This window comes from Lutra lutra, chromosome 4 (assembly GCF_902655055.1).
Source record: "Lutra lutra chromosome 4, mLutLut1.2, whole genome shotgun sequence".
Classification (NCBI taxonomy): domain Eukaryota; kingdom Metazoa; phylum Chordata; class Mammalia; order Carnivora; family Mustelidae; genus Lutra; species Lutra lutra.
This window is the reverse complement of record NC_062281.1, coordinates 166,886,222-167,028,382: the sequence shown is the minus strand read 5'-3', so window position 1 is coordinate 167,028,382 and position 142,161 is coordinate 166,886,222. Positions and strand designations below refer to the sequence as shown.

The 142,161-nt window shown below is 46.2% G+C and overlaps 3 protein-coding genes across 11 annotated transcripts; 1 reads left to right on the top strand and 2 right to left on the bottom strand.

Annotated features, from left to right (window-relative positions):
* Window positions 1-23,178: 23,178 nt before the first annotated feature.
* On the bottom strand, window positions 23,179-72,188 carry TRIT1 (tRNA isopentenyltransferase 1). Of its 4 annotated transcripts, XM_047726716.1 has the most exons (11): window positions 71,992-72,187; window positions 41,928-42,068; window positions 36,324-36,422; window positions 35,476-35,618; window positions 32,634-32,776; window positions 30,821-30,932; window positions 30,339-30,451; window positions 30,000-30,077; window positions 27,091-27,200; window positions 26,649-26,766; window positions 23,179-24,013 (listed from the first exon to the last, which is right to left on the bottom strand). In XM_047726716.1, exons 1-11 carry the CDS (start codon window positions 72,163-72,165, stop codon window positions 23,844-23,846), a joined length of 1,401 nt encoding a protein of 466 aa, XP_047582672.1. In that variant the 5' UTR covers window positions 72,166-72,187; the 3' UTR covers window positions 23,179-23,843. The 4 variants fall into 4 exon arrangements, 3 of the variants coding, with proteins under 3 accessions (XP_047582672.1, XP_047582673.1, XP_047582674.1); XM_047726717.1 differs by lacking the exon at window positions 71,992-72,187 and having other exon boundaries at window positions 36,324-36,522; window positions 41,643-42,062; XR_007126752.1 differs by lacking the exon at window positions 27,091-27,200 and having other exon boundaries at window positions 23,850-24,013; window positions 71,992-72,188.
* Window positions 72,189-82,784: 10,596 nt separating this feature from the next.
* Window positions 82,785-123,339, bottom strand: MYCL (MYCL proto-oncogene, bHLH transcription factor). Of its 2 annotated transcripts, none has more exons than XM_047727084.1 (3): window positions 123,161-123,339; window positions 88,386-88,890; window positions 82,785-85,394 (listed from the first exon to the last, which is right to left on the bottom strand). In XM_047727084.1, the coding sequence occupies exons 2-3, from the start codon at window positions 88,879-88,881 to the stop codon at window positions 84,796-84,798; spliced, it is 1,095 nt and encodes a 364-aa protein (XP_047583040.1). In that variant the 5' UTR covers window positions 88,882-88,890; window positions 123,161-123,339; the 3' UTR covers window positions 82,785-84,795. The 2 variants fall into 2 exon arrangements, with proteins under 2 accessions (XP_047583040.1, XP_047583039.1); XM_047727083.1 differs by lacking the exon at window positions 123,161-123,339 and adding an exon at window positions 89,227-89,461.
* A 120-nt stretch (window positions 123,340-123,459) lies between these two features.
* MFSD2A (MFSD2 lysolipid transporter A, lysophospholipid) lies at window positions 123,460-136,678 on the top strand. 5 transcript variants are annotated; one of them, XM_047727073.1, is made up of 15 exons: window positions 123,500-123,691; window positions 124,512-124,692; window positions 125,137-125,268; window positions 127,207-127,331; window positions 131,862-131,985; window positions 132,123-132,201; window positions 132,555-132,712; window positions 133,153-133,243; window positions 133,363-133,484; window positions 133,692-133,775; window positions 134,250-134,333; window positions 134,432-134,544; window positions 134,976-135,119; window positions 135,211-135,387; window positions 136,214-136,678. In XM_047727073.1, exons 4-15 carry the CDS (start codon window positions 127,324-127,326, stop codon window positions 136,275-136,277), a joined length of 1,248 nt encoding a protein of 415 aa, XP_047583029.1. In that variant the 5' UTR covers window positions 123,500-123,691; window positions 124,512-124,692; window positions 125,137-125,268; window positions 127,207-127,323; the 3' UTR covers window positions 136,278-136,678. The 5 variants fall into 5 exon arrangements, with proteins under 5 accessions (XP_047583027.1, XP_047583026.1, XP_047583025.1 ...); XM_047727071.1 differs by lacking the exon at window positions 124,512-124,692 and having other exon boundaries at window positions 123,460-123,685; window positions 125,140-125,268; XM_047727070.1 differs by lacking the exon at window positions 124,512-124,692 and having other exon boundaries at window positions 123,460-123,685.
* The last annotated feature ends 5,483 nt before the right edge of the window (window positions 136,679-142,161 follow it).

Sequence of the window (142,161 nt, the reverse complement as noted above, 5' to 3'; positions counted from 1 at the left end):
GCCCACACTTGCCTCAGGAGGGCCCCTTTCTTTGGTCTAATACTCATTCATTCACCTGAGTGTGTAGGGTGCTCTGTGAGCCTGGTCCTGAGCTGGGCGCAGGGTGCCATGCCCTGCGCTAGAGCCTTCAGGCTCCCTGGGTCTGGGCACTGAGTGTGGGCCCGGGGGACTGAAAGCCAGCTGGAGGGTGCAGCTCCCTGCCACCTCTGCCTGCGCAGGACTTGTTTCCCTTCCACACAGAGCCACACATGGGGGTCAGAGCATGGGCTGGACAGCATCTTGCTGTCCTCAGAATAGCCTCAAGGTTATACCCACAGTCCCTTCATCCCAAGGCCAGAGGGTCTGCTGGAAAGATGCCTCCCTCTAGTGATTATTGGAGCTGCTTCTAAGGACCCCCTCCTGAGTCCCTGTCCCATTGTCTGAAGTGGATTTGAGCCAGTGAAGGGAAGCCATCTCCCGAATGGTGTCTTTTTGCCTGGCCCAGGGAATATCCCAACCACGGGGATAGGATTTGGCCTGGGAATCAGGAGTCCAGGTCACAGTTTGGGGCATCTGCCCCTGCAAATGACAGCATAGGTTGGGTCTGCACCCGCTCATGGAGAGGCAGAGCAAGTGTCGGCTGACATCCAGTTCCACATAGCACGGCTGGGGACCCTTGAGGAGGGTGGTGTCCGCCTGCAGGAAACAGTCTTTTTCTGAATCACCTTAGGGCACCACACAGGCTGGAAGGGGCCCTGACCACAGCAGTCACTACAGATTATGATTGTGGGGGGAGGCTTAAGGCTGGCCTGGGGCTGGGAGCTGGGCCTAGGGCCCTCAGGTCCATCCCTCTTTGAACAAAAGAGCTGAAGTGATGCAGTCTCTTGTCCAGATCCATGCACCTCTGGTCTTGCTCACGAGAAGGGGAGAAGGAAGGAGAAGGAACTGATTATAGGCTGACCACCCATTTGGGAGGCCAGCCCTCACCTCTGAGGAGCTGCTAGTGCTTCACTCAAGAGGTGTGCACAGAGTAGAGAGCGCCTGGCTCACTCAGTTGGTGGAACACGTGACTCTCAGTCTTGGGGCTATGAGTTCAAGGCCGATGGTGGGTGTAGAGATTACATTTAAAAACAAAAACAAAAACAAAAAAAAACACAGGTGTCCAAGGAAAACCACACCACAACCCTTGGGGTCTCAGTCTTCACTTTTCCTTCTCCCAGGCCTCCAGTCCAGATCCACACCCCCAGATGTCTGCTGTTGATAATGCCCCAATTCCCTTCCGGGTCCCTGGTTCAGCAGAGACACACATCCATCCACTCTGCACCTGACAAGCCATTACTCCAAGACGGGCCTCCTGGCGGTGGGGATTCAAGGCCCAGCACTCTGCAGCTACCACCGGCCCTGGATGCCATGGGGGAGGGCTGCCCGAAGGGGAAGTTTGGGGAGCCCAGCCAAGCCCCTGGGTGGAAATCAGCCTGGAAGCCTCTGGGACACACAACCTCCCAGCTCAGGGGCAGCCAGGGAGGTGTTCCAGGCTGGGCCCTGAGGCCCCTCTGCAGCCTCCTGAGGCCATGTAAGGACCCGACCCAGCCTGGCCTGGAGGTCAGATTCCTCAGCGAGGAGCTGCAGGAGCAGAGAGAGGCGGCCAGTAGTGGCGGGAGGACTCCTTTGTTGCAGGTATTTTCTCAACGGTGAGGCTGGGCCGCCTGCCAGGTGCCAGGGCGCGGCTCTGGCCTCCCGCCCCACAAGCAGCTTTGCCGCCAAGCCCTGTGCCTGGCTCGGCGGCTCCTTCCCGCGCTTCCCTGCCAGGTCCGGTGGTGGGGCAGACCAAGGGGCCAGCCTCCCGGCCACCCAGCCTCATTTCAGGAAAAGGGATTCATCCAGGGCTTCTCCAGTGTTTGGCATGTAGAACTACATTCTTCTAAGACAACAGGTTAAAAATATAAAAATGCAAACTTTTGCTCGACAAAATATGGTAAAAACTGCCATGTTAGATATAGGCTTGGTCTGGATTTGAATCCCACCAGCTGTACAATCATGGCCAGTCATGGAGCCTCTCTGCGCCTGTTTCTTCATCTAAAAACTAAGGGTGATCGTTGTACCAACCTCATAGGAATGTTATGTGGATTTAACAAGTTCTTACACGTAAAGCTCTCAGAATAGAGTCCGGGGCATTGTATGCACCGCACAGGTATTTGCTGTGATGGTGGTGTGACATCAGTGGGGATAGAGTTAGTCAAGATGCTTGGCTGCACGGAACGGAACCCACTTGGGCAAGCTTAAGCAAGAGAAGAATTTACTGCAAGTTCTCAGAGGTATCACATGGAGCCAAAGGGTAGGGGACAACCAGGCCTCAACAGCAACAAGAACCAGGATCTTACAAGTCATTGGGCTGCCAGAAAGCTGGGTCTGTCTCTGAGCCTCACCTTTGACCGCTTCTCTGAACACATGGCCAAATATGGCCATATGTTCATATATCAGTCTCCTGGTAGGGGCGCAGCAGAAATGGACTGGCATCTCTGGATCCCAACAGCAAAATCATGGGAGGGAGAACCCATTGCTCTATTTGGGTCCTGTACCAAGAGTCCATCAGCTATGGCCAAGGGCACTGCCAGGGACTCAGTCCTGTGGGGAGTCTAGTGCCCAGAGACAGCAACATGGGTTGGGCAGACATTACCTTTTTTTTTTTTTTTTAAAGATTTTATGTATTTATTTGTCAGAGAGAGAGAGGGAGGGAATACAAGCAGGGGGAGGGGCAGGAATCAGGAGAAGCAGGCTCCCCGCTGAGCAAGGAGACCAACGCAGGACTCAATCCCAGGATGCTGGGATCATGACCTGAGCCAAAGGCAGATGCTTAACCAACTGAGCCACCCAGGGGTCCCAAGGGCAGAGATTCCTACGAGCATCTCTCCACTCTAACGGTGCCCTGGAGTGAAGGTCACAAGTGAAGGTCACAATCCTGCTGTGGCCTCAGAAAATCCCCTATGCCTCTGGACCCTTTCCCTCTTCTGTTCATCCAGTGCTTTCTGCAGTCCTTTATCATAGAACTTAGGTTGTATTATATTTATTTGTTTATGTATCTCTCTCCCTCACTAAACAGTGATTTTCATTCATTCTTTCAATGTAATAAATATCTACCAAGGGGCAGCTGGGTGGCTCAGTCAGTTAAGTGTCTGCCTTCCACTCAGGCCCCATGTCAGGCTCCCCTGCTCAGCAGAGAGCCTGCTTCTCCCCCTGCCCCTGCTCATGCTCTCCCAAGCACACGCTCTCTCTCGAACAAATAAATAAGGATTTTATTTATTTATTTGTTTATTTATGAAAGAGGGTAAGTAAGAGAGATCACAGAGAGTGGAAAAGCAGACTTACCGCTGAGCAGGGAGCCTGATGTGGGGCTCTATCCCAGGACCCTGAGATCATGACCTGAGTCAAAGGCAGACGCCTAACCAACTGAGCCACCCAGGCACCCCAAATAAAATCTATTAAAAAAATTCTGCCAGCACCAGCCATGTGTTAGGGACAGAGAGAGGAATCCAGCAATGCTTGCTTACTTCTGGGAGGTTTGGTCTATATTCCAGAGGCACAGAGTCACATGAAACAGGTCAGCCTCGTTGTCCAGCTCCTCCCTAGTTCAGGCTCTGGGACCTTTCTTTCCACACCAATGATACTCAGTGTCAAGACCCTACCCTCCTGGGTGCCTCGCTGACTCAGTCAGTAGAGCATACAACTCTCGATCTTGGGGTTGTGAGTTCAAGCCCAACACTGGGTATAGAGCTTACTAAAAACAGACAAAGACAGAGAAGGAGATTCTGCTTTTTTGTTCTATGAGGCTTACAAGGTTCCTAAGCTGTTAGGAAAAGTGGGGTCCACAGGAAATGGCTCACATGAGGCATGGCATGGGTGGAGCCCATTTCTGCTGAGTGACTCAAGGGCAGCAGCAGGTGGCTGACAAGAGAGAATGGTGATTGTGGCCCCTCAGCACAGGGGACCACAACACTGACACAGGGGGTCACAAACAGGGGCCACGGACCAGTACCACATGGGCCTGGCTGCCACCACGCCACCGGCTCTGCTGCTGGACAGTCAGTTGGTGCTGACTCTGCTCCTCTCTGATCTCCAAGTTCAACTCCTGTCCCCATTCATTCCCTGGGTGACCCCCACCCAGTGTTCCCATGAACGGGATGGGCCAGGCACTTGGTTTGTTTTATCCATGACCGAAGCGCACGCTGTTCAGTGCTGCCCACTTCTCTGGGTTCTCAAATTCTCTCCTCTCCATCGAGCCCACAGCTTGGCTTTCAAAACCATTCATGTGGGTGTCCACATTGAAGCGTACTTTGGAAGCTGAAAAACTAAACATAATATTTTCCTTTCTCCTTGCCTTTCTGTTATAAGGACTAATTCTTGAAGGTGATATGAATGCCTCTGACTGACTGGGAGGGTCATATACGAGGAAGTGTGGAAAAGAAAAACACAAATATTAGTATTTCAGGATGTTCCCTCTCACACACGTCATGAAATGACTGTAAATACATGATAGGGCCTCTGGTTCAGGTCGCAGAGTCTCAGAGTGCCAGCATGTGTTGGGAAGAGACAGCAGGAAGGCCTGCGCCCAGGAGGTGACACTGAGGGGAGCCTTAAAGAGATGGGTAAGAATTTCCAGGGAAACAGGGTCATGAGGAGAGCCTTCCAGACAGTATCAATAGGACTGAAAACATGGAATGATGGAGGAAACCCTAACCATGTGCCAAGCACTGTTCTCATAAGTAGTTTTTTTTTTTTTTTTTTGTAAGATTTTATTTTAGGGGCACTTGGGTGGTTCAGTCAGTTGAGCATCTAACTCTTGATTTCGATTCAGGTTGTGATCTCAGGGCCATGAGATCGAGCCCCACATCAGTTTCCCCACTCAGCACAGAGTCTACTTGTCCCTCTCCCTATGCCCCACCCCCTGGTCATGCGCTCTCTCTCTCAAATAAATAAATAAATAAAAGTCTTTTTTTTAAAAAGGAAGCATAATGGATTGGAGCGGGGCAGGACCAGAAGCAGAGAACCCACTACACAATCTGGATCACGCATCAGTAGCCCACCGACTGATAGTTTTAACAACCTAGATGAGAGACAAGTGCTCTGAAGATTGAGAGCTGGAACACATGGGTTCCAGGAATGGTGCGTGGTTGGGTGGTGTGTAAGGCATCCACATCCTGATGCCGGGAACCCGTGAATGTCACCTTACTGAGATTATCTTGGTTATCTGAATGGGCCCTATGTAGATCTCAAGGGTCCCTATTAGAGAATGAGAGAAATCAGAGGTTTGGAAAGAAGGCAATGTGACAGGAAGGCAGAGACCGAGGTGGTACAGCTCTAAGCCAAGGAATGTGGGTGGCCTCTAGAGGCTGAGACAAGGAAGAGATTTTCCTTTAGAAGCTCCAGAAGGAAACAGCCCTGCTGACATCTGGATATTAGCCTCATAAAACTCATTTCAAACTGTCAGATTATAAATCTGTGTTGCTTTAAGCCAATAAGTTTGTAGTTATTTATCAGCAGTAGGAAAAAAATACAGATGATAAAACCTGGTGACCAGGTAGTTACTATGGGGTGTCCCAATTGGATGGGGGGGCCACCAAATGCGGGGTGCCCTGACTGGGTGGAGGTCGATGGCGCAGATGGTGATGGAATTCACCCAACGCAGAACAAAAGAGAAGTTTATTGAATACACTGCAGGGAAGCAGTGGCAGGCCAGCAGAGGAGAGACTGTCTGCCATGAGGCAGTGGGGAGGGGCCACAGTTGTAGGGCAGAGTGAGAGACATATGGAATTTTTCCCTTTTTGGTGATCTTAAGAACTGAGCCCAGTTGTAACTGGTCAGCGAGGGCCTATGGTTATTTATTTATTTATTTATTTATTTAAGATTTTATTTATTTGACAGAGAGGAGGATCACAGGTAGTCAGAGAGGCAGGCAGAGAGAGAGGGGGAAGCAGGCTCCCCGCTGAACAGAGAGCCCGATGCGGGGCTCAATCCCAGGACCCTGAGATCATGACCCGAGCCGCGCCCCGCTATGGTTTAGAGGTGGGTCACTTCGTGAGCATGTTTGCATTGAGCTCAGTGGTCCCTGGGGGCCTGCTGCCTTGCCCTATGGTTCCAAAAGAAGGAACAGGAAGGGTCACGAAAGGGTAGAGGATGACAGCCAGGATCCTGGGGCTGGTGGCGAGAGCATTACAGTCAGAATGGAGACTAGCAAGGAAAGGGCAGTTTGGGGAAGAGTGGAAGAAGGGTGGCATGTTCAGTCTGGAATGTATGTTTAAAGTGCCCGTGGGATGCCCTGGGGAGACGTCCAGGAGGAAGGTCCAGAGCCTCAGACAGAGCTGACAGCCATCTGTGTGCACTGGTCTGACACTTTTAGGGAGACCCTAGCAGCCAAAGACCTGGGTTTCCCTTTCCAGCTCATACCCTGTGCCGTGGGGTTGAAAGTCACTCCTAGAGACACCTAGGTGGCTCGGTCCGTTAAGCGTCTGCCTTTGTCATGATCCCAGGGTCCTGGGATGAGCCCTGCATTGGGCTCCTTGCTCAGCGGGGAACCTGCTTCTCCCTCAGCCTGCCACAGCCCCTGCTAGTGTGTGCCCTCTCTCTCGCTCTCTCCGACAAATAAAAAAGTAGAAGAAAGTCTCCTAAATGCAGTTGTGGAGCACTGCCGCACCTGTCCGCATATCCTCCTCACACCCCAGTTTGGACTGGGTGGCAGCTGGACTCGAGATGGGACAGGCCAAATGGACTCTTCCAAGGAGGTGCCCTGTGTGTCCTCACGGCTGCCAGGGCCTTGCAGGGCAGCCACGGGGCAAATGTCCAAGTGGGGCCACTCTGCTGAGTTGCTTCTAGGTGAGCTCTGCTGGTTCCTGGGGGGACCCCTATCCCACTGTCCATTCGAAGATGCAGTTTAGTGGCTAGTTTAACTCAAGGTATACCTGTGGACAGCACCAACGTGTTTCCGATAGTGACAGAAATATCTCAGTGGAGTTTCCCATGGGTCAAACTAAACATTCAAACAACGAATACAAAGTGCATGGGGGCAGAAATCACATATCAGTCAAAAAAAAGAAAAAGAAAAGCCTGCTCGTCCTGCAGAACGGGTGTGAGCTAAGGCCTGAGAGCAGATGAAATCATTCAGGGAAGGCCCGTGTCCTAAGAGAGAGGAGGGCCAGGAAAACCAGCTTCTAGAGGGTGGGCAAAGAAGGGCGGGGGTGCGGGGGGACCCTGACATAGACATCGTCTGGACATACCTATATAGTGGGAATTCAGAGGCTGCTTGGTGAATGGATGAATTTGTATTTTATCCTCCATAGACTATAGAAAGGACAGGGAAACTATGTAGTCCAGACCAAAAAAACACCCAGATACACATTGAGCATCTGACTAACCAAGCAACTACATTAAGGGTAACACTGGCATCTAGTCAGGCCTTAATATGCAAACTATACGAATATGGTGTTATCTGAGGAAAATGCTGAGTCTCACCAGTGAATAAAATAAAAGCAAATTCAATTACTTTAAGATAATATTACAAGCCCATAAAACTAGAAAAAAACAGAAAGAGGCAACCAAGCCCTGAGTGGGTGAGGCGGTGAGACCCGGGGGGCACGCGCTAGCCACAAATCTGACCAAGGCCACCGTGAAGGACAGGAGCTTTAACGATGTGCTCACCCTGGACCAGGGATCCTTGAGTTGCACATACAAGAAATCCATGGGGGCAAAAATAAAACCTCTGTTTTATTGAGGAAACAAGGTCTCCAGGAATACAAGGAAGCACCCTAGGCCTGGGGAGGATGAGAAACCAGGAACCAACCTGGGAACCAGGGAGTCAGCAGGAAATTATCTCCCCTTGTACACCTGCATCCTTTCTCCTTCCCTGCAGATCTTTTTGGCCATGCACCCATTCATACAACAAATATTTATTTTGTGTACATGCCCAAACATTACATTTCCGTGTTCAAGGGTACCCAGCAAAGACAGAGTTGCAGTTTAAAATTCTCAGGTGTCTGATTGGCCCAGCCTGGGGGTCCTCCACCCGACTATTGCTACCCACTAAGGGTGTTGGGGTCTCTGATCTTTTTTCCACCAAGGATCCTTCATCTCTCTGTAAGTTAGTGAATGTGATTAGATAAACTGGGGAGGGGATGCCCCAGGGCAGAGAGACAGCTAGCATTAACCATTAAGGTACCAAAAATTCTGAGCTCTCCGCCCTGCTTCCAGCCAGAACATCGGTTAAACTTTTTCCTGCTTCCTCATTCCACATGTTATCACCTTACCGTCTATTCTCTGCAGAGCAGCCAGGCTAATCCTTTAACCGCACATCAGGCTATATTCTGCCCTCGCTAAAAACAGACAAAATAAAACAAAACCCAAAACCTAAAACACAACAACAAAAAACCCTCTTCAATTCCTTCACGTGCAATTAGAATAAAATGCCAAATCCTTACCATGACCCACCTGATCTAGCCCCTAGCTATTTCTCTTTTACACATGTCCCACTCATTCACTCTGTTACCAGCACAATGGCCTTCTTGTTAGTCTTCGAATATGCCAAATGCAATTCCACCTCAGGACCTTTGCACTTGCCATTCCCTCTTGCTCCACAGCTGACTCCACATAATTCTGGACTCAGGTGATGTCATATCTTCAGAGGGTCTTCCCTGGTCATCACTCCTAAAGTAGTAACACCTACCTCCACACACATAATTAGTGACTCTACCTTGTTTTTGAGCTTTTTCTTTATAGGACTTAACACTTACAGACATTCTCTTAATTATTTGTTAGTTTCTTCAAATGCAAGCTCTATTTGAGCAGGGATCTACTCCGTCTTGGTCTTTGATATTTTCCTAGCAGCAGAACTTAGCCAGCTTTCAGGAGACACCAAAAACCAACCAACCAACCAACCAACCCTGAATCACTTGGTTTCAATGTTCGGCCTTGCAGGCTTGTGGCTCAGTGCTTTAGAGTGACGGGCTTTAAAGCTGGGCTGCCTGGGTTCACCAGCTCCCTCACTTCTCACTGCTGTAAACTTGCACAGCACAAGTGGTTGAACCTCCCTGTGCATAAGTCTCCCTGTATGCAAAATGGGGAGGATAACGGTGCCCACGGTGTTGAGCAGTGTGTTCACACTTGTGAAGGGCTTACAAAGTGCTTGTCACAGAATAAGCACTCAATGCATTTTCACTGCTTTTACTCATTATTAATCATTAGTCCGTTCATCATTTAAAATTCTTTTAAATTATTTATTTTTGAAATATTTACTATTTTATTTTTAAATTTTTAATTTTTAAATAAATTTTTACATTCATTTGAATTCTTAAAACTCATCTTTCATTGTTCTGCCTTCTGGGTCTCATCTTTTATTTTCCTAACTTCATCAGTTTCGTCTGTGTTCTGGGAGATCATCTGAAGCCCATTTCCTGTATTCAGTAGACCTACTGTGCTCAAGCTGGCATCCACAGCTTCCATGCAGTTTTTAACTCAAAAGCCACAGTTATACTCTCCTTGTCCTCCTTCCTTATCTCAGATTATTCCGTTTGCAGGACCGCTGTTTCCAAGTTCATGGTATACTTTTCTTTTTGAAACTAACTGGAATATCATTCAGATACTGCCCCCTTCCTACCTTTTCTTCTGTTCCTTGCAATAGGTCTTTTTCTTTTTCTTTTTTTTTTTTTAAGATTTTATTTATTTATTTGACAGAGAGATCACAAGCAGGCAGAGAGGCAGGCAGAGAGAGAGGAGGAGGCAGGCTCCCTGCCGAGCAGAGAGCCCGATGCGGGGCTCGATCCCAGGACCCTGAGATCATGACCTGAGCCGAAGGCAGCGGCTTACCCCACTGAGCCACCCAGGCGCCCCAATAGGTCTTTTTCTAAGGTAGGTAGCTCCTCTAAATCTTCAGAGGAATGATAGATCAAGCTCTCAAAAACCACTGAATATTTCTTATTTATCCTCATGGAGCATCCTGGTTTGCCCAGAGTGAGGGATTTCCCAGGACAGGGGCTTTCAGTGATACCACCAGGAAAATCCCAGAAGAACCGGCCGAGTGGGTCACCAGACCTCCAGCTGCAGAGAGCATCAAGAAGGAGCTCTGTTGTATTGGTACAGACATTCCCCCAAATCTATTTTACTTATTTTTTACTTACTTACTTACGATCTTTTTTTTTTTTTTAACATACTCTCTACACCCAGTTTGGGGTTCGACCACACGATCCTGAGATCCTAAGCATGCAGAAGCATGCTCTTGATACTAAGCATCCTCTTCCATTCATTACTTAAGGAGTGGACCGCCCTCACTACGGCCACTCTCCTCCCATTCACTCCTCAAACCACGGAGATGTAGTTTCCATGTTCAAACCATCGGCTGAGCCTTCTCTTACCAAGGTTACCATGATGTCCTCATGACTAAAAGCCACTGAATGCTTATTCCTTATTGGACATGGCTTTTCTACACATTCTTTCCTGCTGACTACTCCCCTCTCAAAGTTCTTTCCACTTGGCCTCCATGACCCCAGACTCCTGGTTTCTCCCTGCTCTCTCACTATGCTTCCATTTCTGATACAAGCTCCCCTTCCCTAACTGTTGCTGTTCCGCAAGCTCTGTTCTAGAGCTCTCTCTTCTCACTACACACCCAGTGACCTCATCCTCAAATACAACCAAACCTGTTGACTTCGAGATCTCTATCTCCTGTCCAGAATGCTCACTGGGCTCAACCTGAATATCCAGTTCCTCACAACTTTCCATTAGGCTTCTCCACAGACACTTCCATCTCAAATCCCAAAGTGAACTCATCCTCTGCCCTGGGCCCAATCCTGCTCTTCCTCTGGTGCTCTGCATCTTGACCAAAGGAATCACCATCAGTCAATTGCTTGGGTGAGAAAGCCTTCTTTCTGACCCCTTCCCTCTCCTTCACCACATATATTCGATCAACCATCAAGTCCCGTGAATCCTAGGACTCTAGAATGCTCTACTTTACCATCCCCAGCCTCTTGGCTGTCTCCAGCCAATTCATTCTCCAAATTGCATCAGAGTCATTTATCCACTAAACATATGTGATATTAAAAAAAACAAAAAAACAAAAAACAAAACATATGTGTTATTGTTATCCTGGGGCTGAATGTTTACAGGGCCTTCTACGACCTGGTTCCTGCAGAACTCTCCAGCCTTTTTTTTTTTCCCCTAACACTCCCCTACCTAGCCCATTCCCATTGTTTTTTCTGGTGTTTTCTTAGATGCTATTTCCTCTGAAAGCCTTCCCAGATGCCTCTGAACCAGGTCAGGCACAATCATGAGTGTTTCCTGAACATCTCTATTAACAGTATTTATCAAATCCCCTGAAAGAGCATGGAAGACTCGAACTCTCTGAAGACAGCAGCTGTCTTGTTTACTGATACATCTCTAGCACCTGGAATGGTGTGTAGTAAGCACTCATTAAGTCTGTTGAATAAATTAACAAACAGAAGTTCCTAATTATAAAGTTCTTAATCTGTTTGTTAGATTAGGCTCCCGAAGTCCTCTACTTGCCTTCGTGCTAGTCCAGTCCCTGCACCTGAAGAAAGTATTGTGCACCTGAAGAATTTCTCTCTCAAAATAGCTAGAAGCAGTATGATACGGTGGCAAGAGCCCCACTCGTGAGCTAGGAGACCAGGGCGCCAGTCAGCTCTGCTACTCTTGGTGCTCTTGTGGGTGACCCGCTTAACCTTTCTGGGCCTAAATTTCTCCATCTGCAAAATAAAATGGCTAATGTAGATCAGTGATTTTCTTTTTTTTTTTTTTTAAAGATTTTATTTTTATTTATTTATTTGAGAGAGAGACAGTGAGAGAGAGCATGAGCTAGGAGAAGGTCAGAGAGAGAAGCAGACTCCCCGTGGAGCTGGGAGCCCGATGCGGGACTCGATCCCGGGACTCCAGGATCATGACCTGAGCCGAAGGCAGTCGTCCAACCAACTGAGCCACCCAGGCGTCCCTAGATCAGTGATTTTCAAAGTGCGCTCCATAGGGGAAGAGACTTGAATTGGAGGGTCCAGAGGCCCCTGTGACCCATCAAGACCCAAGCCACTCTGCTTCAATCTATGTGTTAGGAGTTTTGGTAAGGTTTTTACTTGGGGCATAAAAAAGGGTCCACAGCCAAAGCTAGTTTGAAAACAACCGTACTAGATAACTGCTGAATTCTGTGCACCCTTTACATGCTGACATTTAAAACTACTGAAAGCCATGGGCGTCAGTATCAAGAAGATAGTTTCTAAAAGCATGTGAAGATTCTGAGGAAGTTTGGAGAGGGTGGGCTGGCCCTTCAATCCGCTGTCAAGAAACCACTGGTTTTCATGTAACTCTACCCCGTTATGACATCTAGGAGGACACAGAGGCATTTCTGAATCCACAAAAATGAGTTAGATAAAGGTCTTTATCCCTCAATCCCCTGATATTAACAAGGAAGCTCAGACAGAAGGCAGAGGCCTAAATGGTTTTTTTTTTTTTAAGATTTTATTTGACAGAGAGAGAGAGTGACAGAGGGAACACAAGCAGAGGGAGTGGGAGACGGAGACACAGGCTTCCTGCCGAGCAGGGAGCCTGATGTGGGGCTCGATCCCAGGACCGTGGGATCATCACCTGAGCCGAAGGCAGAAGCCTAACGACTGAGCCACCAAGGCACCCCTAAATGGTTTTAAGTCTCGCTTCAGATGGCTCATCAGCCCACATCTGGTGACTCAGAGGCTGATCCAGCCTCACACCCAAGAATGCATTGTCCTGGGGCCTTGCATAGACAGGGCCTTCCTTTTGTGTGGGAAGTACTCAGTGGTCAGCGTGGGCCACTGACTATATTTACACCTGGGCGTCACTCGCTTGCCTAGGTCTCTGTGGGGGGGACACCCTATTGTTTGGTTTATCAGCATCAATCCCACATGCACCCTTTTCTTAAAAACTGTTTTTCCCACAGCCCCATTCCTTCTAATCACATAGTTCTTTTTTTTTTTTTTTAAGATTTTATTTTTAAGTAATCCCTATACCCAACGTGGGGCGCAAACTTACAACCCTGAGATCAAGAAACGTGCGCTTTACCAAGCCAGCCAGGCACCCCACTAGTCATATATTTCTATGGGGAGCGGCCATATTCTTAGGTGACTGGCTCTCCTGCTTCATCCCGGGGGAAGAACAGCATTCAGCTCTACCTACTTGGGAGTCCTTCCTCTTTCCTTTTTTTTTTTTTTTTTTTTTTTTTTAAGCTTGCAAGTCAGGTGTACTTCTTTGCAGGGGAGCAAAGCTGTAAGATGTGAGGTGTGGAAGCTTCCAGTAACCCTCTGAGGAAAACTTGTTTGCATGGAGAAAAAAGCAAAGTCATCAGGCAGAGAAGAGGAAGGGACAGAGACAGTGCTGGTTGTGTGGAGCCCCTGAAGGCAGCTGTACCCACTGCCCCACTGTATCTTAACTGATCTTCAGGAGGGATTGGCTGTTCAAGGTGTCCTTGGATCCCACGAACCAACAAATCTTTCTACCTAAATTAATTCAAATTGGCTTTTAGTCCCTTACAACAGAACTGACCCCAACTCTACATTAAGTCACTCAACTAGTAGGAGTCTGTTTCCTCACCTGCAGAACCTATTTGAAAGATTTTTGGCAGGGACTAAGGATATGTAACTTTGTTAAAAATGTACTAAGCTGTAAATATGTAAGGAGTGACTATGACCTGTCTGATGATGAGTATGATGGCAAGTGCTACCCAGGTGGAAGTAGCACAAATGACCCTTGCTGCTAGAAGGACAAGGGTGTTGTTGACTAGAAGGCAGGAACTCAGCAGTGGACACCCACTGTTCATCCGTCCAATTGCCCTCCCCTCCCCATTCACACACACTACTTCTGGGTGTCACTCCACCTCCATTCTGTCCATTTGGTTTCCATGGAAACTGCCCTATTCTTTCAAAATTCCATCCCTAGCCTGGCTGGTTGATGGGCCTCAGGATAAGCACCAGACCCAATTAAGGCTAATGAATCCCTTTCTTGGGACTCTTTTTTTTTTTTTAAGATTTTATTTATTTATCTGACAGAGAGCTAGAGAGCACAAGTTGGCAGAGTGGCAAGCAGAGGGAGAGGGAGAAGCAGCCTCTCCGCTGAGCAGGGAGCCTGATGCAGGGCTTGATCCCAGGACTCTGGGATCATGACCCGAGCCAAAGGCAGATGCTTAACCGACTGAGCCACCTAGGCACCCCTGGGACTCTTTTTTCAAACTGTGGCAAAATATACATAACGTAAAATCTATTATTTTTTTAAGGACTTTATTTTGAGAGAGAGAGAGTGGGGCAAGGGGCAGAGGCAGACTACCCGCTCAGCGTGGAGCCCCAATGCAGGGCTTGACCCCAAGACCCAGAGATCATGACCTGAGCTGAAACCCAGAGTCAGACACTTGACTGAGTCACCAAGGCGCCCCTAAAGTCTATGATCTTAAACCATTTTCAAGTATATAGTTCAGTAGTGTTGAGCATTTCACACTGTTGCACAACCAATCTTCAAAACTTTTTCATCTTGCAAACTTGAAATTCTATACCTATTAAACAATTCCCCATTTCCTCTGCTCTCCAGGCCTTGGCAAGCACCATTCAACTTTCTATCTCTATGAATTTGACTACTTTAGATCCCTCATATAGGTGGAATCATACACTATTTGTCCTTTTTGTGCCTGGATTATTTTATTTAGCATAGTATCCTCAAGATTCATCCATGTTGGACCACTGTCAGAAATGTCCTGCCTTCTTAAGACTGAATAATATTCCATTGTATGTATATACCACATTTTGCTTATCCATTTATCTAGCCATGGGCACTTGAGGGTTATTTCCATTTTTCGTCTACTGTGAATAATGCTACAATGAACACGGGTGTACAAAAATCTCTTCAAGACCCTGCTTTCAGTTCTTTTGGGTACACACCCAGAAGTGGAACTGCTGGGTCATTCGGCAATTCTATTTTTGATTTCTAGAGGAACCACTGTACTGTTTTCTGTAGCTGCTGTACCATTTTGCATTCCCACCAACATTGCACAAGGGTTTCAGTTTCTCCACATCCTCATCAACGTCTGTTATTTCCTGGTTTTTGATAGGAGCCATCCTAATGGTTGTAAGATATCCTGGCACTTCAGAACTTTAGAGAAAGAATCAGCACAGTCTCTCTGCTGTAAGAGCTCTAAGTGGTAAAGCTTAGGTGCTACTGGCAGCCTGGTCTGCATCATGTAGAAAAAGCCTGTTTGCAACGAGAGGAGAGAGCAGTGTCTCCAACAGCATCAGATTAGGTAGTACTGGTTGTGCCTGGGGCTTTTCCGTCCTTGAATCTGATGAGATACCTAAGTAACCCTATCATAAACTCACCTTTTTGCTTCAGTTAAGAGTCTGGCTTATTTCATTTTTTTTAAAGTAGGCTCCATGCTGGGTGCCCCAGTGTGGGGCTCAATCTCACAACCCTGAGAGCAAGACCTGAGCTGAGATCAAGAGTCGGACGCTTAGCCCACAGAGCCACCCGGGCGCCCCAGAGTTTGGCTTATTTCATTGGTAATCATGAGTCTTAACTAAAATAAACATCTTAGTAAAAGGGTTAGTTCTTTGGGAATCTTCTTTGCTTTTTCTTTTCTTGATTCCTTCTTATAAGTAGTTGGGATATAAATAATTTGTACATGGAAAAAGCCCTAAAGGAATGTCCTTAATGAAGCAGCATAATGGTTAGAGCATGGGTTTGGAGTCAGCCCAACCTGGCTTCATATCCTAGCTCAACAAATATTTAGTGAGTGCCTTGCAAGCCGCAGGCCTCCAGCAGGTGCTAGGGATAAAGCAGTTAACAATGGACAAAACCCCCTGCCCTCACAGAGCTTTCTATCTAGTACTCAGAAAATATCTGTGTGTCGACTATGCGCCAGTCACCAGTAAGCACTCTGAATATATACGCCTGTTTATAAGGTGGGGATAATAAATTACCTTGTCCGTTTGTTTAAAGGAATCATTATAAGGTATGCATGTGCTTAACACACAAGGCCTACCTGACACACAGCAAGCACTCAATGAGAAGCAGCCACGTTTACGTTTAGACACAGCAGCATGCCTTGCAGGAACGAGTCTCAGTATCTGTTGGGTGCCCAATGTATGTCCTACATATGTCTCAAAATAGGACTGACATCTTGACAGAATTTCCTCTCCAACTGGAGCCAGAGATAGCTATAGGTGATATGCACTTTAGCAGAATAATGAGGCAAAAGAATATGGTGGGTGAGAACACAGACTTTGGAGCCACCCACCTAGTTTCAAACCCCAGCTTGTGCTCAGGGAAAGGACTTAACTCTTCCAGTTTCCTCAGCTGAAAAATAGGACTAATATCAACGATGATGATATTACCTCACAGAGCTGTTGTGAGGATTAAATGAGTTATTATACGTAAAGTATTTAAAACCTGTCTGGCACATACTGCTATGTAAGTACTTCCTAATGTTACTTATAAACTGCTATGGAGGGGCACCTGGATGGACCTGATCTCGGGGTCTTGAGTTCAAGCCCCACAGTTGCCAGAGATTACTTAGAAACAAAAACAAAAAACTACTATGGGAACACATAGGAAGGAGACACTAAGCTTCCTTAGAGGTGCCAACGAAGCTTTGTCTAAGGAGAGGACATCAGATTTGGGCCTTCAAGGATATACAGGAGTTCACTAGGTAAAAAGTAGCAGAAAGCATTCCTGATGAAGAAAACAGTTTAAGCAAATGAGCTAAGCCATGAAGAAATCATATGCGTTAAAAAACAACAAGGGCCCTGGCTGGTTCATCCACTGGAGATATGACTCTTGATCTCAGGGTCATGAGTTCATGCTCCAATTGGGTTTTTTAATTAAAAAAAATTTTAATTAAAAAAAAAAAAACAACAGTGGGGCGTCTGGGTGGCTCAGTGGGTTAAAGCCTCTGCCTTTGGCTCAGGTCATGATCCCAGGGTCCTGGGATTGAGCCCCGCATCAGGCTCTCTGGTCAGCGGGGAGTCTACTTCCCCCTCTCTCTCTGCCTGCCTCTCTGCCTACTTGTGATCTGTCTGTCAAATAAATAAATAAAATCTTTAAAAACAAAAAACAGCAACAACATCTAGTAAATGGTAGACAATACATGAGGCACCATTTTAGGCCATGAGCATTGTGGATCACCAACCTAATCAGTTTTAACTTAGAGCTTGACCTGGTAACTTCTGGGAACTGACATGACACCATAAACCAACACTTCAGGAGTATTAACAATTTTTCCACACGAAGCAAATAAATCCAATTTATACCCACCATTTACTGGGCACTGCATTGCCAGTAAATGGCAACAAGTATGATGTTTTCAAAAGGACCTCATTTAATCCTTAGGATGTCCTCTGGAATGGAGGCAATAACTCCATTTTATATATAAGGAAACTCAGGCCGCTTGAGCAATTTTCCCAAGGTCACAGAGACAGTATACTGGATAGGAAAGTATTCCTATCAAATAGCAGTTTTGGTTGTTTTCTTTCTTTTCCCCTCACATAAACAGAAGTCTGCAGGTAGGCAGTTGCAGCCCTTAGTTCAGTTATTCCACAAGGCCACCAAAATACCTCTCACGCCTCCCTACCATCTTGAGAGCGTTCGCCATTTGGCCCTGTGGCTCCTGCAGTCTCTTGTTCCTTAGAACGCTTTTCAAACCCATCTTTAAAAATCTCACCGGCCAAGATTTTGTCCAGCTTTACTTTCTGAAGTATTTCAGCAGTCAGCTCATACAGCTCACTGATTCCACAGATGGGGAAATAGATCTGCCCCTAGCAAGATAGCAAAGCTAATTAGTTACACCAGCCTGGAGTCCGGGGCTCTTTCCGGGTTACAAGTATTTAGTGGAGACTGCAAGTTGCTCACCAAAATCTGTTCTCCCTTTTTTTCTTGGCACATGGAGTGACTGCATTTCTCAGCCTCCTCTGCAGGTAGGTGTGGACAGCCATGACTAAGTTCTTGCCAAAGCGAAGTGCGAAGTATGTGTGCTACTGCAGGGTCCAGGCCTTAAGGCTTCCCGTGTGTCCTCTGCGCTGTTTCCCCTTCCCATTTCCCCTTCCCGCCAGTGATGACCTAGCTTCACTCATGCACATGATAAAATGACGATGCCCACCCAGAGGCTGGAAAAACAACATGATATAAGGAAGCCATGTCCCTGAATGACTGCTTGGAGCACAGCTGCCCCAGTGACCTGGACCACTCACTTCAGAAAAGTTAACTACCCCCCCAGAGCTGTTATGTGAGAAAGAAACTAACTTCTTTGTTCCTTAAGCCACTGTATTGTTGAGCTTCTTTGTTATAGCAGCTTAGCCTTTTATCCTAACTAATACAACCATGCAGCTTCCCGTACGTATTCAGAATAGTTTTACAAGTGACCCGTTAGCCATCTTTTTAGAAAATAGCCCTAACTGCTCAAGCACATGATAAATACTGAAATTCCTTCCTCTGGCTGCTATCTCAAGATTTTCTTCATCCTGGTTAAGGTTATTTAATGATTAAAACAGATCATTTATGTAGAGACCTACTTAACTTTTATGCTTTCATGTAATTACTTCAACAAATACTTGATGTTGGGGATATACAGACAGGTTACTGCATTCATAAAAGCTTGCCTTCTAGTGTTTTTTTGTTGGTGGTGTTTTTAATGTCTTTTTTTTTTTTTAAAGATTTTATTTATTTATTTGACACAGAGAGATCACAAGTAGACAGAGAGGCAGGCAGAGAGAGAGAGAAGAGAGAGGGAAGCAGGTTCCCCGCCGAGTAGAGAGCCCGATGCGGGGCTCGATCCCAAGACCCTGAGATCATGACCTGAGCCGAAGGCAGCGGCTTAACCCACTGAGCCACCCAGGCGCCCCTTTAATGTCGTTTTAAGCAGAAAAACCTCTCTGTAGGAACTGAGGCTAAGAATACAGTTACTGAGGGTTACAAAGGATCAAACCACGTACCTAGCCTATAGATGAACTGTTTTCCTGCTTGGTCCTAAAAATCAAGCAAAATATTTTAAAGACTAAGAATCCAGCTCTCTGATATTCAGAGTCGAAGTACTTCCTACCCACTTAAAAACAGCATTACCTTAACTACAAGAAGTGTAGAGCCTAGTTAAGATTTTTACTTTCTTTTTCAAACTTATCTCAATAAAACTGGGGCAAAGGTAGGTGGACCAGATAGCTTGCTGAGTGCTGGAATCAATTACCAAAGCCATTTAGAGAGCACTGCTATGGACTGGAGACTCTGAGCACCTGGACCAAAGGGATTGGCTTGTCTGGGGATTAGCTGAGGCCAGATGGTACAAAATGGCACTCCTCACCCTCGATCCAGGCTGAACAGATAGCCCAGAGCTGGTCTCCCTGGTCCTTTCCAGCTCTCAAATGAGATCTGGAATGAAATATTTAGTAAAAGTAACAGAGGGAAGTGGAGCTTTGTCCTGGCTTTGCCACAGCCTGCTCTAGGGCTATGGAACATCCATGTTCGGGGCTTGATTTCCCATCTGTACAAGAAGGTGCTGAGGATCCTTTCATCCTTATATTTATGACAATCACTAGGAAGAACTACTTTCCTTCCTTACACTCAACAGCAAGGTCATTCAGAAGGTAGCAGGCAGAAAAGGGGAAATCTACCTCAATGCAGGGCCTCAGATTAGAGCACCAAGCTGATTTCTAGCGAGTGTTCCTCTTCCCTACACTCCCTGCTGATGGTGAAGGAATTAATCTTGTTGAATTTACAGTTTCTAAGAACAGAGGCAGTGGGCCCGATGACAGTGCCTTAAATTTCATAGGTACTTCATAAATATTGGGCATTTGGATTTCTTTCTTTCAGGAAATTCCTGATTTCCAATTGCCACAGAAATAGCAGTGATTCAATGAGAAGCTGCTGCTCCAGGTATTTCAGGTGAAAGGATTAAAGGCTTTTGGAGGTGGGATTATTAAAACTAGTTTTTCCTGCTTCTCCACTGAAACTTTTTTTAAAGCTTTAAAATACATTTAGTGACTTAAGTGAAGAACATTTCAGAGAGAAGGCTCCTCCTAAAATTACAGGCGGCTTAACAGTGCCTCAGCTTGGGCCAGCTGCTACGTGCTGTGCTCCTGGGCCCAGTCCCTCTGCCCGCTGGTTACTGGGGACAGAAACAGCCTCTCCCTCCCAGGACTGTGTGAGAAGACTGTGTTTGACTCACAGTTAAGTATCGTCCCCACTTCCAATGGGAAGATGTGACCTCTGCTCTGTTAGCTGCAGAAGTAGTTAATGTAAAACTGACTGGGAAAAACTATATTATGTTCCATGTAAAGAACAACATGGGGTGGGTACAAAGATAATTTCTCTTTTGGCTCAGAAAAATGTATTCTTGAAATTCAAAGTCATTAAAAATGGGTAAAGCTCAATAAAACTCAAGGGGTCCAGGATATTCCACCCACAGAGTGCGGAAGGAGGGAGGAGAAGCCACTGAAGTCACGTTGAGAACCTCAGCTTTCCAGGTCACGCCGTACCATATCTGCAGACCTGGCTCTAAACCCTGAGCTAGCATCACACTGTGCCCTGTTGTGTCACGTGCCTTCCCCCAACGTATGCACACATTCCCACACACCAAGGGGATGGGGCGCAAGGCTTTGGATTACTTGCTCTTATAGCAAGTGTGATTTCTTTGCAACCTTATTACAGCTGTAATTCAGTAATTATTTAATCAGTGTGGACTTTCTGGATCACCACTGTAGTCTCTGAGTCTGGCAAAGCACCAAGCATATGGTAAGTTCTGAGGTATCTGCTGGCTGAACGAATGGGCTGGCCATAGCTTAAGAACTTGTCAGAGACTGGTTTGGGCCTAAACCCTAGCATCTGAATAAAGTTCAGTGTATGAGGTAAGTGAACCCTGCTGGAGTTAACTGGGGAATCTAGCATAAATGGTTAAGGCCCAACACAAAAGACCTGACAGAGGTGGCAGGAGAAATCCATCCACACCCAGATGCTGCTTACAGGGGAGGTGACAGATGATGAGAGTATGTGCTAAAGGCTATCTTTTGGGTAAGAGGGGGGGTGGATACATATTTCTATTTGTTCATTTTTGCATTAAAAAACTCTTGAGGGCCCCCTGGGTGGCTCAGTCGTTAAGCGTCTGCCTTTGGCTCAGGTCATGATCCCAGGGTCCTGGGACTGAGCCCTGCATCAGGGTCCCTGCTCAGTGGGGAGCTTGCTTCTCTGTCAAATAAATAAATAAAATCTTTTAAATAAATCAATAAATACTCTTGAGAGAGATAAAAAAAAAAAACTAATAAGTATCTACTTGGGGAGAAGGGCATAGAGATGGGAGTGAAATTTTCAAAGAATGTCTTTTTTTTTTTTTTTTTTAAGATTTTATTTGGGGGCACCCAGGTGGGTCAGTTGGTTGGGTGTCTGCCCTCCACTCAGGTCAAGACCCTCTCAGGGACCTGGCATGGAGCCCCACGTCAGGCTCCCTGCTGGGTGGGGAATCTGCATCTCCCTCTGCCCCATCCCCCCCACCACTCCCTGCTTGTGCTCTTTCAAATACAAAACACTTTTTTTAAAATAAAGATTTTATTTATTTCAGAGATGGAGCGGAGAACCACCTAGGGGCCCCTCAATGAATGTCTTTTGATATCATTTTGATTTTGAACTATGTAAACAAATTTAGTGGAAAAAATGACTTTTTTTTTTTAAAGATTTTATTTATTTATCTGACAGAGAGAGATCACAAGTAGATGGAGAGGCAGGCAGAGAGAGAGAGGAGGGAAGCAGGCTCCCCGCTGAGCAAAGAACCCAATGCGGGACTCGATCCCAGGACCCCGAGATCATGACCCGAGCCGAAGGCAGCGGCCCAACCCACTGAGCCACCCAGGCGCCCCAAAAATGACTTTTAAAAAATGTTAGAAGGAAAAAGAAAAAGAAGGTAAGGCTATGGAATTCAGCACTGTTTTTAAAAAGGTCAGCCAGGATTGATAGTTCTTTACCCTCTCCTCCTACACACAGCTAACCAAGAACTGCTTTTTAAGGTCCAGCAGAAATGCTCCTTCTTCCATGATCCTCTTCCCCTCTCTTCCCTCCCCTCCAAAGTATAATACACAAAGTATATACACACCTCTTATGGCCTTTAGATATTCTCTTCCCTAGACTGGCTGTTGGTACAGTATGAACAAAGCTCCCTGAAAACAAGAATGACATCTCATTTTATCTCCATTTTCCCTCTAGCCTCTCATCTAGTAGATTCTGAACAAATAAAGTATTACTTGAATGAGGTTATGGCTTAATGGATACAACTTGTTTGGGGTGATGAAAAATTTTGGAAATAGAGGTGATAGTTGCATAGCATTATGAACATAATTAATGCTGCTGAACTATAAACAAAGAAATGCTTAATTTTATGCTAAATATATACATATACTCAACACTGCTAGAAATCACACATCTCCAATAACCCTCTATGTCTTCCAGGAATATAGTAAGTGCTCAATAAATATTTGCTAAATAATGACTAGACAAGGGCACCTGGGTGGCTCAGTCATTAAGCGTTTGCCTTCGACTCAATCCAGGATCCTGGGATTGAGCCCCGTATCAGGCTTTCAGGTCAGTAGGAAGCCTGCTTCTCCCTCTCCCACTCCCCCTGCTTGTGTTCCCTCTCTTGCTGTCTCTCTGTCAAATAAATAGATAAAAATCTTAAAAAAAAATAGTGACTAGACAGTACGATCATTAAGACGAATGTTAAGTTTGAGAAAAGGCTATCATGTTTTTGTTTTGTTTTGTTTTGTTTTTTACGTAGGATCTAAGCCCAGTGTGGAGCCCAATGTAGGACATGAAGATCAAGACCTGAGCTGAGATCAAGAATAGGATGGGTTTTTTTTTGCTTTTTTTTTTTTTTTAAGATTTTATTTATTTGACAGAGAGAGACACAGTGAGAGAGGGAACACAAGCAGGGGGAGTGAGAGAGGGAGAAGCAGGCTTCCTGCTGAGCAGGGAGTCACGATGTGGGGCTCGATCCCAGGATCCTAGGATCATGACCCGAATCGAAGGCAGACGCCCAACAACTGAGCCACCCAGGCACCCTTAGGATGCTTAACCAACTGAGCCCCCTGGTGTCCCAATGCTATCATGTATATTGATTACAGAGCCTACTATGTATAAACTAGACATGGTATATATATATTTTTTAAGGACTAAAGAGACTCCTAGAAACTTTTTCTTTATTTAACTTTTAATAAAAATATAGACTCTTAACTCAATAAAAAGATAGCAGTGATAGTAATTACACACAGGAGGAGCTCAACAAATGTCAAAGTCTTTAGTTTTCAAGCCACATCATGACCACCTCCTTCTCTCCTTCTCAGTGTAATCCAACAACTGGCTGAGTTCACTTAATCATCTCACTGGGGCTGGGCCTTTCCTGCCATTCACCCAAATCCAGAACTCCTGATTTGTGGCTCACAATACTTCAGTCATCTTTTATAGAAGTGGAAATGAGATATTTTTAGCCACAGTCAGGGACATAAAACTTCTTTTTTAAGGGATATAGGAAATTCAGGTATTCATTACCAAAAAGATCCTCAAGTATTAAAAAGTGCAATCTGTGCCTCTTTCAAAAATAGAACCTTTTGGGTTGAAAGAAAAAAAATTCCTTCCAAAAATCATCATTACCAGGCACATCAGCCAAACAGGGAGCTAACAAGTCCTGCTGTTTCCATGACAAAGAACACTGAAACTACACCACTGTAGAAAGAAAATCGTGGGGGCTTTCTGCGTAGCACTCCTCAGTCCAGACAGGGACACAGACATAACCCTCCCTCCTGAACTGGGTCCCTACCTGTGCAAAGGCTACTACTGGACATTTCTCTTTAAACACCAGATTTCAGCTCTTTCTCATTCTTCCCTGGGGACCCTTTCTCTTCGGGCTCTTTGTCACAGTCTGGAGAAATACTCTGACTCTCAATGGTAGCAAGAGCATCCAAGTCCAATCTTCTTCTCTTCCTCAGTTGGTGCAAATGGGATTTGGATTTTATATGTGCTAAGAGAGAACAAAACAAAAACAACTTATTAGAACTTTCTAGAATCAATCCTAGAAGCATACAAAACTAACTATATAATCCTTTTCTTAACAATAACAGGATCAACACATACTGGTAGAGCTGCGTAGCATTTTTAAGGGAAGGCGAAGTTACACGGCCAGCAAGCTACCATGTAGTCAGTGTATCCTGCTGGGGGCTTTACATCACTAACCCTCACAGCCATCTTGCAGGACAGTATCATTCAGCTCATTTTATACAGGAGGAAACTGAATTTCACCAAGGACTTAGATTTTGTCCAAGGACACACAGCTGGTAAGTTCTTCGGCTCACCTATAGTCAAAAAAGAGACGAAACTTTCGAAAATCAGGGCTCTAGACTCAATTTTCCAGAACGTGGCTTCTTGTTACAGATAGATTACCTTTCAACTCACTCAGCTAAAAAGTTACAAATCCAAATCCTTGTCTATATTGCAGAACAGATGCTCTGTCCCACATCAGACCTAGAGCTGTCCTTGCACTTCTTTCCTGCTCACACAGGTTACCCCTGCTGATCTGACATCCCTCTGCCTGGGTTAGACAAGCCATCTGAATGACTAATCCACAAGGTTCCCATTCTCCAAGCACACAATGCTCCAGAGAGATAACAGGAAGCATTCTTCTCTGCCAATCCTTTTTGAGAGCCCACAGAAGCAGTAAAACTGAAAGGTCACTGTTGCCTAATACCAATTTCTGACCTCTCACCACGAAAACTGTTCCCATCCTCATACTAGCTTCTTTCTACTTTTTCTTTTTCAAGGAGATTTTCTTTGGAAGCCTCTAAAGGCGTAGACAACAAGATTAAATTATCTTTGATATCTATTAAAAACATCATTTTAAGGTTTCAAAGCAAAAAACAAGTAAGGAAGAGGTAGAAAAGTTTACTTGGGGGAAAAAAGTCAGCTTTATTCTCCAGCTAGAGCCTAAGGCAAGAAAGGGCTTCTGGCCTGGCTCTCCATGGCAGCAGGAGATGGGAGCAAGGATTTGACAGATGGCACTATAGAAGGGCTCACACAAGCTAAGCTCACAAAGGCTCACAAATGTTGTTTCTTTAAGGCTATCCCTGAAGGACATTCGACAAACTGAACCACTAAGTTTCCTTTAGAAAAAAACAATCAGACACTCTCTTTCTCTTCCCCTTTCATCATTATAAACCAACGACAATCGAGGCTTCTTCTGCTGCTTGGGCAAATCACGCCATCCCCAATCTCTGACAATGGAGTTCATTTTGCCAGCATTACCAGTTAACAGAACTAATCATTCTATTGGTTGGTATGGGGAGAAAACTCTATTTCTAGGAGAATCCCATGCAAGGCAGTGCTCTGAACAGGATTCTAGCCACTGAGTCCCTACAAGCCCTACTGTGCTCAAAAGGAGTGAGCCTTAAAAATATTTCCAAACAGAATGTAAACTCAAGACTTGGGAGGCCCTGGCCCTTTCTGGGCTTTGACTAGAGGACTGCAAGAAGCCGACAGGGGAGTTCAGTGTGACTCTGTGGCAGAGGTGAATCCAGGCTCTACAATAGTGAAAAAGAGCCTAAGGTCAGGGCCCATGCTGCTTAGTCAGGAGTACCTTTAAAGAAGACATCACCCTTTGGCCACCTCCTTTATACAAGTCTGACTTTCATAGCATCTTTTTTTTTTAAGATTTTTTTTTTAAAGATTTATTTATTTGAAAGACAGAGTGTGTATGCATACATGGGGAAGGGGGTGGGGACAGAGTAGCAGCAGAGGGAGAGAATCCCCAAAGCAGACTACCCGCTGAGCACAGTTCATGACCTGAGCTGAAACCAAGAGTTGAACACTTAACCTACTGAGCCACCCAGGTGCCCCTGCTTTCAGAGCTTAACACTTTTCATCACAGCTTTAGCAATCACCACCATTTCAATATATTACCTTAAAAATTACCAAAGAGACCCCATTTTCAAAGACTGTACTCAAGAGGAGTAACTGAACTCCCCCCACCCTCCCAGCTGTTTCTGCTTCCTTGGTCTCTTGGGTGAGTTGGCTGGTTTCCCTTACAATCTCACCTCATCCACACTGAGTTCTAAACATGAAAGGCCAAGAAATTCCTAGAAGGTAGGATCAGGAAAGTAAAAGGAGCTCTGGAAAGTTAACTGCAGATTTCTCAGTATAAAATATCTACTCTAGGGGCCCCTGGGTGGCTCAGTTTAGTTAAGCGTCTGCCCTCAGCTCAGGTCATGGTCCCAGGGTCCTGGGACTGAGCCCCACCTTGGAGGGGGGGGTCCTTGCTCAGTGTGGAGCCTGCTTCTCCCTCTCCCTCTGCCTGCTGCTCCCCCTGCTTGTGCTTGTGCTCTCTCTTCTGTCAAATAAATAAAGAAAATCTTAAAAAATAAATAAAATATCTACTCTAGCTGAAGATGGAGCGCATATGATCTTCCTTTGAAATTCAGAATACAAAGATAACTCTCCAAAATGGAAAAGTCTCTATGAAATTTGAGTACTTAGGGGCTCTTAGAGGAATCTGGCCGTCCCTTTACAAATAAGCAGACTCTAGCATTCAATCCATCAAAGACCTTAAATTTCACAAGGTCACTGTGAATCACCCTTACAGTTCTCCGTGCCCTTCCCAGACTCACCTGCCCATTCACGGTCCCCAATGATGATTCGATCACAGAGGTCACACATGTGGTAACTTCTCTTGTTCTCCATTTCATTGCATGGCATCTTTACTGGAGCAGCTGCAGGCTTGTGGCCCTGAAAGAACAAGAGGGTGGGGGTGGCAGGGTGGGAGAGAAGCAACTGACTCAGAGAGATTTGGATCTCATTCTCTGATATTAAGGGAAGTGGGATTTTCCCAAGATTCCTTTTTCTCTTCCCACAGAACAGGTGGACTATAGATAGATTTTATCAACCTTTGTAAATGTGAAAGTAGAAACACAGCCTCCAGAGATCTAAAAGCAGCCAACTCTTCTGCTCTATTCCATGAAAAAGAAAGTTTGGTTTCCTGCCAACAAAGGTGCCAACTAAGGAAAGGTCTCTGAAAGCCAGACAATACGCAGTACTGTGATTAATAATCACCTGGATGAAACTTTGCACGATTTCAAGAGCAGGTTCAAGAACAGACTCTTCCCACTTCGAGACATCAGATACTTCTAAGCCATATACTGGGGGGACACTGGGACCAGGTCCTAATGATGACAAAGAGAAATTGTGAGAAGTCAGCCTCAAAGACCCACTCAATTCTGCTCCCAGGACTCCAAAATCCTCAAAGGAAATAAAAGGGGCCAAAGGAATAAACATTCTGATCATGCTATTCATTCTAGCCAGAAACATGAACCAAACAACTACATACACTCCAAGAATGACCTAGAAGGTTTACTGATCTGTAGCCAACTAGTCTACCTGAATAATCCAGAGACTTCTAAAGATAGGATCTTCCAGATCAGTCAGAAAAACAGAACAGAGTAACAGCTCTAGTGACAACCATGTGGGCTACAATATGAAGATAGCATATCAAAGGAGTAAATAAACTAACAGTTTGAAGTAAATGCCTGCTCTAAGTTGCCTATCATCTTACAGTGATGTTCCTCTTGTGGCGAGAGTTCACACCTTTCTTTAGGAGCAGACACTAGTCTCAGGTTTGTATATATCCCTTCAGCAGTATGGCATTCATGAAACTTGTTGATACCATAAGGATATTCAGGGACTGAGACAGAAGAATATCTATCAATGAGCCACTATATCTGAGAACTAGAAAGAAGCCTTGACTGAACTAGTTGAGCCCCTTCTTTCAGGAAACAGGTCTAGAGGAGTATTCAACAAACACCCTTTGGTAAATACTTCTGAATGGAGAGGTGACTAGGGATAGCCTAGAGTAAAGCTACAGGCATTCTGTCCATTGGAGCCAACACTGTTTAGTCTGCTGGTAGCTTCCCCTGTCAATGGACACACTAAATTGCCTTCCATAGCTAGGTCAAGTCAGTTGTCTAAAGGCAAAGAGCATCTCCGCATGGACAAAAACATCAAAGTCCTTTGGATGCCAACGGCTGGCAGGTGCTGGCCTTTTGACTGTGCCAACCACAAGTAAGATTCTTCATAAAATGGACTGCGTTGCACCTGCCACCACACGGAAAGGTGAGACTGGGAGGGTGCAGGCAGCATCCACAGCACACCTGGCCTTGGCTAAGCTCTGCACCTGTTTCCAGGCCACTCTATATTTTCCTTTCCCCTCTGAGTCCTTTGTTGGGTTTCTGTGCCCTGTCTAAGCACCTTTCAACAAGTTCTCGGCTCCCAGCTGCTATTTCTGGCTTGGGTCCAAGGCCAAGTTGGGGCGGGGAAGTCCCTCTGGCTTCTTGCCAGAGCCATGTCCCAGCAGACTAGCCCTGGCCAATCACACACAGCTCCTGGTTTACAAGGCAGCTGTGCCTTTCACTCTAGCACCAGGACTGAGCCGGCATACACATGAATGAGGAATGGGCAGATGATGCACTGTGCCATCAATCCCTCCTGACTCAGAGATGGGGGAGTTATTGTGGCTTTACCACAGGGGGAAGTCTCAAATCATTACAAAAAACATCTTTTGTTACAGACTAATTGTTAGCCCTGGGGAGAAGAGAAGCTGCACTGGAAATCTGTAGTAGTGAATTTCAGTTGATGCAATTCGATTTCGGTATTAGCTGAAGCCAAGAATTCTCCTATCTGACAGGACATGCAGAGAAAGCGGGGTAAGTAGAAGGAAGTATAAAGAGCCCCTTGGTGCCAGAACTACCCCAGAGATGCCTGGCTGAGAGCGAGTGTGGGAGAAAGAACTTCAGCTATTGGTGGTCAACAACACGGATCGAGATGTTTCTGTTCAGAGACCCTGAAGAGCAGAGGGGAGGCCACAGCTGTCCTTATCTATAACTGAAAGCAGAAATCTAACAGCAAAAGGCAAACAGGAGATGATTCAGAAGCATATTTAAGAAGTGTCCATAAGATAAAGTTGGTGTTTCAATTAATCTCTTTTAAGGTAATCTCCTTTTAGCTCATAACCGCACAATTTCTTACCTGAGGCCCAATAGCAATGCTGTCTAGCTAAAGTTATGGCTATAGGAAACAAGAAGAGCACTAAAAAGTACAATGTGTGTGTGGTGGTGGGGGTGTCAGGCCTGTAACCAATACTGCTTATTCAGCTGGCAGATTTTTGGCAATATATTTAACTTCCTGAAGCCTCCTCTGCCTTATCTGCAAAAATAAAAGAATAACACCTACCTCACAGGCTCAGTAATATATGTATAGCACCAAATTTAGTGTCAACGACACAGTGCTTGCACATATACTAAAAGACACAGAACAAGGTCAAATGAAAGAGAATTTCCTTCCCTGCTCCCTAAAAGTGCTGTTCAATTGAAGGCAAAGCTGCAGCACTTGGAAGCACCACGTACCGGAAAGTGAAGGCAACGCTGGGAGCACGGATGTAGGTTTGACTTTTGCAACTGCTCATCTGGTCTATAAACCATTTTCTTTCTTTCTCTCTTTACTCTTTCTTTTCTTTCTTTTTTTTAAGTAATCTCTACACCCAGCATGGGGCCCAAACTCACGACCCCTGAGATCAAGAGTCACATGCTCTTCCAACTGAGCCAGCCAGATGCCCGAGAACCATGTGAATTAGGAAAGCCTCCCTAAAGAAATCTGACTGCACTTCAGGTACAAAACCTGAAGCTGAAGTCACCCTTGAGCACCAACTCTATAGAGGTGTTACTAGTATGCTCTTTCCTGTTTGTAGCTACCACCCGGATGTTCAACCCCTCACTGGAAAGATTTCATTTGTTTTCTGAGACATTACGAAGAAGTATCCTGCACAGTCATTGATGCAGTAGACCCTCTCCCAGATTGGGTCCCCAAAGCTTAGGACAGGTCCAGAAACTAAAGTTCCTTTTCTGGGTGAGCTAAGGATCTATATTCTACTGGAAATGGACCCAGGGGATAAGGAAAAACATGAGACTTACTGCTCAAAAATCGGTTTTTAACCCATCGGTTTTGCTTCCGGGCATATCTCTTAGTCACTTGTTTCAGAGACTCAATACCTGAAAGATAAGGTAGATCTAAGAACCTCTAAGTTCTGACCCAGCCAAAAGGCAAGCCCTCCCAGCCCAGCAGAAGAGAAATCAACCATAGCAGCACACTGGAGTATACGTGGTAGACAAAAATCTCAGTTCTGAGTTGAAGGCCATTTGGGAGAAGGCCATTTGAGACTCTTCTGACCTCAGCTCTTTCTCAGACCATACCAGCGGCGCACTCTGCCACCCAAGGATGTCCAAGACTAGGTTAGATAGAAGAATTCACACCTTTCTTTAGGAGCTGGTTACTAGTCTCTGGTGTGCATTTTCCCTCAGTGACCAGGTACTCGTGAAATTCCTTGAAGCCAATGGATTGGAAGATACCGTGTTGATAGTCCTGGCTGGGAACAGGAGAGCATCAGCAGATGAGCCACTCCATCTGAAAGGGCTTAGAGAAGATCTAGCTGAGCCATTTCATCTCATAGATGAGAAACTGAGATCCTCAACAGTTACAGATTCTCTAAACTCCTTCTTCCACCACCCCCCACCAGCTCCCTGGTTAGTTCTCTTGAAAATTCATTCCTAGGAATATCTGACAGATTAGAAAAGTGCAACTGTAACAAGTACACCAGACTGCCTTCCAACAAGCCTTGCCAATGCCAGGGACAAAGGCTAATTTACAAGCAGATCCAAAGCCAGTATTACATTTATGGTCTTTCGACTGAAAGCAAGGGAGGGAGAGTGGGTCAAAGAAATGGCCAAATCCTCACCTATTTTCTGCAACTTTCTTCTGATTATAGCGTCTGTGAAAATCTCTTAGTTCATCCAAGAGCCCAGCAGCAAGCATGTCATCCACCCTCTTATCCAAGCGCTCATCTAGAACTTCAATCACATTAGCCCTTCAACCAGCAAGCCTGTTGTAGGTGGCCCACTAGACACTTATATTATGAATGGACAGGCTGCTACAAGAAATACCATTTGTTCAAATGGAAGAAAGGGTTCAGAGTCCAAAGATTGTAGAATAACTCATATTATATATGTCATACTTAAGATCGCACTTCAATAAAAACAGCCAAAATGAACCACAGGTCTTATTATATAAAGAGAAAACATACAGTTACAGCTAATAGGAAGGACAAATATTTTATTATGGAATGTATATTCATTGTTTACTTTAGAGGTAGCTAAGACACCCCTTGGTTATCCTTCTTACTTTTTTCCATTATATTTGTTACTCTAGCTTCGTGTTCTTTTACATTTAAGAACTTTCAGATGACACCGCGGATAGGAACAAGGAACTTTAATCCAAAGCCATCCTAGGTACATCTTGAACTACTGAGCCAGACAAAGGAGCAAAGAGTCAGGGGTCATAATCATTCAGATGTGATGGTCAAACTTTATTATGACCAAAAGTGGTGGTCAGCTTTATTATGAATCAGATTCCATTATTTTATGCTGAACTGCAATACATGTTTTTATTCACAAAAATTTCATTTAAAAAATTACCTTTTTTGATGAACTTGCATATGAGATCAATTTAACAAACTTTCACCATTTCAACCACGCTCTACATTATCTGCCATTGCTAATGCTCAGCCTGCAGTAACAGTAACCTCTTATTCTATACTCTTAAAAAGCCTGTTTATTAAGGACTCATCACATGTATGCATATCTGACCACTTTGTATTTGTAATTCATCTAATCCTCAATACATGTATGTATTATTATTAATACATTAATTCCACTTTACAGAAGAGAAAATTGGGGCACAGGAATGTTAACTAACTTGCCTTGAAACTCACACAGCTAGAAGATGGTGGAGCAGGAATCTGAATCCAGGCAGTTTGGCTCAAAGACCATGTTCTTAATCGCTACACTATGCTGCCTGTTCACACACAAACCAGCCCACAGGTTATCCTTAAAAATGGGTATCCCTTCTCTGTGGCCTCAAGGTACTTTCTAGCCTAGCATTTAGCACAATGTAGTAGCTATCTTTGTTTGCTGCACCACTAGACCGGGAGCTCCTAAAAACCAGGCACGGTCTCACATTCGTCTCTGAAATCTAAGTAACTATGCAGCATACCGGCACTTCATTGAATGCTTACTGAATGTTAGTTGGATGGAGAAGTTAGTACTATCACAAGGCATTATCATACTTTACAAAAAAAAAAAAAACCCATCAAACCATAATCAGGCTAACCATCATACCCATTTCTCAGGTCTGCGGCCTCCACCCAGCCAACCAGGGAGTCAGACCTCTTCCTCAAAGCCTTCCTTCTCTTTCTCTTCGGACCTTCCCTAGATGGCAGTCTCTTACCCAACCCACCCATCTCCTCTTATCCCATCCTTGGTATCTTATCCTAGTGCCAGGGGCACCTACTTCCCTTTCCAGACAGATAGCTAAGGGAAAGGCACTGTGCCTTAATAAGTTAATGAATCATGGTAATTATAAAATTAAGAGCTAACACTTGTTTAGTGCTTATTAAGACCCACTCATGGTTCTAGGCAATATATATATATATATATATATATATATAATAAGCTGTATTTCAGATGGACTCTAAGGCATCAAAGGACTTTTACCTGTCTGGTCAGCATGAAGCCAGAGGATGCAAAGGTTAGGAAACTTCAGAGGGCCTCCAAGGGGACCACCACCTTCCTCTGCATGTTGACGATGAAGAAATTCACTATGAGAGATCCCCGTTTCTTCAAACACTTGCAAGCTCCTAAGTCATTTAAAGGGGTGGGGGAGGGGGAACACACCCATAAAAACCATTAGAAAATACTGATTCTCAAATGAAACAAGGAGAGAGGCTATTTATTACAGAACCACCTCTTTCTCATTTTCACTGTATAAGCTCCTGAAGCCATGAAGGTCTGCGGTTATTCCAATCCTACAGCTACTTGGAAAACAGTCCCAAAGAAAATTTTAGGTCAAGTAAGAATAATACTATTCTTCTAAACATACATTAACTTTTCTAAACTCAGGTTCAAAAACAGCAGGCTTCTTCCACAAAAACAGAATGGGACTCACTCACCGTCAGGTAAGCAGTAAAAGAGCTTATTTGGGAGACTGTTACAAGCCAGCAAGTCCAGTCTCGCTGGAACGCCTTTCCCACAGTACAGAAGTATGTCGTATATCCAGCTCATCAACTTTTTTTTACATAGGTCTAGAATTAACGAAGAACACTTCTGATTTGGTCCTCTACTAGCACAAAGACCACTGAAGAAAGAACTCACATACTTACTCTTCAGCCACCTCCACTCTGTCTGCCTCCATTAGTTATGCAGCCCTAGATAATGCAACTCTCAAATCTACATGCCACCACTCTGCGTGACTCCAACTTATTCATTCAACTTGAAAGTGATCTTTCCCTCCCAACCCAATTCTACTTCCTGAAACCCTAACACAAGAGTAGAGACCCTTGTCTTTCCATACCACTGGTCACTCAAAGAGGACCTATGAGGAAAAATCGTGGTAACAGATAATCTCAATTATCTGGAGGTTAGGAAACAGTCTCAAAATAAAAGAAAAATAAGGGACACCAGCTTGGCTCAGTCAGTTGAGCGCTGGCCTTTAGCTCAGGTTGTGATTCTGGGGTCCTAGGATGGAGCCCTGCATTGGGCTCCCTGTTCTGTGGCAGTCTGCTTCTCCCTCAGCCCCTCCACCCCCACCCCTTGCTTGTGCTCTTTCTCTCTCAAATGAATAAATAAAAACCTTAAAAAAAAAAAAAAAAGGAAAAGAAAAGAAAGATGAACAAAGTCTTTCAGTCCTCTCCAAAGAAGGGACTCTAGAACGCTTGTTCAGAGGCTACTGATTCTAAGACACAATTCTTGGCACATTACTAGTTTATAAACAGCAAAATGCAGAGAGGTGATAAGATAAAACTCATTAGTAAAAAGAGAGGATGGGGAGCCTGGGTGGCTCAGTCAGTTAAGCACCATGATCAGGGCATAATCCCAGGGTCCTGGGATTGAGCCCCACATCGGGCTCCCTGCTCAGTGGGTAGGGCAGTGGGGAGCCTCCTTTTCCTCTCCCTCTGTCTGCTCTGCTGCTGCCTCTCCTGCTTGTGCTCTCTCGCTCTGACAAATAAATAAAATCTTTTTAAAAAATAAATAAATAAAAAGAGGGTAATAAAGACCAATCTCTAGAATTACATCATAAAACATAAAAATATTCATCATTAATGTTCTTGTTCTCCAAAAATTTTTGAAATATCTCTATTAAAATATTTTTTAAAATAAAATGTTCGGACACTGGAAGTATAAATTTCATTTATCTAGAATGTGCATTATCACCTGAGGTGACACTCCTCTGAAGGAGGCAAAAATACCTAGACGGTACAATGGTGTGTGACACTCCGAGGGGCAACCATACCCAAAGAAATATTATTCTTTAGTACTACAATCCATGGAGGACAGGGAGGCAGAGAGGCAGAATTAGCACAAAATTTTCTAAAAAGGCTCTGGGTGTATATGGGGTGGTGGGAGACAGTGAAAAAGGATTAAGAAACACTCATCTAGATTATTCATTTGAGTGGACTACTTCATAATCCCTATCAATACCAGATGATGCTCTAGTATCTAATCTGTATAATCAACCGCCCTTCATCAGATCCTCTACCCCACTTCATTAGATATGGTTTCACTCCCAACACTGCAGAAGAATAAACTTACCACACGAGGCTGCAATTTCAAAACAAACCTAAGAAAACATGACCTTATGAGTTCATTCACCACCTCGCTCTTCCCTTCAAGAAAGCCTCCACATGGGAAGGTGAGCTGGTCTATGAGACAGTTTATAAAATCTACCTCCCACTAGGAAAGCTGCTGGGGCAGAACTCAGCATTGCGCCATCAATTATGAAACTCAAATCACAATGTAAACCAACTGCATGCCAGAAAAAATTTATATGAAAACTGTTATACAAGCAAAGATCAAATAGAAAATGAAGCACAATTACCTAGGCCCTAGGGAAAACTCCATTGTATTATACATTTTATTCTTTTTTTTTTTTTTAAAGATTTTATTTATTTATTTGACAGAGAGAGATCACAAGTAGACGGAGAGGAAGGCAGAGAGAGAGAGAGAGGGAAGCAGGCTTCTCGCTGAGCAGAGAGCCCGATGCGGGACTCGATCCCAGGACCCTGAGATCATGACCTGAGCCGAAGGCAGCGGCCTAACCCACTGAGCCACCCAGGCGCCCCTGTATTATACATTTTAAATTAACAACAAAGTTGGGTGCAATTATTTATTGAGGGAGTTGGACCGAGGCAGTACCTTAGGGCCTCGCAACCTGTGAGCTGGGAACATACCAGTCTCCACTAACTGCTATTACCAAACTCCTCTCATTACCCAGGCGCACTGAAGAACTGACTGCCCAACTCCAGAGGGACTCAGGCTCAGTGGGCCCAGGCTCTCTTACCTGGCCACTTTGCGTTTGTCATGGGGGTGCAGCTTGGCAGCCATTTCTGGGTCCACTTGGCTTAGGCGTTTGTGGAGGACGTGGCCATCCTCCTTCTCAAGCTCTTTTCGGTCGGTCAATTTCTTGGTGCCCATCTCATGGGGCTATTAAGAAGGTTCAGAAGTAAATTTAATTCAACAGTTCAACAAGTACTGCAACAGTGTATATGTCAGGCACTTTGCTAGGAGTTTGGAATACAGAACAGAGAGAAACCAGAAGGTCCTGCCATAGAGTGAAAGACCGTAGAAAATTCCAATATACTGTGGTAGTGTGGTGAGGCCACAGCACACAAAGGAGGACTTCCTGCTTGGGGAAGTGCTAGGGTACCTGCTTCCTTGTCAGAAGTACAAACACAAACCAGGGCTAACACATCTGTATTAACATATTCAGGAGTCTAGTCTTCTCAGCAAGTGGCCAGGGTGGACCAGGACTACCCACACATTACAGTCTGCAAAGTCTCACCCTATGCAATAACATCTCCGTCAGAAGGGTTAGTGTTAGACATCTCACTGATGTACAGATTGTTAAAGCCAAGAAATGCTGAGTCAGACTGATGTACTGTTAACTTACACGAAGATGCTAATTAATTCACAGAGGAGCATTTTTCCCACACACGGCCCCTGCCCTCAGGCCACCCTGGAGGAGCACACTTCACATATGGAGGTGGCATTTGCTTTAGAATATTAAGTAAGAAAATTACAGTTGCTGAGTTTAAGAAATAGACAGGAGTCAACCTTCCTCCCACTAAAATTAGCTGGCAAGAAAGAGGAACCCATTTCCTCAGTGACTTACAAGTGAACTAAACATACCTTAGTATTGACAAGAACTTTCCAGAGCAGAGATTCAATGTAATAATTGGTTCCTCCCACGACAATAGGAATTTTGTCTCGGGCAAATATATCTTCAATGTGAATGTTAAGAAAGACATCACAATATTTAATATCAAGAAGAGCATCCTGACTCACTTGGGAAGGAGGTATTAGCAAGAAACCACATTCATTTACTTGTCTGGAGAACAGAGGAGAAAGGGTGGAAACCAAGATGAACTGATATCCGTCTTCACTGTTTCCCATGAGTTCTCAGAAGCATTTCCTATTTGTTCTAGAGGGACTTGCACAAACCATACAGATGCATGATGGTAATTCCTTCCAGTTCTAGAAATTTCTAGGCCTTGCTGCTAAAATTCAAAGCTTGCTTGGTATTCCAAATCAGTTTAATGAGCACAAGCCCAAGGGCTCTCAGCGAACCAAGTGTTAGCTGCTCAGGAAGCCACCACAGTGACGTCCATTATGGGACTGCCTTCTGAGATAAAATACAAGTTGGTTTCTCTGTGCTATGGTTCTCAGTCAGAAGTGACTGACTCCATCAGTCCCCATCATTATGTGGTAGTACTGGACATTTCAGCCCCACTTGAGACTCCACCAGATAAACTGAGAAGCAGATTCCAAGGACAAATAGATCTCAATTACCATATCCAACTCTCTGACAACTTATCCAGCCTGTGCTTCAGTTTTCTCACCTGTAAAATTCTCCTGAATTCTAAGGAGCATTAAATGTGACAAGGCACATAAATCCCCTACCATGATGCCTGAAATATTTGCTTTCAATTGAGTAAGCACTGAATTAACTTGAGCCACTATTGTTTTTAAATCCCGGCTATTTTGAATTCTTCTCTTTAGAATCCCTGTTGAACAGATAATTATCTGCTTTATGAAGGGCTTTGCTTCTGAGGATAATTGATAAAAAGAGATTTTCAACCTAGACAAAGACTCATTTATGCATTTCTTCCCTTGCCAGCCTATCTGTGGGCACAGAGATAGATGACCTCTTTTCTACCAGAAGCCCACGAACCCCAAGAAGTTGGGGTGGGATGAGAAGAAAGCTGTTACCAATCAAGGATCTTAAAGAAGAAACATTCTTTCTCTATTTGTTGTTGTTGGTTTTTTTTTAAGATTTTATTTATTTGAGAGAGACAGAGGGAGAGAGCGAGAGAGAGCCTGGTGGGGGCAGAGGGAGAAGCAGACTCCTTGCTGAGCAGAGAGCCCAATCCAAGGCTCCATCCCTGGATTCTGGGACCATGACCTAAGCCAAAGGCAGACACTTAAGCGACTGAGCCACTCAGGCACCCCTCTCAATTTGTTTTTTAAAAAGAAAAATATTATATTCCTCCTCTTAAGTACAGGAAGCATACAATTACAGTAAATGTAACATAAATTCAAATATATACTATGATTAACAAAGGGAAAGGGAGCAAGGGAAGTAAAAAGGGAAGGGGAAAATGGTGAGATGCCAAAAAGAGAGAGAGAGTGGAAAAGAGGGAAGGAGATGGGATAGGAGATACTTGGTGGTAAAAGGTTTAACTTGTTTGCCTAATCCATGAAACAACTGTGATCCTGGGCAAAACCTTTCTCTCTGGGCCTCTGTATCTAAACCTTACTTAATCTGTCAAATTAAGAAGGTGAACTGGATACTTCTTAAGGTATTCAGTTCTGACATTCTGATTTTAGGTTCTTACCTAAACTCAGAAATCTCCAATTCTGTAAGGGATGGGTCATCCCTTACTGCCCTCTGAAAACACCATTTTCTATCAGCTCTTTTTGAACAACCAAATCGTCTTAAAGCAACAACATACATTTAGTGATATGTTTTAATATGCCAAGGGCTTTCATATATATTATCTCACCTGATACAACTGTCTCATAAAGCAGGTAAGGCAAGAATTATCTGCATTTTTAATCTCTGCCTATTTGATAGGCAAAAAAATACGATCTCATTATTCTGATTTGCATGGCCTAAACAGCAAGGCTAAAAACCCTTTTTCATGTTTACCATCACTTGTATTTCTTCCTTTGTGAATTACTACTCAGGCCCTTTAAGTATTTTTCATATTAATTCATATGAGTTCTTTATATATTAAGGATATTAACCATTTGCCTTTCCTATGTTACAAAGTTTTTTTCCTCTGGCCTGTAGTGTTTTTTAATTTTGTTTATAGTGGGCTAATTTTTTTTAAATTATAAAATATTAAATACAAATAAAAGAACATATGTAAATTATGAAGCTTAATAATAAACATATACTCATGAGCCCAATGTAAAAAAGGAGTATTACCAATTCTTTTGAAGCTTGTATGTATTCACTCCCATCCCAGCTCCCTATTACCCCTCTCTGTGGGGAAACCTGAGATTTGCTATCCTGAATTGTCTGGTTTTCTTATCATTCCCTTGCTTTTCTTTACATTATTCCTTATGTGTATGTAACTCCCTCAAAAATATATTGGTTAGTTTTGCTTGCTTTTTTTTTAAGATTTTGTTTATTTATTTATTTATTTATTTGACAGAAAGAGAGAGAAAGCGAGCGAGCGAGCGTGTGCACGCACAGGCAGGGGGAGCAGTGGAGGGAGAGGGAGAAGTAGGCTCCCCACTGAGCAGTCAGCCAGATGTGGGGCTCGATCCCAAGACCCTGGGATCATGACCTGAGCTGAAGGTTCAACTGACTAAGCCACCCAGGCACGCGTTTTGCTTGCATTTTAACTTTTATGATAAATGGTATGAATGTATATGGTATGAATGTCTATAATTTCTCATATTTTATTGTTTCTGAGATTCTTCCACATTGACTGCTGCATGTAGGTACAATTTATTCATTTTCACTGCTGAAAAAGTACTTATATGAACAAAGCAAATTTTATACATTCTTCTGTAAGTAAGAATTTAGGTGTTTGTTTTTGCCATTAAAAGCAATGCTGCTATGAATGACATCTATCACCTATCTCACACGCTTGGCAAGGTAACTCTACAGTAGATACCTAGTTCTGGTTGATATATATTCCTGCTGACACAAATTCTTAATTTGAATATACTGGAAGCTAGCTACTTTTGTTTAAAAAAGGCAGGGGGTGCCTAGGTGTACAGTCAGTTGAACATCCATGACTCTTGGTTTTGGCTTAGGTCATGATCTCAGGGTCCTGGGATCAAGCCCCATATAGGACAGGGAGTCTGCTTGGGATTCTCTCTACCTCTTCCTCTGACCCTCCCACTCGTGCTCTCTCTCTCTCAAATAAATAAATCTTACAAAACAACAACAACAGCAACAACAAAAACAGGGGTGCCTGGGTGGTTCAGTCATTAAACATCTACCTTCGGCTTGGGTCATGGTCCCAGGGTCCTGGGATTGAGCCCCATGTCGGGCTCTCTGCTCAGCAGGAAGCCTGCTCCTCCCTCTCCTGCTTGTGTTCCCTCTCTCACTGGGTCTCTGTCAAATAAATAAAATCTTAAAAAAAAAAAAAAGAAAAAAACCCAGAAGGTTATGGAGATGGATGGTGGTGATGGTTGCACGACAGTGTGAATGTATTCAATACAACTGAACTGTACACTTAAAAAATGGTTAAGTGGTAAATTTTGTGTGTATTTAACACAGTAAAATAAATGAAAAAATTGAGTTAAAAAAATCCATTAAAGTAACTTCTTTAGAGGGCTGCCTGGGTGGCTCAGTCGTTAGGCTTCTATCTTCGGCTGGGGTCATGGTCCCAGGGTCCTGGGATCGAGCCCCACATCGGGCTCCCTACTCGGTGGGAAACCTGCTTCTCCCTCTCCCACTCCCCCTACTTGTGTTCCCTCTCTCGCTGTGTCTCTCTATCAAATAAATAAATAAAAATTAAAAAAAGAACTTTTTTAGTAACCGTGTATCTACAGAGTCCTTCCCTACTCGAAAATCATGTAACTACTCAATTATTATCCCATTTGTTTTAAAGTTTCAAAAATACATATATTTAACTCTGAAATCCATCTGCAATTTATGTCATACATAATGAGGTCATGATTTTATTTTTTCCAAAAAGATTAGCTGTCCCAAGAATATTAACTACTGTATTCTCTATTGTTTTTTTTTTAAAGATTTTATTTATTTATTTGACACAGAAAGAGAGATCACAAGTAGGCAGAGAGACAGACAGAGAGAGGGGGGAAAGCAGGCTCCCCGCTGAGCAGAGAGCCCGATGTGGGGCTCGAACCCAGGAACCTGAGACCATGACCTGAGCTGAAGGCAGAGGCTTAACCCACTGAGCCACCCAGGTGCCCCTGTATTCTCTATTGTTTTAAATGCCACCTTGATCATAAGATAAATATATATAAACATTTTAATTTGTATCTGAGTTTTCTATTCTGTGTCATAAATTTGCCCAGCATAAGTTCAATACTATTATAATTATTATGAATTTTCCTCATATCTTAATATCTGGCAGTCCAAATTTTTTAAAGCAATCCCTATACCCAACATGGGGCTTGAGCTCACAAACTGGTGATCGAGAGCTGCATACTCTACCAACTGAGCCAGCCAGCTACCCCATCAGGAAGCCTGGACAATTAAAACATAAGGACAGTCCCCCCCTTATATTATTCTTTCTTCAAAATATACTGGTGTTGAAACTAATAGAACACTATATGTTAACTATACTAGAATTAAATTAAAAAAAAAAAATAACAAGGGGCGGGACGCCTGGGTGGCTCAGTGGGTTAAGCCACTACCTTCCGCTCAGGTCATGATCTCGGGGTCCTGGGATCGAGCCCCGCATCGGGCTCTCTGCTTGGCGGGGGGCCTGCTTCCTCCTCTCTCTCTGCCTGCCTCTCTGCCTGCTTGTGATCTCTGTCAAATAAATAAATAAATAAAATCTTTTAAATAAATAAATAAATAAATAAATAAATAACAAGGGGCACCTGGGTGGCTCAGCTGGTTAAGCGTCTAACTCGATCTCAGCTCAGGTCTTAATTTCAGGGTTGTGAGTTTAAGCCCTGTGTTGGGCTCCATGCTGCGCGTACAATCTACTTAATCAATCAATCAATCAATCAAAGATCACTGATCACAGAAAAAAAAATCTTCTTTTAGCTGTCCTCCCCCACCCAATAATCCCTATTAAATTCTAACTATAACTCCACTATATTTGTAAATTGATTTTGTATCCCCATTTAAAGGGTAGGAAACTGAAGATGAGTTGGGTAAATGTTCTACCCAGTAAAATTCACTTGGTCCAAAGAGGCAGTTCTGGGACTAGAACACAGATTTTCTAGTTCCTAAATCAGTGTTCTCTCCATTAAAACAGCTTCTCAAATTTTAATATGCATATAAATCACCTGGGACTCTTGTGAAATGCAGATTCTGATTCAGTAGTTCTGGAGTGAGGCCCAAATTCAGCATTTCTAATAAGCACCCAAGGGATGGCTGGTACTGCAGTCTGACAACACTCTGAGAAGCAAGGGTACTGTATCTTTTGATCCATATAGTTCTGATGGGGGTGCTGCCTACTGGTTCTTCTTAAGTCTTGGCTTAGAAGAAACTGTCACTGAAATGAAAACTTCTTTCTTGGCTTGGACTGCCTGGCACCCACCGAACCTAGTTGCTGTCTTTCCTAAGGATATCAGAGCAGTTGCCTTGTTCCTGAAATCCACAACTGTGTAATTTGTCACGAGAGGATCCACAAAGCTGATCATGTGGTGCTGGCACATTCTCTGCTCTTGGGCAGAAACCTTGTTGGTGATGATGTCTAGGCCTTCATAAACCTAAGGGAAAGAAAATAGGCATGAGAAAGTCACCTGCCTCCTTAAAAGGCACACTTGCCCTCCAGCCAAACACGTGACTGACCCAAAGCCACAGGGTAGATGTGTTCTAAGCCTACGTGTTCAGAGCACAGCAGACCCACAAAAACCTAAGACAAAGGAAGCAGAAGAAAACAGAACATTGACTTTCTTTTTTTTTTTTTTTTAAAGATTTTATTTATTTATTTGACAGAGAGAAATCACAAGTAAGCAGAGAGGCAGGCAGAGAGAGGAGGAAGCAGGCTCCCCGCTGAGCAGAAAGCCCGATGTGGGGCTTGAACCCAGGACCCGGGATCATGACCTGAGCCGAAGGCAGCGGCTTAACCCACTGAGCCACCCAGGCGCCCCAGAACATTGACTTTCTTATCAAATAGTAGCTATTAGCTTAGACTTCAAGATAAAAAGTGTATGTAAATCAATGCTCAACTGAGAACTAATTCTTCAAGATTAATTGGAGGTTCTTTAGGCTTAAAAATGGGCAGATTGTTTTATTTATTGTACTTATCACAAGTCTCCAGAAAGGTAACATTTTGCATTGCTCATAGTTCTACTTCAAATGCTTAGGTATTTCTTGGATTTAAATGGCTCTGAGAGATTTTTTAGAATCTTGGCTCCATTTATAGAGAAGTGGCCTATTTACAAAGATACATATAAAACACACACATACACACTTTGAAGTCAGAACCCCTAATACTGCTATACTCTAATGGAAACATTGTGATCTAACCAAATTACTGCTTCAGGGGGTCAGCACATGCAGTCTAAATACTCAAAGGCAATATCCTGTCTGTAAGCTCTTGATCTGCCAATTCAACTAAAAAGTTCAAATGTACTTCTAAATGCAAGGTCTCAGATGGAGAACAGATCTGAAAATACTAGTTTGGAAATAGGGATGAATGCTTTGAGATTAAATGTTCTCTCTGTAATCACTGATTCTACAAGGGAGCATTGAATGAACAAATAATAAGTTCCATAGAGCCCACAAAGATGTTAAAAGCATTTTTTATCTCACATTTCCCTTTACTTACATGAGTGTCGATTAAGTACAGTACAGTATAATGGTTAGGAGGAAGGACACTGGCGCCAGGCTGCCTCAGATCAATTCCTAGCTCTGCCGCTTCCCAGTTCTTTGTACTTATGGAGTAGTCAGTTACTAACCTCTCTCCACCTCAATCCCTCATCAGTAAATGAGGATAACAGTATCTATCTCATGGGGTTGTTGTGTGGATTAAGTGAGTTAATACATGCAAAGCACTTAGTTTTTGCCTACCACACTGCATACACTATACAGGATCATTATGTAACTACCTGTATTACAACCACTACTACTATCACAACGCAAGGACAATGGGAAATAAGTTTAATGTCATTATCACTCTGAAGCTTCTATGCTCTTAATGACCACGGTTATTTACCCAACAAGAATATAAGCTATCTTCAAGTAAAAGAAAATTGTTAATTAGTAAAATAGTGCACAGAAGAAATATAAAGAGCCATAGGGAAAGAACCAGCTCTGCCTTTAACTCATTTAATCTGCACTTGACAACAGAATTGCATTCTCACACCCGAAAACTGATGGAGTCTTAAATCACAGGGTGTTTTTTTTTTGTACATCTTGAATAAGATGTCCTCCTAACATTATAAAGTGCTGTAGCACATACTGTACATTGCAGTCTTCCGCACAAACTAAGAAAATTAAAGGAAGGAAAGGAGTTAATAATTGCGTGTTATGGGTGCCTAGGTGGCTCAGTTGGTTAAGTGTCTGCCTTCAGCTCAGGTCACAATCCCAGGGTCCCAGGATCGAATACCATGTCGGGCTCCCTGCTCCATAGGGAGTCTGCTTCTGTCTCTGCCCCTGATCCCACTCATTCTTTCAATTTCTCTCTCAAATAAATATGTAAAATCTTAAAATTTAAAAAAAAGGAAAAGGCATAGTTGAAAATGCCCAGTTACCATTCCCCACCTCCAAAAAGCCAAAATGTAAATATCTCTACCAGTAAATCCTATCAGATATACATTTGTAGATAAAATTTCATCCTGAGTCCTGCCTTTATGTGTATCTTCTAGAACTCCTAAAAATGGTAAGTTTAAATAAACACATTAACATAAATCAAACAGAAGGTAAGCCCAGAACAAGGCTCACCTTATTTATTAAAGGAAGTGGCCTACTGTACTGTTTATGGTATATACAAATGCCAACAAATAATAGAAAGAAGGAAAAGTAATTAATGGTTTAAAGAAGAAAGGAGTATTAAAATTAGACGTCTTGGGACGCCTGGGTGGCTCAGTTGGTTGGGCAGCTGCCTTCGGCTCAGGTCATGATCCCAGCGTCCTGGGATCGAGTCCCACATCGGGCTCCTTGCTTGGCGGGGAGCCTGCTTCTCCCTCTGCCTCTGCCTGCCATTCTGTCTGCCTGTGCTCGCTCGCTCTCCTCTCTCTCTCTGACAAATAAATAAAATCTTTAAAAAAAAAAAAAAAAACTAGACGTCTGGCTCACAAGAGTTAACAAAAACTCTAATACACACAAAAGTACTACATCTTGGTTACCAATGTAAATTGTCCTCTTTGAGTGATTTGTCAACTTTTTATTTCCCATACCACTGAATTAAAAGAAACTGGGCATAAAGATATGGGTGATACTAAGTGGATAACTGATGATAAAAGGATTGTTTATTTTTAGGTATCATATGGTTTTATAGTTATGTTTAAAAAAAAAAAGGAGTCCTTAACTTTGAGGTATACACTATACTGAGGTACACATGAATGAAAATATTTTTTTAAAGAAATTAGAACCAATCCAAGGTTATGTCTATAATAATGTTTCAGTCTTCCATTCTAATATGACTTCTTTCAATAGTTACTGATGTGCTGTTATAGTTGAGCTTACAAATGACTGCAACTTGTGATCACAGCTACTGTATATTTTTTCATTTTACCCATGAATAAATTTTTCAAAAGATTTTATTTATTTGTCAGAGAGAGAGAGAGAGAGAGAGAGAACACAAACAGGGGTAGCAGCAGGCAGCACAGGCAGAAAGAGAAGCAGGCTCCACACTGAGCTAGGAGCCCGATGCAGATTCGATCCCAGGACCCTAAGATCATGATCTGAGCCAAAGGCAGATGCTTAACGACTGAACCACCCAGGCATCCCCCATGAATAAATTTTTAATAAGCAAGAAGGCAAGGGTAGGTGAAGGGCATATGTAAAGTACATCTATATCTGCACTGCATGAGAGCAAGAATGATGCTACAAAGAAATTTGTTAATAATGACACAGGAATTATGATCACTGGCTGGCTCAATCGGTAGAGCATCTAACTCCTTTTTTTTTTCCCATTCATTTAGCCAACACATAGTACATCATTAGTTTTTGATGTAGTGTTCACTGTTGCATTAGTTGCATATAACACTCGGTGCTCATCACATCATGTGCCCTCCTTAATGCTAATCACCCACTTACCCTACCCCCCACACCCACATCCCCTTCTACAACCCTCAATTTCCCAGAGTCAACAGTCTCTCATGGTTTGTCTCCCTGTCTAATTTCTTCCCATTCAGTTTTTCATCCCTTCTCCTGTGGTCCTCTGCACTATTTCTTATATTCCATATATAAGTGAAACCATATGATGATTGTCCTTCTCTGACTGACGAGCACCTGACTCTTTTGGGATGGTGGGTTCAAGCCCCATGTTGGGTGTAGAGATTACTTTAGGAAAAAAAAAAAAAAGGAATTATGATCACTGAATGAAAGGCAGAACAATGGTGCAAGTAAAATTTGCAGTAACATTCATAACATTAAAATTTTATGTTATAGGGTTATAGGGGCACCTGGGTGGCTCAGTCAGTCGAGCAACCGACTCTTGATTTTGGCTCAGGTCATGATCTCAGGATCCTGGGATCAAGCCTCATGTTGGGCTCAGTGCTCAGTGGGGAGTCTGCTTGAGGATTCTCTCTCCCTCTCCCTCTCCCTCTCCCTCTGCCCCTTCCCTTGCTCTCACATTCTCTCTCTCTAATAAATAAATCTTTTAAAAAATTTATGTTTTTGTCCTGCTTTTCACAATAGGGGAAAAAAAGTATATGAAGACTGGGACCCATGTTCCGATAATGGGGTAGGAAGCGCAAACTAACTGAAATAAGATCGTCCAAGTGTTCCTAACTACTGAAGTGAGGTGAGACGCACAGCAGTGCGACTAGCATTCACTCTATCTTTTTATATGCTGGAAATTTTCCCTAGCAAGAAGTTACTTTTAAAAAATTTGGGTGCACTTCACACCCACTAAGATGGCTACTGTCAAAAAACAAAATAATAATTGTTGGTGCAGATGTAGAGACATTACAACCCCTGTGCTTTGCTGGTGGGAATATAAAATGATGCAGCTATGGATGGAAAACAGTACAATGATTCATCAAAACATAAAAAATAGTGGGGTGCCTGGCTGACTCAGTCTGTAGAGCATGTGACTCTTGATCTCAAGGTTGTGAGTTCAAGCCCCATAAAAATATAAAAAATAGGGGCACCTGGGTGGCTCAGTCAGTTGAAGTGTCTGCCTTCAGCTCGGGTCATGGTCCTGGGGTCCTGGGATCGAGTCCCATATCAGGCTCCCTGCTCCACGGGGAGCCTGCTTCTCCCTCTTCCTCTCTCTCTCTCTGTCTCTCATAAATAAATAATTTATATATATACAAATAAAATAGAATCACTATATGATCCAGTACTCCACTTCTGGGTACAAACCCAGAAGAACTGAAAGCAGGGAGCTGAACAGATATTTATGCACCCATGTTCATAGCAGCATTATTCACAGAAGCCAAAGGTGGAAGCAATCCTTGTTCATCATGAATGAATGGATAAACAAAATGTGCTGTATACATATAATGGAAAATTATTCAGCCTTTAAAAGGAAGGAAATTCTGACACATACTACAACATGGAAGAACCTTGAAGACATCATACTAAGTGAAATAACCCAAAAACAAAAAGACAAATATTATAGGATTCTACTTATATGACATAACTAGTTAAATTCTAAGGCAGAAAGTAGAATGGTGGTTGCCAGGGGCTGGGGCAGAGAAGAATGGGGACGTATAAAACAGGTACAGGATTTCACTTTGGGAAGACCAAAAAAGTTCTTGAGATGGAGGGTGATGATGGTTGGAGACAATGTAAATGTGCGTAATGTACGGTAAAACAGTAAATTTTATGTCATGTATATTTTACCACATATAGTTTACCATAACAAAAAACTTGTAAGACAGAGTTTTTGGTATAATAAGAAACCAGCGAATATTAGCAATGAAATGAAATTTTCAAAACTTTGTTGAATTTTTCAATTCTTTTTCTTTTTCATTTTTTTAAGAGGTTTTATTTGTTTATTTGAGAGAGACGAAGAGTGCATGAGCAGGGGGAGCAGGAAAGGGAGAGGGAGAAGCAGACTACCCGTCTGAGCAGGGAGCCCTATTCGGAACTCGATTCCAGGTTGCTGGGATCATGACCTGAGCCAAAGGCAGACACTTAATGGATTGAGCCACCAAGGCACCCTCTGAATTTTTCAATTCTTTTTAGTATATACCCAGAAATGGAATTGCTGGATCACATCATAACTTTTAAAATTATTGAGAGGACTAGTAATGTTCTATTTCTTGAACTGAGTTTTGATTACACAGGTATTTTCACTTTTTGGATAACTTACTGAACTGTATAGTTACGAATTATTATTTTTAGCTTTTATTTTTAAGGAATCTCTACACCCAACATGGGGCTTGAACCTATATCCCCAAGAACAAGAGCTGCACACTCCACCAACTGAGCTTGCCAGGAGCCCCATGAATTATGCATTTTATGACATACATTATTTATCAATTAAAATCATACCACCCAGACAAAAAACAAAAACACAACACATTCTACACATTTGCACTAAGGATAAATATCTAAACAAATGCAGAAACCAATCAATTTTATAAATGTCACATTTGGTCCATATAGGTATTTATATCGTAAATCCCACAACTGGGCTTATCTTAACCTGGTCAGAAAACAATACCCTACCAGGTTTGTAGCTGATTGCCTTATATTTTCCAGCTTCAATTATAGTTTCAGTGTGACTCCACCTATCAGTCAGCCAGCCCTGGGTGCTAGGAAGAACTTAAAGGATCTGTTTTATCTTCTAAAGCCAGCATGTCACTCTGTTCCATTTCCTATTCTCCCAGAGGACACCTGTGATCTGTGTACACAGAAATGACTGGATAAAATGCTTCTCTCTGCAGAAATCAGATTTTTGTCAATACTAAGGGAACTCTGACCTCTTTGTAAGGTCTGATAACTGAAATACTCTGAAAAATTACAGGTTTCACCTACTTAGCCAGTTATCAACATAACTGACTTATTTCAGCAAACATTTACTGAGAGTGTAGCCTATTATGTGCCAGATATTCTGCAAGATGTTAAGCATTCAAAGAAGATTAAAAAAGGGTCCCTGTCCTCTAGGAGTCTAGGCTAGCAAGAAACACAGATACAAATAACTACTATAAAGAAATAAATGATATAAAAGTTTGAGAGATAATAAAGTTTGACTGTAATCATCTTCTTTAAATCTCATAACCACTAAGCATTTAATGTTCTAGGTATTTAACTGGGTACTAGAAGGAAATATGCTTCTGTCTCACCTCTATTGGGAGTTTATTTCCAGAATGAAAATGTTCTGGAAAAAGGCCACAAAACTGGAATAACCCGGACTCGCCAAATCAAGGAGCTAAAGTGCCCAGAGGCACTAATCAAAGTGAGTGAAATTTACAACAGAGACCTAGAGGAAAACCTGTAGAATCTAGAGCTGTGTTATCACCCAGAAGTAAATTGTCCACCAGGGGACATTTAGCAAAGTTAAGAAACACTTTTGGCTGTCACAACTGCAGGGGTGGAGGTGTGGCTGGTATCTAGTGGGCAGAGGCTAGGGATGATGCTAAACATCCTACAATGCAAGGAACACCGCCCACCAGACACACACACAACCAAAAATTATCCAGCCAAAGAATGTCAACAGTCCTGAGGTTGAGAAACACTGATCCAAAGAAATTCTACCTTGGAAAAACTCTCCCAAATCTTTAAGCGTACAGCTAAAGATCACTCATGTAAGGCTCCATCCCTCTATGGTTGTCATGCTGTAGGGTGGTCCTACTGGGTTTGTTAATCAGCAAAATCCTGAGCACAGACAGATCATGGAGCTGTGTCTGAATGCAGGTTGGCTACAGTGCCCAACACTGCTGTCTGCAAGCATGAGGAAAAGCTGCCCACCCCCCCATTTGTTTTTCTTTCCCTCCCCCTTTTGACTTCATTTCCTTCCCAATCCAAATTAGATCCTGAAGTTCTTCAATCACTTCCTTGCCTCTATAGATTACATCTGCTCTGAAAACCACACTCACAGATTATTAATCAATACAATTACCTATCTTCTCTGCTAACTGCTCCCCTCTGCTCCATGGATATCTTACTCCTTGAGATCACTAATGAACCCCGACTGTCAAATATTAACACTCTTCTACTAAGCTTTCAAAACACATTTAATGGAAAAACCAACAATCTGATACCACTCGACTCTCTCATAAATCATTCTCATTTGGAGTTTCAATGGCAGCAGTCTCTCCAGTTTTTCTCCCTATCTCACTGGCCCTTCCTCAGTTTCCCTACTAAAGCCAACACTGATGTATTAGCAATATCTCTCATGGTAACAATAATGAGAAATGTTCAACCCTATGGTGTCTGCCTGCCATTTCTACACTCTGAACTGTCAGACAATCATGGTTTCTATAACCATTTTTGTGCTAACTCCCAAAATCCATATCTACAATCTAGTTCTCTCTTGATGCCAGACCTGTATTTTCAACTGTCTAGTGGACATTTTCATCATCGTAGAGAGGCATTTAATATAGTGAAGTTGTTAACAGTAAAGACTCTGGAGCCATGTTGCCTGGATTTAAGTCCTTGCTCCACTACTTATTAGCTATGTAACCGTGGGCAAGTTAATGAACTTCTCTGTGCCTCAGACTTTATTTACAAAGTGAGGCTCATTTTAAACCTAACCTCAAAGGGTTATGATGAAAATTAAATTAATACATGTGAAGAATATGTACTAGGGCCTGCCCTATAGGAAGCAGTCAATAAATGTTAGCTATCATCCGCAGCAGCAGCAGCAGCACTCCAGACACCTGTAACCTGCTATGTCCAAAACTGAACTCCTTATCTTCCCAGGCATATTTGAGTAACCACGAGATAATCAAACCAAAAACCTTGAAGTGATCCTATATCTCTGTATCCCAATCTCTCCCCACATTTCCAATCCTTCAACTTTTGTCCATACTTGTTCCTAAAATGATCTCAAAGCTCACCATCACCACTTCCTCATTACTTCACTGCCATTACACCATCTGAAGGCTTCGTGATTTCCCCTACTAGACTGTTCATTCCATCAGCTTCCTTGTTGATCTTCCCACCTTTACTATAACCCCCCAATTTATGCCCACACTGCAGCTGGGGAGCTTTCTAAAATGAAAATCTGATCTCATCCATCCCCAAACTCTTTAGCATCCACCTTCTGATGAAAGCCTGCTTTGAGATCACTTCTCATTCCTACTCCTTGTGTGCTTGTCCTCTGCCCCCACAGTATGCTGCCTTTACCTGTATCACAGAAGTATTTTAAAGTCAAGTATAGTAAGTTCTATCTCCATTAGACTACAAGTTCTAAGGGAAGAAACTGGGTATTTTATCCCTAGGCCCAACACCTAACATGGTACCCAATGATACATGGAGTATACTCAACAAATATTCCATGCCTGAGGTAGAGTGCTAAATCCTATGTTAAAAATTTCACATCCTATGATGTTACATTGGTCTCTATTTTACCAATGAGGAAATTAAAACTTAGACACGTTATGTAACCTTCCCAAAGTCACACAGCAAGTTAGTGGCAGAGGCAAACTTTTAATCCATGTCTTCTGATTTCTTATTGTTCTTTTCCCAGCATGTTCCTAATCTCCATTCTATACAAATCAGCTCTGTGACTTTGGGAAGTCAGCTTTCTTTCCTGGAACCTCAAGCTCCTCATTTCTAACACCCCCTTTAATTCTAATAGCCCAAATTTAAGAAAAAAGAATCTTGGCATAGAATAGTAAAAGGAAAATTTATTTTTTATTTTTTTAAAAGATTTTATTTATTTATTTGACAGAGATCACAAGTAGGCAGAGAGGGAGGAAGCAGGCTCCCTGCTAAACAGAGAGCCCGATGCGGGATGCGGGGTGCAGGGCTCATCCCAGGATGCTGGGATCATGACCTGAGCCAAAGGCAGAGGCTTTAACCCACTGAGCCACCCAGGCGCCTGAAAATTTATTTTTTTAAAGGATGTTGGCACTCACCAGAAAGATGATTTTCCCTTTCAATTGAAAGAATTTGAATTTGAATTTGATATTCAACTGAAGAGATGTGGAAAAGTAGGAAAAAGGTCAATTTCTTGCTTAACTTTCTTTTCTTAATAAAAGAATGACTTTTTAGGGACGCCTGGGTGGCTCAGTTGGTTGGACGACTGCCTTCGGCTCAGGTCATGATCCCGGGATCCCGGGATCGAGTCCCACATCGGGCTCCCAGCTCCATGGGGAGTCTGCTTCTCCCTCTGACCTCCTCGCTCATGCTGTCTCTCTCTCAAATAAATAAATAAAATACTTAAAAAAAAAAAAAAGAATGACTTTTTAAAAATTTAACACTTTATTAAGAAAGAATGAACTAGCTGCAGGAACATCATGGCAGGCAACTACTCCTTTTACCTTTGTTTGGCCGAAGTTCAACTGCAGACATGCTGACTAAATCAGGCAGATTAAGATGCTCAGAAAGCAGGAGAACCTGTACCTAATATGTTCAGTCAGCCTGTTGAGAGGAGTGGTTTGGAAATTATAGTCCAGATCATGACTTTTACTCTTCCAATTGTTATCCCCATTTAAGAGAAAAGGGGTGGGGGGGGTTGTGCCTGGCTGGCTCAGCATGCAACTCTTGAACTCAGGGTTGTAAGTTCAAGTCCCACGAATGGCATAGAGATTACTTAAAAATAAAACCTAAACAAAAAAAAAAAAAAAAAAAAATGAAAGGGGACTAGAATCCTTTAACAGAAGGTCATGCTTCTCAAACTGAGAGGTGCATACATAGTATACTTACTATGCATTCTTCAAGAGCACCAATCTAAATGGTAAAAAGAACCTGAAACATTTTTACATCTAAGTAAACATAGATCAGGGCGGAGAATGCAAAATTGGCACGTACTTTTAAGTTAAAGCATGAGAAACTCTGCAACGAAGAGTGTCTGCTGTGGCTGCTTGGAGGTCTACCTGCAAACCCTGGCAAAGAATGGATATAAGGAAATTCAGAGATCATGGACCCAGTCCAATCACTTAAAATTTTATACTTGAGAATATGGAGGCTCAGAAAGCTTCCCTGGACATATGACTGACTGGGACCAGAGACAACTAAAGCCTTGAGGCTCTGCTTATAACACAAGCTGTTTCTGCTGCCTCTTACCAGTAGAATTTTTATCCCCATTTGACTCTGGTCGTTTGTTTGCTTGAAGTAATGAATTCTTACTAAGGTGAAATTAAATTCCAGAAACCAAGGAGAAGCCTGCTTTCATACACTGAACCCCTTCACGGTTAAAGAGTAAATGTGACAGAAAGCTAAAAATATACACAAAGACAATGCCATGTGACTATAATGCTGGGACAGAAACAAAAGGGGTCTTTTGAGAAAATAAAATTAATAAAGTTCCTCTCTGTGGTCACTTTTTTAACAGCCTCAAGATTGGCCCATTTTTGAGGGTTTCAGTGATATTTTCTTTCAAGATCCCCATGATAGAGCATATATTATCTGGAGGTCTAGGTCTAAGTTAGAGAGAGGTAGTAGAGTAAAATCAAGCCAGAATGCCTAGATTCAAATTCTGGCTCTACTACTCAACTTCATGTTGCAGATTATTTAAGTTTCTAAATTTTCTTTGCCTCAGGTTTCCTAATCTATAAAATGAGGATAATAATAGCACCTATACTCCTCACTGGGTTATTCTGAAGATGAGAGTTAATACAGGTAAAATATGTAAAATGGTGGCAGGCAAGTGTGATAAGCACTATATAAGTGCTTGATATTATCTGTATTTAACTGGTGGTTAAACAAGATTTTCCTTGCTTCTTCTAAGTGAGACCTCTGGCTAGGGTTTGAAAGAAGGGAACCACAAAACACCAGAGCTAAAAGGAGCCTTAGACACTGTGACAGACAGACACTGTAGGACCCACAAAACCTAAAATGTTTACTATCTGGACCTTAACAGAAAAAGGCTGCCCATTCCTGATCTAATCTAATCAGTTCTCCTCCCTAATATAGCCAAAGAGGAAACTAAAGCCCAGGGAGGGCAGTATCCATTCCCAGGTTATGAAGTGAGTTAGGGGAAAAGCTGGGCAGGCCTAAAACCCAGTTCCCCCAGTGAGTAAAACTGCCTCTCAGGGCTAAAAGAGGCTAAATGAAGACCACGGAATAAAGCTGTAAATTAGGAAAGAATATCCACACCTGAAGAGTTAAGCAAATCATCTAATTCTAATCAACGGGCATTTACTGAATACTATAAGCCTGGGAACCAATGTTTTTTAGTGCTCTCCAGGTGACTGCAATGTGCACCTGAGAGCGAGAACCACTGCTGTAAGAATTGTGCAAGGCACTAGCAAGATGTAAACCAAAAAAGGAGAGAGGACACTGACTGGATAGCTCGGTAGCTAACCAAGAGTACCAGCCCCGACAATGTAGAATCCCTTATTTCCTCTGCTACATCATGTGTAGGGGTCCGCAAGGGAAGAGCAACAGGCACAGTGAAGGCAAGGACATCTTGGATATACCTTCATTCACACTAGAACGTCAATAATATTTTTTAACAACATCTGTAAGTTCCAACGGTTCAACAAATTATAAATCTATTACAACATTCTCACTTTTTAAAAACAAGCTCTATGCCCAACATGGGGCTTGAATTCACAACCTCAAGATCAAAAGTTAAACTCTCTACTAACTGAGCCAGCCAGGCACCCCTATAACATTCTCTTTCTAAAAGAATGTTAAGGGCGTCTGGGTGGCTTAGTGATTTAAAGCCTCTGCTTTCGGCTCAGGTCATGATCCCAGGGTTCTGGGATCGGGCCCCGCATCGGGCTCTCTGCTCAGCAGGGAGCCTGCTTTCCTTCCTCTCTCTCTGCCTGCCTCTCTGCCTACTTGTGATTTCTGTCAAATAAATTAAAAAAAAAAAAAAAGAATGTTAAAACCAACTTGTACTTCTAAAAAAGTGTACAAGAACATACAAATTCAAAACATTTATGACAAGACATCTGGGTGGCTCCGTTGGTAAAGCATCTGCCTTCAGCTCAGATCATGACCCCAGCAAGCTGGGATAGAGTTCTGCATGGGGGTCCTTGCCCAGCTGGGAGCCTGCTCCTCCCTAATGTCTGCCTCTCCCCTGCTTTTGCTTCCCCCACCTCCCTCTGATAAATAAATAAATAAAATCCTTAAAAAAATAACAAAACAAAACATTTATGACCCAAAAAATCATACAAAAGACAAATATGACCGACTGAAAAAATACTTCCAACACATGAGTCTGTACAAAAGATTAAAACTTAGCAATACACAAAGCCTCTTACAAATCAATAAACACAAAAATGAAAACCACTATATAGACGTGGACACACACAGGTATGAGCAAGACATGCAAAAAAGAAAAACACAAATGGCCAATGCACACTTGAAAAGAAAATTAACCTAAGAAATGAAATTAAAATGAAATCCACTTCTTGTTTACCAAACTAACAGCAATGAAAAGACAGGTAACACACAGAATTGCAAGAGTAAAGGAAAACAGACATACCACTGTGCAAACTTTCTTGAAAGCAGTCTGACAATATGCATCTAAATACAATGGGCACCCACTCAACAACAAAAAGACAACCAACCCAATTTAAAAATGAGCATAGGACCGGGCACCTGGGTGGCTCAGTTGGTTCATCTCGGGGTCCTGGGATCCCCAATCAGCGGGAAGTCTGCTCAGCTATCTGCCCCCCTCCCCTGCTTGTGCGTGTGTGTGCACCCACACCCACGCTCTCTCTCAAATAAATAAAATCTTTAAAATGTTTTAAAAAAATAAAAATGAGCACAGACCTTGATAGGTATTTCTCCAAAGAAGATATACAAATGGGCCCTAGGAAATTGTAAATCAAAACTACAAAGCAATACCACTTTTATACCCAGTAGGATGGGTATTAAAAATAAAGGGGGGGGACGCCTGGGTGGCTCAGTGGGTTAAGCCGCTGCCTTCGGCTCAGGTCATGATCCCAGGTCCTGGGTTCAAGCCCCACATCGGGCTGTCTGCTCAGTGGGGAGCCTGCTTCCTCCTCTCTCTCTGCCTGCCTCTCTGCCTACTTGTGATTTCTCTCTGTCAAATAAAAAAAAAAAAAATTGTATTTTAAAAAAATAAATAAATAAAGGGGGAGGGTAACATTGGAGAAGAGGTAGAAAACTGGTACCCTTATACATTGCTGATGGGAATGTAAAATAGTATAGCCATTGTAAAAACAGTTTGGCAATTCCTCAAAAAGTTAGACATAGAGGGGCGCCTGAGTGGCTCAGTGGGTTAAAGCCTCTGCCTTCGGCCCGGGTCATGATCCCGGAGTCCTGGGATCGAGCCCCGCATCGGGCTCTCTGCTCAGCGGGTAGCCTGCTTCCCTCTCCCTCTCTGCCTGCCTCTCTGCCTACTTGTGATCTCTGTCTGTCAAATAAATAATCTTAAAAAAAAAAAAAAAGTTAGGGGCGCCTGGGTGGCTCAGTGGGTTAAGCCGCTGCCTTCAGCTCAGGTCATGATCCCAGGTCCTGGGTTCGAGCCCCACATCGGGCTCTCTGCTCTGCAGGGAGCCTGCTTCCTCCTCTCTCTCTGCCTGCCTCTCTGCTTACTTGTGATTTCTGTCAAATAAATAAATAAAATCTTTAAAAAAAAAAAAAAAGTTAGACATAGAATTACCATATGACCCAGAAATTCTACTCCTACAATATATACTCAAAATAAGTGAAAACGAGTGTGTACATGTTCACAGCAGCACTATTCTTAACATCCTAAGGTACTACTGCCCATCAACAGATGGGACAAATTGTGATCTATACATACAAAGGAAAATTATTCAACCATAAAGGAATAAAGTACCAACACGTGCTATAAGTCTAAGTGAGAGAAGCCAGACACAACAGATTATATGATCCCATTTATATGAAATATCCAGAATAGATAAAATCTCTAAAGACAGGGGCGCCTGGGTGGCTCAGTGGGTTAAGCCTCTGCCTCCGGCTCAGGTCATGATCTCAGGGTCCTGGATCGAGCCCCACATCAGGCTCTCTGCTCGGCAGGGAGCCTGCTTCTCCCTCTCTCTCTGCCTGCCTCTCTGCCTACTTGTGATCTCTCTCTCTCTGTCAAATAAATAAAATCTTTAAAAAAAAAATCTCTAAAGACAGAAAGCACACTGGTGGTTGCCAGGGACTTGGGGGGAAGGAAAAATGGGGGAGTAACTGCTTAGGGAAATGCAGAATAGATGCTTAATGGGTATGGGGTTTTCTTTTGGGGTGGTGGAAATATTTTGGAACTAGAAAGAGGTGGTGATTGTACACCACCGTGATATACTAAATGACACTGAATCATTCCATTTTTTTTTAAAGATTTTATTTTATTTATTTGACAGAGAGAGATCACAAGTAGGCAGAGAGGCAGGCAGAGAGAGAGGGGGAAGCAGACTCCCTGCTGAGCAGAGAGCCCGATGCGGGGCTCGATCCCAGGACCCTGAGATCATGACCTGAGCCGAAGGCAGCGGCTTAACCCACTGAGCCACCCAGGCGCCCCTGAATCATTCCATTTTTAAGTAATCTCTACATCCAACGTGGTGTTCAAACTTTATAACCCTGAGATCAAGAGTCACATGTTCTACTGATTAAGCCAGCCAGATGCCCCTGAATCATTCACTTTAAAATGGCTAATGTTGGGGCACGGGGGTGGCTCAGTGGGTTAAAGCCTCTGCCTTCGGCCTAGGTCACGATCCCAGGGTCCTGGATCGAGCCCCGAATCCGGCTCTCTGCTCAGCGGGGAGCCTGCTTCCTCCTCTCTCTCTGCCTGCCGCTTCTCTGCCTACTTGTGATCTCAGTCTGTCAAGTAAAAAAATAAGATCTTTAAAAAAAAAAAAAAAGAGTTTTGGGACGCCTGGGTGGCTCAGTTGGTTAAGCAGCTGCCTTCGGCTCAGGTCATGATCCCAGCGTCCTGGGATCGAGTCCCGCATCGGGCTCCTTGCTCGGCAGGAAAGCCTACTTCTCCCTCTGCCTCTGCCTGCCATTCTGTCTGCCTGTGCTCGCTCTCTCTCCCTCTCTCTCTGACAAATAAATAAAATCTTAAAAAAAAAAAAAAAGAGTTAAAAAAAAATAAAATGGCTGATGTTATGTGAATTTCACCTCAATAAGAAAAATAATGTAAGTAACCTCTAATAATCTTAGAAAATTGGAAGAAGAGGGGGGAAGGTAATGTGTACATCTTCTCATCTAGTATTCCTATTCTAGGAATTTATCCTGAAGAAAGAATCACACAGTCCAAAAAGATATACGTGTGAAGATGTTCATCTCAGCATCATTTATTATAGCAAAAAAACAACCCTCTAAATCTCCTTCAATAGAAACCTAGTTAATAACAATACACCTATAAAATAGACTACACAGAGATTAAAAACAGAGAAGTAGAAAGTTGGAGAGCTTACACTATCCAATTTCAAGATTTAATATAAAGCCACAGTAATCAAGACAAAGCAATATTGGCAAAAAAAAAAAAAAAATAGACACACAGATCAATGGAAAAGAATGCAGCGCAGCAATAGACCTGCACAAATATAAACTGATTTTTGACAAAAGTACAAAGGCAATTTAATGGAGAAAGGACAGCCTTTCAAAAACAGTGCTGACACAACTGGACATTCATAATATCTCATACCCTATACAAAAGTTTATTCAAAATAGCTCATAGACCTAAATGTAAAATACAAAACCACAGAACTTTTCTTTTTTAAATAAAACTTAAAAAAAAATGGTGAGAAAATCTGCATGACCTTGGGTTCGGCAATTTTAGGATAGGAAATCAAAGACACAATCCATTTAAAAAGAAACAAGAGAAATTGGACTTAGTGAAAATTTAAAAACTTTTGTTCTGTGAAAGACACTGAAGAAAATGAAAAAATAAGCCACAAAGCAGGAGAAAATATTTGCAAATAACATATCTGATAAAGGATTTGTATCCAGGATATACAAAGAACTCTTAAAAGTCAGTAAGACAAACACACCCCCAAAAGATCTGACAAACACTTCAAAGATACACAGATGGCAAATAAGCATATGAAAAGATGCTCAACATCATTAGCCTTTAGGGAAATGTAAATTGACCACCAAGAGATACCAGTACACACCTATTAGAATTGCTAAAATTTAAAAAAAAAAAAAAATCCTGGAGAGAATACAGAAGAACAGAAATTCTTATTCACTGCCGGTCAGAAAGCAAAATGGCATAGCCATTCTAGAAAAAACTTTAGTTTTTATTTTTTTTTTTTTTAAGATTTTATTTATTTGACAGACAAAGATCACAAGTAGGCAGAGAGGCAGGCAGAGAGAGAGGGGTAAGCAGGCTCAATCCCAGGACCCTGAGATCATGACCTGAGCCAAAGGCAGAGGCTTTAACCACTGAGCCACCCAGGTGCCCCAAAACTTTAGTTTTTAAAGTTAAACCATCAGCAGATGTAACAGCACAAAGGAAGTGCTAACAACTTGATGTCCTCTCATAGGTGAATGGACATACTAGGGTAGGCACATCCGTACAATGGAATGACACTCAGCAATAAAGCATAATGGACTCATGCAACAACATGGGAGAATTTAAAAATGTACTTTGCGGGGCGCCTGGGTGGCTGTCGGCTGGGCATCTGCCTTTGGCTCAGGTCATGATCCCAGGGTCCTGGGATAGAGTCCTGCATCAGGCTCCTTGCGCAGCAGGGAGCCTGCTTCTCCCTTTCCTTCTGCCCGTGGCTCCCCTTGCTTGCGCTCTCTATGACAAATAAATAAATGAAAGATTTAAAAATAATAAATAAAAATAAATAATAAAATATACTCTGCTAAGTGAAAAAGTCGGACCCCAAAGGGCTACATATTGTATGACTCCACGTACACTACATTCTGGAAAAGGCAAAAGCATGGCAATAGAAAACAAATCAATGGTGGTTGAAAGTCGAGATAGGTAGAAGAGCTGACTACAGAGGACACGCAAGGCAATTTTTAGAGTGATAGAACTGTTCAATATAGTACTGTAAAGGTGGGTACCTGACTGTATTTATCAAAACCCATAAAACTGGGGCACCTGGGTAGCTCTGTCGTTAAGCATCTGCCTTCGGCTCAGGTCATGATCCCAGGGTCCTGGGATCAAGCCCAGCATCTGGCTCTCTGCTTGGCAGGAAGCCTGCTTCTCTCTCTCCCACTCCCCCGGCTTGTGTTCCCTCTCTCGCTGTGTGTGTCAAATAAATAAAAACTTAAAAAAAAAAAAACAACATAAAACTGTACTCAACAAAGAATGCACTTTACTGTTGGCAATTCTTTAAAAAAAAAATAACCAGAATGTCTGGGGAATCCCAGGATAGAATACAGACTGCAACAAATGAATCTACTTGTATTACAAATGTATAGCATGAATTCACTGAAGGGCAGTGGAATGGAGAAAAGGAGCTTACCTAAGTAACTGTGTAAAACGTTCTTAGGACTGGATACTATAAGGCTAAAATGAGCAAAAAGAACTACACACAAACATTATACCTAATTGGGAAGTTTGTTTCTCACCTAAGTAACTTGCAAACTACTATACAGGTTGTACAAACTGGTAAATACATTATAGACAATGAGAACCAAAATTTCTTACTCTCTGAGAAAGAAGTCACAAATGGGCAAGGAAAGAAACACTAGAGTGAACCTTGTGGTGCCACAGTAGAGTCAGAGATACTGGTATAAACCCATGTTTATTTTCATATATACGCAGATACTGACATAAACATAGAGATTTGTGTACACATGGAATAGTGCACATATATATGTTTCCTAGCTTAAATCCTCTCCCCTTCAGTGTGGGCTAAACTTAGCACCTCATTTCTTTCTTTCTTTCTTTTTTTTTTTTTTTTGAAGATTTTATTTATTTTTTTGACAGAGAGAGACACAGCAAAAAAGGCAGAAGCAGGGGGAGCGGGAGTGGGAGAAGCAGGATTCCCGCTGAGTAGGGAGCCCAATGCAGGGCTGTGCTGGTATCACGACCTGAGCCAAAGGCAGACACTTAACAAGTGAGGCACCCTGGTACCCCAGCAATTCATTTCTAACAAATAGAGTACAGAAAGGGACTTCACAGTGGCGAAATCTGGCAGACACATCCCAAACTAAATGATCAAGGTTAACATCACCAGAAATAAGTCATATTGCCATCATGCCCTGATATGATGTAATGAGAAGGGTACTTCACCTCTGTGGTATGCTTTCCCAAAATCTGTAATGCTAGTGTAATCATAAGAAACCATCAGACAAACCCAAATTGAGAAACAGTCTACAGAAGAGCTGACCAGTAGTACCCTTCAGAAGTCAGAGACTGGAAACACCTGAGAAACTGCTACAGACTGGAGGAGCCAAAAGAGACACGATGACCAAAGGCAACATGGGACCCTAGATAGGATCCCGAAAACAGAAGAAAGATATTAGTAGAAAAACTGGTGAAATCTAAATAAAGTCTACAGTTGAAAGTACTACATCTATGTCAATTTCTTAATTTTGGCAGATGTACCAAGATGATATATGATGCCAATTTTAGGAGAAGTTGGGTAAAGGGTATATAATAACTCTCTGCTATCTTTGAAACTCTTATGTAAATCTGTAATTACTTCAAAATTTAACAAACAACAATAATAATGTAGAACAGAGTTTTTTGGTTTTTTTTTTAGAACAGAGTTTCTTAACTTCAGTATAATATATTGATATTTTGGGCAAAATAATTCTTTGTTGTGAGGAGCTGTTTTATGCATAGTAGGATCTTTATCAGCACTCCTGATCTCTACCCATTAGATGTCAGGAACCCACCTCCCCAGTTGTTACAACCAAAAATGTCTCCAGAAATTGCAAATGTGCCCTGAGGGGGCAAAATAACCCCAGGTTGAGACCACTGATGTACAGTTATATTAACACATAAAGAGGGCCGCCTGGGTGGCTCAGCGGGTTAAGCCTCTGCCTTCAGCTCAGGTCATGATCTCAGGGTCCTGGGATCAAGTCCCATATCAGGCCCTCTGCTCAGCAGGGAGCCTGCTTCCCCCTCTCTGCCTGCCTCTCTGCCTACTTGTGATCTGTCAAATATAAATAAAATCTTTGAAAAAATAAAAAATAAAAAGACATACATAGGAGCACCTGGGTGGCTCAGTGGGTTAAAGCCTCTGCCTTTGGCTCGGGTCATGATCCCGGGGTCCTGGGATCAAGCCCTACATCGGGCTCTCTGCTCGGCAGGGAGCCTGCTTCCCCCCTCTCTCTGCCTGCCTCTCTGCCTACTTGTGATCTCTGTCAAATAAATAAATAAAATCTTAAAAAAAAAAATGAAATGTATGAGTCAATTTATATAAAATTGGATGAACCTGAGGACATTATGCTAAGTGAAATAAGCCAGTCACAAAATAAATATTTTTGATTCCACTTATGTGAGGTACTTAAGAGCAGTCAAAATCATGGTTACGGTTACCTCCGGATGCTAAGACTATGGTGATATATCCTTTGTACTTTTCTGTGTTAATCTGGATTTTTTTCAAGAAGCATGTCTCTTTTTTCGAAATCTAAAAGGCTTTGTTCTCTATCATTTTTTCTCCTGCTTCCAGTTTAATAACCAAAATCCTAGATTCTGCCTCCAAAATGCCAAAATGGTTACCTCTTCTCCCTAGCCACAGTCCAACGCCAGCCCCTCTCATCCAGGCTCATGTAACCAAATTCTTAGCTTGTTATCCCTCTCTAACCCACTCTTCACTTCACCATCAGAATTACCCAATGAAACAGATTTACTGTCCCTTCCATGTTTAAAACCCCACATCTCCTGGCATTCCTTTCAAGGGCCTCTACAGTTTTTTCACAAGGTCTTATATTTTTAGTTTCACCACCAACTACTGTCCCTCAAGCATCCTCTATGCCAGATAATTGCTCGTAACTCCTTGAAAACACACATGCTTTGCTCATGCTGTTCTTTGGTCAGGAAAGTCTTTCTCCTCTGCCTGATAAAATGTGTACAGTGACACAGAGGAAAAGAACAGGATGTGGGGGCACCTGGGTGGCTCAGTAGGTTAGGCGGCTGCCTTTGGCTTAGGTCATGATCTCAGGGTCCTGAGATCAAGACCCACGTCAGGCTCCCTGATCAGTGGGAAGTCTGCTTCTCCCTCTCCCTCTGCTTGTGCTCTCTCACTCACAAGCTCTCTTTCAAGTAAATGGATAAAATCTTAAAAAAAAAAAAAAAAAAAGAATGGGATACAGGATGGACAAATATAAAGAGGTGGAGGAAAAAACACAGAAAAGCAGAGATGAGGGCTCAAGAAAGTAATTTTCTGGGGTGGGGGGTGGGAGGTTGGGGCACCAGGTGGTGGGTATTGTGGAGGGCACAGATTGCATGGAGCACTGGGTGCTGTTATGCTGAAAAAATAAAAAAATTATAAAAAAAAAAAAAAAAAAAAAGAAAGTAATTTTCTGTAGGGCTGAGATAATAATAGTGCTTACCCCACAAGGCTGTGGTGAGGAGATTAAATTAGGTAATATACATCAAACTTTTAGAACAGTACCTGGCATATACACTGTAACTGTCTACTATGTTGTGATGATGATGATGATGATTCATGGTAAGACCTTGAACTCTGGATCCCACAATGAGGAAACAGCAGTGGTGAAGCTCTAGCTCAGAACCAGAACCCCAAAGGTAAGCAAGGAGGCAAACAGGACTACAGTCTGATTCAAATTTATCTGAAGAATTCAAACTACACAAGAAACCAAAACCAACTTAGGTAAGCCACATACAAGTCACATAGGTGAATTCCTATTTACCCCAAATAACCTGCATGTCTCGAATGTATACTCCTTTTGAAGAAGAGCAGTTTCAATGCCTTGCCCCAGGCACGGAAACATCAGGGCAGCATTTTATCTCACAAATCGGAACCTGCAAGTCCCATCTATGCTCGCCTATGGTTTCTCATTTGGCCAGTGGCAACTTCTCTTTCCTTACATAACATAGGATGTTTGATTCCAGAGTTCTTCCCATAGCTGCAAAAAAAGTGAATATACAGTATATGAACAACCCACCCAGGTTTAACACTGTAGGCAAAGGAAAACTAAATTCAGTCACAATGGAAGTGATCTAAGGGATCTAGAAACCTATACAAATTTTTTAGATGAGTCAAAAATTTTGAGATTTCCCTCTTAGCCTCCTGTCAGGCTAAGGTTGTTTTTTTTTTTTAAAGATCGCTTCTGGGGGCGCCTGGGTGGCTCAGTGGGTTAAGCCTCTGCCTTGGGCTCAGGTCATGATCTCGGGGTCCTGGGATCAAACCCCAACATCAGCCTCTCTGCTCAGCAGGGAGCCTGCTTCCCCCTCTTTCTCTGCAAATAGCCTCCAGATAGCTCCCATCTCTCCTGGGTAACAGGTTTTTGTGACTTTTATTTCATGTCCTACTAAGCCACTGTGATCCACCCTCCCATCTCTCATCTCATATCCCTCATCCATGCATCCCAGATCTCCATTGAGCACTATCAAACAGTCCTTTGGTTTTAAAAAAAAAAAAAAAAAAAAAAAAAAAAAAAAAAAAAAGCTCCTAAATTATGTCCCAAAGCAGACAAAAAGAACGCAGAACTCCGCATCTATTAGATGACACACAGCCTGCTCACAAGTCAGACTGCCAAAAATCATTTGCTTCTCCTCTTGTAGGTTTAGACAAACACAAAGGGAACTGTGCTCCTATGTATGACTACTGCTTCTCCACAGGACTTGAAGAACTAAGGCATTAGAGATACTTCCTCTCTATAAACCCAAATAGAACACTTTGTTTATTTTCCTCTTGGCATATAGTTGGCAGTCTGTATTTCCAGGCAGTCATTGTACATCTTTTGGCAAGTGCCTTCATGTTTCTCAGTACAATGTTTCATCCAGTGACTGAAGGCGATGCATTGTACCTTGAATTTACATGCCAAGAAAAAGACTCAGACTGAAAAGAAGACCTTCAGTATCATCTTCCTGCAATATATCAGACACTACACCGGAGTCAGAAGACCTAGATCCAATTCCCAGGTGTACCAGTATCTTGCAGCGAGATCTCTAGCGTGCTCTTTAATCTTCTGGGCCTCAGTTTTTCCATCCTGGAAAACAGGGATTGCATTACCTGTCCCTCCTTAAAAGCAGAATCTTACCACTGATTAACAATATTTAGTTTCTATAATTTGTGAAATTGGGGTTTGGAAAACTCAGGAAATTAAGCACAAATGTTGTTTTTCACTTTTGAAACACATGCCATGCAGAAATCCAAAGCAGAGTCCAGCAGTAGTCCCTAAGCAAGTAATTCCTCAGAGTGTTTGTGACGTCCCACTCAACAAATTAAGTGCATGAGAATGGGAAGCAAAAAGCCAGGCAGGACCTTCGTATGCTACATGGCTACAGAGGCAAGTCACCATTAGGCTCCATGACGACATTATCATTCTAGATATACTACCTTTAACAATCCACTGTCATTTTCCCTCAAAGAAGCTACCTCAATACTTAAAGCACTTACTTATTCAATGTTTACAAAAATAATCGCTTTCCCTGGAAGGGAACTGCCCCAATAGGAATGGCCCTACAGTAAAGGTAGGACAAAGGGATCTCCCTACAGTTAAGGTAGAACAAAGGGATAACAAAGTAAGTATGAGGTGCAAGACAATTTAAATTTTAAGACAGTGTTTTGGGGCATCTGGGTGGCTCAGTTGTTAAGCATCTGCCTTCAGCTCAGGTCCTGATCCCAGGGTCCTGGGATAGAGCCCTGTGTGGGGCTCCCTGCTCAGCAGAAAGCCTGCTTCTCACTTTCCCACTCCCCCTGCTTGTGTTCCCTCTCTCAGTGTCTCTCTCTCTCTCTCTCTCCTCTCTGTCAAATAAATAAATAAATAAATAAAATCTTTAAAAAAAAGTGTCTTGCAATCCTTTTTGAATTACTATTACACTTACAAAATACAAGATTCTAGACATCATTCCAAAAGGATTAAAATGCAAATATTTGTTTTTTAAAAAATCAACTTGGAACCTTGAAAGAACATTCTAATTATCACACTTTCCATTTGATTACCTTTTGGTCTGTGTGGCTGTAAAACAAAGTTTCCTGCTCCATCTAGGCTCTCCACAAGGCCAAGTTTCTCTTTGGTTTTAGTAAACATTCTCTCCAGGTATCATTAAATTACTGACATTAAATTATATCTCTTAGTTGCAGCAAGTTTTATCCCCTTAAGCCACCCATTACATGGCCACCACTAAGCTCCAAACACTCCACCAGACAGACACCACGAATTCACACTACAACTCACAATATGAACCCTAAAATACATTTTCAATCCTGATGAAAATGTAGCACACTCCTGGGAAAGAAGAGTGGCACAGAAGTTAAGAAATACTCTCAGGGGGGCGCCTGGGTGTCTCAATGGGTTAAGCCTCTGCCTTTGGCTAGGGTCATGATCCCAGGGGCCTGGGATCGAGCCCCATATCGGGCTCTCTGCTCGGCGGGGAGCCTGCTTCCCCCTCTCTCTCTGCCTACTGCTCTGCCTACTTGTGATCTCTGTCTGTCAAATAAATAAATAAAATCTATTTAAAAAAAAAAAAAAAAAAGAGGGGCGCCTGGGTGGCTCAGTGGGTTAAAGCCTCTGCCTTTGGTTCGGGTCATGATCCCAGGGTCCTGGGATCGAGCCTCGCATCGGGCTCTGCTCGGCAGGGAGCCTGCTTCCTCCTCTCTCTCTGCCTGCCTCTCTGCCTACTTGTGATCTCTGTCTGTCAAATAAATAAATAAAATCTTTAAGAAAAAAAAAAAAAAAGAAATACTCTCAGGGTGCCTGGGTGGCTCAGTCGTTTAAGCATCTGCCTTCAGCTCAGGTCATGATGCCAGCATCCTGGGATTGAGCCTCACATCAGGCTTCTTGTCTGGCTGGGGGCCTGCTTCTCCCTCACCCACTCCCCCTGCTTGGGTTCCCTCTCTCACTATCTCTCTCTCTCTGTGTCAAATAAATAAAATATTTAGGGGGAAAAAAAAAAAAGAAATAACTCTCTAATGACTGAGCACCACTGCTCCTGCCTCATCTACAGGGGATGGTTTTCTCTGGACAAGGCAGTGAGCATGGAAAGTAAACAACGATGTTCAACTCCAGGTTTGCTACTTACTGTAAGACCTTATTGCAAAGCCTGTTTCCTTACCTGTGAAATGACAGTATCTACCTTACAAGGTTATTGTGAGACTATAAAGCATCTGTAAGTATTTTATAAACAAATCTGCTCTACAAATTTAAGTTATTATTACCATTCTGCCTGTGTATTTATTTGCAATTGAAAATGCTCTTTCAAGGAGCTGGTAATCCAACACTAAGAATGTCTTTTTTTTTTTTTTTTTTAAGAATATCACTTTGTACACCTGAAACTGAAAATGTAATGTGTGTCCACTATACTTCAATTCTTTCTTTAAACATCATTTTGTTCACATGCTTACCAAAAATTCTGAGTCAACCTCAAGTCACTAAAAAATGCCATCTCCCTTCTCTGGATAAAAAACAAGTGAAACAGGGCGCCTGGGTGGCTCAGTGGGTTAAGCCGCTGTCTTCGGCTTAGGTCATGATCTCAGGGTCCTGGGATCGAGTCCCGCATCGGGCTCTCTGCTCAGCAGGGAGCCTGCTGCCCCCCCTTCTCTGCCTGCCTCTCTGTCTACTTGTGATCTCTCTCTGTCAAATAAATAAAATCTTTTAAAAATTAAAAAAAAAAAAGTGAAACAGGTAACAGGGGCATGTAAGCAAAGGTAGAAATGAAGAACTATGTATGGCCACGTAAATGGGGCTGCGATACTTTATATCATTATTTAGACTGAAAAGTAAAATCAAAGGTCAAAGTTTTCCAATAGGGACCAAGAGGAAATGTTACAAATATCCATGATATAATCAAAACTAAACACAACCTGGGGCACCTGGGTGGCTCAGTGGGTTAAAGCCTCTGCCTTCGGCTCAGGTCATGATCCCAGGGTCCTGGGATCGAGCCCCACATCGGGCTCTCTGCTCAGCAGGGAGCCTGCTTCCTTGTCTCTCTCTCTCTCTGCCTGCCTCTCTGCCTACTTGTGATCTCTGTCAAATAAATAAATAAACTCTTAAAAAAATTAAAAAAAAAAAAAAACTAAACACAACCTATAGCCAGTTCAGAAAGCTGGATAATCTTCAAAGTGTTTTCATACATTAATTAATCCTCATGGCATCCCTAGGATGAAAGAAATTTAAGTCTTATATTTCAGTTACTTATATAACCACAGGACAAAATCTGAATGGATCAAGATGTGCTGTTTTAATAAGGCAAGCCAACAAATATTTCATCCGGGGCACCTGGGTGGCTCAGTCGTTAGGTATCTGCCTTCGGCTTGGGTCATGATCCCAGGGTCTTGGGATCCAGCCCCCATCAGACTCCCTGCTCAATGGAAAGCCTGCTTCTCCCTCTCCCACTCCCCCTGCCTGTGTTCCCTCTCTCGCTGTATTTCTCTCTCTGTCAAATAAATAAATAAAATATTATTTAAAATATTTCATCAAATATTAAGGGTCTACCATATCATCAGCACTATACAAGGCACATTGACATGACCTATTTTACATCAAACACCACCTCTGGCAACCTCAACCTTAAGGTACACAGTTATGAGAAAAGAAACACTCCTGAGATATGGATAACAGCTATTACAGAGCTATATACGGCACTCATGGCCAGAACACACTAACTTACTTAAAAACAGATGTAAAATTGGGGCATCTGGGTGTCTCAGTCAGTTAAGCATCTGCCTTTGGCTCAGGTCATGATCCCAGGGTCCTGGGATGGCGCCCCATGTCAGGCCTCCTGCTTCACGGGGAGTCTACTTTGCCCTCTCCTTCTGCCCCTCCCCACCGTTCATGCTTGTGTGCTCTCTCTCAAATAAATAAGTAAAATCTAAAAAAAAAAAAGAAGATGATGTAAAATTAAGATGATTTACTGGGAACATCCCCCTGACAAGGACTGTTTGCTATATGAGAAAGATAGGGAACAGGGATTGGTGGTGTGTTATTTTATTTTTTATTTTTAAAGATTTTATTTATTTATTGACAGAGAGAGAGAGAGAGACAGTGAGAGATGGAATACAAGCAGGGGAAGAGGGAGAGTGAGAAGCAGGCTTCCCGTGGAGCAGGGAGCCCAACATGGGGCTCAATCCCAGGATGCTGTGATCATGACCCGAGCCGAAGGCAAATGCCCAACGACTGGGCCACCCAGGCACCCCGGTGATGTGTTATTTTAAATGGAATGATCAGAGAAGGCCTCAGTAAGAGGACATCTTAGTAGAGACATGAATGAAGAGAGAAAGCAAGCCATATGGTTAAATAGAGGAATAAGTGCCACCAGGCAGAGGCAATAAGTACAAGAGTCTTGAAGTGGCGTCACACCTGCTGCACACTCTCCACCCACCCAGCAGACTTTCCCCTTGGACGTCCTGTTGCTACTCCCACTGTGCCCTGCCAAATCTTCCTGATTCCAAGGCTCACCAACTCTCCCAGGCATACAAACCTGAATTCTCAGTCTATTATGTCCTTCATTCTTCTTTCAGCAATCAGTGACCAGCTCACTGTAACATGATTATACCTTCAAAAAACGTTACGTCTTGGGGCACCTGAGTGGCTCAGTAAGTTAAGTGTCCAACTCTTGATTTCTTTTTTTTTTTTTTTTTAAAGATTTTTTAATTTATTTATTTGACAGAGAGAGATCACAAGCAGGCAGAGAGGCAGGCAGAGAGAGAGGAGGAAGCAGGCTCACCGCCGACCAGAGAGCCCGACGCGGGGCTCGATCCCAGGACCCTGAGATCATGACCTGAGCCGAAGGCAGCGGCCTAACCCGCTGAGCCACCCAGGCGCCCCCCAACTCTTGATTTCATCTCAGGTCATGATCTCAGGGTCCTGGGATCAAGCCCCATGGTAGGCTCCACACTCAGAGAGGAATCTGCTTTAAGATTCTCTCCCTCTCCCCCAGCTTGCTCAAGTACACACTCTCTCTCTCTCGAATAAATATATCTCTTTTTTTTTTTAAAGATTTTATTTATTTGACAGAGAGAGATCACAAGTAGGCAGAGAGGCAAGCAGAGAGAGAGAGGGAGGAGGAAGCAGGCTCCCCGCCCAGCAGAGAGCCCAATGCAGGACTCGATCCCAGGACCCTGAGATCATGACCTGAGCTGAAGGCAGAGGCTTAACCCACTCTGCCACCCAGGCAGCCCTCAAATAAATATATCTTAAAAAAAAAAAAAAAAGTTACAGGGCACCTGGGTGGCTCAGTAGGTTAAAGCCTCTGCCTTCGGCTCGGGTCATGATCTCGGGGTCCTGGAATCGAGCCCCATGTCGGGCTCTCTGCTCGGCGAGGAGCCTGCTTCCCCCTTTCTCTCTGCCTACTTGTGATTTCTGTCTGTCAAATAAATTAAAAAAAAACTAAAAAAAAAAAAAATGTTACACCTCTCCCTTCCCTCGCATTCCTAACACCCACTCCCACATCCAATTCATTGTGCATACTGTTCACAAATGAATGCTTCTTACACACTGCGTTCATCATGTTACTCATTCTCCATTCCATCCACAATATCTACAATACCTAATGAACTTTCTCCTTTCACTGTCCTACATACACACTGTTCTACATATTCACCTAAATCTTCATTCATGTTCCTTCCTTTGACATGCCTTTTCTTCTTATCTATCTAGACTTCACCTTTCAAGTCCCTTTTCAGAGAGCTTTACATGACTGACTACATCAGCCTTCATGGATTTCTCCCTTCTCAGAAACTATATGGTTTAGTATAAAATCTAACATTTGTGGTTTCTTTCCTCCCTACCCCAGCCACCTTGCAAAGCATCATTAATATCATAGTTCAGGGACGCCTGGGTGGCTCAGTTGGTTGAGCAGCTGCCTTCGGCTCGGGTCATGATCCCAGCGTCCTGGGATCGAGTCCCACATCGGGCTCCTTGCTCCGCGGGGAGCCTGTTTCTGCCTCTGCCTGCCATTCTGTCTGCCTGTGCTTGCTCTCTCTCCCTCTCTCTCTCTGACAAATAAATAAATAAAATCTTTTAAAAAAAAAAATATCATAGTTCAAACACTTTCTAATTGCTCTGTTTCATGTTTAGCTGGACTAAAACTCCCTGAGGAAGGGGATTATGATTTTCTCTTTCCAAAGGGCCTTGCAGAAAATAGCACTTATATTTTTAGCACCATGCACCATATCTTGTATTAAATGCTTTACGCACTTTATCACATCAATCATCACAATTACGTTGTGTTATTGGTATTCTTCTTCCTATTTTACAGAAGACACAAAGGCACAAAGAGGTCAGGCTGAAGTCACATATCTTAGAAAAGACAGGGCTGGGATTTGGGGTAAGGTCTGTCTCTCGAAGTTGACACAAAATAAAGGCTGCAAACTAACATTTGTGGAATTATCCTAATCATTTGTGTGTTGATGGCCATGTCACTCCAAATGAATTAATAAAGGTAGAAACCATGCCCAGAGGTTTATCGGGTGTAGTAGGGAGAAGGAATGCCTTTCCTTGCTGAGTACCCATCAGGTAGATACCAGACTCAGTGGCAGGCATTTCACATCAAGCATCTCATTTACTCTGTAAAAACTCATTAACTGCAAATTATCTTCAATAAATAGGGTTTACAATTCCTCCATCACAGATTTACCCAAAATGTCACCCACTCTTAGCCCAAGCCCAAATGCAACCAGGTGCCAGGTGTATTACCCTCCTCGGCTACCCTCTAACTCAAGGACGAGGACAAAGCCTCCTGGCTCCCATCAGCCAGTAGGGAGTTAAAAATCTCAACTTAAACATTTACCAGGTGCCTGGCCCCGGCCTCTTCAGGACCGTGCTCTCCATTCTAAAACTCACGCTCTCACTTACTAAGCACCACAGCCCTGGGAGGTAGGTGCCATTTTTTCCACTTTACAGATACATTAAGCTCAAGCGGTCGATGGCAGATTCGGAATTAGAATGCAGGTCTCCTGAATATCCACCGTGTTCCATTCCCTCAGGAGTTACTCATAGACGGTAACCGATTTATACCGCTGTCGCTGAGTACTCGAAATAGCAAAAGCGCTGTAACAATTTTCATTCAACAGGTATTTATTGGACGCCTGTCAACCCTGTAGGTTCAAATGCCATCTCCTTCCCTAATTCGCTATGTGACACGGAGAAAGCCGTTTCATCTCCCTAGGTGAATTCCCTCAAGCGTCAAATGGAGATAGCATCTATCAACAGCAACGTCGTGAGAAGCAAATGAGATGAGGAAACTGACTCAATCGCCTGACACTATGTCAGGTACACGGTGGGCACCTAGTAATTATGGGTTCCCTTCACTCCGCCCCACAAGCCTCGGGGTTCACCCACTACCACCACGCGACAGGGCATCCACTCGACCAGAGGCCCGCAGGCGGCCTCTGCGTTTCGCAGGCCCGGGGCCAACCGCACTCTTACCTGCATGGAGTCAGCGCTAACGATTTCGCCACCGAGCCGCTGGCCTAGCTGCAACGCCAGGGTGGATTTGCCGGTGCCCGTGGCCCCGAGAATCACTACAAGAGGCAGTGTCCGTGGCAGACCCCGTAGCCCGGCGCTCACAGAAACTGCTCGTGCAGCCGCAGCAGCCGCCATCTTGAAGATATCTGCGATTGCGCGGGAGCAGCTGTCCCCATGGCAACCGTCAGTGCGCCTGCGCATACCTAGGGTTCCGCGAGGAGGACGAGAAGAGAGGTGGGTGGGGCGAGACCACGGTTTCCAAGCTTAAGAAGCTTCCGACCTGCCTGCCATCAGCTTGCTGGTATCAGAGGCTCGACAATCTTCCTCTCTCCTTTTTGTTTTTTTGTTTTTTTAATAACTGATTGTCGATTTATTAAAAAGATTTATTTTTTTAAAACTATCTCCTCTCTTAAATGAGGGATGGCAGTCCTATCTCAAGTCTATCCCTGTTGTTTTTTCTTTCACGGCGCCTAGTTCTTTTCTTCATACCACTAATTACAATATAAAAATATATACTGATTTCTCGTGTAGTGTCTGATTTCCATTCCAGGCTGTTAGCTCCATAAAGCCAAGGAACAGATTCTGCCTAGGTCATTGCTGTATCTCCAGTGCCTAGCACAGTGTCTGATACAGAAAGATACCCAATAATTGTTAAACGGAAAGGAGAATGGTTTGCCTATCTACTGCTGGAGCCAGTGAGCTAGATGTGTGGTGTTCTCCAGGATCAGATCTGCCCAGTTCTCAAGCAAGGGCGGCTGCTCTAACATTTTTATCCCAAAACGCAAAGCCAGACACAATCAGAAGGCAGGACAAAAGTTTTCTCCTTTTTGGTGAAAAGAATGCAAGAAATGGGTTAAGAACAGCAAGTAAACAACCCACAAAATATGAAGAGGAAAAATAAGGAAGGAAGAAAGGGTAAAGGAGTAGTAACCCTCAAATTAAAGCGGAGACCAGAGGACCAAAATTCAGGAAACCCTACAACCTGGGACGCCTGGGTGGCTCAGTCAATTAAACATCTGCCTTCCGCTCAGGTCATGATTCCAGGGTCCTGGGATTGAGCCCCACAATAGGCTCCCTGCTCAGCGGGGAGTCTGCTTCTCCCTCTTCCTCTTCCTCTGCCCCTCCTCCCCCACTCATGTTCTCTCTCTCTCTATCTCAAATAAATAAAATAAAATCTAAGAAAGAAAGAGTAAGCTTTGAAATCATAGACCACGGTTCAAATCCCAGTTTTGCTACTTATCAGCTGCTGTGTGACCTCACACAATTAACTTTACCTTTTAGCCTCAATTTTATTATGAAATACCTCTCAGGACTGTCATAAGGATAAATTGAAGTTATATCTGAAAAGTACCTGCTACAACACCCAAGCACAGTATGACCACCATTTGTTGAACACTTCGTATTATTATAATGGTAACACCCCATCTGCCTCACTAAAGCGGTAAGAGCAACAACCTAAGGCCAGAGAAATTTTCAGACCATGTAAATTACCTAAATATACATTCTACTAACCCCATGTTAGCCAATTTAATGGTTAATTTTTTTTCTGCCTGAGATCACTTGTCTCTGCCTAGCTCTCAGGTCATATCACCCAGATCCCTTGGGCCAGAGGAGTTACCCCCTAGAAGTTTAGAGCATATGATAGGCCTGCCTGGAAGAAATGTCGATACATTTCTCCATTGCTTGGATCACTGCTGGCAAATGGCCACTCTTGCAGACCCAGCCTAAACCTTGTAGCCACATGTATTGTTCGGAGAACATCAGAACCTAGGGTACCCTGTCCCTCCTTTTCTCAATCCAGTCTGCTTTAATCAAAAGCCTGTTCTCTCCGATTTGTGGTACCCGCCTGGGGCTGGTTTTAAAATCAAGATGTGTGACCGTATATTGGCAGACACTCTCACATGATGGTTGTTAACTGTAGAGCCTTTGCCTGGAGACTTTCAGAGGGTACAGTTACCATGACAACCACTAGAAAGATGGCAGGCAGGAGAAATGATGCAAATAAAGCAAAAGGGAGGCTAATTTCGTGATGACAATCTGACCATGACAGAGTGTGCTCACTCACAGATGGTAAAGCACTGTTCAAGTCATGACCAGGTGACTGTTACTAGAGAGAGAAAAAAAGAGGGGAGTGGAATTTACCACTGAGAGACCCAAAGAGGGAGAAGCTGGTTACCAAGGCAACTGGGGAGAAAGGAATGAAAAAATGGGGCTTCACCACAGCAGCAGCAAATTGCTTCTAGCCAAGCAACACGGGACTGTTGCTATAGAAACAAAGAGAACAGGGATCCTATAGACCATGGGGAGAATTATCACTGAAATGCTGAGCAGGAAAGACTCCTAAATCAGAATGGAGCCCATGGTCCAAAACAAATCAGGAGAGGTGAGAAAAACAACATACCATTTCCATTTGCTTTAATTCTACCAGTCCTACCCCAAGAGAATAGGAACATATTTTTTAAATACCTTTAGGCTATTTCCTTTGTACCTCTGTTTGTCTCCCTAATGATGTTCTGAACTCTAAATTATACTAAGAATAGTTCCTTCGAGATAATCTGTAACTTGAAACCCTCATTGGTATGTTTAAGTTCAAGGGAAAATTGGGAAATTGAAGTCTATGACCAAGAATTAATAAGAATTTATTTTAAAAACATAAAATCCTCTTATAGGAAGATTTGCATGGTAATAAGGAAATAAATGGTGACAAAAGGAGCCAAGAAAGCTATTTGGGGGCACCTGGGTGGCTCAGCCGGTTGAGTGACTGGCTCCTGATTTCTGCTCAGGTCAAGATCTCAGGGTTTTGGGATCAAGCCCCATGTCAGGCTCCTTGCTCAGCAGGGAGTCTGTTGGAGATTCTCTCTCTCTCCCACTCCCTCTGCCCCTCCCTCCCTCCCTCTCTAAAATAAGTCATTACTTGGGATGCCTGGGTGGCTCAGTGGGTTAAAGCCTCTGCCTTCAGCTCAGGTCATGATCCCAGGCTCCTGGGATCGAGCCCTGCATTGGGCTCTCTGCTCAGCAGGGAGCCTGCATCCTCCTCTCTCTCTCTGACTGCCTCTCTGCTTACTTGTGATCTCTGTCTGTCAAATAAATAAATAAAATCTTTTAAAAAAAATAAAAAATAAAGTAATTACAAAAAAAGAGAGAGATTGAGAGAGAGAAAAGAAAGCTATTTGTAGTTATGCCCAAGTATTAGCCCTGATCCCTCTCCCCATTCTCTGAGGCCTGATGGGAAGTAGCTCAATATATTCTGAAAGATAACTAAAGAGGAAAGGGAGTCTCTTACTTAAGGTATATTGTATATCTAGAGGTGGAGAATGAGAAGCCCACCTCCCATACTCTACTGCTTACAGATTCTGGTTGAAAAGGTAAAAATGCTGGGATGGCTTCAGTCCAGAGCATATCTAAAATTTAAGAATAAGGAACTAGGGACATTCGTATTACTTGGAGGGTAATAATTCTTTGCCTCCCCTTCTGATAGTCCAAGCCAGCCACCTAATTATTATCTCTAGTGTGTGCGTGTTGTACAGTATCTGTCTGTAGGACAGACGTATAGTCAGGCTGGACAACCTCTGCACCAGTCTTACCGTCTTTAGAAAACTGAGAGCAAGGGCGCCTGGGTGGCTCAGTGGGTTAAAGCCTCTGCCTTCAGCTCAAGTCATGATCTCAGGGTCCTGGGATCCAGTCCTGCATCGGGCTCTCCGCTCAGCAGGGAGCCTGCATCCTCCTCTCTCTTTCTGACTGCCTCTCTGCCTACTTGTGATCTCTGTCCGTCAAATAGATAAAATCTAAAAAAGAAAAAAAGGAAGAAAGAAAATTGAGAGCAGTGGTGCCTGGGTGGCTCAATCATTAAGTATCTGCCTTCTGCTCAGGTCCTGATCCCAGAATCCTGAGATCCTGATCCCCACCTTGGGCTCCCTGTTCAGCGGGAAGCCTCCTTCTCCCTCTCTCCTACTCTCCCTCCTTGTGTTCCTTCTCTTGCTGTGTCTCTCTGTCAAATAAGTAAATAAAATCTTTAAAAAAATAAAAAGAAAATTGAGAGCAGTACATGGAGTGAGATGGCATGGAAACATGGCAAAAAAAGAGAAAGGGGGAAATACATAGAGGTAGAGGGGATATCTGACTCGCTAGTGTTCATTAAGTTATTTCTTGTCCTCTGTATATTTTAAATAACTTACTTAAAATTTTTTAGAGGAGGCTGAAAGTAAAGCCATTGGAGTCGAAGGGAGATTCAAAGTGAAGCGTCCAGAAAGCTTAAATGTTCAACATGGAAATCGAGAGGATGCTGTGATAGGACAGAAGGAGGAATGTGCCATGGGAGGTCTGAAACATCTGTTTTCGTTGAGTTGAAGATAAACACTAGCTTTTTATACAACCCTAGGTGCCTTTTCAGCCTGATCCCCATACTAATTAGGTACCCGAAATAAAATATATATCTTGTGGGATTATTTTATGATGAACTTGGTGCCTGTATTGGTCTCTTAGGGCTGTTATAACACATTGCCACAAACTGTGTGGCTTAAAACAACAGAAATTTATTTTCTCACAGTTCTCGACCCCAGAAGCCCAAAATCAAGGGGTTGGCAGGGCCACGGTCCCAAGCCTCCCTCTAGGGAAGAATCCTTCTTTGCCTCTTCTAGCTTCCAGTGGTTGCTGGCATTCCTTGGTTTGTGGCAGCATGACTCCAATACTGCCTCTGTCTTCATATGGCCATCTTCTCTGTGTGTATCTCTTCCACATTTCTCCCTCCCTAGGATGCCAGTCATTGAGTTAGAGCCCACCTTAATCCATTATGACATCATCTGAACTTGATTACATCTGCAGACACCCTATTTCCAAACAAGGTCACATTCATGGGTTCTGGATAGACACAAGTTTGGTGGGAGATGAGATACAACCCAGCTGAGTGCCTGTGAGTCCTCACAATACTTTGCATTGGTTGCTGTTTCCACTGGCGAATTGTCAATTCAAATTTGGGAGCTCAAAACAAGCGAGGTTCCCCTCACCAGAGTGGAACTCACCATGTTGTAGGGTTTCTGTTATACCTAAAGTTGAGTTACAGGGTTTTCTCCAGAGCCCACCAGAATGTCCTCAGAGGGGGCTCACTTTCGGTCTTCTCAGCTCTCTAAGAGGGCCTGCACACCCACAGTGAAGCCCCAAAGGCTGTAAGATCAGAGTAGGGGAAGTACAAAAGGGAAAAAGCCATAAAGAGCTCCCGTCCAGTCCTGATCTCATAGCTCTTTCAAGCCCTCTCCTCTGTGTCTCCTTTGGCCCCTTTTCTTTCTCCTGGCTCGGCAGGTTGGGCCTTCATATCTTTATATCCTTAGGAGTCTCAAATCTGTACCTTCCTTGCAAACCCCTTCCTAAAGCTTTCGTACCACATCCTCAGCTTCCTGTTGGGTGCTCTATTTTGTATGACCCCATCACCGCAAACCTCACGGTGTCCCAAACTACAGTCAGTTTCTTTCCCTGACTTCCCTATTTCAAAGAACCACTGAGGAAGTTGACAATCAACAGGATCCTCTCAGAAATCCCATGCAGCTCTTCTTTTGTAAAAATATGACCACCCAGCCGGCACATCAGACCAGATTCTTCCCCATTCCCCAAGACTCCATACGACCTCCCCCATCCCCTCTTCCCCCCAAACTATTCCCTCCACCCAGAATACCTTCCTCCTCGTCATTAGGCTACATGCTGCAGGGATTTCCAGTTCCAGTTATAGTCACAGTATCTCCACCAAGAACTTTCTTGATGACTCCGAATAAAGTGCTTTCTTCCCCTTCTGAGGCCTGTAGCCCTCGTCTGAGATGTGTACTGCCTTATCTCATGATCGTGTTCACACGCTCATGAACTTCCACAAGGAGCCTAGCTTCATAGACCACTGTTCTCACTGTGTGGCGGGCACTATTCTGTTTTGTTTTTTTTTTTAATTTTATTTTTTTATAAACATATATTTTTATCCCCAGGGGTACAGGTCTGTGAATCACCAGGTTTACACACTTCACAGCACTCACCATAGCACATACCCTCCCCAATGTCCATAACCCCACCCCATCTCTCCCAACCCCCCTCCCCCCATCAACCCCCAGTTTGTTTTGTGAGATTAAGAGTCACTTATGGTTTGTCTCCCTCCCAATCCCATCTTGTTTCATTTACTCTTCTCCTACCCCCTTAACCCCCCATGTTGCATCTCCTCTCCCTCATATCAGGGAGATCATATGATAGTTGTCTTTTTCCAATTGACTTATTTCGCTAAGCATGATACCCTCTAGTTCCATATTCTAAGTGTTTTATGTAGAATTACCTGTTGAATCTTTACAACAGTCCTGTGAGGCAGGTATTAATATCATATCCATTTCAGGGAAGAAGGAAACTTCTAGGGCTCAGAGAAGCTAAGGAATTTGCCCAACATCACACAGGTAGTAACTCCAAATCCCCATTCTCAACCATCATACTATACCATCTACACCACCTTCTATGGATATATATATATATATATATATATATATATATATATATTTAATCTCACAGGACCTGTCTCCAACTCTTCTTCATTCCAGTGTTCTTCAGGATTCTGCCTTCCTGCTTGCTTGTCAGTGGCATAGATATTCCTGGCTCTGACCTACTGCATCATGTGGGAGCGGGGGGCGTGAGGGGGGTTCCTTAATGCACGCTCAAGTTTGAGAGTCACTGCCCGAACAAAACAGACGTTTGAGGGTTTACCTGGAGAAATGGGGTCAATTAACCCCAGCTCAGTTCGAAGGTACCACAGTGCCCAGTAAGGACACAGGGAGGGCCCACAGGTGCCACAGCATCCCAGACTCACAGCTTCTGCCTGTCGTGGGTCGTGGGATGCTGTGGACCAGCTGGAAGCTCGGGTCTTGTGCCTCACTTTCCCCCTGTGCCTAGCTCAGGCTCCCCAGACTCTGGCTACTCTTGAGGCATCACTCTGTGCACTCCACATTACTTTAAGTACTCCTTCTGGGAAGATTCCTTATTTTACCAGTCTCTTCCATCACTTTTCAAATATGACTAATCTGTATTCTAGGTGTGGCTTGCTAAATGCTTGGAAAAACACTAATCATTTCCTGAACACTTACTACCACTCAAAGCAGCCCCATGAAGTGGATGCTATTATTAAGACCTGTTTCACAGAGAAGGTCATAATTTGCCCAAGGTGGTGGCAAAGGTGCAACTGGAAAATGCAGAGCCAGATTTGGAACTAAGACCTGTTGGGAGACCACTGAACTGTACCGCTTCCTACAGGTTTAAAGGCAATCCAACACTTCCTGGGCACCTACTGGGCCCCTGGCACTGAGTCTAATTATTTAATAACTCACCTGATTAGAGACTTTAAGAACATATTTACATTTCCTGGCCCAAAGAATGGTAATGTTAATACAGTTGATCCCTTTGGAAGCAGTTGCAAATAAAGACATTAACAAGAGCAGCCCACCGGGCTTAAAGTAGAAATGCTCACCCCCCAGCGGAACTTCGGCTGACACACTTAGACACCTCCCCTCCAGGCCTCCCCAGTCAGACACCCACTCATCAATCATCTTCCAACTGGCTATCTTATCCTCAGAAAGAACCTCTTTCTGTTCTCTCCTATCACCTTCCAGAGCAACAAAGCCATCCCCATCCTCCCCTCCCCCTTCTCAAGTGAATATTCTGGAATATCCCAACCCCCGAAGCACTTTACGCAAATTCAGCACATCTAAGATAGTTCAACCTGTCTCAGTCCCCCCAAAATAGCTTCCCACAGGGGCGGGAATTAGCACACGTGTTAGCCTTTTATTGTCTAACAGGGAGGGTGACCTTTCTTTTCTACACTAAGTGTGGCTTCTCAGCTGCCCCTTTATTGTCCACATGCATGTTCTTGGGTTGGGTGCCCAGTCCCTCAGTTGTACTATTCAGAGTCAAACCTAATTTGTAGAAATTGTTCTGTGAAATCCAGGAATAAACTCTTGGCTATTTTCAGACAAAGATAGAGGTAGGAGCCTGTAGAAATGAGCTAGGAAGGAGCTTAAAATACTTCACATTCCAGAAACACCCTCCCTTCCCCCCAGGAGATGGCTTTATTCCCACTCCTTTTTCAGCAGAGCTGGACTCAGAGGAGCTGAAGCTTGGAGACAGGCGGCTGGCACTAGCTGTGTGGGCTTGGGCAAATGATTTCAATGTGTCTGAGCTTCAGTTTGCTCATCTGTGAAATGGGGTTGATGCCACCCTGTTCCCTAGGTTATTGTGAGAAGTAAGATATGTAAAACGATTAACACCAGTACCCATATCTAGGAGTCCCTATGATTTTACGGAGGGCCCCTGAATTCTTTCAAGGCTAGGAAAGGGAGAGAAGTCCAACAAAGTAGTCTCTTGATAAATGGCATCAAAGACTCAGGATAAGAGTACTGGGAGCAGAGTGACGAGAACTGAAAGAGGGAACTGGAGTTTTAAGAAGAGAATCCCAGCAATGCAAGCCTTTTTTTTTTTTGTCAAACAGTTACTTACCAACTAGGTTTGGTGACCTGGGCGCACCAGGGATGGAGTGGAAAGTTTATCTGACGGGAGACTGGGTTGGGGATTCTGATTTTGTTATGTGACCTTGTCACTTTGCAAATGTGAGGAATTTATAGGAGCTTTTTGGCTCTATTCAGGCTCCCTACAAGAGAGGGCGAGCAGGCAGGCAATACCAAACAGGTCTGAGCTGTAAGGAAGGATTAGCTGAGGCAAGGTGGCCTCCCCCTACCATGATGCTCATGGCCTTTCCAAAACAGCAACTGTTGGCCTTTCCCAGTCCCAGGAGGGGCCTCTCTGGGGCAAGACTAACCCACCCAGGCCACAACTGCAGCACAGTGACTAGTCATGGAACATTTGCTCCACTTCCTCTCAATAAGTGGCAGGCACAATGGCCCCAAGGAAAGACAATTCCGACAAGCAGTTAAGTGATGGAATTCCATATTTACCTCCCCCACACACCCCATGCTAACAAAACAAGCTGTTGTTATTAATGTCATGATTAAGACCTCAGGCTGTGGAGATAGGCAAAGCAGGTTTCAGGGGCTCCTGGGTGGCTCAGTCATTGAGCATCTGCCTTGGCTCAGGTCGTGATCCCAAGGGTACCAGGATCAAGCCCCTGCATCAGGCTCCCTGCTCAGCGGGAAGCCTGCTTCTCTCTCTCCCACTTTCTGTCAAATAAATAAATAAATAAATAAAAATTTTTTTTTTTAAGATTTTATTTATTTATTTGACAGAGAGATCACAAGCAGGCAGAGAGGCAGGCAGAGAGAGAGGAGGAAGCAGGCTCCCCGCTGAGCAGAGAGCCGGACGCCGGGCTTGATCCCAGGACTCTGAGATCATGACCTGAGCCGAAGGCTGCGGCTTAACCCACTGAGCCACCCAGGCGCCCCTATAAATTTTTTTTTTTTTTAATGGATTTCAGTCCCAGCTCGATTACTTCCTAGCTCTGTCACTTTGGGCAGTTTTGTTTTCAGTCTTAGAACCTCAGTATCCCTCCTCCCTGGCGCCCGCAAGTAGCTGGTTGTGATGTCATATGTAAGAGGGAGCAGAGTCCTTTGGCATACGCGGTGTTCTGTCGGGAATGGCGATTATTCAATTCTCCCTCTTGCATCCACGGTAAGTTTATGAGAATGATGAGGGGGAAGGGGAGTCTTCATTTTCTTTCATTAATTGAGGGAGAAGGAAAAAAAATTTTGTATCACAAAATATTTGAGGATCTTTAAGACATCCTGCAAAGTCATCAGATCATCAAGGTAAGAATGGTACCACCCTGAATAATATAAGGCTTTATACTCTAGAAAGGAGTTTAGGGGTGCCTGAGTGGTGCGTGGGTTAAACATCCAAATCTTGGTTTCAGCTCAGGTCACGCCTGATCTCAGGGCCATGATCTCTGTGTCGTGAGATCGAGTTCCGAGTCAGGCTCAGAGCTCAGTGCAGAGTCTGCTTGGGTTTCTCTCTCCCTCTCCCTCTGCCCTGCACCCCCATAAATAAATAAATCTAGGGACGCCTGGGTGGCTCAGTTGGTTGAGCAGCTGCCTTCGGCTCGGGTCGTGATCCCAGCATCCTGGGATCGAGTCCCGCATCGGGCTCCTTGCTTGTCGGGGAGCCTGCTTCTCCCTCTGCCTCTGCCTGCCATTCTGTCTGCCTGTGCTCGCTCTCTCTCCCTCGCTCTCTCTGACAAATAAATAAATAATTTTAAAAAATCTTTAATAAATAAATCTAAAAGAAAGATAGAAATAAAGAAAGAGTAACCTGGCGATTTACAGACCTGTACCCCTGGGGCTAATAATACACTATATGTTAATTTTAAAAATTTAAAGTTTTTAAAAAAGAAAGAGAAAAAGAGGCTTAAAATCTACTACTTCATTAATACCCGCCGCCCCCAACCCCGCACCGTAGTATTTATCCCCATTTTACAGATAAGGAAACTAAGGGTCACAGAGGTAACGCTAAAAGGCACAGAACAAATCAGGTAGTGGAGCTGGGATTTCAAACCTTCCAAAGTACAAATTCAGCACTCCTTGCAATTCACAAGAGGATTTCCCGTTCACCAAGTACACCAAGTACTGAACCGACATTGTTTAGACTTGTCTGAAATGGTATTTCAGGAACCCAAAGTGGAATGACCTGGTTAGCAACATGGGTTAGAGAAATGCAACTCTCTGGATCACTGGTGGTTACCCTGAAATCCTTTCCCTTGGCTCAGGGGGACTTGGCTGGCATAAGGTGCCCCCACGCTGATATGTTTGAGAAATCTTTTATTAGCGGAAGTCCCACAAGGCAACATTTTAAAATCAGGCAATTGATAATCACAACTAGATACAAAATTTCAGATAAACTTGCCTTTTGAAATAAATCAGACTCTGCAACAGGAGAATTGCCCAAGAGTTTTGTCTTTTTTTTTCTTGTACAAAAACAATTAACACCACTTTGCAAAAGGCATACAAAAATACAGTATTAAAAAAAAAAAACAAATAAAACAAACCACTGCTCCCAGCCTAATACCCAACAGCAGCTTATAAAACACAAGCTATTCAGGTGATACATCAGTAACCTTTATCCCACCTGTTCTCCAAACACAGTTCCAGAAGTCAGCTGGCTCCCGAAAACCATACTCCAGAAAGTAGAGAGGTTCGCCAAACTTCCACTGGGGTTCTCTGAGGCCAGGAAGCAACCTCATAAACAGACCACTGTGCATAATAATTTTGGAAGTAGCAGCTGGCTTTGCAGAGCCACAGAGAATGCTCTACCGTCCTCCCCTCCCCCACTTTCAAAACCACAGCCAGTAGGCACCTGCTGCCCTGGGCAGGGTTCTGGAGGAGCTGATCTTTCTTCCAGGCCAGGCTTAGGGGCTCCTGAGTTTGCCCACAGGACACCTGTTGGGTTGGATCCCTTTCCAGATTGGATGCTGCACCTGGAATCCACTTGGACGTACCAAGTTCACCTGGGGCCAAATCCATGGTCGGCTAAGCAGCGCTCCTGGAAGCTCCTTTAAAACACACCAGGAGACTAGTCCACCTTCTGGAGGACTGGAGGAGTCCCAGCAGCTTTCCTAGCAAGAACTTCAGTAAGGCCCAGACGCTGGGAAAGAGATCTGACTCATGGCAGGCTGGCACGGGGCCCAAGGGTGGCTCTGGAGCCAGCAAGCAAGCTCCTTGGAGTTGCACTAGAAGGACAGTTTGCACGGTTCTAGTAGAACCTCAGACTTACCGGGGCGGGCATCGAGAGGAGAGGGAAGTGGGAAAGAGGAAGTGGTAGAGTTCCCCCTCCGCAGGTGCCTGACATCTACCTTGAGAAAAGATTCCAAGATGGAAAACACCTGGGTGGATAACAGTTCCCAGCCAGGACTCCAAGCCTTCCCCAGGCTGCAGGCTAGGACCCATTTCCCAGCGTCTTGGGGAAATATTTCTGACCTGTGGGAAAGGGGTGCTGTGGAGCCCATTGCAAACAAAGGCAGAAGGAAACAAAAATGTCCCTTGTGGGGACAGAATGGTTTCTCCCTCAGAGGAAAGGACCCAGAGGGCTTTGAGACAAAGAATCTAGAGGCCAAACTCTTTACATGTTCTCAAGGTCGCAGCATTTAGACTGGGAGGAGGGGTGTTGGCTAATATCATTTCATATATATATGTATATACACACATATATATGTATGTAGTATATATAAATTTTCCAACTCCTCAGCTACTGTAAAGTGTCTGACAGTGAGGTAATGGTCCATGCTGATCAAGTCTGTGAACCTGTCTTCACCCAAGACAGCTCGTGTGTCTCCTGGAAAGAAGAGCCTCAGGGAGAGCGTCCGGGCCCAGCTGTCCTAGCATCACCCCAGAGACACCAGCGGGAGCATCCTTTCCCAGCCTAAAGCTCATCCGGAGTGTGAGATTTCATGCCGGCTGGAGCCCCCACCCCCACCCCAACAACGTCCACCACCTGTTGCATAGCATCTGTCAGGCTTTTCTTCCGAGCTAGTGAGCTAGGCAGCCCCCAAGTCTCCTCGGTCAGCCGCCTGCCTGAGAAGCCCGAGGTGCCAGAGAAGACCCAGCGCTCCTGTGAGTCGGGGAAGAGGGAGCGCTGGGCTTCAAGGTTTCCGAGAATGCGAGCCCTTAGGAGTGTGTGCGCCAGCTGCACTGCATTCTGGAAGGTACTGTTCGGACTGTCCCACCATCACCAAAATGTGCAAATTACTAAGGGGGAGAAGGAAGGTGAAAAAATAAACTCAGGTCTCTGTAAGACAGAGCAGTCGGCCTTTTTGGTCACTTAGTAGCCGCTGAGGTACGCAATTCTCTTCTGCAGCTGCTGCTGCCGGCATCGGAGCTGCCTTTTCTCCGTGGCCATCCTCTTCTCGGCCCCCACCAGGGCTTGCAAGTATTCCAAGGCCTTGCTCAGGATCACCACTTTGGGGGCCTTGGAGCAGCTGGCCAAGGTGGGTACCTGGTCCCTCAGGGCCAAGAACCGAGAACGGAGGTCATTCCGCCGTTTGCGCTCCAGGAAGTTGTGGTTCTTCCTCTTGGTCACATCCTCGGTGTCGGAACTGACGGGTTTGGGGTGGCAGGACTGGGGAGCCTCACTTTCTACAGGTGGGGGACTCACGATCTCTTCATCTGCCTCTTCTTCCTTTTCCTCGGGGACATCTCTCCCCAGAGCCTCTTCTTGGGGACCTCTCTCTGGAGCCCCTCCTTGGGAACAGCTTTCAGGAGGAAAACGGGCGGCGTAGTTGTGCTGTTGCTGATGGATGGAGATATGGAAGTGTTTCATGCAGGGGTCCAAAGGGTCTGCCCGCACCGTGATGGTGACTGGCTTCCGTACACCCAGGGACTGTCTCTTCTCCACTGTCACAACGTCAATTTCTTCACCCTCTGTCCAAGAAGAGAGATCCAGAGAAGAAACACACCCCATGAGAAACACACACACACACACACACACCCTAGGCTGGGGCTTGGGAAAGGAACTGACATTATCTGCCATTTAGATACAAACGGATTGAAGTGAGGAGAAAGATAACTGGTTCGTTTGTAAGTGGTAAGGGCAGCGTGAAGGAAAAAAGAGGAAATAAGCAAGGAGGAAAATATTCTCCAATTTCCTTTTGCACAGCAAGGCTTAGATAAGAACAAAAGGCAGACCCAAGCCAACAGCCCCCAGTCGGCCCAGGCGCTCCCCTCCCCCACCGAGGGGATGGAGAGAAAGAGCTATCGGCCTGGGACAAAGTTTAGCTCTAAAGATCTCCCCCAGTCGGGCTCTTTCATGCCCCATCAGAATTGTAAATGAGGGGTCTGTGGGCAGAGCTGCCCTTTGTTCCTGCCCAGCACAGTCTGCACTTGGGGAATTGTTACTTTTCACAAGTTATAAATCCTATTATTCCCCCACCTCTCTATTCTGCCATCCTTTTCAGCTGAAGATTCAGAGAAGGGCGGGGTGGGGGCTACAACCCATCCCTCCTCACCCACAGAAGGGAGGGAACGGGTTTCCCTCAGGAGCATTTTGCTCCTGGTTTCAATGGGTTTCTAGTCATCCATCATTTATAGGTCGTCCGCCCCACCCCCTTCCCTGGACCAGAAGAGGGTTGGATTTGTAATCCCATGTCCGCAAAAGCTGCTGGAACTTCACAAAGGTACAGGCGACCATTTCCAAGCGACCTCTGCGGGGGACAGGGAACTGAGCAGCAGCAGAATGTCCCAATACAAGGGGCCAAAACACCAGGGACCTGGAGACTCCTGGAAATGCCCTCGTCATTCCCTGCCTCAAAGGTCTCCCTGGCTACCCAACCACCGAGAGGTGCAAATAGGGGAAAGCCTTCCTGCTTCACGCATTTTGCCGCCCCCGCATAGAGGGCCACCTTAATGCATTTCAGTCTGACAACCTAAGAGCTCAGTTCTCGGCCTCTTTTGAATATCAGGATGCTTGAGCCCCTTTGTCAGGAAGGCTTCCATTGTGTGGACAATCGCATTATTTCTCCATTAATAAAACCTGACCATTCAGCCCTCCTGGCCACAAGGCCTGTGATTGGCTGGCTAAGCTGTGTTTGGAATGCTGTTTTACCCAGCCCCTAGACCCTATTGGCTGAGCCTGCCGTCAGTCACTCTCCCCACCCCCCCCTTATTGTTTGCAATCTGTTGCATTTTGTTCTGGGCCATGTGGCCTGTGAGTGAACCAGGAGCTTGCAAACAGGTTCAGGTTAAAGGGCAAGTCAGAAAATGATTCAGGAGGCTTCCCCACATCCCAAACCTTTAATATTTGTGTTAACCTCATAGCTGGTAAGGTTCTTGCCTAAGGAAGAAATAATGTAAGACACCATTCTTTTCAGAGATGGTCTAACTCTACCCAGTCAAGGAAATGGTCTCAGCTGGACAATCAAGTCCAACCCTCTCATGTGCAGAAGGAGAAACTGAGATCCAGATCAGCCAAGTCCGCATATCACCTTTGTAATATTCTGGATCTCAAACTAAGATCTCGAAACTCCCCAGACAATGCTTTTTCCACTCTACTACTCATCAGCTTTTGTAGAGATACATCTTTATTTGTTTCTTGAACTCAAAACTCCCATTCCAGCCATTAAACAAACACGAGCTCTTGGTGTTGAAAGCAAGCAGGTTAAAAATGACCTTAACACAGTGGACCAAAAAAAATTGACTTTTAATTTCTTGTTATCCTTATTTTTCCCCCTCAAGTGTATGACAACTTCTATACCCACTCCCCAGTTCCCTCTCAAACGGTTCTGTAGAAGTTATTCTTTAAAAGCTACCGAGAGTTTTCTCGGTCCTGATTTACCTAATGCTAGTCAGTTGGCACCCTAGAGAAGCACCCTCTCCAGTCTCTCTCATGGGTAGAGGTCTAAGGGGCTAGGATAAGAACAGCATAGTTTGGTATGTTTGCCAGTTTGGTGGCACAGGATGCTGAAAGTCTAACCTTCATGAGGTTTAAATTTGCATCCAAGGGTGGGGGAGGAGGCTGGAGCCCAGTATCTGTGATCCTGGCACCTAGCTCAGAGCTTGGTACCAAGCAGGGGCCAGCGAACATTTGTTGAATGCAAGGAAGCAGGTACACAGAGCCACAGGCGAAATTAGGAGGGAGCTAGGGGAACATCTTTCCAACTCAGACCAAATCAACAAAGCAAGGTGTAGCCCTTCCTGGATAAGCTACCGTGAAGACCCTGGAAACATCAAGGAAGTGCCTGGTTGCAATGGAGGGTTGGGCAAAAGAAGATGGGGCTTAGTTCTAGCGATTTCCTATTTCTAAGCCTCAGTTTTCCCATCTGTTAATAGGGAGCGTTCATTGCTCTGTTGCCTGTCTGGTGGGTGATTGTGTGGGGCACAAATGGTAGAGGGGAGGAATGGTGCAAGGGGAGAGCTTTATGGGCATTTTCAAGTAAAGCAGACAGGAAACTAGATTTTTTAAAGAGTGAAGACTTTGGCTTTGCACAAAAGGCTTCTCAGCTTCCTCTCTCTCTAGGGGAGTGTGAGTTTCCCCAGGGAAAGTGGCAGGAACAAAAAACTTCAAGCCTGAAGTGACCCTTAAGGGACCCCTTCCAGCCTCCGGAGGACAGATATCCCCTACAGTCCAATCCTAGTATTGTCCTCTCTAAACGCTAAGCTTCACCCAGTCTCCCTGGTCCCCTGGGGCTCCAATCATCATCAAAAGGACGCTGGCTCCCACGCCACTTCTTCAAACTGTTTACTAACACACCCACGTGCCAGACAGACACCGCTGGGGGCTACACCGGCAGCTTCTGCCAGAGAAAGGGGGAGGTGGCCGAAGGGCTCGCGAAGACCCAATGCCAGACCTCAGACAGCGGCAGAGTTTTGGCCACCCTTGGGGTGCCCCCCTCTTGGATGGCCCGGGGCGGTCCTTACCCGAGTCGCTTGGGCTCTCGGACCCCGAGCAGGCCTGGGTCTTGGGCTCGCCCAGCGGACCGGGGGCAGCGGGAGCCGGGTTGCCGGCTTCGAGGCTGGGAGCGCAGTCTGGGGCGGCGGGCGCCTTGGGCGGGTTCCCCCGGGGTGCGCCGGCGGCAAGCCGGTCGCTCACCGCTCTCTCTAGTCGTTCCCGGGCGGAGAAGCCGCTCCACATGCAGTCACGACGGATGATGGAGGCGTAGTTCCTGCCCCAAGCCTTCGAATGGCCCCGGGAATCCGCCTCTTCCCCGGCGCCCCCTCCGGGCCAAGGCTCCGGGGGACCAATTCCAGGGGCTGAGTCCCCGGCGCCTGGACCCGAGCCCCAGGGCGGCGACGTGGGGGGCGACGGCACCAGCTCGAATTTCTTCCAGATGTCCTCACTGGGCGCCGTGGAGCGGTAGAAATCTTCCCCGCAGTCATAGTCGTAGAAATAGTGCTGGTACGAGTCGAAGTCCATGTCCGCTCCCTGCGGGAGGGAAGGGGACTGGCTGATGGGGTGCGGGCCGGGGAAGAAGGCGTCCCCCGGTCCCCCTGCACAGCCGGCTGCCAGGCTCTCGTCCCTCCCCAACCTCCCGGCTGGCAGCCCTCGCCCTTCCCTCGCGTCCCGGGAAGCCTAGCCCTGAGTCGGCGCGCCCAGGGAAGCGGCTCACAACGCGCGGACTCGGCTGCGGGGAGCGAGTTCAAAGCAAACTTTGCCAGCGCCGCCCGGAGCGCAGCTCCCAAGGCCCGGCCGGGCCGGGCGGGGGCGCGTGGTGCCCAGGAGGCAGCCTGCAGCCCGCTTCCCGGCCGCCGGTAGCCTCACCTCCCTCCCGCAGCCCGCCACCTGGAGCGGACCGGCTCCCCGCCGGCTCCGGGCAGCCCGGCAGCCCGCACACAGGCACATGCGCGCCGCCGAGCGCGCGCCACGCACTCAAAAGCGCGCCCCCCCGAGCGCGCGCCCCCGTCCTCGCTCGCGCACGACGGCCCGGACGCTCCCGGGATCGGCGCGGGAGCGCGAGATGCAGGCGCATTGTTTCCCGCTGCCTTATATCTCGTCGCGCGCCCGGGGCTCTTGGGCCGGGGGCGGACCCTACGGGGCAGGACCCGCCCCTTCCCCGCCCCCTCCCCGCCCCCGACAGGTGGGGGCAGTGGAGTCTCCGCCCCACCCCTCCTGGCTGCTCTCTCCCGCTCTATTCTATTCCCTGGATCCCCAAAATGAATTGCACGCTGGGTCGTGCAGGGCAGCAGCGAAATGACACAGTTTGAGGGTCGTCTGGTGGAGGCGTGACTCTTCAGCTAGGCTTGGGCGGTCCCCGGCATGCAAACTGAAGGCGCACTCCTTGTCGACTCTGGGCTAGGGAATAGGGCAACTCCCTGCCCCGCCCCTCGAGCCCGCTTGGCTGGCTTATTTCAGGTGCTTCTGCGGCCGGGTGTAGGTTGGGGGGACTGGCGCACCTCCACCGCGCCACCTGGCGGCCTTCAGTCCTGAAGTGGAACTGGTCCCGGGTAACCTCTTTATCACCTGTTGGCCAGTTTCTTTACTGCGGTGGTCCAGATCTGGACCTCAGAGAAGCGAGGTAGGAAGGTTCCGGACTTTGGAGCATGAAACTTAACATTTCTGAGCTTCAGTTTCATCTATAAAATAAAGGATGGTAATACTTACCTTACAAGGGTATTGTGAGGATTTCTTTAAGAAGATAGAGTAGGGAAGGCACCAGGCCAAGAAGAGAGGCAAGTAAAGACTTAGTTAGCCCTGGTGCACTGGTGGTAAGGAGGAGAATTTTTTCCCGGGGTTTAGGTCTGGGTTGAATCTCCCTTCTCTCACACTACACACAAAACAGCTCCGTAGGAGCTAAACTACTAGAGGAAAGAAAATGGGGTATTTGGAGTTGAGAAACTTCATTCAAGCCTTTGCTTTGCTATTTACTAGCTGTGGGGCCAAGTCACTTGAAGCCTCTGTTTGCTTATCTGTAAAATGGGACCATTGCCTGCAATTGCATCTATGGCCAAAATGATGGACATATAAGCCCTTTGAAATGTCATCCATCTTCTATGCCTTTCGTGGGAAAAGAAAAGCTAAACTATATGGTCATTCTACTTAGGCCAAGTAAAGTAATTTGGGTTAGCAGCCAATATATCTAGAATGTTCTATGTGGCATGCAAGGTCTGGTCACTGTTACAATCAGCAGCCAGATTGCCAGCTGTCTCTTTTCCTCCCACTCCTGTGGTCTAAGAACACCAAAGTACTCGCTGTTGACATCCCAGTGAGAAGTGCAAGCAGTTCATTGTGGTGGAGCATACACAAAGTGTGAGTTGATGTAAGGGTTGGGAGAAAAGGCAGGGAAGATGACACCCTCGGTTTTGAATATAGGTCTAAAATGCTTGTGGGACATCTTTGAAGGCAACAACTAGTTCTTACTAGCTTTGTAGTCTCCGTATGTAGAACAGCTTCTGGCAGATACTTCTGGACTTAGTGAGTGACTCAGCCAACCAGATTTTTATTGTGACAGTCTGTGTGCCCTGCTTTGTACTGAATGAAAGTGCAGGTCAGAAAGGTTCCAGGTTTGGTTGCAGTCCTAAGGCAGAGGGTTTGGAACTGCCTTTTGGCAACTTGCTCTCTGGTGTATGGATGTCTGAGATGGTTGCTGTACCAGTCAGGATTCTTGGTTCAACATGACAGAAACCACCCCCAGATAAATTTAAGCATAAAATCCTTCCTTATTGGAAGGATTTGGGATATAGAATCTACAGGATATTGGGATTCTATGCTTGGAAAATGGGTGTCCTCTCTCTATCCAGATGAAATCCTTACTCAACAGCCCTTCCCCATGATTCAGCAGACAGCACTAGGATTGTGCTGTAAGATTGTAGTAGGTGATATCTGGGGGCATCCATGAGGTGACCCCCACATCAAGAACTAGGATAAAGTAAATTGTCTCTGAGAGTTGGGCTGCTCTTTCACTTTGCACACTTTTTTTTTTGGTGGGGGGAGGGGATCAAACCATTTTATTGAGGGGTTCTGGGGGAAAGGTCAAAGAGGAAGAGGATAATGAGATCTGATATCCCTGGCTGAGTTAGAATCTTACCTTTCCAGCTTCACAGTGGCCGTAAGCTGTACAATTTGTTTAATGTCTGTCTTCCTTACCAGACTGTAAGCTTAATGAGGGCAGAGACAAATGTCAGTCTTCTTGGCCACTTGTAACTCCAGGGCTTAGAGCAAAGCCTCGCACATCACGGGTGCTTTGTAAATGTGTTGCCTGTTTGGTTGCACATAAGTTTCTAATGTCGTGATGTAGAGATGTGCCAACCTGGCTGAGGCAGACAAAACAACTGTCAGACCGAGTCTAGACTGTAACCTGAAAAAATGTATTTTTTAAAAAGATTTTATTTATTGGATAGAGAGAGAGAGCAAGCAGGGGTGGGAAGGAGGGGCAGAGGCATAGGGAGATGCAGACTCCTCACTGAGCAGGGAGCCCGATAAGGAGCTGATACGGACTCGATCCCAAGGCCCCAAGATCATGACCTGAGCTGAAGGCAGATGCTTAACCGGCTGAGCCACCCAGGTGCCTCCTGAATAAAGGCATTAAAGCCGCTTAAAGAAAGAAGGTGCCTTGGGGTGCCTGGGTGGCTCAGTGGGTTAAGCCTCTGCCTTTGGCTCAGGTCATGATCCCAGGGTCTTGGGATCAAGCCCCGCATCCTGCTCTCTGCTCAGTGGGGAGCCTGTTTCCCTTGCTCTTTCTGCCTGCTGCTCTGCCTACTTGTGATCTCTCTCTGTCAAATAAATAAATAAATAAATGATCTTTTAAGAAAGAAAGAAAGAGAGAGAGAAAGATAGGAAGAAAGAAAGAAGGAAAGACGGTACATGGGGTACATGGGGCATCTGGGTGGCCCAGTCTTTATTTTTTTTTTTATTTTTTTTTAAAGATTTCATTTATTTATTTGACAGAGAGAGAGAAAGAGATCACAAGTAGGCAGAGAAGCAGGCAGAGAGAGAGGGGGAAGCAGGCTCACTGCTGAGCAGAGAGCCCGATGCGGGGCTCGATCCCAGGACCCTGAGATCATGACCTGAGCCGAAGGCAGCGGCTTAACCCACTGAGCCACCCAGGCGTCCCTGGCTCAGTCTTTAAACAGCTGCCTTCAGCTCAGGTCATGATCCCACGGTCCTGGGATAGAGCCCCACATAGGGCTTCCTGCTCTGTAGGAAGCCTGCTTCTCCCTCTCCCACTACTCCTGCTTGTGTTCCCTCTCTTACTATCTCACTCTCTGTCAGATAAATAAATAAAATCTTAAGAGAGAAAGAAAGAAGGAAAGGAAGAAAGAAAAGGAAAGAAAAGAAAAGGAAAGAAAAGAAAAGAAAAGAAAAGAAAAGAAAAGAAAAGAAAAGAAAAGAAAAGAAAAAAGAAGGAAGGGCCAGGGGAGCCTGGGTGGCTCAGTGCATTAAGCCTCTGCCTTCGGCTCAGGTCATGATCCCAGCGTCCTGGGAGGGAGCCCCACATCGGGCTCCCTGCTCAGTGGGAAGCCTGCTTCTCCTTCTCCCACTCCCCCTGCCTGTATTCCCTCTCTCGCTGTGTCTCTCTGTCAAATAAATTTTAAAAAATCTTAAAAAAAAAAAAAAAAAAGAAGGAAGGGCCAGTTAGGAGGAGTCTAGATAGCCAATGAAGCAGAGAGCCTTAAGGGTTGTCAAGGCAGTTACTAAATTGTCTACCCTAGTGCTGTCTGGGGACAAAGATGCTGGTCCAAGAACAAGGGAGATGGAGTCCCCATTCTTTGAAACCACCCAGTGGTTTCACCACCCCCCTTACCTGTGCTTTGGATCACCAAGCCACCTGCTGAAAAATCACTCTGTTCCCTATGTAGATCTGCCCATAGGGAGAGAATGCACTCATCAGTGAACAAGAAGATCTAGCCTGCTTCAAAGCCCTGCTTCCCCTTAGAAATTAATGAATTGGCATCTGATTTGAAACATCAGTCTCATGAGCCTGTTTATGTGTATCTGTTCCATAGAGATGCTGCTGCTTTTAGGGCTAACAGCTTTGTTTTCTGAGGTGATATCTGGACCCAGGATGGTGATATGAATTCCCTAAGATAACAAGTGCTACCTTAGCAACACTCAATTTTTCACCTTCTTTATTTTTCTTAAAACATTTTAAATTGAAATAATACATGTATATGGTTTTAAAACATCAACTAAGTGTATGACAAGGTTAAAAAAAAAAAGAAGAAAGGGTGTCTTCTGCCCTGCCCTCATCGCCCCTGATTCTCAGTCCCCAAAGAAAACTACTCTTTTAGCTGTTTTTTTTCTTTTTTAAAAAATATTTTTTAAAAGACTTTATTTATTTATTTGACAGATAGATCACAAGTAGGCAGAGAGGCAGGCAGAGAAAGGAAGGGAAGCAGGCTCCCCGCTGAGCAGAGAGCCCAATGCGGGGCTCGATCCCAGGACCCCGGGATCACGATCTGAGCCGAAGGCAGAGGCTTTAACCCACTGAGCCACCCAAGCGCCCCTAAAATATTTTTATTTATTTATTTGACAGAGATCACAAGTAGGCAGGGAGGCAGGCAGAGAGAGAGGGGGAAGCAGGCTCCCTGCTGAGCAGAGAGCCGGATGCGATGCGGGGCTTGATCCGAGGACTCTGGGATCGTGACCTGAGCTGAAGGCAGAGACTTTAACCCACTGAGCCACCTAGGTGCCCCTCTTTTACCTGTTTTTTGTCCGTAATATTTACTTCCATATTTTAACCAATATAATCTGTTTTTCCTGATTTTTAAATTCCTATCGAGGGCGCCTGGGTGGCTCAGTGGGTTAAGCCTCTGCCTTTGGCTCAGGTTGTGATCTCAGGATCCTGGGATCGAGCCCCGCATCGGGCTCTCTGCTCATCCGGGAGCCTGCTTCCCTTCCTCTCTCTGCCTGCCTCTCTGCCTACTTGTGATTGCTGTCTGTCAAATAAATAAATAAAATCTTTAAATTCCTATCGACATTCTATAATAGAAGATGTAGCTCTTTTTTTTTTAAAGATTTTTTTTTAATTTATTTAAAAAATAAAGTAGACGGAGAGGAAGGCAAAGAGAGAGAGAGAGGGAAGCAGGCTTCTTGCTGAGCAGAGAGCCCCATGTGGGACTCGAGCCCAGGACCCTGAGATCATCACCTGAGCCGAAGGCAGCGGCTTAACCCACTGAGCCACCCAGGTGCCCCGAAGATGTAGCTCTTATATTTCCTTTCCCATGCCCATATATTTGGCATTCCCTTATTCTCCCAGTTAGATTTTAAAATATTAAATATTTATATTTATTATAAATATAGTTATATTTATATATAAATATAATTATATTTAACTTTAAGCGTTAAATATTTTGACTATATGATTATGGAGCACTCTGACTACATTTTCCTTCCTGCACATTTTTTTCAGAGTCAGATTATTTCATTGTTTTCCTTTGTGTAGATTTCTATTTATATATGATAAATTTAACCCTACACATTCCCACCTGAGCTACAAAGATCACTTCATGTAGTCAAACCCATCAAGCAAGTAATCAATCTATCAGATCCTTTTTTTTTTTTTTTTTTTTTTTTTTTGGAAACATACCCTTTGGAACACTTTATCTTTATCTTCCTGTTCTAATCTGAATTTCTTGATTGAGTCTAGGCCTAGTCACAACTGTTATTCAGTAACTTCCCTTCACCATCGTTCTGGAAATTCCCTCTGTTTCTCTCTTGCATTGGCTCCCCTGTTTTCTGGAACTCATTGCTTTTACTTTCTTGATTGACTTCCTCACATTGTTGGAGCACACCCTTCTGTAGTGCCTGAGGAAAGGTCCTTGGGAAGTAAAAGTTTTGAGACTTTGCATTTCTGAAATTGTCTTTATTATACTTTTCATCTTTGGTTGATAGTATGGTTGGTTATAGAATGCCAGATTAGAAATAATTTTCCCTCAGAAATTTAAAGGTATTGCTTTCCTGTTTCTTAGCAACTAATGTTGCCTTTGAAGTCGTTATCATTTGAAGTTTATTTATTTTTAGGTTATCTCCACACCCAGTGTGGGGCTCGAGCTTATAAACCCAAGATCAAGAGTCAGGTGCACTTCCGACTGAGCCATCTAGGCGCTCAAGGTTGATATCATTTGAAACCTTTGTAGGTGACCTGTTTCTCTCTCTGGAAGCTTTTAGGGTACATTCTTTGTCCCTGATGTTCTGAAATTTTTCATTGATAAATGAAAAAATTGTTGGGTCTGTTGTATAATAAAGAATTTGATAGGACCTTGTCTCCAGTCCCTGGGAGGTAGCCTCTATATTCCTGGAATTGGCCAAGCAATAGGACTTTACTATTCATAAAGGGCCTTGATAGTTTATGCTAATGGATTACTCATGGTGGGCCTCTAGATTGTTTAAGATATGTTAAATTAGATAAGCTGGATAGCCAGATAGTTAAGGGACCCCAGATAGGGTTTGAGCAGGCAAGAAAAGCCAACCATTGGGGTGCCTGGGTGGCTCAGTCGTTAAGTATCTGCCTTTGGCTCGTGTCATGATCCCAGGGTCCTGAGATCAAACCCCACATTGGCTCCCTGCTCAACAAGGAGCCTACTTCTCCCTCTCCTGCTCCCCCTGCTTCCCTCTTTTGCTGTCTCTCGATCTGTGTCAATAAATAAAATCTTAAAAAAAGAAAAAAGAAAGGAAGAAAAGCCAACCAAGTAATTAGAGGGTTGGGGTTTGGGTCATGTGATATCAGTCTGACCTCTGGAAGGGGAAAGGGGGCTGGAGACTGATATGAACAATGATTAGTTAGGTCTATTTACCTAATGAAAGCCCAGTAAAAACTAGACACTAAAGCTCTGGTGAACTTTCCTGGTTAACAATGCTCTGTATATGTTATTACACATACATGTTTATTGGGAGGGTGATACATTCTGACTCCACAGGAAGAAGAACTGGAAGCTTCATGTTTGGGACCCTCCAAGATCTTGCCCTTTGTGTCTCTACTTTTTGTTGACCCTGATTTGTATCCTTTTTGCCATAATAAATCTGTAAGCATTAGTATCCCATTTCCCTAAGATCTGTTAGTTGTTCTAGTGAGTTATCAAACTTGAAGGGGTAGTGGGAACTCAGGAATTTGTAGCCAGTCGGTTATAAGTGTCGGTGGCCTGGGAAACCCTGAGCTTGCAGCTGGTGTCTGAAGTGAGGGCAGTCTCATGGAGGACTGTGCCCTTGACCTGTGAAGTTTGGCCTAACTCTGCACTTAGTATCTAGAATTGCGTTGCAGGATCTTTTTGCATTTCTTGCCCCAAACTTTTTAATCTGGAAACCAATTCATTCTGTAATTATATATATATATTTTTTTTTTCCCTGTAATTATATTTTTGAAAAATTCCCCCTTCACTATTTTCTTCTCTCCTTCTGAAACTCCTGCTATCCTTTTCTTATCTTCTCTCTCATTTCTACATCTGTGTGTTTCATTTGACTTTTTGGGAGGTTTCCTCAACTTCCAATCTGCTATTGATTTAAAAAAAATTTTGACCATTACATATTTTTAATTTCTTTTTCTTTCTTTCTTTCTTTTTTTTTTAAGATTTTATTTATTTACTTGACAGACAGAGATCACAAGTAGGCAGAGAGGCAGGCAGAAAGAGAGGAGGAAGCAGGCTCCCTGGTGATGAGGGAGCCCGATTCGGGGCTCAATCCCAGGACCCCGGGATCATGACCTGAGCCGAAGGCAGAGGCTTTAACCCACTGAGCCACCCAGGTGCACCTAATTTCTTTTTTTTTTTTTTTTATTTGACAGAGAGAAATCACAAGTAGGCAGAGAGGCAGGCAGAGAGAGAGGAGGAAGCAGGCTCCCTACTGAGCAGACAGCCCGATGTGGGGCTTGAACCCAGGACCTGGGATCATGACCTGAGCCGAAGGCAGCGGCTTAACCCACTGAGCCACCCAGGCGCCCCCTAATTTCTTTTTTAAAAAAGATTTTATTGGGGTGCCTGGGTGCCTCAGTGGGTTAAGGCCTCTGCCTTTGGCTTAGGTCATGATGCCAGGGTCCTGGGATCGAACCCCGCATCGGGCTCTCTGCTCAGTGCAGAGCCTGCTTCTCTCTCTCTCTCTCTCTCTGCCTGCCTCTCTGCCTACTTGTGTTCTCTGTCTGTCAAATAAATAAATAAAATCTTAAAAAAAAAGATTTTATTTATCTATTTGACAGAGAGAGAGAGAGAAAGTGAGCACAAGCATGGGGAGTGGCAGACAGAGTGAGAGGAAGAAGCAGGTTCCCCTACAGCAGGGAGCCCAGTGCAGGACTGGATTTCAGGACCCTGGGATCATGATCTGAGCCAAAGGCAGATGCTTAACCAACTGAGCCACACAGGCACCCCTTTAATTTCTGTTTCTTGAGAGATTGTATTTATTCCACCAAGACTGCACCATTTTACATTTCCCAGTGGTAATGTATAAGGATGACAATTTTTCCACATCCTTGCCAACACTTATTCTTTTCAGTTACTATTATAGCCATCTTATGGGTGTGAAGTAGTATTCATTGTGGTTTTGATTTGCATTCCTCTAACAACTAATAATATTGAATATCTTTTCATGTATTTATTCACCATTAGTATCTCTTCTTTGAGAATGTCTATTCAGATCCTTTCCCCATTTCTTTTAAGAGAGAGAGAGAGAAAGAAGGGGATGGGGGGTGCAGAGGGAAAGAGAGAATTTCTAGCAGGCTCTACACCCAGTGCAGACCCCAACTCGGGGCTTGATCTCATGACCCTGAGATCATGACCTGAGCTGAAATCAAGAGCTGGATACTTAACAACCAACTGAGCCCCCAGGCTCCCTGCTTTGCCCATTTTATTAAAAAAAGATTTTATTAATGTATTTGTCAGACAGAGATCACAAGTAGGCAGAGAGGCAGGCAGAGAGAGAGAGTGGGGGAAGCAGGCTCCCTGCTGAGCAGGGAGCCCGATACAGGGCTGGATCCCAGGACCCTGAGATCTTGACCTGAGCCGAAGGCAGAGGCTTTAACTCACTGAGCGACCCAGGCGCCCCTCCCCCTTGCCCATTTTTTAATCAGGTTGTTGATCTTTTTTGTCATTGAGTTGTAAGAGGTCTTCATATAGTCTTGGATTCCAGACCCATATCAGATATATGATTTGCAAATATTTGCTTCCATTCTGTGAATTGTCTTTTCACTTTCTTCACAATGTTCTTTAAAGCACAAAAGTTTTTTTTTTAATATTTTATTTATTTATTTGAGAGAGAGACAGTGAGAGAGAGTATGAGCGAGGAGAAGGTCAGAGAGAGAAGCAGACTCCCCATGGAGCTGGGAGCCCGATGCGGGACTCGATCCCGGGACTCCAGGATCATGACCTGAGCCGAAAGCAGTCGCCCAACCAACTGAGCTACCCAGGCGCCCAAAGCACAAAAGTTTTTAATTTGAGGGGCACCTGGTGGCTCAGTGAATTAAGCCTCTGCCTTCAGTTCAGGTCATGATTCCAGGGTCCTGGGATCAAGCCCCGAATCAGGCTCTCTGCTCAGCAGGGAGCCTGCTTCCTCCTCTCTCTCTCTGCCTGCCTCTCCGCCTACTTGTATTCTCTGTCTCTCTGTCAAATAAATAAATAAAATCTTAAAAAAAAAAAGTTTCTTTAAAAAAAGTTTTTAATTTGATGAAATTAATCTATTTTCTCTGTTGCTGTGCCTTTTAGCGTCATATTTAAGAATCCATTGCCAAGTCCAAGGCAATGTAGATTTACTCCTGTTTTCTTCCAAGAGTTTTGTAGTTTTAGCTCTTACATTTAGGTCTTTGATCCATTTAAGTTAAATTTTGTATATGGTGTGAGGCAAGGGTCCAGGTTCTCCCATTCGTTTCTTTCTCTTTTTGTATGTGCAACCATCACCACTAATTCTAGAACAATTTCTTCACCCCCAAAGTAAACCCTGTGACCATTAAACAGTCATTCATTCCCTTCCCTTGTGAGTTTATAGTTTTTTCCCCCCAATCCTCTTACTGCCATTTGTGGATTTTCAGGACTGGGTCTAGTGAAGTTTCAGCCAGAAATCTCCTCTTCGTTTGAAACTGCAAGAGCTCTCACTTTCATTAGGCAGATTCCTGAGTCAGATGCTCTGAGAGGGTTTTCTGGAGAAAGGAAATTTGATCTGAGCCTTACAGATGTCTAGAATTCCAGCTGAAGTTAAGAAGATAAAGGTGAGGGACGATGAGGGACGATGAGAAGGGAGAGTTGAGGAGAAGGAAGGGGAAAGAAGGGGGATGGAAGGGAGAGGAAGGACTCTGGCACCAATACCAGAAGCATTTAATCAGATAAAAATCTGATTTCTTATCCCTTGTCTGTGGCTCTATTACCTCTGCTCGAGTTTCACTGAAAAGCTGTCCTTTTCTTAGAACCCTAAGGAATGTGGCCTTGTTTTCAGTGCAGTGAGAAAAGGTTCTGGAGATTTTGTTTTGTTGTTGTTGTTGTTGTTTTATGTATTTACTGGAGAGAGGAAGACGGAGATAGTGAGAGAGCAGGAGCAGGGAGGAGAGGGAGAAGCAGGCTCCCCAGTGAGCAGGGATCCTGATGTGGGGCTCCATCCCAGCACCCTGAGATCATGACCTGAGCCAAAGGCATACATTTAACCAACTGAGCCACCCAGGCACCCCTGTTCTGAAGATTTTAGACTTTACACTGCATCCATCCGAGGGAGGGGCCAGGCCTAAAGAGACAAGAGCAGCTTTCAAGAGTAAAGAGAAGTAGGCTGAATACAACATTTCTCTGTTTGCTAGTCGTGTCACACCGAATCAGGTGGTACTGCCTCGCAGTTTTCTCACCTGTAAAATGCCCTGCCTCGCAGCATTATTGGAGAAATAAGTTACTACAAGGCAACCCTCACTTTTTGAAAGTACATTAGTATTTGGTTTTACTAACTGAAAGAAATCTGAGGAGGATTTCACTTTTCTTTTTTCTTGTTTTAAAAGATTTTATTTATGGGACACCTGGGTGGCTCAGTCGGTTAAGCAGCTGCCCTGGGCTCAGGTCATGATCTCAGGGTCCTGGGATCAGCCCCACATTGGGCTCCCTGCTTAGCGGGGAGTCTGCTTCTCCCTCTGCCCCTCCTCCTGTTCATGTGCTCTCTCTCTCTCTCTCTCTCTGTGTCTCTCTCTCAAATAAATAAAAATAAAATCTTTAAAAAATTATTTTATTTTATTTTTATTTATCTAAGGTGGGGGGAAAGAGAGCGCATGAGTGGGAGGGAAGAAGAGGAAGAGGGAGAGGAAGAAGCAGGCTCCCTGGGCTCCATCCCAGGACCCTGGGATCATGGCCTGAGCTGAAGGCAGACACTTAACTGACTGAGCCACCCAGGTGCCCAGAGGAGTATATTAAAAAAAAAAAAAAAGCCTCTACTGTAATAATATAATTCTTTCATAGAAGCAAAGAGCATAATGTGAACTTTCAGAATGCAGATTACTTTCGCTTTATACTGGCTGGGCTTATGAAAGATTTCCTAGGAACTCTCTACATTGAGATAGTGGAAGAAACCTGTATTTGCAGTGTTTAGCAAAGTGCATGGCCCAGAGGAGAATTTTTTTAAATGTCAGTTTTCTTCTGTTTCCTTCTTTGGCAATTTAAGGTAAACAGTATGGATGGAGTCTCAACCAAGGCCTTGAGTGCCTGTCTAAGGAGCGTGGGCTGAGGATAATGAGCAATGAAGAATTATAGGAGATTCATGAGTGGAAGCATGACAGATCTATCTATGCCTTGGAAAAGGTCATTTCTTCTTTTTTTTTTTTAAAGATTTTATTTATTTGATAGAAAGATCACAAGTAGGCAGAGAGGCAGGCAGAGGGAGAGAGGGGGAAGCAGGCTCCCCACTGAGCAGAGAGCCCGATGCGGGGCTCGATCCCAGAACCCTGAGATCATGACCTGAGCTGAAGGCAGAGGTTTAACCCACTGAGCCACCAAGGTGCCCCTGGAAAGGTCACTTCTGGAAGAAGAGAGTCATCATGCATAATGCAAGAGAGGAAGTCCTGAGCCCCGGCTCCATGTCTAAGTGAGTCCATTTTCTCATGTGCGCAACACATAGGAAAGGTTCCCTTCAGCATTTCACCAGAGGACTATGAGTTGGGGGAAATCTTTTTTTTTTTTTTAACATTTTATTTATTTGATAGAGAGAAAGATCACAAGTAGGCAGAGAGGCAGGCAGAGGGAAAGAGGGGGAAGCAGGCTCCCCACTGAGCAGAGAGCCCGATGCGGGGCTCGATCCCAGAACCCTGAGATCATGACCTGAGCTGAAGGCAGAGGTTTAACCCACTGAGCCACCAAGGTGCCCCTGGAAAGGTCACTTCTGGAAGAAGAGAGTCGTCATGCATAATGCAAGAGAGGAAGTCCTGAGCCCCGGCTCCATGTCTAAGTGAGTCCATTTTCTCATGTGCGCAACACATAGGAAAGGTTCCCTTCAGCATTTCACCAGAGGACTATGAGTTGGGGGAAATCTTTTTTTTTTTTTAAAGATTTTATTTATTTGACAGACAGAGATCACAAGTAGGCAGAGAGGCAGGCAGAGGGAAAGAGGGGGAAGCAGGCTCCCCACTGAGCAGAGAGCCCGATGCGGAGCTCGATGTCAGAACCCTGGGATCATGACCTGAGCTGAAGGCAGAGGCCTAACCCACTGAGCCACCCAGGCGCCCTGAGTTGGGGGAAATCTTAACGCCTAATGCAAACAGGAAAAGCAGTTTGTCTTCTTAGACTTGATGGAGGGTGGGCTCCAAACTTGAAGGGCTGAGGTAGCCAGCCTGAGCTGCCACCTGGGGGATGAGATGGGGCTTTTGAGAAGCTCTAGAGATTGTGATAATGGCTAAAGCCCACAGGGCCCCCTGGCACTGCCCCTCAGAGAGGAAGCATGCCAAGTGCCTAGTGCCTGAGGACAATTTTGAAGCCATAAGGACCCTCATTAAGAAATTTTTCCCATGAGGGATTGTCAGCCTCATCCACACCCTCTAGGGTGGTGGGGTGGGGTTGGTGGTGGCGGCTGAGCTCTGGACACAGGTGGAGCGAGAATCACCTGGAATGACTCTTCTGTCCACTAGAGGGAAACCCAGGCTAGAGCTGGGGAATCCTGTGTATAGGAGCCCTGAGGCAGGAGGGCCGCCTAGAGCTGGCCAGCCTGGGACCTGGGTGACTTTGGCGCAGTGTGGCGCTGGCATCAGCATCTATCACCTCCCCAGGATCCAACTGTTGCATTTTCAGGAATCCGGCGAGTTGGTTGTGAAAAATGGTCATTAAAAATTAAACTCTATATTGGGGCGCCTGGGTGGCTCAGTGGGTTAAAGCCTCTGCCTTCGGCTCGGGTCATGATCTCAGGGTCCTGGGATCGAGCCCCACATTGGGCTCTCTGCTTGGTGGGGAGCCTGCTTCCTCCTCTCTCTCTCTCTGCCTGCCTCTCTACCTCCTTGTGATCTCTGTCTGTCAAATAAATAAATAAAATCTTTAAAAAAAAAATTAAACTCTATAAATTGACACCTAAATTATATTAAAAACAAAGGCAGTAAGAACTCCAAACTCATCTTTCCCTACTTATTTTACTACCATTTCTCTATTAGATCTGCTATGGAGGAAGTACTGTGCAATGGACAGCTACTGTCCAGTTTCAACTGCGGTAGGCTGAGATTGGCCACAGTGGGATCTTTGCTCCATGAAAACCTGCAAATGCTATAAATCGGGTCTTCTCCCCACCCCCCCATCCTGTGCCAGTTGCTAAATATTTACTGGGACGTCACTGCCTCAGCCTCTCCCACATCAGGTCTTGGGCAGGGGGAGGGGAGATGGGTTTTTCCGGTGGTCTTGCCAACAAACACCCTCAGAGAGGTCCCCATGGATGAAGCACCCAGTTTCAGCAGGCAGAGGCGTAGGGGTACAGCAGCAGAAAGCATTGTTGTGTTGTCTCCGTGGCTTGGCCCTGAGGTCCTCTGACAATGTCAGCCCAGGCTTTGTGCACGCTGTTCCCGCCACCTAAAACCTGTTTGCGCTCAAGGGCTGGGACATGCCTTTCCGTCCGCATAGAAATGAAGTGAGTTTCTGAATCATCCAGCACTAGAAAGCATTCCCCCTCAGAAGGGGAGCTTCAGGAAGGCCAGGGAAGCACCTGCCCTGGTCCCTACCCCCAGGACTGGTGCAAGTCCCTGGGCGGAAATGTTGGAGCTGCTGGGCAGGAAGGCTGCAGCACCAAGCGTAGGGATAACTTGAGTCAGACAGATCTGGGCTCTGCCACCCCCTTGCCACCTGTCCTGAGAACAGGGCTTAACCCATCCCCTCTTCAGTCTCCTTACTTGTGAAATAGGGATAAGAAGAATCATCAGCTTGGCTGTTGCGAGGATTACGTGAGATTACCCATGCAAAGCTCTCAGCCCGTGATTCAGTCACCTCCAAGGTGTTCCATGATGTAGAAGCTGGTGTTATTTTCAGACTTGCAGAGGGCGGGTGGGGTGGGGGCTGAATTTAAATTGGCTCTGAGTGCCTGACCACCCTAATGCTCTGTATGTCAAGGAGGGAGGGCGGGCAGGGCAGGGCCAGGAGGCAACAAATCCGTGGTGGTACCGCTGGTTCACTTGCCCCAAGAGCACAGCCAGGAAGTGAACCGCGGGACTGGAAACCTGGCCCCCCTCCAGTGCCAGGCAAGGGCGCCTCCTCCTTACCCGCCTTCCACCACCGCCCCCGCACTCCAACTCCAGGGCAGGCGCTTCGCGGGCGGGAGGGCCTGCAGCCGGACGTCTAAGGCCGGGGGCTGTGCGCAGGAAGCCGCGGCGGGGGCTGTCCTGGAGCCTCAAAGCGGCGGAAGGGAGGGATCGGCCGGCACCTGCATTGTGCGAGCCCCGCTCCCCGCTGGCCCGCCTGGCACCCCCCGGCGCGCGTTCCTGGCGTCGGCTGTTGGGGAGGCCCGCCGGCAGTCAGGCAGGTAGTAACTGGGCAGAGGGGACTAGAGCTGCACTTTCATTCATTTATATATGCATCCATCAATTATTAAGCTGCGGCAGAAGCCGGAGCGCAAAAACAGTCGGTGATCCCAACGACCCTCCCAGTTCGTGGCTCTGTGGTCAGATGGCTGGGTTGGAATCCGGGCTCCTACACTTATTAGCAAATGACTTGACCCCTCTGTGCTCTAGCGTGTGGAGTGTGGGATTAAATGAGTTGCATGTGAAGCATTTGGAACCAGTCTGGAACGGGTAAGCATTCATTAAGTGTAGGATTTTTTTTTTAAGATTTTGTTTATTTTTATTTTAAGATTTTATTCATTTATTTGACAGGCAGAGATCTCAAGTAGGCAGAGAGGCAGGCAGAGAGAGAGAGGTGGAAGCAGGCTCCCTGCTGAGCAGAGAGCCCGATGCTGGGCTGGATCCCAGGACTCTGGGATCATGACCTGAACCGAAGACAAAGGCTTAACCCACTGAGCCACCCAGGTGCCCCTAAAGATTTTATTTTTAAGTAATCTCTACACTCTGAGTTCTAGTGGGGCTCGAACTCAGAACCCCGAGATCCAGAGTCGCATAATCTTCCAACTGAGCCAGGCAGGCGCCCAAGTGCAGGATTTAAAAAATAATAATAATTTTTATTATTGCAAAAGATCATTTCAAGAGCAGTGTGGAAGACATGCTTAGAAGGGCCCAAAGTTGCATACTGGAGGCTGAATGCTGGTTTTAAAATTTTTTGAAAACTGATTGCTAACATTTAAAATTGTGAGATTTTATCTAAAACTCAGATTTTGGCTTCTTTTAAAAAGACTGAAGGTCTGGGAAGCTTGTGTTTCTTTTTCCTTCTCTTTCTCTTTCTCTTTTTTTCCCCCTCCCTTTGGAAGCTTGTGTTTCATAAGCTGTTATTGTATTATGCTAGAGGCAGTGGTCTTTTTTATGTTGTATTTTTGCATGCCTTTTGCAAAGTGGTGTTAATTATTGTACCAGGAAAAAAAAATCTCTTAGGCAATTCCACTGTTGCAAAGGTCTGCAAGACAAGTTTATTTTGAAAGGCAGATATTGGGGTGCCTGGGTGGCTCAGTGGGTTAAGCCTCTGCCTTCGGCTCAGGTCATGATCTCAGAGTCCTGGGATCGAGCCCCACATCCGGCTCTCTGCTCAGCAGGGAGCCTGCTTCCCTCTCTCTCTCTGCCTGCCTCTCTGCCTACTTGTGGTTTCTCTCTGTCAAATAAATAAATAAAATCTAAAAAAGAAAAAAAAAGAAAAAAAATGAAAGGCAGATATTATATTTAAGCTGTGCTTATTGATTGTCTGATTTTAAAATGTTGCCTTCTGGAACATATTCTTCTTCTAAAAGATTTCTCAAACATGTCAGAATGAGGCAGTTTATGCCATTCAAGTCCCCTGAATCAAGGAAAAGATCTGTGGGCCTTTGAGTTTTCTCGGCTGGGCTAGAGGCCGGAAGTGATGGGGTGTAAGATGTGGACACCTTAGCAGGAAAAAGGACAGAGATGGACAGGAGAAGCAGACAGGTGACAGGTGTTTAGAACTGATGGGATGTGGGATGCAGAGGTGAAAAAGGAGATGAGGCCTAGGATAAAGGGTGGAAGGAAGACCCATTCAGTGAGCTGAGGGTCCAGTGGGGGAGAATGAGTTTGTTTTAGCCACATGGGGTCTAAGAGTCTGGGTTCACCATTAGATCAGTAGGATAAAGGAGGTCCAGTGCTCAGGAGAAAGAGGTGACCTTAGGGTGCAATGTTGGTGACACAGGAGGCCTGTGGATATGTGGGGAGAGCAGGAGGCCCAGGATGGCCCCTGAGGACCTGTTAACATTAAGGGATTAAGGACGTTTAAGGGATTAGAAGGATGTTTAAGATTTTATTTATTTATTTATTTATTTATTTATTTATTTATTTATTTGACAGAGAGAAATCACAAGTAGGCAGAGAGGCAGGCAGAGAGAGAGGAGGAAGCAGGCTCCCCGCTGAGCAGAAAGCCCGATGTGGGGCTCGAACCCAGGACCTGGGATCATGACCTGAGCCGAAGGCAGCGGCTTAACCCACTGAGCCACCCAGGCGCCCCTAAGATTTTATTTATTTATTTGAGATAAAGAGAGAGAATGAGAGGGAAGCAAGCACAAACCTTATGTGTGGGGCGCGGGGGTTGCTGGGAGCAGCAGAGGGAGAGAGAGAAGCAGGCTCTCTGCTGAGCAGGGAGCCTGACATGGGGCTTGATCCCAGGACCCTGGAATCATGACCTGAGCCGAAGGCAGACGCTTAACCATCTGAGCCACTCTCATTAGAAGGATGTTAGAGGAAAAGGAGAGGAGCCTGGGAGAATGTGCAGGGGCCAGGTGCCTCCCTGGGTGGACTTTGCCTCTGTCTTGCAGGACAGGACCGCTCTTTAAGACCTCCCTGCACAGGTGGACAGAGGGATAGGTGGGGAGGAGGCAGTCTGACTGGAGCCTGCTGTAGCCCAATGGAGGGTGAGGTGGGGCAAGACCCCAGTCTGGTTCAGGACATTTAAGTATCCTCCAGAAGTTCCTTCGTTCCCCTAGCGTCACTTGGTGGGCCTCTGGAACCCCACTGGGAAGAGGAGCTCAGAGGAGGTGAGCAGCTGGGCCCCACTGGCTGGAGAATAAGCAAACAGAGTACCCAGGATATTCTTCTCAGTGGGACGGCAATTGGGAGACCGGAGGTACCCGGAGTTGCCTGTCATTTGGTAGGATACCTTTGGATCAGGCTAAGTCACCCCTTGCGACCAGGAGGTATTGCAACTATCACTGATAGAAGCCAGCGATCTTTCTTGGGAGCCAGAGGTCTGAGCTGGGGCATGGCTGAGCTTTGAAAAATGAATTGTGCCATATACTGTCATATGTATTTTATCTAATCTTCATAAAAACTCTGTGAAGGAAATAATTTCCCCATTCTACAAAAGAAAAATACTGAGGTTCAGAAGGCATAAATAACAGGCCAGGGACATGCAGCTAGTGGAAGGCCAAGTTGGGAGGACAGGCTGGAGTACAGGTTCTGTCCCTATAGTTTCTCCTGGGGTGACCCCACTACGGTCTCTCAACCTCCCTGACACTTGAGCTCTGCCCTGGGTGTTCTCCTAGGCTTCACCGTCTCCCTCATACTCAACCAAATTGATCACTAAATCCCATTAATCATACCCTCTCTACAGACCTAGCACCTGTCCCCTTCCCTCCAGTCCTGGAGTGACTGCCCAGCTTTGGCCTTACCATCTCCTGCCCTGGCTATGGCATCAGCTTCCTCCTCCTTGGTCTCCCTGCCTTCCAGCTCTCCCACTCCCATCTCGAGGCCCTTGCCCATACCAGCAGCCAAAGGGCTCTTCTCAAACACAAGTCTGACCTCGTCATTGTCCCTAAAACCTGCCAGTGATGTCCCAGTGCCCTCTAGATAAAGCACACATTCCCACACATTCGTCAGACCCCTTGGGCTCTGGTCACTAGCCTGGCCAGCCTCAGCTCATTCCAGTGAAACAGAATGCCAGCTCACCCTCCTCTGAGCAAGCCCTGGGCTGGAGTTTCTCACCTCTAGACCTGGGTTGCCAATGCCAACTTGTCCTACCGCAACCTCCCTCGTCCACCTCTGATGAGTGAAGTGCTGGCCACCCTTGAAAGCCCGGCTGCATGGAGAGTCCTTTAGCCAAACCCTAGTGTGCCCTAGATTAAAGTTTTTTGTGTCCCTGTCTCTCTTTCCTCCTGAATGGAATGAGCTTCTATGCATCGCTCCCTCGGGGCCCAGCCTGGTACTTAACATAGTGCAGAGATTCTACAAGTGTGAGGTGGGAGCACCTTAGCCTCCACCTCGCATCCCTCTGTCCTGGTTCTGGCCTGGCCTGGATTCACTCCAGTGACCGCAGCTGCTCCAGGTCCAGCCTCTTGGCTCAGACCCATCTCTGATTCTAGCTCTGACCTGCTGTAAGCTGCAGCTCCAGCTCCAGGCCTAGCACCAGCTTTGGCTCAATATCCATGACTAATACGGGCTTAGGCTATGGACTTGGGTCCAAACTTACGACCCAGTCATCTGTTTCCTACTCACCCTTTTAAAAAATCCTACTCACCCTTTAAAAAAACTTTTATTATTATTAAGGTTTTGTGTTTTTTTTTTAAAGATTTTATTTATTTATTTGTCAGAGAGAGAGAGGGAGAGAGAGCGAGCACAGGCAGACAGAATGGCAGGCAGAGGCAGAGGGAGAAGCAGGCTCCCCGCCGAGCAAGGAGCCCGATGTGGGACTCGATCCCAGGACGCTGGGATCACGACCCGAGCCGAAGGCAGCTGCCCAACCAACTGAGCCACCCAGGCGTCCCAGGTTTTGTGTTTTTTTTTTTTTTTAAGATTTTATTTATTTATTTGACAGAGAGAGATCACAAGTAGGCAGAGAGACAGGCAGAGAGAGAGAGGGAGAAGCAGGCTCCCTGCTGAGCAGAGAGCCCGATGCGGGGCTCGATCCCAGGACCCTGAGATCATGACCTGAGCTGAAGGCAGAGGCTTAACCCACTGAGCCACCCAGGCGCCCCAATGTTTTTTTAAAGATTTTATTTATTTGACCGAGAAATACAGCAAGAGAGAGAACACAAGCAGGGGGAGTGGGAGATGGAGAAGCAGGCTTCCTGCTGAGCAGGGAGCCCAATGCAGGGCTTTATCCCAGAACCCTGGGATTATGACCTGAGCTGAAGGCAGACGCTTAATGACTGAGCCACCGAGGCGCCCTTTATTATTATTATTATTATTATTATTTTTTAAGTAAACTCTATTCCCAAAGTGGGGCTCAAACTCACGACCCTGAGATCAAGAGTTGTATGCTCTACCATCTGAGCCAACGGGCCAGCTGCTCCATGTTTCCTACCTTCCCAGTCCCCAGTTCCACTTTCCTGGGCTGAAGTCTCCCACCTTGGTTACAGGTTTCCCCTGCGTTCCTATGAAATCTTTCATAAGCTGAAGTTACATAAAGAAGCAATTGCCATTAGTTGATATGGAAAAATTCTTCAGCATTCCCAGACCGCCCAAAAAAGCCTGTTAGCCTTTTCTGATATGCTTGCTTTGGGACACATCTTGCTAATGTATATGTAAAATAAATCGCGAGAAAGCACAGACACTTATGGCCACAGTTCAAGTCTCTGGCGGCCTGATGCTGAGCTGCTGAGCGTGGTTCCCGGGAAGGAGCTTGGTGGGCCCACTCTGGCCACCAGGAGTGCACGCTGCTTCTCTGACAGCTTAATGCAAAACAAGCATTTTGCATTTGTCATCTTTCCTAAAAGCGAAAATCCTCTTCGGATTTCTTTGGTTAGCAAAAACAGGTACTAACATATCTTTTGTTAAAGGAAAATGGTGTTTAATGCAAACTTTTGAAAAACAGGAGGAATCTGCACCTCCAGTGAGAAGGAGAATGAGAGACTGAGAAAAGACGAGAACAGAGCCCCATATGGCCCATCGGCTTCTGGGATTACCCCTTTCCTAGAGCTCTATCCTGGCCCCACCTCAGGGCCCTGGTGCTGAAGGGACATAGAGCCTAGGTTCGAGGCAAGACCCAACCACTTACCGGCTGTGAGGCTTCAAGCAACAACTTGGGCCCCCCTTCTCTTGTCTATAAAGTAGGACAATGATAAGATGATGTGTGAATGATAGGAGATAAGGCTGTGTGGGTCTGGATAGGGCACCTGGCACCAGCTGGATGTCAATAACCACCAGGGCCTTTCCTCTCCACTGGTTCCCCAAGTCCCCTGAGTCAGCTTCTGTAGGCGCCCTGCGCATTCCATGGTTCCCATTGCATAAGGGCCGTACTGCCACTATAACACTGTTGGGCCTGGCACAGCCTTGCTTCCAGGCTTCTGGCTGCAGCTGTTGTTCCCAGGACATCTTGGGCAGTAGGGGCAGAGACAGGGCACCATACTGGATCCCCTGCCCAGAACTCCATGTCCCTGACGTCAGGGGCAAACATGGGTCCACAGGGTACTGGGGGAAAGGTTGGTCTTCCTTCTTCGCTGTAGACTGAGTATATGTATTTGGGTTGGGGAGGTAGGTGCTTCCTTCTCCCCTCTGACTGCCTCCTGAGTTCTGTCCATCAAAGCTCAGAAGGTCAGGATTCCTACGGATAAGGGAACCTGAGGGGCCCTGAACCTCAAACATAGGAACTGACATCAATAGGGGTCTGGGTGTGATGTGTAAAAAGGTAAGTGATTGTGTAGGGACGGATGTATTTGTAGCATGGTGTATGCTAGGTATAGGCATGTTAGAATACCATGTGTCACACGTACATGTATGCGGTGGGTGTGGGGCTCTAAGTGATGTGGGCAGCTGGAGGGCTGTGTCCACATGTAGCCCGTATGTAGTGTGTGTATGTGACTTTGGCATGTGAAGAACTGTACGTGGGGTGATAGATGGAGATCTGGGTCCATGGTCTGAGCAACGTGTGTTGGTGTGTCTGTATTTGACATGTGTGTCTTATGGGAATAGGAAGAGGAAGAGAGTATGAACTGGAGAGCTCTGTGGGCAGTGGGGAAGTGTTGGTGTACTCAGGATTCCTGGCTGAACTCTCTGAGGTGGACTGGCCAAGGTCATTGTCTACTTGCTGCAAGAGCAGAAAGGGCAGTAGGGGCAGAGTTAAGGGATTTGGTTCTATTCTCCAGAGAGCCAGATGTTCCACACCCCGCTGACTATCTTGCCCTGATGTTGGGGGAAAAAAAAAAAACACCAAAACCAACTCAGGGAAATAAACACAACCTTTGGAAGTCCTGGTGATGTGTCTGGGGAGGGTGCCACAGCTGGAAGTTCATGTGGGCAATGTCCTGCCTTTGACCAGCACTGGAAGCTCGTGAGGCCAATGGCCTTGCGGCCACTAACTGCTTCCAAATGATTACCTCAGTACTGTAGCCTCCCTTTAGAACTTCCAGAGCCTTCCTGGCAAATCTCTGTCTTTCAAAGTTCACAAGCACAGTTCCTAAGGCTGAGAGAACCCTGACCCCCTGCGTACTCCCCCCCACCCCCTGCCAAACACAGAAACATCAGTGGGAGGTCTGGGTGTGATATGTAGGTGAGTGAACGTGTAGGTGTGGATGTATTTGTGGCACCGTGTGTCATGGCTGCAAATTGGCATCTCTTGGAACTTCTGGCGGGAGAAGGAAAGTTAAGGGACTTCTAAACCCAAGCCACACCTAGGCTGTTAATCTATGGAGAAACCTAATTTTAACACAGGTTGGCTCCTCCCTGCCCCACCTCCAGGTGTGACTCTTTCTCAGAATGGGCCAGGACTTGCCACTTCACCCCCAAAATAAACTCCTTAGAGAATGTGATCTTATCTGTATCTCCCATCACTCCCCAAGATGCACTCCATGCCGGAGACACCTCGAACCGTTTGCATTTCCAAGAATGCCCTTTGTAGCCCACTGCCTAAAACATGCTACCCTCCCAGGCTAACTCTGATTCATCCCTCAAAATTCAGGTTAAGTGTCAGCTCCTCGGGGTACTTTCTGAATAGTACTATCTAACGACAACTATACTAACTACTATCCATTATTCTGCTTGCCCTTAGTCACAAATCTCTGATTTTCAGCTGGGCACGTAGCTGGCCTGGAGTAAAAACCATATTTCCTCAAATTCCTTACAGCTAGGTGTGATTCTGTGACTAGGTGCTGGTCAACAGCCTATGGGCAGAAGTATTTTGTGCAACTTACAGGAATTGTTTTCAAAGGGAGGGTACTGTTTTTCACACCTTCCTCCTTCCAGCTAACTGGAATGCAAACATGATGATGAGAGCTTGAGCAGCCATGCTGGCCAATGAGGAAGGAGCATTGTGTTAAGGATGGCAGAGGATGGGGGCGCCTGGGTGGCTCAGTGGGTTAAGCCTCTGCCTTTGGCTCGGGTCATGATCTCAGGGTCCTGGGATCGAGCCCCACATCAGCTCAGCCTCTGCTCAGCGGGGAGCCTGCTTCCCCCTCTCTCTCTGCCTGCCTCTCTGCCTACTTGTGATCTCTATCTCCGTCAAATAGATAAATAAATTAAAAAAAAAAAAAAAAAAGGATGGCAGAGGATGACTGAGCCATTAAACAGAAAGCACCGGGCTCTGATGATCATGGAGCCACCATACCAGCTCTGGACTGGGTATTTCCAGATTATGTGGCTGTGATATGCAGTTTTTGTCACCAACAGCCAAACCCAGGCCTAACTGATATACTTCCTGGTATCAACTCTCTCTGTCAACATGCTCCATTCTAGTTGCCTGGTTCTATCTGCTCACCTGACCGTGAGCTCACGAGGGCAGGGTCCATGTCATCTATCAAGCACGGTGCCTAATAAACCAAAAAATGTCTATTGTATTAACAACTGTATGAAACTCACATTCAGGCATTCATACCGGGTGAAGCTGTAGGTCGGGGGGTTATGGGTATAAATGTGGTCACTGAGGTGGGAGAGGAGTGGTTAAAGACAAAAGAAGGTTAAAGGAAAATGTCCTCAGAGCTCTAATATCGAAGTTCACACCAAGGAGGAGAAGCCCTAGAATGAGGCTGAGAAAAGCCCACCTGGGTCCATGCTGAGGCCACCTTCGCCCAAAGTTAAGGGCACTAGTCGTGTGGGAAGCAGTGGTCAAGGGCTCCATGTTCCAGAGTCCAGGACATCTGGGCTCCCATCCTGACTCTGCCATTCACTAGGTCTCTGACCTTGAACAAGTTAACTAACTTCTCTGGGCCTCGGTTTCCTTATCTACAGATGGCAGGTTAATAAGGAACTTAGCTCATGGGGTTGTTATGAAGTCAAAATTAGAGAATTCACATAAATCACCTCGCATAGTGCTTGGCATGGAGCAAGTGGTTAACAAAGGCGGGTGGTTATGATTTTTGTTATTATAGTCTTTCTGGTATTCATTAACTCACTTAACAAACCAGCTCTAGGCATTCCTCCACATGTGCCCAGTGCTTCAGCCAAAATGAATTTCCTGATATTTCCTAACATGTACCATGTTGCCTCACTCCCTTTGGCCTCACACATGCTGTTTGCTCTGCTTGAAGTGCTCCTTACTCCCCATCCGCCTGGCAAGCTTGCCCTTTGAGCCTCAGCTAATAGCTCATATCCTTAAGGGACTTGCTGAGACCTCCTGCGCTGGGTTCGAGGCCTCCTCCAAGCTTGCACATGACCAGCGCTATCTTGTGCATAACTCCAGCAGGGGACCTGTCATACTGTCATACAGACTGGTATGTATGTGCTGGAGCTGTGCAACGTGGCAGTCGTGCCCCTGTCGCTCCTCCGCTTAACTCTCGCATATATTTTTTTAATCAGATTTTTACTGTACTGATTTATTTACCTGTTGATCTCTCTCTAGACTCTGAACTCCTCAAGGACTCTGCCTGACACTGAGTCAGGGTTTAGAGAATGGTCATCTGAACGAAGACATCCTGGCCTCTTCCTTGTGTCCTGGGTTTTCCAGTCTGGCTGAGGAGATGGAATGGAGAGATATGAAACAGGTCAAGAACAGAGCGTGCCCTGTGTGTTTCAGATAGAGGCTGTCCCAGGATGGATAAACCGAGCTCCAAGGGAGGATACAGTGGTCAGAGTGGGGGACTGGGGCTGCAATGTAAAGAATGAGTGTGCACTGGGAAACCCGATGCCCCACACTTTTGAGTTGCTCTTCTCAGGTGTGGGAAGAATTCTAGCCCTCCACCTCCCACGAATTTTATCCGGCCCAAACTGAAGAAAGTAGTCTTTTCAAAGGTCTTACAAGGGCATTACATATCCAAGAGGGTCTAGCATAAGTTGAAACTCTTTGCCAGGCCCATTGTTATGCTGGGTCACGGCCTGAAGCAAGATAATGTACTCAGAGGGTCTGACATAACTCATGACTTGAGTTACCTCCACCACGGGCAGGGACCAGATGATGGGGCTCCTAGGAGAGTGTTTCTCCTCCTCAACATGGAGTTCGACTATGTCGTTGCTGAGAATAAACACTTGTGTTTGGTAGGATTGTGTATGCATATGACCCGCATCACCACTCTCCTGCCACTACTGCTCACCTCAAAAGGCCAAATCTGAACCATGAGGAGGAGGCATAGCTCATCACTTCTCACTAGTGGAAAGATTTTAAAGAGACAGGATGCCGAGAGTCAAAATTTCCAAGCCCATCCTGGGCTGCTTGGTGAAGGCTGTTTGCCTGTGCCCCTCCATGATCCTGCTGTAATATTCTTTTAGACGGAATAATTCAGACTCTGGGAAGTGTTCCTTTAAGTGTTTCTTATCCTGTTGATCCTATCCCTTGTGGCTTAGGGGGTGAGGTTTCCTGAACAAGAAGCTGATGGAGATTTTGCCCAGGGGAGAACTGAAAAGGTAGTCTCTTTCAGTGGTTGTAAGGGAAGGAAGATCTGAGACAAGAGAATAAAAGTTAGGAACTGAGTGTACTCACAAGGGGACATCCTGTTAACAGGTTTTGGTTGTTATTCCCTTGGTCAGTCATGTGACATGCATAATTTTGAATGATTTCTTCTACCAGGAATTCCTGCCCCTTCAGTGGAGTCTGTCATGGATGCAGGCTTTGCCTTCATGGCGGCCTCACGGAGTGAGCATATCCAGCAATGGGGCTAGGGAGGAGTCCTGCAGGGTCGAAGGTTCTGGAGCAGACAGGGGAGGAAGAGGACCTTCCCTGGAGGGGAATAAAATATAGAGCAGTCCCCGGTCAGGGACAAGGCAGTCAGAATAAGGGTCAGGGTTTTGAGCAATGGCTTAGGGTGAGCCCTGGGAATGACCTCTTCTGAGAACTGAGCACTTCAAGCCTAACTCCTGGGGGGAATCTCAGGAATGCAGTAGGAAAGGTGGGGGGTGGGAGCCCCTCTGTCAGTCCCAGCCCCTGTGGCAGCCTGCTTTCCCACAGGGAGTCAGGCTGTGAGGTGTGCCTGTGCCTCATCACCACTCTCTGCTCTGTGGGAAGATCCTTAATAGCTAGCGGGATGGCTTGTGGCCAGGCCACCAGCCTTACCCTTCCCCTCTCATTTCTTACTGATGGCCAGGGAAGTCCTTGGAAAGCTCAAGGAAGCTCACTACCACCTTCACTTTGGCCTAGGAGGAGGGAGCAAAGCTGAAAGTCTCCAGAAAGGAGTGGGGTGAGCAGAGAGGCTTAAGAATTTGCTATTTTCCCTTTGGAGGCCTCTTGCTCCCACCTAACATAAGCCCAGAGCCTGGAATTCAGAAGAGAGATCATAGTTTACTGCCTAGGGTTTAGAATACAGCCCAGCCCAGCCCCAAAGTCCAACTCAAAGCATGGAACCCAGAGCCCAAACAAGTCTAGCCCAGGTCCAAGGTCCAGCTCAGAATGTGGCACTAAAGCCCAGAACCCAGAACTCAGACCACAGAGCCCAGAACACAATTTAGTTCCTCAGTTCAGACGCAAAGTCCAGCCAGAGCCAAAGACCAGATCTCAGAACTTAGAACAAAGTCCTGGCCTGTAACCTAGTTCACAGCCTAGAACTTGGAGCCAGGGGGCCTGAAGCTCAGGGCCCAGAATTCAGACTAAAGCTAAGCCCAAAGTCTAGAGCACAGAGCAGCCCAGAGTCCAGCTCAGAAGCTACCCCAAAGCCTAGAACCCAACACAGACCCATCTTAGCTCCAGGACTCAAAACCCAGCCTAATAGCTATAGGGGGCCTAGAACTCCACACCCAGCCTAGTGGAGCACTGATGTTCCTCTTAGTGGCAGGTGCAAAGGGAGAGATCAAGGCTGCAAGGTGAGGAGGAGGAATTCCAGATTTCACCCCTACTCCTGGCAGGAGGGGACATGGAGCTGGTGTTTGTGTGGTGATGAGGGAGTGTTCTGTGGGGTAGGAGGCCCTGGTCTGGAAGGTCCATCCTGGGGACTCAGATACCAGGCCAAACATGGCCTGGGGCTTTCTGTGCAAAGACTATCCCTCGGAATCCTAATGGGATGGGAAGCAGTCCCACTGCTGTTGACTTGCTATGGGACTTTGAGCAAGTCCCTTCCCTTCTCTGGTCTTACTTTCCCAGAAAGGAAGTTCGAAAGTGTTTTATTTAGACCCACAGACCCAGAAGCACAAAAGAAAGGTCTACTACAGAGAGTCCCTTTATTCATTTAACCTTTCATTGATCAGATATTTGTTGAACACATATAATAAAGAAACTTTAAACAGGGGGGATTAAATGGTCAGATTTCTTTTTGTCTGTCACTGAAGACTGAATTAGAGGGGGCCGGTTAGAGCACTGTTCCAACAGCCCAGGAGATGGAAAGTGGCCGTGCCATCTTTATGAAGTACAGATATGGTCCTGTTACTCCTCTGCTCAGAATCCTTGTAATGGTTCCCCACTGCCTTCAGAATGAGGATGCAGGGCCTCCTTCCACTTTCTCAGCTTCAGGGCTTATCAATTTCCCATCCAGCAAATGCCCGGCCTAGGCTCCTTGCTTCTACACCCACCATCCTCCATCTCTCTTCATCTGTGCTGTTCCCTTTGCCTGACATGACCTTTCCCATCTCAGGAACTCTTTCTCATCCTTCAGGGTTTGGGTCCATCATCACCTCCTCTGTGAAGTCTTCCCAGACTCTCATCCCTCAAATAGAATCTGGTAATATCAAGTCTGTGCACTCTGATAGATGTCCATTAGGTCTTTGCCACATTGTATAACTTAGTATGCATAGGTTTGTCCCCATGATTAGATATGACTCCCTCAAAGGACAAGATCATCCATGCCCTATTCACCTCTGTGTTGCTTGGTGGACCCAGAGTAGGCTCAGTGAGCCACTGACAAGGCCCCCTTTATACCTCCTCCAAGTAGCTTTTATTAAAAAAAATTTTTTTTTTTAAATTTTAAGTAAACTCTATATCACATGTGGGGCTCAAACTTACGACCCTGAGATCAAGAGTGCTTGCTCTACCAACTGACCCAGTCAGATGTCCCTAAATTAAAAATAAATAAATAAATAAAAAATTCAGGGCCTGGGGCACCTGGGTGTCTCAGTCAGTTGTATGACCAACTATTGATTTTGGTCTGGGGCATGACCTCAGGGTCATGGGATCAAGCCTCATGTTGGGCTCCGTGTCTCAGCACAGAGTCTGCTTGTCCCTCTCCCTCTGTCCCTCCCCTTGCTTGCATGTGAGCATGCTCTCTCTCTCTCTCTCAAATAAATAAATAAATAAATATATACATAAAATCTTTTAAAAAACAATTGGGGGTACCTGGGTGGCTCAGTTGGTTAAGCATCTGACTCTTGGTTTCTGCTCAGGTCATGATCTCAGGGTCCTAGGATCAAGTCCCGAGATGGGGGGGGGGGGGGGTCTGCACTCAGCAGGGAGTCTGCTGGAGATCCTTTTTTCTCCCTCTCCCTCTGCTCCTCCCCCTTGCTCGCTCTCGCTTTCTCAAATAAATAAAGTCTTGGGGTGCCTGGGTGGCTCAGTGGGTTAAGCCACTGCCTTTGGCTCAGGTCATGGTCTCGGAGTCCTGGGATCGAGCCCCGCATCGGGCTCTCTGCTCAGCAGGGAGCCTGCTTCCTCCTCTCTCTCTGCCTGCCTCTCTGCCTGCTTGTGATCTCTCTGTCAAATAAATAAATAAAATCTTCAAATAAATAAAGTCCTTTAAAAAAATTTAAGGGTCTCATGTTTTAAGTTTTTATTTATTTAAATTTTTAAATTTTAATTTTGTAAAAAGATTTTATTTATTAGAGAGAGAGAGACAGCATGCGCGTGCACACAGACTGGAAGGAGGAGCAGAGGGAGAGGGATAAGCAGACTCCCTCCCACTCCCCCCAACCCCAGCTGAGCGGGGAGCCCGACCTGACCCAGGGCTCTATCCCAGGACCCTGAGATCACCACCCAAGCTGAAGTCAGATGCTTAACCTACTGAGCCACCCAGATGCTCCTATTTATTTTATTTTATTTTTTTAAAGATTTTATTTATTTATTTGACAGACAGAGATCACAAGTAGGCAGAGAGGCAGGCAGAGAGAGAGAGAGGAGGAAGCAGGCTCCCCGCTGAGCAGAGAGCCCTATGCGAGGCTCGATCCCAGGACCCTGAGATCACGACCTGAGCCGAAGGCAGAGGCTTAACCCACTGAGCCACCCAGGCGCCCCACTCCTATTTATTTTTTTTTTTTAAGATTTTATTTTTAAGCAATCTCTGCACTTACAACCCTGAGAGCAAGAGTTGCATGCTCCACTGACTGAGCCAGCCAGGCACCCTTTTAAGCCTTAAAAAATTATTTATTTACTTATATTTTTAATTCCAGTATAATTAACCTTTAAAAAAATTTTTACTTCATATTTTAAGTTTTTAAACCCAGAACCGAAGTGTTTTCCCACTGCCTCTCAATCAAAGATATCCTGTCAATCAGAGGGAACGGACCAAGGAGAGACGTGAACATAGATGAAGAGCCAACTGTAAGGTTAGTTTTGCGCACACACATTGTCTTGCCTGATCCTCAGGATAACGCTGGGAGCTATTACTATAGATCAAATAAATGAAGTTCAGAGAAGTAAGTAACCTGCCTAAAGTCGCAGAACTAGCCTAGAGACTGAACTATATTCAAACCCTAACAAGACTGACTGCAGGCCACAGTCTTTAAGGGCCCCAACTATGTTGTTCTGTTGTTTCTTATCAGCATGAGATATGGGTTACCTGGAGTCTGAAGGTAGCCACCAAAAGCCAGTTCCCTGTGCGCCATAGCGGAAGTAAAAGCTGCCATTAGCGGGTGCTAGGTTGTCCAACCTGCTTTTTTTATGCAGATGGGTAAAAAGGAGGCCTAGAGGGCAGGGACTTAGGGCTTCCCAAGGCAGGCTCTGCTTCTACTCCACCATTCCTATCTCTCCTCAACACAGTCTTCCTGGAGAGTAAGGAGGTCTCTCTCTTCTGGGAAGAATCTTGAACTTTGGGGAGTCCAGGATGAGAAGATACAGGGATACTGGCTGGTTGGTTTGGGGAGGCAGCAGGTGTCCCAGGGAATCTCCGGGCACTCTCTGTGCCCCTCACCCCCTGATACCTGAGGCTCAGAAGTCAGACCCATCATCTAGCCTAAGTCCTGAAACCCAGGATAGGGGGCCTCCCTGGGGAGTGGTTTGTAGCCTCTTGTGGTCAGATGGATCAGTCTTGGGGCCTCTCTTGTCCTACAATTGCCCAACCAACCTCCAGGCAGGAACTAGCGGACTCCTTGGTGATTTCAAGGGCCCTCAGACACTTCCTCCCCAAAGAACCTCTCTTGGGACCATCAAGAGTCCCTCCTTCTTACTTTCTGCCCTGCCTCCTCCCCACAGAACAAACAACAGGGGCTACATGGAGAGCAGGCTGGGGCATCCCTGTCACAGCAGCTGTTCCAGGAAATGCTTGCTCCAGTCCTTACCTCTAACCATTCCCTGGCCTCAGAGCACTACCACCCAGAATGTAAACTTCCTAGTGGCTCTCGACCTAAGTATACTTTCAAGTATGAGCTGATTTTTTTTCCCCCAGACGTCAGGGTTGTGAGTCTACCAGTGAGGCATGGCAGAGATCTTCCATTTGATAGCAAACTATAAGCTATCACACTTGACAACTCCTTCACCTTGCACCAAAACCTCAACCGCTCTGCCTGGTAATCATGTTCTGACAGCATCCAGTTGTGCTAGAAAAAACCACCTTGTGTAACCAGACATCAATCTAGCCCCTAGCTATTAACATCAAAATCTCTTCCCTTTGACTTAAGTGGTCTTAATTGGTGAGGTTTGGCCAAGCGTACCAATAGGGGTAACCATCACCATCATCATCATCCTTTTCAAGTGCTCCTTCTGTGCCAAGCACTGTTTTAAGCACCCCACTTAATCTTCATGCCAACCCTATGAGATAGATTCAATTATTATCCCCATTTGACAGTTGGGGAAAGTGAGGATCAGAGATTTGATAGAGTAAACTGTAATGGTAAAGATATGAAGCCAGGTAACCTGTCTCGGGGATCTTTGTACTTCACTCTGCTGCTCGGTCTCCCAAGAAGCTCTGGGGACCTGCTTGCCTCCCCCAGAGGTCCTCAGGGGACTATGCAAAGACATACAAAGAAGACTACCAGGCTGGGCATGGTGTCCAGGAGGGCACGGACAGGTGGAGAGCAACAAGGGGCAGAGAGACTCTGAAGTTCATTTGCCCTAGGCTGTGAGGTCAGGCTAGACACAGAAGGGGTCAAGGATGGCTGGGAGAGTAGTCCTACCAGAGGGGGAATCTGTCTGTTTGCCCTTCAGGGAGAAGCCCTTGTCCTCATTGCTGTCCTACATGGAAAGAATGTTGCTAGGGAGAATGGGGCCAGGTCTCTGCTCCAGGTTTCTGAGGCTAATAGAGCCCTTTGTCCATCGTGGACTAGAGCCTCAGCACAGCCCCTTGGACTCCAGGCTTGGTGGTGTGGGGGTAAAGGGGAAGGAAGGAGAGTGGCCAAGAGGGCCAATGGAGACACGTGGTCAGGATCAGAAGACACCTCTCAGTGACAAGTCTATAACCACACTCATCATCAGAAAAGGGGGCTTTGCCCTGGGTTTATAAAACGAGTCCCTGCTTCCCCTCCCTTAGCCTTGGCTTCATCATCTATAAAATGGGGGGAGTAAAAACTACCCTCCCCAGTGGTGTTGTGAGGAGTGAATGAGATGGCATATACAAAGCATTTAGCACTGTGTTTGCCTGGCATACAGTGGGTGCTCAATAATTGGGAGCTTTTGTATTAGCAGTGCTCTGCTTCTATTGCTGGTGAATGAGTGTCTTTGGAGGTATTTTATGGGGCTCTGTTCCCATCGGCAGTATGGATGGTGGAGTCAAAGTCGCAAGAGCAGCCTGGATCTAAACTTAGACAGAGAAAGAAAACAGTGAGCAACAGAACCAGCATTCAAAACGATTTCTCCAGGCTGGAATAAGCAAGATGACACTGTCCTTCTGTGAGCTTCAAGACACTCACACAAAGCAGAGGATGGGGAGAGACCCGACTTGACCCCAGCTCTGGTGAAAAGGATCTGAATGATTTAGTTGATCACAACCTGATGGGAACTAATCATGGGAGAGAAAGGCTCTGGAGCCCAGCAGTCTTAGGCTGCATTAACAGTGTGTCGCGTCCAGACTGGGGGAAATAATAGGCCTATTGTGCTGGCGTGGTCAGGCCATATCTGGAATCTTGCATTGCTACACTGACAGGCTGGAATCAGGCCAGGAGGGGGGACCAGGCCTGCTTCAGCTCCCAGGTACTCGTGCTAAGCACTTTCTGTGCATTTTCTTATTTCATACCCAAAGCAACTCTACCAGTAGTCACCATTAATATCTCCACTTTATACACTGGGGCGGGTGGAGGTGGGGTAGGGAGTGTAACTGAGCTGCTGGGGACCAGCCACACAGCTAGTAAATGGAGGAGCCTGGGGCTTTTCCTAATGGGTTCCTCTTGTGCTTGTACTGGAGGAAGACAGAGCATGCATCACTGAACACATATTTATGAGGTTCCTACTATGAATCAGGTCCCAGCTAGTTCAAGGGGACAGCAATGGAAGAGATGTGGTTCCTGTCTTCCTGGAGTGCACGGTCAGGGGTGGGGGAGGGGGCGTCAAATCACTTGTAACATGGTGTGATGCTACAAGAGTGAAGGCTTTAGGGCTGGAGGGATCACAGAGCCCACCGCAGCTGACTCAAACCCAGAGAAGGGAAGAGACAGAAGACGGTCAGACAGCTTGTGGTGGAGCCACGGGGGCCAGTCTGGGCGGTCTTCACAGTATTCAGCTGCCTCACTTTGGTTCTCTCTGCTCAGCAGTGACCAAGAGCTGTGTGCCAAGATGGAAGCTGCTAGGGCCTATGAGGAAGCTTGTTGTGGCCATCCTGGGGTAGCCAGACCTCACCTCTCCTCCCTGCCATCAGAGATCTTAAGTAAGAATAGAAGGATCCGGAAGCTGAGCCATCACAGGAACAGAGGTGAGTGGCCCTTGAGAATCCCAGCAGCCTCCTCACTAATTAGAGCAAATGGGCCCCCACCTGGCCTCTTGAGTGTCTGGGAAGCCTGGGGTGATTGGGGGGGGGGCGGTGTAAGGGACCTCGAGGTGGTAGAAAAGCATGTTTTCTGGATCTGTGTCTGTCTGGCATCTGTTCCAGACTAATGTCCATCCTCTCTCAAGGACCAGATTACTCAGTTCTCTCTCACAGTCTTTTCCTTGATTGCTTCAACCCAGAGTGCCACCGCAGCTCTGCATCTCCCAGGGCTTTTTGTTGGGGAGACACACATACCCCCGTTAGCCTTCTGGTAATTTTTGCTGAGGGGGACAGAGCAAGGCTGCTAAGAGAGAAGGCTCTGGAAAGGGAGGAAACCTGTCAGGCCTGGCTCTGCCACATAACAGCTGGTTGGCTTCTCTGAGTTTGCATTTCTTCAGCTATAAAATGGGGATGATAGTCCCCAGCTCGTCATTGCCCAGAGGACTGAATGAGATCACATCAGGCATGGAGGAACCTCTCCATAAAGGTCACTGTTATGATCATGGTGTCCTAGCGGTTGTGGTCCCGTCTCCTCCCCACAACTCAGGAGCCCCCTCCCCCCCCCGCCAGCAGGGGCAGCGGCTGCGTGGCCTCATCTCCCCCCTCCCCACCCACTCCCCACTCCATCGCCCAGAGCCCCCGAGAATCCAGTGTTTAAAAGCGGGAATGATCAGTCCTGGGGGATGAAAGAGGGGCATCGATAGTGAAAATGCCAGGCGCTACATCCTCCATCCAGGTTTGGAGGAGAGGGACACTCGACCCGACTCCTGGTTTTAAAGGGGGCGGTGGTTTCCCAGCTCCTAGCGGTTCCTAGGCGCGGGGGGTCAGAAGTCGTGGGCTGCAGGCAAACTCGGGGAGAACTCACTCTGGGGGACCTCGGTCAGCTCCCTTCCAGCCTTAGGCCTCAGTTTCCTCGTGCGCGTCAGGTGGGTGTCCCGGTCTTCTCCCCCCTGGGTTCGGAAGAGCACGCGCAAGCCGGACGCCGGCTTTTGAGAACGTGGCTGTGTGGCAGAGCCTGCTGGGCTGGCTGAGACAGGCGGGAGCGCGGGCGGTCGGCCGCGGAGATTGGCTGCCGCGGGGCCGCTGGCTCGGGGATTGGATCTCACGGAGGGCAGGGGCCGAGCCTTTAAGAGGCGCGAGGGGGCGTGCAGGGGAGTGTGAGCCTCGCCCGCCGGCCGGGTTTAGAAGCGCGCGCGGCGGCGGTGGCGGCGGCGGTCACGACGGGATCCCGGGCGGGAGCCGAGGCCCGCGGAGCAGAGGAGCATCCCGGCGTCCCGGTCCCAGGCGGCGTGGCCCGCGGGTCATGGCCAAAGGAGAGGGCGCTGAGAGCGGCTCCGCGGCGGGGCTGCTGCCCACCGGCATCCTCCCAGCCGCTGAACGGCCGGTCCAGGTGAAGGTGAGGGCTCGCCCCCGACCCCCGCCAACCCGGGCGGAGGGCTGGGGGCTGGGGGCGAGCTTAGATGGGGACGTCGAGGGAGAGGCTTGGTTCCGGGACGCCTTGGGCTAGCCCGGGACCTGCGGGCCCCGCTGCAGGGGAGGGCCGGGGGTTGCCCCGGGGACGCGGGGGCTGAAGGAGAAAGTTTGTAGGCACCGGCGCCCCCCTTTTCTCACCACCCCCTCCCCGCCGCCGCCCGGCATCTCCGAGGAGCGGCCCTGCCAGAAGCTTCACTTGGTGCCCGGCTCTGCTGAGCGGGTTTCCGTTCTTCTGTGACGAGTGGCTTAGGTTTGCCGCCCTGGAAGCCAGGCAGACCCCAGAGGTCTGGGAAAACCCCGTTAGTTCCCCATCTCTCAGCCCCCTACTCCTCACTCCCACAGACCCACGCTTGCGCCTCCGCTCTGCGGTGAGGGCCGCTCAAGTTCATTCATTAGAACAAGAGCTACTCCCTAGGCATTTGTGTGAGTGTGGGTGTTGGCGCGCGTGGTGCTTTGCGCGTCTTGACCTTCGACCCCATCCCCAGCTCTCTTGGACCTCATGAAGAGCCGAAGGAAATCGGGAGGCTCGAGGGGGAGTGGATCCCAGGCAACAGATATCTGCCTGGGAAGTGATTGCCTTTTCCTGTTAGCTTTATTAACCGGTCCCTGCAAGCAGCCAGGGTGAGGAGTTAGGTTGCTACTGCATCTGAGTAATCTCTACTTTCCCCCGGCAACCTCGATCTTCCTGGTGCCCCACCCAGTTAGGGCCCCAGCACCCAGAGGCCTTTCTTCTCCTCTCCAAGGTTCCCTAGGAGCTGAAGTTGGGGGACAGCAAGAGGGAGGGCAGGACAGTTCCTGGGTTAGCCTGAAGCTCTGGCAGCGTTCAGGGGCCAGGGTGGCTCAGGGACAGATGAAGGAACAGCTGTGCCCTCAGCCAGCTGAGCCGGCCCTGGGGCTCTCTAGAGTCCTCAACCCAGTAGGCAGGTGGGTCCTGGCCTCTGAACTAGGGCGGGGGCAGGGGCTGGGCTTAGGCGGCTCTTGGCAGCAAGAGGATTTTCAGGTTGTGGCGGTTGGTGCTGGGTGGGGACAGGTCCACTGCTGGAACTTGCTCCCTTCCAGCTTGAAAAGAGCATGGCTGAGACCCTGGTGGGAGTCTCCTGGGACGGCGGGCTGCTAAAATAACTCGGAATCTGGGAGTGGGGTGGCTTAGGGGCAACTTCCTCAGTATGGATCCCCGTTTTCCAGGGTTCCTAAGATAGAGAATACCTTTCTTTTCTTGTGGGAAGTGCGCTCTCCCTGGGTGGGAACAGGGCAAGGCAGACTTGTTCCTCCTGGCAGAGTTGGCTGGAGGGATGGTCCTGCCTCTGGAACATTCTAGGATGGAGGCCAGGATCTTGGGTCTTTTTCATCCTTTCCTCTTCTTCTCAGAAGGAACCCAAGAAGAAACAACAGTTGTCCATTTGCAACAAGCTTTGCTATGCAGTTGGGGGGGCCCCCTACCAGGTGACAGGCTGTGCCCTGGGGTTCTTCCTGCAGATCTACCTGTTGGATGTGGCTCAGGTAAGTGGAATGAGCCTGCCAGGGCTCCTCCAGCATCCTGAGGTAGGAAGGACTAGGGACTGTTCCATCTGTGAAATGGGACTGGAATCCTTACTTTGCTGCCTCTCAGAGTCAGCAGCGGATAAGAAATAAGAAGGCTTTGGAAAGTATCTAGCCAGGGGAATCTATCTGCTCCAGGAGTCTCAGCTGGCAAGGTCAGGCAACTTCTCCTTGCCTGGCAAGAGCAATAGAGCCTGGAGGGGTAGGCGAGGATGTGAGGGTGAATGGAGCCTACTAGTGACTCTGTTCTAAGAAGAGACTGGGCACACCGTGTCCCCATCTGGACAACAGTCAGCTGGCCCCACTCAGGGGTTGCTAGATGTTGTCAGGCTTATAGATAAGGCATATCTTACCTTCACCTAAGAAGCAGAGGCATGTCAGTGGGCAGAGGGGCCCCCAAGTGCCAGGCTTAGGGAAGGTGCCTGGTGTGTGGGGTCTTTGACTGGGAGAGGTACTTAGGGAGAAGCAGGGCTCCGCTTTGTTTTGAGAAGCTTTGGCCAGGAGGCTGGCATCCTGAGAATTCACCTTGCCTGGGTGGGAGAATGGGAAGCTCAACAGCCATGGATTTGGGGGCTCACACACTGCACTGGCTGTCTTTTCTTTTTTAAAGATCTTATTCATTTAACTGACAGAGAGACAGCGAGAGAGGGAACACAAGCAGGGGTAATGGGAGAGGGAGAAGTGGCTTTCCATCAAGCAGGGACCCCGATGCAGGGCTTGACCCCAGGACCCAGGGATCATGACCTGAGCTGAAGGTAGACACTTAATGACTGAGCCATCCAGGCGCCCCTGGCTGTCTTTTCTATGTAGCATCTGGCTCTGCAAGCAAAGCATCTTAGTTGTATCCATTTCTAGGTGGGGAACATTGAGCCCCAGGAAGGACAAATAACTTCATTCAAGCAGCTAGTTTTGGAGCAAATCCCATGGGCTGGGTCCTAAGTGGGGTGCAAATATGAGGAACCTGTAATCCAAGTGTAGAACTGTTGTCAGGAGTGGGAGGGTAGGGAAAGTCGGATTGGGGAAGCTACAGTGTGGGAGAGGCCGCTAGCTTCCCCACTCCCTGGGACAAAAGTAAAAGTAGAGTCTTGATGGGTATAAGGAAGAGTCTTCCCTTCCAGAAAGCTGTCTCTTTCAGGCTAAAAGATTTGTGGAAAGGGGAATAGTTTGACTGGATAGTGACAGGCCACTTTCTTTATTTTATTTTATTTTATTTTTTTATGTGACAGAGAGAGAGATCACAAGTAGGCAGAGAGGCAGGCAGAGAGAGAGGGGAAAGCAGGCTCCCGGCTGAGCAGAGAGCCCGATGTGGGACTCGATCCCAGGACCCTGAGATCATGACCTAAGCCGAAGGCAGTGGCTTAACCCACTGAGCCACCCAGGCGCCCCGACAGGCCACTTTCTAAAAGCATCTAAAGATATCTTTTTCCACATCAAAAATAAAGCTTGACCTGCAAGACAGGGATTTTGACTCTGGTTCTGTAAGATAGGGATCATAACTCCCATTATACAGATGGGGAAATTGAGGCCCACTGTGGTCACCCAGCAAATGCTCATTCTGCTATCAGGTGGTGTGGAGCTCAGGGCTGTGAGAGTGAAGCAAGGAGAGGATTCTGGGTTCATTCTAATGGGTGGGAGTGTTTTCAAGGGCAGTGGAAGGGAGGACATAAGAGAGCAGATCTGGAAAAATTTCTAAGGCACGTACTGCTACTGACCACTATCAGAGAACTGTTACTATCACCATCAACAGGCAAGCAAAGATGCTTAAGGCCTGGGTGAGAGCAGCACACAGTCCCCAGAGCCTGGCTGGGACAGGGAGGGAGCCCCTGCTTTTGCCTACCATTGAGGGTTGAGGTGAGGAGAAGGATTAAGGGGTCATCTTCCACGTGTTCTCCATTCCAGGTAGACCCTTTCTCTGCCTCCATCATCCTGTTTGTGGGCCGAGCTTGGGATGCCTTCACAGACCCCTTGGTGGGCTTCTGCATTAGCAAATCTTCCTGGACCCGCCTGGGCCGCCTCATGCCCTGGTGAGTAGAGGAGAATTCTCCAAGCTGGCAGAAGGCAGGGCATCCGGCATGTCTACTAACTCTTGATCTTTCCATCTGGCTTGTCACAGACTGTGGGGTGAGGAGAAGAAATGATAAAAAAAAAAAACCCAAGAGTTGAAACTCTGGCTGAGGCCTCAGCCACCCCAGGCATGGGCACTGCGATGCCCTGCCAATTCATTCCCAGGCTGGCCAAATTGCTAGACTGAGGAGCTTCCCCCCTTCTCCAGGCCCCGTTGCTCCCTTGCGGTCCATTCCCTTCAGTGAAGGGAAGTCATTTCCCACAGTGGCAGAGATAGTGCTGCACAGCGGTTGAGAGGTTACACTCTGAAACCAGCCTGCCTCAGTTTCAACACCCCCCAAGCTGTGCAACCTTGGGCAAGTCATTTAACATCTCTGAGCCTCAAGTTTCTTCATCTGCAAAATGGAGATGATAATTATGTCTGCCTCCTGGGTTTATGGGGAAGGTCACACCTTTTTTATATGTGAAGTACTTAGAACAGTCTTGGCCCTTATTAAGTAATCTATAATTTGGCACATCTTCAGAGTAGCTCCTGGTGGGGCAAGGGTAGAGAGTAATACCCAGAATGGAATAGCAGACCCATAACCTCTGCCCCCTTGGACTTTTCCCTTGATACAGAGCCTATACTACTCAGCCTTAGGCTATAGGGCAAGGTTGGGGGAGGTAGTACTGTAGATCAGACAGCAAAGGGAGACACACACGGGACAGGCTGACAGGCTCAAGCTCTGGTTCCCTCCAGGACATCCTGCTCGGTGGGGGGAGGTGGGTAGACATAACCCTTTCATCTCCAGCCCATCCAGGCTCAAGTGGGCGCCTTCCTGCCCCAGGGGTGCCCATACCTGGTCTCCGGCCTTCAAAGCTCTTCCCACAGCCCCCACCTCACCCCCACAACTTCCTTTCCCACGAGGCCCCCCTCCCACCACAATCCCCGCCAGCCTCTGGCTAAGGCCCAAATTGGGGCCTTTGATCCAGGCTTTATGGCTGGGGTGGGGGAGGGGGGCGGGGGGAGGGAGGATGGCAGCAGAAAGGCAGGAGAGCCTGCCTTACCTGGACAGGCTGTCCAGGTAGGAGTCAGCCACAAGGCTGGGCCCCGGATCTGAGTCCCTGGCAGCCGGTGGGAGGTGGGGCTTTTCTGCCACATCTCCTCATGAGGCACAGCCAATGGCAGGCAGCTACCCTGGACAGCCCCTTGCGGTGGCGGCAGCCTCCGGGTTACTTCCAGTCACACTTGGTTTCTCAGCGAAGGCGGCAGGAAGGAGCCCTTGTTCTCTGAGGAGACACGTGGATTCGGGCTGGAGGGAGGAGGGCCAAGAGGGAGAGCAGAGGAGGCCCTCCCCATGGGAAGTAGGATCTGAGGGCCTCATGCTGGGCAGGTGTGGCAGCCAGCTTGCTGAAGTTGCTGAAGTTGCTGAGGGCCCTTCAGGCTCCTTTTTCACTTAACACCGTGTCTCTGTACATGTCCTCACCTGCCTGGGTGGTAATTCCCAGTGATACCTCTTGAATGGTACCTCCACCCCTATGTCTGAGGGCACACTGGATCCCTCGTGGACTGAGGGCCTGCCATGAGGGTATGGGACCTCCTTCCTGTCCCTACCCCAGTAAGGTCCTAGGCCCCTTCTTGTAGTGTGAAAAGAGCCCGGTCCTTTCAGGGTCTATCAGCCCCGTGGCCAACCATCCTTCCAGCCCTCAAGAGCAGCCCCCGCCCTCAGCCAGCACTCAAATCCACCTTTCAGATCCGGAAGACTTTGACAGACACTTTCCCTGGAGTTCCCGAGGCTACCTCGTGAGAGGCCAGGGTCAGGCGGGCAGGTGGGGGTGTGGCAGGGCTGGGCCTGAGGCCTGATTCCCAGGCTGCAGACCCTGTGCTCTCCTGCTGAACTCTCTTGGTGTGAAAGTCACAGCAAGCACTTACTGTGTCCCAAGCACTGTTCTACATTTTATTATCAACTTACTGAAGTCTCAAAACTCCTTCCTTTCTATGAAATAGAACCAGAGTCCTCCCAGTGGCCTGTAAGGCCTTACATGACCTGGTTCTCCGTGTCCTCCAACCCTGTCTTCTAAGCCCGTCCCCTCTGCTCACTCCACTCCAACCTCAGCGGCCTCCTTGCTACTCCTCAGACCTGCCCGAGCACCTGACTGCTTGGCCCAGCACACTTTGGCCTCAGACAACTGCAATGCCAACTGCTTCCTCTCAGTCAAGTCTTGGCACAGATGTCAGCTTCTCAATGAGGGCTCCCCTGTCTCCTGTGCTGTCCGTTGTAACCCCACGCTCCTGGTCCCCTTTAGCCAGCTTTCTTTTCTCTGTAGCCCTTAATCACCTTCTAATGTTATAGAATTTTTAAAAACTGTGGTAAAATATATATAACATACATTTTGTCATTTTAACCCTTTATTTATTTGTTTTTATTTTTTAAAAGATTTAATTTATTTGAGATAGAGTGAGCGAGCAAGAGAGAGCACAAGTTGGAGGGGGGAGGGGCAGAGGGAGAGGGAGAAGCAGGCTCCCCACTGAGCAGGGAGCCGGATATAGGGTTCCATCCCAGGACCCCAGGATCATGACCTGAGCCAAAGGCAGACGCTTAACCAACTAAGCCACCCAGGCACAACACTACCCCCCCAATCCTTAAAAAGATGTATTTATATGAGAGAGAGAGAGAGAGAGCAGGGAGAGGGGCAGAGAGAGAGGGAGGATCCTGAAGCAGACTTCCCGCTGAGCATGGAGCCTGCCTCGGGGCTTGATCCCAGGACCCTGAGATCCTGACCTGAACCTAAATCAAGAGTTGGTCACTTAACCAACTGAGCCGCCCAGGCACCCCACCATTTTAAGCATTTTTAAATGTACAATTTAGTGCCATGAAATATATTCTTTTTTTTTAAGATTTTATTTATTTATTTGACACACAGAGAGAGAGATCCCAAGTAGGCAAAGAGGCAGGCAGAGAGAGAGGGGGAAACAGGCTCCCCGCTGAGCAGAGAGCGTGATGTGGGACTCCATCCCAGGACCCTGAGATCACGAGTCGAGCTGAAGATGGAGTCCCAACCCACTGAGCCACCCAGGCACCCCCATTAAATATATTCTTATTGTGCAACCATCACCACCATCCATCTCCAGACCTTCTTCATCTTCCCAAACTGAAACTCTGTACCCAGAAAAAATAACTCCCCATACCTCCCTCCCCACAGTGACTCACAACCACTGATTTAATTTCTGTCTCTGAATTTGACCTCTGTAGGTCTCTTGTAGGTGGGATCAGGCAATACTTGTCCTTTTGTGACTGGCTTATTTCACTTAGTGTAACCTCTTCAAGGTTCATCTCTGTTATAACATGTGTCAGACTTTCATTCCTTTTGAAGGCTGAATAATATATGTTTAACTTTTAATTTATATTTATTTTTCATTTGCCAACTAGAATACAAGTTCCACTGGGGCAATAACTTTTGTCTGTTTTGCTCACTGATCCATCCTAAGTCGTAAAAATAGTGCTTAGCCCAGAGTCAGCACTTGAATATTTCTTGAGTAAGGGTTGAGTGTAATTAGGTGCTATTACTATTCTCTTTATAGAGATAAGAAAATGAACCTTAGAGAAGTTGAATGACTAAATGACCAAACTATTTTATGGTTATTGGTAGAGGCAGAATTGCATTCCTGAAGAATGGCTCCAAAGGTCTTTCTCTTAGCCATTGCTCTCTGTTGCCTTTTTATTTTATTTTTATTTTTTAAAGATTTTATTTATTTGACAGACAGAGATCACAAGTAGGCAGAGAGGCAGGTAGAGAGAGAGGGGAAGGGAAGCAGGCTCCCGCCGAGCAGAGAGACCAATGCGGGGCTCAATCCCAGGACCCTGAGATCATGACCCGAACCAAAGGCAGAGGCTTTAACCCACTGAGCCACCAAGGCGCCCCTTTGTTGCCTTTTTGTACTGATGACATGAAGTCAGTCCATCCTGTGGTCTAACCACTTTTGTAATGTGGGATGCACCATTGGGAAGGCAGACATTTACCCTCCCTTAGAATGATTTTACTAGGTTTGGTCTTAGACCTGGAGTTGTCCTCCCCCACCCATGTGTGTGCCCATGGTGTGTATATATGTGTGCTCACGAGGGGTGTGTGCGCACATGTAAGAACACCAGTGTTGGGGTTGCTCCTTCTTCCTGCCTTCCTGCCCTACCACCCAAGGTTTCACTGCCATTCATGGTTTCCCCAGCCCATAGGAAGCCCCTGCCTCGAGCCCTCTCCGCTGGGGATACTAGGCAAGGCACAGCGTCTGACCTCATGCTCCGTGCTCAGGATTTCAGTCCAGGGGCCCTGTGGCAGTCTGCATTTCTGGGCTTGGCCATCAGCCTCTTCCCAGAGACCCTGGGGTGGGTGGATTCAGGGGGGAGGAATTTCCTTCCTGGCAGGAACCCTGTGGGTCTACAGAGCAATCTGGGCTGACCCCAGATCCTGGGGTTTTGGCATCCAGCCCCTACTCAGACCCTCCCCTTCCCCAGGATCATCTTCTCCACACCCCTGGCCATCATTGCTTACTTCCTCATCTGGTTCGTGCCTGACTTCCCACAGGGCCAGGCCCTGTGGTACCTGCTTTTCTATTGCCTGTTTGAAACACTGGTCACGGTGAGTGTGGGTGCCTCCCCTGGGTGTCTGGTGGTGGGGAGGAATGAGGGCCATCCCCAGGGCCTGTAGGGTTTGTGCCAGAAGCCACATCTGCTTGTCCATCATCTGACTGGCCGAGGGCCTCTCTTCCATGCCAGTGTTTCCACGTTCCCTACTCAGCTCTCACGATGTTCATCAGCACAGAGCAGAGTGAGCGGGATTCTGCCACTGCATATCGTAAGTGTCTCTCTGGCCCACTGACCCACCCACCAGGCACCATGGGGTGATTGTTCCCTGACCCTCCTGCCACATTTCTTCCCTTGCTGGGACTGGGTGTAAAGCCATCTCAAAAATAACTTGATCCCTTCATTGCTCTGGTAAGAACAGAGAGGTTCAGGGACTAGACAGAGGTCATACAGAGCAAGGCCTCAAGTGTAGGCCAAGGTGCCATCTGTCTCACCATTGTATATCCACCCTCCTGGAGCGGCTGCCACCACCTGGGGCTAGAACTGGGCCTCTATCCAGCCGACCTTCCTCCCTGGAGGCCGACAAGTCACGAGCTCCCTCCAAAGGACCTTTTTACCGTTCAGGGATGACTGTGGAGGTACTGGGCACAGTGCTGGGCACGGCAATCCAGGGGCAAATCGTGGGACAAGCGGATACACCTTGCCTCCAGGACCCCGCTGACGCCGCACTGGCCACGGAAGGTGCCAATCGGACGCAGAGCACCACTTCACTCAGAGAAACGGTGAGGCCCTTGGCGGTGCAGAGATGTGGGGACATGAGGCACAGCAGGGTGCTCTGCAGGCCTCCTCAATGCCATCTACGTTTATTAAGTGTGGGGCGTTTGATCTATACACACTGTTAACAGGCCCGCTTTTCCGATAAGGAAACTAACACATACAGAGGCTAAATAATTTGGCCTGGGTCACAGAACTAGTGATTTATATAAACTAGATTTGGGGAGATGTGAATGGTGGGCTGTCACGCTCCACAGCCTGGCTTCTTAACATTCCATTTCTTTGGACTTTGCTTAGCTGTGGGAAGAAGCAGCTGGCCCAGAATGATTCTCCCATTTCACAGGTAGAGACAGTGAGGCCCCAGGGAAGGGCCTATTCCATGGAGTAGAGCTGCCAAGAGTTGGGATAAGATTGGACTGACTTTCTGTCGCCTTTATCTCCCTTGTAGCAAAATGCGTACCTGCTAGCCGCAGGGGTCATTGCCTCCATCTATGTCATCTGTGCCGTCATCCTGACCCTGGGCGTGAGGGAGCAGAGAGGTGAGGGGTCCCTCGGGAGCGGTGTAGACCCGAGCACTGCCTGGCTTTGTCCCTCTGCCTGGGCCACAGGCTTTGGGATGGGCCTCCGCTCCTTCCTCACTGTCTCCTCTGGCCCCCAGAACCCTATGAGACTCAGCAGGCTGAGCCAATATCCTTTTTTCGGGGCCTCCGGCTGGTCATGGGCCATGGCCCCTATGTCAAGCTTATTGCCGGCTTCCTCTTCACCTCCCTGGCTTTTATGGTGAGTGGGGGGCCTGACATGCTAAGCCTTGAGGGTAGGATGGGTGCAAGAGGGGTGGGGTAAAACAAGGACTGGGGCTGTGACGAAGCCTGAGGGACAGAGGGATGGGGGCGGGGTAAGCAGAGGTCCCAGGAGCATGGGGAAGCCTGGGCCCTGACATCACTTCTTTCCTTGCATTTCCTTCCCTCTACCCTGCCCATCCCCCAGCTGGTGGAGGGGAACTTCGCCTTGTTTTGCACCTACACCCTGGGCTTCCGAAACGAATTCCAGAATCTGCTCCTGGCCATCATGGTGTGTGTGGGGCCCTGAGGGTGGGTAGACAGCCTGTACTTCGAGATGGTTCTTTGGATAGTCAGAGGATGTTTCCCAGACTGGCTAAGGTTAGGAGGGATAAGGGAGGAATCTCCGAATCACTGATTGGATCTGACCTACAATTGCTTAGGCAAGACTGTGCAAGATTTGGGGCAAGATATTCTAGTAGGGAACATAGCAAAAACCAAGGCGTGGAGACCAGGAACTTGGAGAATTTGTGCTCAGCTGTGCTCAGAGAAGGTAGGAGGTAAGACTGGGACTAGTGCTCGGCTCCCCTGGGGGCCATCCAAGGTGCCTGTCCACTTCCTCAGGGCCCAGATGGTGTCATCTAGCTGCCCGCAGGCAAGGCTAGGAATATCTTCTGGCAAGGCTAGGAATATCTTCAAGGTTCAGGAAGGGCAGCAGGAGTTCATGACTAAGCCACTGCCCTCACCCTCCACCGTGTATCCCCAGCTCTCGGCCACATTCACCATTCCCATCTGGCAGTGGTTCCTAACCCGATTTGGCAAGAAGACGGCCGTAAACATTGGGATCTCAGTGAGTGGGGCTGAAGGGGTAGGGCCTGGGCATAGTTGAGGGTTGCTGGTGGGAGTCTCCAGACTGACTCATCTTCCTGAACCCACTCCTTCCTCTAGTCGGCAGTGCCATTTCTCATCTTGGTGGCCTTCATGGAGAGCAACCTGATTGTCACCTACGTGGTAGCTGTGGCAGCTGGCATCAGTGTAGCTGCGGCCTTCTTATTACCCTGGTAAGTGTATGGAGGCCCACCTGGCTATGTTCCTCAGCCCCTTTCCCCCTACCTCTTAAGCTCCTTGGGAATTCTGCAGGGGTTCTCCTGGTTGTGGGTCTAGGTTGGGGGTGGGACAGGTCTTCCTGTACAGTTGTATGGGTTGTGAACTTTGCAAGAAGACCCAATCGAGGTGCGAGATGGGCGGCTTAAATCTGGTCTGTGCCCTATTCGCTAAGCTGCATACCTGAGTGGGGCTCCGTCTCAGAGAAGGGGGCCTTATTATTACCATGAAGTTGCTGTGTCTTCACAGAGCTGTGTGCCCCAGGGCTACAAAAGTCCCAGAGGGCCACCTCTTCTTACTGACACAGAGGTGCCACATGGGCTAGTGGGGGCCCTGGCGCACTGAGCAGGTGGGTCCTCATGGCCTCACGGCCACCACCACACTACAGGTCCATGCTGCCTGATGTCATCGACGACTTCCACCTGAAGCAGCCCCAGTCTCATGGAACTGAGCCCATCTTCTTCTCCTTTTACGTCTTCTTCACCAAGTTTGCCTCCGGAGTCTCCCTGGGCATCTCCACCCTCAGTCTTGAGTGAGTGCGGTGGGATCCGGGAGCAGGGCTGGGCAGGGCTGAGCCCCAGGGGCCCTGGGCTCACCACTCCCCTGACCACTGGGTCCCACAGCTTTGCCGGGTACCAGACCCGTGGCTGCTCCCAGCCGGCACGTGTCAAATTCACCCTGAAGATGCTGGTGACCATAGCTCCCATAGTCCTCATCCTGCTAGGCCTGCTGCTCTTCAAGCTGTACCCCATCGATGAGGAGAAGAGGCGGCAGAACAAGAAGGCCCTGCAGGCTCTGAGGTGAGAGTGGGGAGGAAAGGAGGGGAGGGGAAGTCTAATCTAGGCCCTCAGACCCTGCCTCTTGTGGCCAAGTCCTGACTTACCTCCTGCACATGGACGTCTTCCCTTGAAGGCTCCTCTTCTGTTGCCCCTTCCCGCAACTGATTGAGGAGAATGGCAGCTGACATCCCTCGGATACTTAGCTGCGTGCCAGGTAGTGGGCCGGCTGGTTTTGCATTTCTTTATTCAGCAGCGACTTACTGGAAACCTACTAGGTGCCAGGCACTTTTCTAGTGGATGAAACAGACAGAATCCCCACCCTCACCGAGTTTACTAGGGAATGTGCATTCATGATCTCCTGCAGTCCTTCGAGAACCCTAGGTGTCAAGAGAGTCCCGAGATTCCCACCCAGCAGATAAAGAAACCGAGCCTTAACCAGGAAGAGTAACCCGCCCAGCTGAGAAGGAGTAGAGCTGGGGTTTGAGCCCTGGCATTCTCACTCCAGAGCCTGCCTTCTTCATGGCTCTCTGGGCAGGCAGGACCTCAGGAGTGGTCTGAGGCTGCCTTTCTGGAGACCAGAAGGAACAGGGAAGTGAATTCATGGTGGTCCATCAGCAAGCCCAGGCCAAGACGTAGTCCCGGGGCTTGTGGTACCCTGTGGGCAACAAGAACTGCAAACAGACCAACCGGCGGTTTCTGGGTGGAGAGAGGGAGTGAGCCAACTGTCTACAACCTGTCGTTTAGACTCATCTGACAGCTGGCTGTAGGGCCGATGTCCAGTGAGGAACAAGGCAGCTGGGGAAGGGGAAGGATGCTTCCTCCAACCCATCTCCTCTGGCTCTTGCAGGGAAGAGGCCAGCAGCTCTGGCTGCTCAGACACAGACTCTACAGAGCTGGCCAGCATCCTCTAGGGCCTGCTGTGTTGCCCGAAGCCACCATCCACGGGGCCTGGGGCCCAGACCACAGGAGGAATCAGGGCCTGCTGGCCTGTTCGCTGACTAGCTGATCTCCAGGTGCCAGAAAGGGAGCCAAAGAATGGAGAGTAAGTGGCCCAGGATACCTCCTGTGCCTGCCGTGGGGGGCGCTGTTCAGACAGCCTCCTGCCTCGCATCTGCCTGCCCACGGGGCCAAGCCCCGGGGTTGCTACTGTGAATATGCCATGGACTGATGAGGCCTAGCCCGGAACACTAATGTAGAAACATTTTATACAGAGACTAATTAATAACTTAATGACCGTGTATATAGCAACGTGTGTATGTATGTGTTTGTGTGCTATTAATGTTATTAATTTTGATAAAAGCTGGAAACCAGAGGTGCTTGTTTCTGTCTTTGCCCTCAGCCACTCACTGAGCCCTTCTGTGCCAAGACAGGGAAATGAAGCTGCAGGGGCCCTGGGGAGCAAGACTGTGTCTGGAGGTGTGATAACAGCATCGGCTAACGTTCACTAAACACCTATCTGTACCAGGCATGGTGTGGAGGCTTTACCTTCATTGTGCTGGTTCTCGAATTTAATCCTTAAAACTGTCTTGCTACATTGGGACTATTCCCCTTTATTTATTTACTTTTTCTTTATTAGTATTTTTGAAGTAGGGTCCATGCCCAGCATGGGGCTTGAACTCACCACCCTGAGATCAAGACCTGAGCTGAGATCAAGAGTCGGGCGCTTATCCAGCCAAGTCACCCAGGCGCCCCAGGTCTGTTCCACTTTGAAGAAGAGTAAACTGAGCTCCTCTATAGAGAGGGACCTGGCTCAGGTCACATGGCCAAGAACTGCCTAGCTGGAATCCCATCCCAGGTCTGTGAATGTCCACCCTTCGCTCCCCTGCATCTGAGTGACCCACTGACTGGCAGACAGCCAACTGGTCTGCCCAGTCCTGCACGCTGTGCTTCCTGCCCCCGGCATGCTTAAACGCCTGCTGCTGGCGCACACACTATGTGATTGAAGCTGTGGGAGGTCCTAGAGACCTGCGAATCTTTCCCCATAGCTATTAACGACGGTGTTGGAAGGTGAGAGCATATCTGGCTGGGTGGTCTTGTGTGTGGGCTAAGGAGGGGTCTCAGCACTGGTGTGCTGGTGAAAAACCATCGTGGGTGGGGAGAAGGTGGCCGGGGAAGTCCTCATTTATAGCACTTGTCCATTGGCATGGCATAATTGCTTCTACTATAGCCAATGTCAAGTTACCAATGGTTGTACTAAGGCCAAATTCCTGAAAATTGAACAGCTGGCTCTCACAAGCTGGTAGGGACATGCCCCAGCACATCACCAGTCTCACACACTTAGGCCAAGCTCCAAATATTGGGAAAGCAAAGCTGGCAGGATCAGGGGCTATGCGTCCAACTTCTCTATTTTATGGATGGATAAACGAAGCCCAGAGAAGTGCATAGACCCACAGACTTTGGGTCTAGGGCTCCATTTTCAGGGTTGATCTGAAGTTCTGCCAAGCCACTTTCATAAATTGATCAAGTGTTACTAACAGGCACAGTTATATGCATGATTCCCCTAGGAGGTAGGTATATTACTACCCCCATTTTACAGGTAAGAAAACTGAGGCACAGAAAAATAATTTTTCCAAGGTCATCAGACAGTAAGTGGAGGAGCTGATGTTTGAACCCAGGCTGTCTGGCTCCAGGACCAGTGCTCTTACCCAGTACTTTAGGCTATTATGGGAATCGACAGTCTTCTTACCACACTAAGCCAGGTCTTGCTGCCTTTAGACCTGCCGTCTCAGGGTCAGCCTGCCTGGGCAAGGCAGGAGCCCTGGGCTCTGGGCTGGCCTTCGTAGCAGGAAGGCTCGGGAACTCAGATAATGTTTGCAGAGGCCCACTCCTACCTCGCCCTCCCTCTACTTCAATAACCACCAAATCCTGTCTTTAAAAAAATAAATGTTATTTTAAATTTCCTAAACCACTCAAGCTTGCTTGCTTCTTTCCCGTCCCTGCAATTACTTACCCGGTCTCTGTTGCTTCGTTGTTGTTGTTGTTGTTGTTTGTGTTTTGTTTTGTTTTGTTTTGTTGAAGATTTTATTTATTTGGGAGAGAATGAGAGAGAGAGCGAGAGAGATCATGAGAGGAAGAGATCAGAGGGAGAAGCAGACTCCCTGCTGAGCAGGCAGCCCCGATTCGGGGCTCCATCCCAGGACTCCAGGATCATAACCTGAGCCAAAGGCAGTCACTTAAGCAACTGAGCCACCCAGGTGCCCTGGTCTCTGTCTCTGGTTTGATCTCCTCACACTCTTAACACAAACTCTCCAAGATGACCAAAGTAGCCCTCCTATTTAGAAGCCCTTCTCTGAGTCCCTATTGCCTTCAGGAGGAAGTCTGAGACACCTGCTGATCTCCCCAGCCCCACAGGCCACCTGCCCAGCCCTGGAATATACCTCTGGCCCCTGGTCCATCTGGCAGACGCTGGTCCAATGTGCCTTGGTTCCAAGAATGCCTCTCTAAAGCCATTCTTGCCGCCTGTTCTTTGGGGCAGCTCTTGACCATCCATGCCCCTTCTCCACTGTAGCTTCCTATATCGAGCCCAGGGACGGGCATGGAACGGTGGGTTGGGGCTGAGTTTTTAAACATGAGCTATTACAAGGTTTTGTGAGCCACACCCAACTGGCACTGACCCATCATGATGCTTCTCTCTTGTCCTCAGTTTCCCCCAAATGTACGATGAGGGATTTGGAATGGAAACCCTTCTCTTCAGTTTCACGCTCACAGTCTCCTCAAAGATCCCCTGCTGATTTCTTGGGGGATGATATGGCAGGGAGGGGGCGGTGGTGAGCAGAAAAACAACCTGGGATCCCAGAAACTCCTTCGGTCACCAGTGATTCCATGTGCTTCCTGGACAACTCAAACCTACCCAACCTTTGGGAGAAGTGCCATCTTGACTTTCCCTATGCCGGGGTCTAGCATTAGTACAAAAAACCCTGCCCGCCTTCTGACTCTGTCCTCCTGTCCTCAGCCACGTTAATCATACGCTCCTCCCACAATTCCTGCCACGGCACAGGTGTGGCTTTGGCTCCACCTGCTGGGAGAAAGGAGCAATACCTTCCAACACTTCAAAGAAGGAATTCCAGATCTGTCCTTGACTCTACGAGGTTGGCTATCCATTTATGGAACAAATATTTGTATTGGGCCTACTATGTGCACTGGCTAGCCTCTGAGGATAGAGTGTGGTGAATAAAGTAGAGCTTACATGTTCAGTGAGGACCAATGACAAATAAATGGGCATATAAATAATTCTGGATTGTAATAAGCATCATGAAAGTAGCAGGGGGATGTTATAGAGGGAATTGGTGGAGACTTTATCTTTTTTAAAGTTTTTATTTTTAAATTATCTCTACACCCAACAAGGGCCTCAAATCACAACCCCAAGATGCAGAGTCACCTGCTCTACCGACTGAGCCAGTCAGGCTCCCCTATGGAGACTATTTTCAATGGAGTGCTCAGGAAAGAATGTTCTGAGAAAATGCCTTTTGACTTGAATCACGAAGAAGGAGAATTAGCAGACATTCAAAGAGCTTACGGGGAAAGAACTGTAGCTAGAGGAATCAGCTAATGCAAAGACTCCAAGGTAGGAAAGAGCTTGGTGTATTTGAAGTACTGAAAGAAAACAGCACAACCCAAGTGTAGCGAATGAGAGGGCAGGTGGTACGAAGTGTATTTGGAGAGGTCTAGGAATTAAACCATCGTGGCCTTGTAGCCCACAGTGAAAGTTTGAATTTTATTTTGAGAACAGCCAAAAAGCCAACTGACAAGTTTTAAGTAGGGAAGCCATCTGACAGATGAACTGTTTGGAAAGATTGTATTATCTGCTTTGTGGAGAAAGGACTGAAGGAAGTGAAAGTGGAAACAAGGTGACTAAGGCAGCAGATGCTCTTCTTTTTCTTTTTTTAAGATTTTACTTATTCATTTGACAGAGAGAGAAAATACAAGCGTGGGGGAGTGGGAGAAGGAGAAGCAGGCTTCCCACCAAGCAGGGAGCCCAAGGCGGGGCTTGATCCCAGGATCCCAGGACCTGGGATCATGACCTGAGCTGAAGGCAGACACTTAACAACTGAGCCACCCAGGTGCCTCTGTAGTAGATGCTCTTCTAATCTCCCCTCCCGCCCTCCCTCCCTCCCCGCCTTCCTTCATCTCCTCTCTCCCTTCCTCCTTCTCTCCTTCCCTCTTTTCTTTCCTCCCTCCCTTTCTCCATCCCCTCCCTCCTTCCTTTTTGTTGAGAGAGAGAGAGTGAGTGCATGTGTGCACGCAGGGGAGGGATGGAGGGGGAGAGAGGAGAGAAGCAGACTCCCTGCTGAGCACAGAGCCTTATCTAGTGACTCTGAGATCATGACCTGAGCTGAAATCAGGAGCTGGACATTCAGCCAGCTGAGCCTCCAGGGCGCCCTTCTCATGTTTCTAGGCAATGTGAAAAGTACCGGATGGGTGGTGGCAGTGGAAATGGAAAGAAGATAGATTTGGCAGGTAGTTGGCCTGGATAATAGAGGGAAGGAGCGACAAGGTGAGAACAAGGCAAGGGAGAGGAGAGGGTGAAGAAAAAGAGGTGATCGCTAGATTTCTAACTTGGAAAACAGCAGTACCTCAACTCAGTAGTGCAGGGAACACAGGAGGAGGAGCAAGCTAGGGGGACAGAACAATTTGTCACCTGCTGGTATCATTTTTATATATATAAAAAAGAAAAAACACACTTACATATTTCATTAGGTCAGGAACAAGAATACACACTTTCACCAATATTACTATATAACCTTTAACTGGAGGTACTAGCTGATGCAATTAGACAAGAAAAAGAAATAAAAATTGGAAAAGAGTAGGTAAAATTATCTTTATTTGTCAATAATATGTTTGTATTCCAAGACAATCCAATTGAATCAACTGAAAAACTGCCACAAACAACATTCAGTAAGGAAATGAATTTGAATATGAAATTAATATATAAAAATCAATATCCTTTCTTTTATATATACAAATCACAGTAAGTTAAAACTGCATTATTCAACATGATAACCATGGGGCTATTTTTTTTAATTCTTTTTTTAAAAATTTATTTATTTATTTATTTATTTATTTATTTATTTATTTAAAGATTTTATTTACCCATTTGACAGACAAGTAGGCAGAGAGGCAGGCAGAGACAGAGAGGGGAGGAAGCAGGCTCCCCGCTGAGCAGAGAGCCCAATTCGGGGCTCGATCCCAGGACCCTGGGATCATGACCTGAGCCGAAGGCAGAGGCTCCAACCCACTGAGCCACCCAGGCGCCCCCCATGGGGCTATTTGAATTAAATTTAAAATAGCTAAAATTAAGTAAAATTTAAAATTCAGTTTCTCAATCATCCTAGTTACACTTGAAGTTCTCAATAGCCACATGTGATTAGTGGCTATTGTATTAGTATAGTTATAGAACGAGTCCATCATTAGAGAAAGTTTTATTGTTCAGTGCTGAGTTAGAAGATATGGTGAAAGAGAAGACCACATCTATGAGAGCAACAAGATACCTACGGATGAATAGGAAAGAATTGTCCTTTGTCAAACCACATAACTTAGCTTGTGATCACAATCCCCCTGTCTGGACCTCTCTGTATTACAGGAATAGCCAAAGTAGCATCTCTTTTCGAGTCTTCCCTGACTCTTCCAGCTGAGTCAGAGGTTCCTAGAGGCTCCCCCATGACAACATACAGTTGATTCTCATTATTTGAAGATTCTGTATTTGCAAATTTGCCTACTTGCTAAAATTTATTTGCAACCCCAGGGAGGGAGGCAGGACAGGGAGGGGAGAAGAAAGCAGCAGCAATGCCAGAGGAT

What these genes read in the sequence shown, in the direction of transcription:
- MFSD2A (XM_047727068.1), top strand. Translation starts at nt 123,599, where the DNA reads ATGGCCAAAGGAGAGGGCGCTGAGAGCGGCTCCGCGGCGGGGCTGCTG. An exon ending in TGTTTGAAACACTGGTCACG is followed by an intron (nt 131,986 to 132,122) that starts GTGAGTGTGGGT and finishes CTTCCATGCCAG; the next exon opens with TGTTTCCACGTTCCCTACTC. An exon ending in CCACTTCACTCAGAGAAACG is followed by an intron (nt 132,713 to 133,152) that starts GTGAGGCCCTTG and finishes TCTCCCTTGTAG; the next exon opens with CAAAATGCGTACCTGCTAGC.
- TRIT1 (XM_047726716.1), bottom strand. Translation starts at nt 72,165, where the DNA reads ATGGCGGCTGCTGCGGCTGCACGAGCAGTTTCTGTGAGCGCCGGGCTA. An exon ending in TTAGCGCTGACTCCATGCAG is followed by an intron (nt 42,069 to 71,991) that starts GTAAGAGTGCGG and finishes TCTTTCCCTTAG; the next exon opens with GTTTATGAAGGCCTAGACAT. An exon ending in GCTTCATGCTGACCAGACAG is followed by an intron (nt 30,933 to 32,633) that starts GTAAAAGTCCTT and finishes ATGTGATTGAAG; the next exon opens with TTCTAGATGAGCGCTTGGAT.
- MYCL (XM_047727083.1), bottom strand. Translation starts at nt 89,307, where the DNA reads ATGTGCCTGTGTGCGGGCTGCCGGGCTGCCCGGAGCCGGCGGGGAGCC. An exon ending in TGGCGGGCTGCGGGAGGGAG is followed by an intron (nt 88,891 to 89,226) that starts GTGAGGCTACCG and finishes TCCCTCCCGCAG; the next exon opens with GGAGCGGACATGGACTTCGA. An exon ending in CGAGAGCCCAAGCGACTCGG is followed by an intron (nt 85,395 to 88,385) that starts GTAAGGACCGCC and finishes CTTCTTGGACAG; the next exon opens with AGGGTGAAGAAATTGACGTT.